Consider the following 121,896-nt stretch of genomic DNA (forward strand, 5'->3'; position numbering starts at 1 on the left):
TCACTTTTTAACACACAGCTAGCAGATACATTTGGTTGGCCTTCTAGCATACTGAAACTACCCGTCACATTTTGAGATTTTTGGGAAAATGGGAAAAAAAATGTGAAAAATACTCTTTGTAGCCACAGCTGACCCTGGGGTAGGCTGCCAATCTACGCCTTTGACCCCTCTGACTTCAACCAACCGCTCACTCTCACATACACACACACACACTAATGTGCCAGCACAGACAGAAAGGTCACGTCCGGCCGGCGCTGAATGCTGCATCCCCGTGCATTTAGACAGGACTCGCCTTCTGTTTGGCCAAGGACGTATCCAAAAAATGACCATGACAGGAGGCTGCCATTTTGTAAAAGCAACATGGGTTCTGCGAGTTGGCTCCATCAATGAATAAACTTACTTTACTGCATTCAACACGTGTTCAAATGTGACACATTGCAATAGGTTGTTAAATGACTGAAATGTACTTGGATACAGTATATAAATAGCTCTTTAACCCTAGCAACAGCATCTTGCTTCAACAGTGTCTACAATGCAACAGAGAACTTTCATTTCCACCAGTGCTTGTGGTAGTGCTGCGCCTGACAACATTTTTTGGGCCTGAAAAGTAACATCAACAACCACTGCTGCCTAATCCGAAGAGCCAGACGGTCCTTTTTTACATGCTGATACTAATGTGTTATTAGGTGATGTGCAGCACCATCTTTTCAACAAAAAAGTGAGCAGTAATTTAAAAAAAATAAAATAAAATTGAAGAAGATACTCTGAAAACTGCATTCCCAATTGTGTGCATGTGCTGACAAAGGTACATTCAAAAGTTGACCCAGGATTTTATTATGACAGACATTGGCGTGCTCTTTCCAAACTGGGTTACCGAGTTAATCTGAGAAAACAAGGCTTTTTTTTTGGTTCACCATTTGGAAACATTTGTATCGCTCTCTACAATCAAAAGTAGCCATGTGTTGTAACAGATGACTTCCTGTTCGACAGATTTATTTTTAAAAGCCGACGAAAGCCCTCTCCCCCACAGCATCAGAAATGTAAATCCTTTCTCACAAAAAAAAGAAACACTCAAATGTCCAAATGTGGCAGAGAAACAGTGTGACCAGTGTGACAGTACAAACCTGGGTGATTTTGTTGTGGTTCGCCAAAAACATGGACAGGTTTTGGGACTCCTGAATGGATGAGGGCTCGGACATTTTTCTGAGAAACTGTGCCGCTCTGTGTAAGAAATGTACATATAGCTTAATCATAAGAACAAACAGCAAAGTTCTTACTGATTGGTATAATTTAAAATAATAATGTCATTTTCCTATATGGAACTAAATGGAGATCAACAAAGTATATGCAATTAAGAATATGAACATTTTGATATACAAAGTTATGCAGACCATCAACTATAATTAACTATTGCTAACTATTTTTGTCTGTCTGACCACTAAGACTTTACAGAAATAATTAAGCCCAATGGCGCCCTCTAGTGCCCCATGCCGTACCTCTTGTAGGCCGAGTGGTCATTCTTGACGCTGCACTTCATGTTCTTGAGTTCGTCCAACACGGCGAACATGTTGATGAACTTTCCCAGAGTGAGGAGATACGCCTCGGACACAAAGTCCTTCCTGCGCTCCGTGTGGCACAGGCGACGCACCTCTCCACAGAAGCGGTCGATCGCAGTGCGCTGAGAGGGATAATAAACATTCGATTTTTTTGTTGTTGTTATTTACAGAAAAAGATTGAACGTTTTTTCCTGTGAAGTCATCATTACAAGCTGTATGATCTGTTCTATTAAAACTAATGAAGAATTTACTGTATTTCCCCAAGTGGTTAAAAATACTTGGATAGAGATGGCAGAGTTGATTAAATTTGAGTATAAAGTGCTACTAATCTGAAGTAAGATCTGCCTCCAGTCTTTAAACGATATAAGGTTAGAGTGAAATTATCTATTGTAACTAGAATGTCATCTCTCTGTACCTCATTGACATATCGCCTTAAGTCCATTACCTGGAAGTACATGAAGTTCATGAGTTTGGTGACTTCTGGTTCGAGGACCTCCACAGTTTTCTCGTAGATCTCCACTCTGTTCGGCTGCTCATTGCACTTCACCTACAGGAGTGAAGAAAGCCAACAAAACAAAACTAAAGGTTAATATGTAAAAAATAATCATCATCATCTGCTTATTACTAAATCAAAAATGCCCACAACTTCAAAAATGGTTAAAACCTGTGTCAATAATGCAAATGTTACCTGTGGTATGGCCCGGGAGCAGCTCCTCCAGGTGTATAGCATGACGGCGTACTCTTGTCCCTCCTCCAACATCTCATTCTGATTCAAAAGAAACAATAAAAAGAGGCCCCATTTGTTCCACTCATCAGTAGGTGGTACGAAGCGTTTCAATCAGCCGAGTCTCAATACAAAGTGCTTTTTGATACAGACTCTGGGTTATTATGTCTCAGTAATTAAACACAAAGACTCAGTTTGCGTATTAGATTCAGTCCAAAGAACTCATTTATCCAAGTGTTCAGAGGGAGGCCCTTCTCTGAGGCTGACGGCTTCAATAACAAACATACAGAGGCAGCTCAGGCCCTTCAAGGAGCTCAGCTTTCTATTACCATATGATAAATGAAAAAAAAAAAATGCTATTTACAACATAACATTTGTACTAAAACGATACGCCAGTCTATAAATCTGATATTCCCTAAGATTTATGTCAACCGCCAAAACCTGCACACATACACATACATTTAACAACCTATTATTTATAGTTTCTTTGCAGTCTAGAGTTCTAGTATTTTAGTTTGTGTTGATACATTATTTGTTGTTTTCTTGTGATGCTATATCTTAACTTTGTACTACACAGAATATTAGCCTGGCAAGCCGGCTAACTCTATGAATGAGATCGTAAGGAGAAAGCCAGGCAGGTGACAGAATAATATGAATGAAAGGTAGAAATGTGAACAGGGGACTGTACCATGCTGGAGTGGACTGTGGCCTGCTCGATGTATCGGGCGATACCAGTAACAAAGGCATTTCTGTCTTCAAAGTTAGTGTTAAAGTTTGGCTGTGAGGGAAGAAGAAAGTATTTTTAATACACAGTAACAGTACATAGTATCATACATAGCATTCAATTCGATATTGTTGCACAGAGCCTGAAGTTCTACATAAGGCTTAGCAAATAAACAAAAATTGGATTACTAAATGTTTCCATTCAAACAAATTGCTTGGTGCAGCCCAACATAACTTTGGTAAATGGAAATGAAAGCTTATGAATTTAAAGCAGTACTAAGTAACTCATGCCCCTAGAGGCAATAAGTGCCACTGTAGGTGTCGTAGCATGTTGTGGTTTTTTTTACTTATTAATTGTCCGTGAGAGTAAATACTACGCTGACAGAAAAGACAAAGGGAGAGAGGGATATTGTACATCCAATTACACAATGGAAAGAGTTTTTGTTCACTCAAACTTGGCTCGAAATACTGCTTAAAGGGGGGGTATTATGCAAAATCGACTTTTTCAAGCTTTACATCATGTTATTATGTCATTCCCTCATTAAAAACATGCCTGAAGTGTTGCCTTGGCACATTCACGTATTTTTGAGTAATCTGTAAAAACTCTGATGGCGGCCATTTTAGGGATAGGTTTGCCCGAGTCCTCCTAGGAACGCCCCCACCTCCTGGAGACGCCTCCGAGCTTTCGTCACCAGCCGAGTAACCAACCACTGCTCCTCAGCAGAGCCCCCTCCCCACTAATGCCACAGACAGCGTGTGGAGGAGGCGTGTCGGAAAGGGTCAGAGGTTCTTAAAGAGACAGAGGCCTATTTCAAGACATTCGCTACAGCCATTTTGAGAGAGCAATTTTATACAAGGCAGTTATTCTAATTTACTGCATTTACAGACCAACAGAAGGTTTGGTCATCATTGTAGTGTGATATAGACTGGTGCTATGTGATTGAAAAAAGCATAATACCCCCTCTTTAAGTAGCGCTAGCCCGCAGTTAGCTTTGCCTGTTAGCTTCTTCTTCGTGATTCCATGAGTGTGTATTGTGCCTCCAACCCGGAAGCAGGGATGTTGCAAGGGTTGTTTTCTGGCCAGGGACACCAGGGGGAGATGAAAGACCACCCCAACCATCCCATTAACACTGTTAGTGTATTACCCCCAGAGGGACTACGGAATGGATTTATTAAGGTAAACAAGTTACTTCTTTAGTTCTTCTTTAAAACAAATAAGACTGGCAAATCAAAAATATACATCAAGTGTCAAAACAGCCTTGGTGGGAATTCCAATTAAAACTTTTGGCTAAATACATATTATTCCAAATAAAACACTACCAAATTGTAAACAAACTAGAATACTCTCTGTACTCTGTATTCTTAGATATTCTATGACTTTTGGGCAGTCGTGATAAGACTGTATCAGACCTGGTACATGAGGGAGGCGGGCAGGGGCTCGATGCAGGGCTGCTGGTCCGGGAGGGGCAGCTCCTCCAACAGGTCGACGTTGGACAGAGCATCCTCCAAAGTCACTGTGGACGCCATAGCGAGGCTGAAGGAGAGAGGACAGAGACACTGCAGTCAGTTTCATATTCATTTTCTCAAAGCCCTTTCAAATGAGCAAAATCATAAACGTTTTACAATAATGTCACCACTTTTGGATACCATAATGAATTATTGATATCATTTTAGCTCATTGGAGTTGACAGAAGAGACCTTTGAGCCAGCTTTCAAGAACTCAGACCAACAGACATGCACAATAAACCAGGACATTTGATTATTTAAAGCCATAATCCACTATAGGGCTCATAAGTGCCCACCAACTCATTTTTAAACTCAAATGCATACAGAAAATCTGATTTCCTGATGAAAAATTCAAATTCCCTTAATCCCTTATTGTGGGGTCTATAATTGTGAATCTGGACATTTTTCTGTCTCATAAGTCTCATGCCTGGACATATTTTTTGACGTGTTCAGACAGGTAGAGAGCACTAAATACTGAAGTGCTCCCTTTATGAAACACAGAACTTAGCAATTAAAATAATGTCTTCATAAAAATTGCCACAAAAACATCAATATTCCTCCAGTGTCTGCGTACATTGGTGTATGAATGGGTGAGTGGATCCTTGCTGTAAAGCGCTTTGAGTGCCTAATGTAGGTGGAAAAGCGCTATATAAGTTGAGACCATTTACCATTTACCATTGTTCCACTACGGGTTTGTATACATTTGCTTTAATGACCCTCTAAAACCAGAGCAACTGGGGTTAAAACAGGTCACATAAAAACATCCACACAGAACTCACAAAATAGAACATACAGCAATCAATTTCAGTTCTGTGTCTGTATTTATCTACAGTGCACCAAGAGGTCACATTTCCAGGTTTGAAAATGTTCACTTTGCATCTTACAACAGGGCTTACAGTTGTACTTGTAAGAGCATTATTGGAAAAGGATTAGAATGACTACAACTGGACAATGCAATTATTGTTTCTTTCACTACATCAATTGCAAATGAAAATAGTTTAGTTTCAGCATAGTTTTTATCCTCCTAGGTCTCTGGGAAGCTGCTTCCTCCATTTGCAGAACTGCTCTGCACAAATGTTATCGCCCATTCATTCCAAACCAAACTAGATCAATATTTGGGGATTTGTTTTTGCATAAAACTAGACTTTTTCAGCTTCAAAAAGTGTCCAGTGGACACCTGTGGTCTTGTTCTCTGTTCAGAGCAGTGTGAGGAAATGAGCGGTAAAAATTGTGTCAAAATAGTGAGAATAGTGCAGGCAGCACATAGAAGGTCAGGTTTATAACCGTTTAATGAAGCATATTAGTAAGAATCAATGAAAGCAAAGAATAGCTGCTTTGTTCATTTTTTGATTGTGTTGAGCTAGCTTGTAGCCCCTCAAACAACACCCCAAAGAAACTGTCTAGTATAAAGAAGCAGCTTTGCAATAGGACATAAAACAAATGTAAATAAATTATCCAGTAAAAACTATTTTACAAAACAACACATTGCATTACTATGACTGAAACCTTTTTAAGAGCAATGCAATTATAACTACAGGCCATTGGGAGCAGAAATATTACAGAAATCTCTTGCTGGGCTTTTCAACTGCAAATACTATTTTTCTCTATTATTTTTTTGGACTTGACCACAATTGATTGAAACAAATGTATCTACAGAATCGCTCTGTGTCGTGCAATTACAGGAACAGCGTTTGTCTGGAGAACTGCATCATGAGAAGCAGATGGGGAAGTGAAGTCGAAAATGCATTCATTCTACAAAGTGAATCTCAAGTTGATGAACGATCACAGACAAAAATAAGACAAGTCGATGCTTTTAAACAACTCCTGTTTATCAAAACTTCAACGATAGCAGCGATCTATTCAGCCATGTTTAGTTTCACAGTCTCAAATCAAAATAGCTCCTGTGATGTAAAAATGTGTTGTTGTGTTGTGAAATCTGTTTCTTGAAATAGAGAAGGAAGTCACAAGAGATTGAAAAGTTTCTGATAATGCGCCATTACTTTAAAAATATATAGTTTTTTGTGAAGAAGGAAGTTGGCAGGGGAAAAAAAAACAGATACCGTTTATAAAGCCAGGCAACATTATGCAGCATTCAGTAAAAGATTCCCACTCAGTTTTACATGACAGATGAAAACAGGAACCCAATGGTTAAAGTTGCAGTGCTCAGTTCCCTCTTAAGGCTTTGCTGCGTCTGCAAAGCCCTGTCCGTGCGTCTGGTTGAATGAAGAAGTACAGGAGACTAATTGGAGAAATGCTTTAATCTTAATTCGGTGTGTCGGGCGCCCAAGTGCTAAAGTGGCACAGCATGTGTTCGTAAAAGCTGGCGTACAAGGGGTAAGGAGATTAGTTAAATAAATAGGTAACCAGGGTGAGCCAAGACCAAAGACAAAACCAATGGTACAGCAGCATGTTGTTTTTAAAAGGAGGAGACTCATACTGGCTAAAAAAGGAAATTTACTGAAGTTGAAATGTTCTCCACAATGGAACGCTGTCCAGAAATAAACATAAAAGAAGCACTGTGACCTCTGCCGAGACACTGGTCACATCAGTGGTTGAAAATAGTGTTCAGGGGTTAATTAATGCTCTTTCCATTGACTGACCACTTCTTTTTTTTTCAGTGACTTTACAATAGTACTTGCTTTACAATCTTCGGATTCTAACCATTGACGTATACATTGAATATTTTCAGAGTTTCCAAGTCCAAAGTCCGAGGCCAAAATGTCTAAGAGGATGTTATTTCTTAGTTTAGCATCTTCTGAGCATCTTTCATATCTCAACAAACGTATGGCTGCACCACTGTGGGTTAGAAACACTATTGAAAATGGCTAAGAACACTCTCTTAATACATCATATATTATAGACTGCAATATAATGTGCAAAACATTTACGCCTGGTGATTTCCAGTGAAGGAAGTGCGATGTAGGTGAGGTGAGACAGTTGGTAAGGTGTGAAATGGTACAAACAACCAAACAGAGAGTATATTTTGAAACCCATAGCAACTAAGTGACAAATCTAAAGTCAGATTTTGCAGCTTGTGTCGGTGTTGCAAAAAACCCTCGCCGTCATGTCTCTCCTTTCCGTTTTGATACTGTAAATTATGTCCCACACTCTCAAATCCGGGCAGAGAGACGATACAAAAGTCAATAGTTTCTAAATTTAACACCCAATGCTTAGTTTCAGTGGCTTACCCTCTTCTTAAATCTGTGTGCGCTATGCAGTTCACCCGACACGCTTCAAAGCTGAAATCTGACCACAAAAGAGCTGCGCCTATGAAGATGATAAATATCACAAAGCCATGGCATGTTCCAATACAAAACAAAGAGCGATTAATGTGCACCAGAATATATAGTAGTTGTTGCATTTCCCTCCACCTATAATAATGAAGCATCGATGTTTTATCACATTAATCTTGATTTTCTTCATTTCTATAGTACATACATCCCTGCATCCGATGTTTTTATCCCTTTATCTTAGAACAACATGATGTCTGCTTGCCCACATCCTTCACAGAAAAAAAGATACACAGTCAAACAAAATTAACGGGGGTGTCTTACACAAATAGACCATGAAGCCAGCGAGGTTGTGGAAGCTACAGTCATTTCTCTAAACCTTACGTTTAACCACAGAGACCAGAGGGACAATCCACGAGCAGCACACGTGGGCAAAGCAACACAAACAATGCAAGCAGGGCACTTTCATGGCATCTGGCTGAAAAGTAGTGACTCAAATAATAACCTAAGTAAGAGCAAAAAAAAAAGGACTTGGTGGAAAGTTTCAGCAGTGACAGGCATAACACACAACACAAAAATTTGAATATTTTCATAGATTTAAAGGAACAGGCCATCGTTTTTACATACTGAGATATGTTCTTACCTGAGCTTAGATGAGTTGATGCGTGCCTGTCTGGTCTTTGTGCGTGCCCTCACTCACGCAAAACGACCAAAGATGTTGTTAGCATTTGGCCTCTCCCAATGTATTCCTATAGCTCCAAACAGGGGTGAAGTTAGAAGCGACGTCGCTCTTCCACGGGCACGCACAGATACCAGACAGGTACGCATCAACTCATCTAAGCTCAGGCAAGAACATATCTCAGTATGGAAAAATGGTGGCCTGTTCCTTTAAGACAGTTTAATTGTCCATTTGTCCAAACGAAACAGAAAACTGAATAATATCGCTCTCAAATCCACGGTAAATATTATAATGCCATAATATGTACACATTAATTTGGGGGAGACTAGAGTTTAGGAAAATGAATTAGAAGTAAAAACTATTTCAACTTTCATTTTTAAGTCAACTTTTGTCACATGTTGCAGATTTAGTATTCACGCTGATACTTTAAAAAATAATACATGTGGTACAGTTACTTAAAACAAATACTCAAGTAGTAACATGTATTTTAGAAAACACTACACAAGCTGCATGTCACGCACATTCCACAGTTTCTCATCCAATCACACCTGGTAAACACCTGTCAAAATTACAGATAAATGCCGCATGTATGAAAATGTTGGAACTAAAGTGAAAATGTGAGCGTTGTTAAGGTGAAAATCCCTGTGTTGCCGGGTGTTTGGTGTGACTTGTGGCCGAGACATGGCTGTTGCTCCACGGCCTGAGATTAGTCCCCGCTCAGGGCCTGCGCGAGCCGCCAGGAAAGGCTTTGCAACCGCCGCTGCTCCCCTTTCAAGCTAATTACACTCTACCACGTCAAACACGCCTGATTTAATGACTTAGATCAATAAATACACGAGATCAGAACGTGGACACCCGCTTCGACCCTGCTGTAAGTCTTCGTCGTGGGTTGTTAGCTTGAAATGCAGTTGGAAAGTTAAAGTTGTGAATCACTTACCGGGAGTTGCGGTCGTTAGGCAGGAAAACTTGAGCGGTTGGTTACAGCGCCATGTAGCCGGGTTGTTGATCGCCCCGCACGGCAAGAAAAATAAAAGAAAAAGCCTTGGATTAAGTTTATTGTTACTTTTATTTCGTCGCCCAAAGGAATCTTCTTCTTCTCTCCCTCCTCGGTTGGTGTTATTATCATGGGCGGGGGAGAGGAGCTGCTGGGAGTTCCTGTCCCGCAAACAGGGAAACGCGACAGGAAACTCGGCCGAGCTGCAGTACCGCGGGCCGCCGCCAGGGTTTGGAACAGGGGGATCAAAGGTGAGCGAGGAATGTGCCCCAGACCTGCCGCGGGAGGAGGGGGTGAAATTAAAGCTAGGGTACCTGACCCTTTTGCTGTTGTAGGGTAAATTAATTGTGTGTGTGTATGTTTTGAACACAGCAAAAACAGATCTTGTTGCATTGTCTTCATTTAAATGTCTATTGAGCTGCACTTCGACATCTCTCAAAGCTGTACATGGGCGTGAAACGTGCACATAATCAGGGCCGGATTTATGTAAAATGGGCCCCGGGGGTAAAGTTTCTTTCAGGGCCCCCCATAATCAATCTATTTATTTATATAGCGCCTTAACATCTGTACATATACTGTATGTTTTTTTTTTATTCGAACATGCAGAAGTAACTCTTAAACATATACTAGTTTTTTTTTTAAAAGACAAATTTGTGGGGGGAAAAAAACTGTTTAACATAATGACCCCAATTTGAGCTCCGTGGCATCCGTAACATCCTACTTCTTCACAGGGGTGAGTAAGTTTATATTATAAGCACGTTTCACAATAATTATAACAACTCTGCTAGTTCACCATTAAATTAATGCATTATTTAGATGCACAGCAGACAAATGCCCTTTTTCAAAAATGTCTTTGCTTTTACAAAATACTGAAAAGCAAAACTAAATTTTTTATCCTACTAATAGAAAAATACTCATCCATCCATTTCTTCCACTTCATGAGGGGCCAGGTCGCGGAGGCATCAGTCTGAGAAGAGATGCCCAGACTTCTCAATCCACGCGCACCTCCTCCAGCTGTTCTGGTGGGACTCCGGGAACCACCAGGCCACAGAGACATAGACACACTGTCCTGGGTCTTCCACGAGGCCTCCTCCCAGTAGGACGACCAGGAAGCATCCAAAACAGATGCCCGAGTCACCTCAACTGTTCCTTTCAACGTGAAGAAGCAGAGACTCTACTCAGAGCTCCTCCCCCATATCTCGAAGGTCCCAGTTGCCCTGCGAAAGAAACTCATTTCGACAGTGTGTATCCGCAATCTTGTCCTTTCGGTCATTACCCAGATCTCATGACCTTAGTTGAGGGTAGATCGACCAGTAAATCGAGAGCTTTGCCCCCATGACTCAGCTCCCTCCTCACCACAACAGTCCGATACAGCGACCGCATCACTGCTGACACTGCACCGATCCGTCTGTCGATCTCACGCTCCATCCATCCCTTATTCGTGAACACGACCCCAAGATACTTTTACTTCTCCACTCGAGGCAAAGCTAATCCATTAGCTGTGATTATATTCCCCTCACGTATTAGTCAATTACAAGTGCTTATCAAACATGCATAACAACTGAATTATTCATTTAGACAGTAACCTATGAAGGGAAAAGCAGCATCTCAATTGTAACTTTTTACAAATAGTAAAATGGTATCAACTGCAGATATACGACAGCTTTTGGTCGTCTTGTTTATGTAATAATTACAAATTAGGCACTTATGCTCTCTTGCGAAAAGAAAAGAAAGAAAAGGCACTTTAGGGCCTTAATTAACATTTTCAATTACTCTTACGCTGCTGTTGTCACACTTGAATGCACAATAAAGTGTTGTTATCAGCAGCATTGTTAGATTAAAAGCTGCTATAAAACTAATTACACTGTTAATGAAAAGCAAGACATGATTTTAATGAGGACGACACAAGGGACATTTGTATGTATAGAAATTGTTGTGCAACATTTATTGTGCTTCATATTTACATGTATTACAGGCGAGCCACAAGTTCACAAGCTGGTAGACTCTTTATTCCAGTCCTAGCTAAGATTTGGTGTTAGGAAGGGCGTCCACTTTAAAACTTGCACTAAATTAACTTATATGTTGTGGTAACTATGCAAATTATATACATATTTTTTACATTTAAGGATAATAATGCCATAAACTGCATTAGTCTTATATAGCACTGACTTTTTAGGCAGCCAAAGATGGGGCACTATCCTCTCACTCTCCAGTCACACAAACTAGTGGCTCTGAAGTTACATCTGCTTTGTATAGAAGGCAGATGTAATAGCGATATGGCTGTCATTCTGTGCCAATGGCTTCTCCGACCACCACCAACACTTCCCCACAGACTGAAGGGTGCATTGTGAGACTCAAGGGCACAGCTTGTAATTCCAGTGCTGGCGACTCAACCACCACCCTTGAGATTAGTGAGCGAGCGTCTCTTGGAAGCCTGCGGTAAATACAGGCAAACAGTTGTACAAGCCGTGACTTAATGCCAGATGACTGTTTCTCATGCAAACAGTGACTTCACGTTGCGTCACGGACAATCACAGCTGCGAGGGGAGAGGGGCTGCACTCATCATCAGCACTGCTCGAAGCCGGCCATCAGAGACAGCGCCAAGGACTCCACTGTTCAAGAGGGAACAATCAGTCATAGGTCAGCAAGTACAGCAAGTACATCACTCATAATGCATTACACTCATAAAGCAAAACATTATGACCATGGTCCAAACCATGAAGCTCTGTATTTCACTTTAATCTAAACCAGCATCAACTTCTTCAGCAAGTTGAGCTTCAAAACCTGGATTAATTGGAACAAACAGACCAGCCTTCGCCTCCATTTCAAGGTCTATCAGTTCTTTCCAGTTTTGATAAGAGACTGACCATTATGGAGTAGGAATTACCCCACAAGAGCAGCCTCTTCCGAGATCCCATTAAACCTTCTCAAACTGTGTTTCTGAAAATGTGGTAACATCGGTGGTACTGCTTCCGGTGTTGAAGCTGGTCTGTTGTTCTTGTATTTGTTTAAATAAATTCAGAAACAATTTTATCTATGTTAGTGACATTCACCATCCTTTGGGTTAATCCTTGTTTTTAGTGGATTCCTATTTTAAACCTTGAATAGTCGTTGCCTGACCTGTCAAACTACATGCTTTTTCATAGATATTTCAAAGACATATAGTCTGGGAGCAGCATGATCTCAACGATTTCCCGGTGGGCGTGATTGACAGACCAATCATTGATCAACCAATCAGAGTAATGCTAGATACGTCGCAGTAACAAGTGTCAGGAAGCCTTTCCAAAAACGTCCTTATTTACGAGGAACGCTTTGAACGCTGTTTCTTGCTCCGGTTTTAGGGATTACATTTTTTTTTCAAATGATTTAAAACAGACGAAAGAGCAGAAGAAAACATCGTATCACTCGCTGTGCACGCCATCTCTATTGTTTTGGTAGAGTGTGGTGACGGCTTCCACCTCTTGGGGGAATGAAGTCCCGCCTCTCGGTGCGTGATTGGACCGATGTGGGTAAAATTGTGAAATGATAGGCTGCGAGAAGCTGTCCAGACGGTTGTTCTTTTAAACAGAAAGGAGGAGTGTCTGGCAGGCCAGGCAAGAATAGTCGTGGACTAGGCCTGGTATAGTCTGGTCCAGAGGTCAAATATTTCTTTACTTGGTGTAGAACGTTTCAGAACTGTCCTGTCCAAAATGTCAACTCATAATGATGATGACTTACATTTATATGTAGCTGCTTCACACATTGCATTATTCATTCACTCCTTATTAAACTTGAGTATTAACAAGAAACTACTATAGCCACAACGACTGAGGGGTCATAATGTTTTGGCCGATCAATTTATAGTCGATTTACTCACAATGAGGGAAGGATCCACGACACACAGCTTTGTTCAGGATGGTCACCAGGAACATGTGACAGTTTTTGAAGTCTGACTCCATCTTGTCTATGGACTCAATCCTGAAACCGAAAGGCAGCCATGCTAAATATAACCTGGGACGAAAATATATAATTTTCAACAGGTGGTCTTACTTCCAGGCTCCAAACCCAGCTTGCCATCGGTCAGAAAAGATGAGAACGAGATTGAGGACTTTCATTATAGCTTCCTTTACAAAACTGACCTGGACCAATGAACAAAAAGTGTTAACTCTTACATGCATAGGCTACCCCCCAAAAATATTATACAATACAAAACAAATAAACAGAACCTTCTCTCTCAGCAAACAGCGATCATGAATTGTTGCTAAATATTTGTAATGGATCTTAATGAGTTGGTCCAGGTCTTTTGCTTCCTGCACTTGATGTTGAAACTCTAGCCCAGTGCTATGTAGGATCTGGCATGGCAAAACAAAATGAATAGTATTAATAGTATAGTATTTGTATTTGTGTATGATTGTGTTAAATTTTGAAGCTATTATCTACCCTGGTCATGATGTAGTTGTGGAGGCTGTTGACGAAGTGCATTAGTTTGACTCGAAGCAGGCACATTCTGTGGATCTGCTGATTCACCGGGTCTTTGAGCTTCACCTCCTCAGACGCGACTCCCTCTACTTGTTTGGCCACGTCCGTGAAATCTCGGGGGAAACAAACAAATATAGCAGATTTTAATCACACGAATTTATTAAAATGTATGCAAATCTCAGATATTCCGCTTACTGCTAAATCTGAGGGTGTCTAAGCTGTATTTGGCCCATTTGATTTGCAGCAGCAGCAGGAACACTTGATTGTAGATCTTCTGACACTCGGAGCTGATCACAATGTCAACAGGCCACGGGACCTACACAAAACAAATATAATTAAATATGTATGAGAAAATGTAAAGAAAATTTTAGCTATAGCAAGATACAATTATAATCTTACTTTGTAGCTGAGTGTAAGGACTTCCAGGTTATTGACAGGATGTTTTTTTCTTGCAGGATCAATGGGTTCCAAAAATATCGACAACCTATATAAGATAAACATATTAATGGTTTTAAAAATGATCTTAGTTTAAATGACTATTGTTGATAGTACAGTATAGTGTAGATGCAGTACCTGCTGCTGTCCTCAGGGTAGCGCTGCCCCACTGCTTCTTGCAGCTGCACACTGAGGAAAGAGGGCTGTTGCCAACTCTCCTTCTCCTGCACTTTGTCAAATATTGCTGTATAGAAATCGTACATGGTGTCTCCCGCCTCCAGTAGGAAGTAGTTCCTCATGGCCTGGAGATATTCCAGCAGCCTATGGACATCAGCGCACAGGAATGTGACAAATGATCCACATAATACAGAGCCATATTGTCTCTAAATGAAGTGATGAAAGACAGACATACTTGTAATCTTTCTTCAGGGTTTTCATGAGGTTCCCACAGCAGTCGATGTACCTCCTCTGGATGTGAGGATAGAGGCAGGAGCGCAGCGTGAGCTCAAAGGTCTGACAAGTCACAGACTGAGACGAACGGTCCACATTAAAATCTCCACCAGAGAAACGCTCATGAAAGTCATTCTGCTCCAGATACAGCCTGAGTCAAACAATAGACATTCAGTATTATAGTCATTTAAATCAAAGCCTTTGTCCACCTCTATAATAATAATGATAATAATGACAATATTAAAACGGATGCTGTGTTTATTTTGAACCTTGCGAAGTTGATGGCGAGTAGTGGGTCATGAACGTCGTCGATCTCCAGGTGTTGGGCCATGATGGACTGCATTTTAACCAGGCTCCTGTTCGTGGCCTGTTGCTCAGTCACTGCGTCTGTGGGAGTTTGCTCCTGGCTGCAGAGGCGAGACTGCACCGACTCCAAAAACAGAGTGTATAAGCTCTTTCTCTCTGCATCTATAATGTTACAACAAAGGATCAAGTTAGTTTAACATCAATATTTCATTCCAAAAGGTGTCAAACTGTGCACAAACCTCTGGACGACCTCTCCGACTGCTCCAAGTCCTTGCAGTCCAGGTTTTTCAGCAGCTGCATGGACTTCCCGGCCATGATGATCTGCTTCAGCACTGGTTTGAGAAAAGACACCATGGTGAGCTGCCTGCTGCCGAGGCCCTGTTCGCCTCCGGAGCTGCCACTGGCCGAGTCGTTCTGTTTCTCCTCATTCTCTACGGCCTCAGAGACGCTGTACAGGGTGTAAGTAGCGTACCAGAAATCCCTGTGGTTCACCGGGACATCCTTGTTCCTGGATAAATACAAGTGTTTAATCCCAATTTTGAGATGACTGTGTATCATCAAACAGTTTTGTGTTAGTCAGATGGAGGCGATAGGGTGGTGTAGTTGGACAAAGATATTGATCCTAATCCATATGAGTGTGACGGCACATTATACATAATAATTAATAGGAATTTATAGTTCACAACTATGTCTTTAGGTATGTTACAAGACTGTGAAAATTGTAAAGAACTGAAGGAAACAGGCGGTCAAACAACTAAATTAGTTAATGTTTGGCAATTCACTGTTGCTATGGGACTCGTATCCTTCTTTGCACCATGAGTTATGAGATAATAATTAAAATTGAATACATTTTGACTTCTATATAATATTTCCTCGCACCTTTGAATGATGAACTCTTTGGCTGGGTCAAACAGGTGTCCGTGCACTATCCACTCATCCACAATCTCCAGATATGGTCTAACCGTCTCTGTCCACAGTGAAAACAGCAGAGCCACCTAAAGTAAAGAAAAAAAACAGGAACTAAGACACACTGAGTCATTTCCGAAAACAGAAATGCTACTTATAACCAAAGACAAACTCACGGCTTGTTCTGAAGCTTCCCCCACACTGTCGTACTCCAGGATGGCCTTGTACAGAGTGTTGAGGAGATGGGACGCCCGGACCACGTTAGGGGTGTGAGGGGGCACCTCTGCCACACCTGTGCAGAATACTTTGTGCAATACTTTGATCTGGGCCAGGTGAGGACTGAGGCGCTCCAAGACAGCAGAGAGGGTGATTGTTTCATCTGCAAAAAGAGGACAAAGCATTCAATGTTGAAGCATGAATTAGCATCCCCTCCTTCGTCCAGCCATTTCAGCTACAAATCACCCCCCTTTACCACCACAGCGGCAGAACCAAGAGCTCCTCGGCCTCCTTGTAGCGGCTCTTTGTCCCACTGGTACAACAATGAGTTTACCAAACTGGGAGCAGGCACGACCAAAATACGTAAATTGTAAAAAAAAAAAAAAAAAAACTGTCTGTTGTGAAATACTTCGAGAGCATAATGTAAACTCAGATCGATCTGTCCTCAGCGCCGCCGTCATTCCTCCCCGTCAGGCACTGGGTCGACACATCAGCCCAGCCCTGTTCTCATAGTTTATGTGTCTGTGCGCCGCTCTCATTTATCAGCCCTAGTTTATGTGCCTGTTTTCCGCTCTCATTCATCAGCCCGCTTTCGGTGAATGAAAGCATAGATGCAACGTATCTTTATGAGTAAACAGGGAATATATCATTCATAAACTTATTGGGACTGGAGGCGGTGTTAAATGACACAGCGCAGAGTGAGGAGAGTGACGGTGCTGAGTGAGGAGATGACATGAGTGTGGTGAAGCAGGGGCGGAGCTGGTGTCCCATTTACAGTGTTAGAATTTATGAGTTTTGTAGATTGCAGTATCAGTGCAAGCAGCAAAATATATTACACCTCAAATGCAATCAGAATGCTGGAAGTGGCATTTTATTACTAAAAACAAAACATAATTAATACTTTTTTATAATTATTGGGAATTTTCTTGTATATTCTAAACAGAACAACAATACTATTATTCAGTTTGTTGGGTTGTTTGAATGTTAAAACTATTGTGGCTCTTTGAGACTTTCATTTGGTTTGAAATGGTCCAAAATGGCTCTTTGGATGTTGAAGGTTGCAGATCCCTGCCCTGTACCATCACTAACTAATTGTATTATTTATTGTAATCGATTCATTAAAAAACTATGAAAATCTTTTCTTTATGAATCAAGATTTTGAACTAAATATACAAAAACATTTAGTTTGAACTTGGACAAGCCTGGTTTTACTATACCCTCGTACTTATTTCATTTCGTACAATGGTCTGGATCTTCACAATTGAGCTCCATGATCAGGTGGGAGGGGTGAACTCCTTTGAAACAATTGGATCTGATTTTCGCTAGTGTTTGGTCGTGACAAATGTAATGCGCCCGAGTGAGTGAAGCAGTGATCATAACTCTATCATGACTCTATCATAACTCTATCATCACTCTATCATAACTCTATCATCACTCTATCATAGCTCTATCATAACTCTATCATAGCTCTATCATAACTCTATCATAGCTCTATCATAACTCTATCATAACTCTATCATAGCTCTATCATGACTCTATCATAACTCTATCATCACTCTATCATAGCTCTATCATAACTCTATCATAACTCTATCATAGCTCTATCATAACTCTATCATAACTCTATCATAACTCAATCATGACTCGATCATAATTCTATCATAACTCTATCATAGATCTATCATAATTCTATCATAACTCTATCATAACTCTATCATGACTCTATCATAATTCTATCATAACTCTATCATAACTCTATCATAACTCTATCATAACTCTATCATAGCTCTATCATAACTCTATCATAACTCTATCATAACTCAATCATGACTCGATCATAATTCTATCATAACTCTATCATAGATCTATCATAATTCTATCATAACTCTATCATAACTCTATCATAACTCTATCATGACTCTATCATGACTCTATCATGACTCTATCATAACTCTATCATAACTCTATCATAACTCTATCATAACTATCATAACTCTATCATAGCTCTATCATAACTCTATCATAACTCAATCATGACTCTATCATAACTCTATCATAACTCAATCATGACTCTATCATAACTCTATCATAACTCAATCATGACTCTATCATAATTCTATCATAACTCTATCATAGATCTATCATAATTCTATCATAACTCTATCATAACTCTATTATAACTCTTGGGGTCATTTCTTGCACATTCCAAGGCTTCAGTTTTAGTTTCTGGATATTTGGGAGCCGAGCCAGAACAGATTGAAGAGCTTCCATTACTTTCGTATCTGCCGCCATTGCCAAACTATGACCAGCAAATGCGGTGCAAATGCTTGACGTCACCTACAAGCCCCGCCTCCGCCGCTCTCTGAATGGTCGGTTGAAGATCAACCAATGTAACGCGGCCACTGAAATCAGACCCAGACGTACGTGTACTGAAATTATAATTGACCAGAGTTTACGGGTGGCTAAGGCCAGGCTAGACTTGGACCAGTATTAAAAAAACATCATGAAGCATAACTTTTGTTGGGACAAAAAGTGAACTTGGTTTGAGTTGCATCACTTTCACAAATTATTTTCCAGTGACTCACCATCGCAGACGATTTCTCTCTCTATCGTCGTGAGCTCCTCCTTGAAGCTGGTGAAGTATTTGTTGAGGGCCCAAACAAAGGCCTGGTACGTCCTGAAGGGAGGGTCTGAGCCCTTTTTGGAGGAAGATCCAGGGGGACCGGGCTCTGAGCTATACCCCGTAACTTCATCTATGAACTTCTGCAGTCGGCACACAGCCTGGCCATAGACGGCTATGTGCTCCAGAATTGAACGCAGGCAGTTCTGCAAAAGCAAGGATATGACAAAGACATTTTTTTATAATCTTGTGAAAGTGTTATTAGTTCATTGCAATATACAAAAGAGACCGTGATATCATGTGGCAAAACCTCTTTGATCTTTGAATAGATGCATTATTTTGTGTAAAGAACATAAAAACATTGGTCACAGCTCTTTTGAACAGTACTGTAGAGAAAGTGTAACTTACGCCGGTTAGATGCGTTACCACCACATTGTTGCGCACTGATACTTTTCCATCTTGGGTTTGAAAAATAAAGAGCTTCTTTACCCCAGAAAACAGCCTGAAACAAAAAATAACCACGGTGAATGCAACTTACACAGCTCAATTGTTAGATCTCCTCACATTAAAGCAAAGATATGAAGAGGCCTTAGTAGTTCACACGATGATGAAAACATTTGAGAAAAGCACGCGAGGGTAAGATTTAAAAAAAATGTAAATTTCTCACAACGGACTCATTGAACATCAACTGCGTGATTACGTCTTACCATAATGTTTCCCGAATTACTTGTGTCTCAGTGACAAAGGTCTTTTCTTCTGGGAGATACAAAGGGTCAGTGTTGTACAAGTGCTGGTCCCTACAAGACAGAAAGGTTGTTAACATTTCAAATCAGTGCAAAAGTTTAAAGATGTACTGCAGTATATTACAAGGCAAAAGCATCCGGAGAATGTTTGCCATTATAAACACTCATTGCTCAGAAAATGTGTGATTGAAAGTACCACACACAAAAGATGTCATCAGAATAAAAAGTTAAGTACAAGTTTAAAGGGGCTAGATGCAAGTTTGCCATTTTATACTCACTACTGCCACCTCAGGTCATACGTGTAACTGCACCTTCTATATGAAGCTCATGCATGACGGCACTTCGGACCCGCAGTAACACCTTTTTGAGTGACAGTGCAGGATTTTAGAGGCAGTTGTGGTGAACAGGTCTGAGCTCATTCTACACATAAGGACATTGCGTGCGAGTGTAGGATTCCCCAGAGTGAATCAGCACTCCGCAGCTCCGCTTTCTCCAGTGTGGCCATCAAACAGTGGAATATGTTGCCAACAGAGCTGACCACATGTGTAAATTTTAACACTTTTTCACACCAGGCTAAAAAATGGCTTATTTTAAAACAAACTTGTCCCCATAATGTCCTGTAATTGGTGTGTATGCAAGAGTGTGCAAATTAATGCTTTGGAATGAATGAAGTATGTGTTGATTTAAATGCTGTTTTGGGGGAAATGTATTATTCTGTATTAATATTTTTATGACTTTGTCTGTTGACATCAGTCTGCCCAGGGACTACAGGTGGAAATTAGCACAAGTGCTACAACCTGGTACAATGCATCTCTCCTTTTTGAGGTTAATGTATATTGTACACTGTCCCAGTTCAAATAAATAAATAAACTAACTAAACTAAACCTGCTGGAACATGTAGGGGAAGGAAAATGCTTAATTTTAACATTTTTAAACTCTGTATAGTCCCTTTAAGTTGGGCATTTTTTACATTAATATTTCATTATTTTGTGTTCTTTGGAAAGTGATATAAAAGTACACAAATCTGTGGGCAACCTGAACTTAATCTATTTCAGTAAAATTCAAAGTCTTACCAGAAATTGAGAAGGTTGGAGTGTAGGTGCAAGCTGTGAGGGAAGCGAGAGGCATTTGGTAACCAGTATGGCGTCACAACGTGCTGCTCAAGCCAAGCCCGAGCATCTGGTTCTCCCACTGGATGAAAAGATACACTATTATAATCAAAACTACCAAGTGGGCTCTTTATGTCAAAATACCAGTCATGAGACATCTCGTACCTGCCCAGGAAACTGGTACAGGCTTCTCATTTTCATTGTCTTGGTCTTCTTGGGGTGTCCTGTCCAGCTGTATCCCAGAATCCTCTCTGCTGATTGGCCGCTGGCTGTCTTCATCTTCACTGTCTTCTTCAGACCATTCCTATGACACAAAAAAAAAACCAAAAAATCAATTGGAAACTATTACTTATCTTGGCACATTAAGTATATAATTCACTCACTGGGGTGTCCGGATACGGTCCAATGTCCAAATCCTCTCCCTCCATCAGATATTTTCCCCAGTCAAAGGTGTCTTTTTGCTCTGCATCATTTCCACATAATTTTTAACTTGAACATGTAAGCATTTTTTTTTACATTTTAACCAACCGTAAGTAAAACATTTGCTCACCTGCTTCTTTTAGCCGGAGTCTCTCAGTAAAGTCTGTGTTTGAAGGAGACCCCGACAGAATGAGCAGCAGGGACAGAATGCTAAAATGTGCATCGGTCTGAAAGAAAAAGTCACAATTCAAAAGTAAAATAAATATGCCTAAGATTTGTAAAATAAATATTGACTTGATCTTTGATCTTTGAAATGCACCTTGGTTCCTTCTGTGTTTGGTAAAGGGGCATTTAGGAACTCTTCAGTCATTTTCATCCAGCTCTGAGCTTTACTCAAGTCAGAGTGGACCATAAGCTTCTCGTGGATTCTTCAAACACATAAAGAGAGAAAGCAAAAGTATGAACATGAAGAATGTTGCTTTTTCAAGTGCAATTTTGTTAAAACGTGATTCATCAAGTGAAAAACTCTGTAGTCACTTAACTTGAAATGTATTGCTGCTAATTGACTGTGCATATCATATTCAACCATAGTCATATTCTCTAGGGTTGGGACAAAATATCGGATTGGATTTGGATCGCAATACTTTGTGCTGCAACACCAAGTATCGCTACTTTTTCAAGTATTGCAATACTTTCACTGCTTGTGTTTGGAGGCATTGTTTTCCATTAACGGCACTTTGTTACATTTTCTGTTAATGCACTTTCTGATCTTAACACTTCAAAAACTGTCAAATGGCATTGGGTTTACAAGCTTTGGTCACATGACTGTTTTCTTTTTACAAATTTTAAGGTAAACATATTACAAATCATAATTACTTATTGTATCGCAATACGTATCGGAACGGCCCCGAGTATCGTGATATGTATCGGATCGTGACAAAAGTGGATTATCCCAGCCCTAATTATTCTCTATTTGCTTTCTTCCTCTTATTATATAGATAATGTCCAAAGTTTTTACTTCTTATATAAGTGTTTAACATATGTAGGTGAGGATGTATTCTGAATTGTAAACTAGATTTGTATATTTGTTGTATCTCATATTCTTTGTTACTTGCTTACCATTGTCATTTTTTCCACTTAAAGCTGGCCTTGTTGCACAGTTTCCCCATTATGGGACAAATACAGGGGTAAATAAAGGGCAACTTAACTTATTTTATCATTACATGAAAACAGCACATAGACAGATAACCAGAGGTGGGTAGAGTTAAAATAATTTCACTACTTTCAAGTACATGTAAAGAGTAGTGGCCCAGATATTTACTCAAGCAAGAGCAAAAAAGTAGTTGGAGAAAATGTTACTTGAGCACTGTGAGTACTGAGAAACTCTTTCAGCGTAAAAGTTGGATTTATGTTTCAGTTGTGAAAAAAAAGATGAGAAACAACACATGAGCTCCTGTACTTGAGTAAATGTAACTGAGTACTACACACCTATGAAGAAAACCATTAGCCAGTTTAGTTATCACAATGTAATAGCAAGATTATATAATACACTGGCATTTCCCCTGACAATAACACGTAGATTTACAAATTATGCCTTACCCATTAATGCTCCGCTGCACTTTGTGGCTGTCCACGTCCAGAAAGTGATGAAACCTGTCAAAACATTGTCATTAGCATCACATAGCAGCAACTAGTGCACTTAGCAGCTAACAAGCTAGCTTTCGTCTTGGAAGCAAAATAAAGGAACTTACTTGAAATTGGACCAGGCAAATTTAAGTGCAAGTTGAAAATTCTGATCGTCTTCATCTTCTATCCCCGTCATGTGTGAGATCAGCCTCTTGGTTTCCCTCTCTGTCTCCTTCTCAAAGGTGCTCCAGTGTGCCATAGTGATGCTGTTGACAGAGGCTGCTGCTGCTGAGGACTTTACGTTTGTCTACATTTGACTGCGTTGTTGTTGTTGGCTAACTTTGCAGCGTGGGAATGTAAAAGGTCGTTCAAATCTGAAAGGAAAAGCCATAGCGTTGAAAGATCGCGATTTGCCTGGTCGTTAACTTCATATGTTTTTGCATTGTCGCGCTGCATGTACGTGGGAACAACACTGCGCATGCGCGACTGTCCAGAGATCGTTTACCAGAGGAGATCACCAAATTACACGTGCAGGCGAGCAGGCTGGCGAGTTAAACTTGATCTTTTTTAATATAGTCGTAGAATAAATGTAGTTTTGCCCTTTATTACAATATAACAACACACATTTGTGGAGTAAAAGATCATCAATCGTGAGCATTCAGGTTTGTTGTTGTTATTTACATTACCATGAAAGTTGTGAAACGGTCATACAAACTCATCCCTGAGCGTCATTCCCTCTATCATTGGTTGTTGTTAACAAAAAAATAGAAAGAAAATAATAAATATGTGAGTCTGAATAATCACTGAACCACAGTCCATCAATCACTGCACACTCAGACAATCTCTCACTGCAAAATAATATCTGGTAGACAAGAATAATCACATTAATAGCAAAACGTGACAATAAAGTAATTAATAAAATAGCGCTCTTTTTACCTCTTCATCACACCGATGCACTGTCCGTTAATCAAAAATCAATTTAGATGTTTATTGTGATCGGGGCGTGGTCAGTCGCCCTCCGCGCGCACACTCTAGCCTTCTCTCCCTATGGTCTCTCTCGCATAACTTTGGAGAGCATCACACACCGCGGACCGTCGTCTCAGAGCAGCAGCTACAGCCACGGCCCCTCACGGCGAGTGGAGATGAAGAGGAGGGTGCATAAGAAATATCTGATATTAATTCTAGCGTACTCGGGTTTACTTCTGCTGGTGCCATACGTGCTCGACTACCGGGACAAATCTGTTGAACACGGCAGACACGGACTGCCGCAGCAACAGTCGAGATGCCCAGACTTGGAGAACGCAGTGGCGATGCTGTGGGATAATAGCGGCGTGAACGGGAGCGACGCGTCGGCCACTGAGCCCGCATGGAACAGGAGCCACTCTCGGATACACATCTACCTCCATGCCACCTGGAGAACTGGTTCATCTTTTCTGGGGGAGCTTTTCAACCAGCACCCCGACGTTTTCTACCTGTACGAGCCGATGTGGCACATCTGGCAGGCGCTGTACCCGGGGGACGCGGGGAGCCTTCAGGGCGCAGTGAGGGACATGTTGAACGCGCTGTATCGCTGCGACTTCTCGGTGCTCAAACTTTACGCGGGCACGCAGAACATCAGCACGTCCTTTATCTTTGGGTGGAAGATGAACAAAGTGATCTGCTCAGAGCCGCTCTGTGACGCACACAAGCGACACGAAGTTGGGTTAGTGAGACAGGACCTGTGCTCGAAGTGCCAAAAGAGGGACATCCGTGAGCTGGAGAAAGAGTGCAAGAAGTATCCGGTGATGGTTATCAAAGGGGTGCGCGTGTTGGACCTGAGCACGCTCGTGCCTTTGGTGAAAGACCCAGCCGTAAATCTCCAAATTGTGCAACTCTTCAGGGACCCCAGAGCAGTGCACAACTCCCGGCTCAAGTCCAAGCAGGCCCTGGTGAAAGAGAGCATCCAGGTGGCCTTTTATTCTGTGTTGAGTGGCGTGAAGTGGGCTTTTAAAACTAGAGGCAATGCTTAAATCCGGTTCCTTATTTTATGTAGGCTAGTGGAGAAAGAAATGCCCCAGGACAAGGCACTGTAGGGACTTGGCATCTGTGGCACCGTGTGCAAGAAGACAATAGCATTAAGTGCGGGGGGAATGTGAAGATGTAGCCATTGAATGACAATAGGAAGTGAATGGTATAGTTCTCACACCTAGTTCAGAGCCAGTTTACAGCAGTTAAATGATACTTGCAAGTTCAGCCCTATGTGTCCTCCTGTTATTAATCATTACCATTTGTACTTCATGGTGGCCTATAAAAAAAAGAAGAAGCACATTTATTAACACTTCTAAAATGAGTTAAATATTAGGTTTTAGACTCGGAGATCAACTCATTTTTTCCTTATTTATTAGAGCACAAGAATTTGAGTTAAGCCAGGGGTGTCCAAACATTTTTCATGGGGGGCCGCATATTGAAGCGTACACGGGGTGAAGGGCCGTAGATCAGTAGTTAGTGCCGCAAAACCTTCGACTAGCAGAGGTTTAAATTGTGCCCCACACCTCTATTTAAGCTTAAAACCTTCATGCCAGCTCTGTCTCACAATAAAATGTTAGTTGTTCGGTTAGAATTGTATAGAATTATTACATTTCAAATAAAAAGGTCCATCTCTGGTGATGTGTACCGATACAGCAAGAGGCCGAGGGCCACCATAAATTGGTCTGAGGGCCGCACTTTGGACACCCCTGAGTTAAGCCAACTAATATTGTTGAATTTATAAAAGGAAAGCATAGCCATTTGTCCGTAGCAGCATACATTGATGAATTTGGATGAATTTCTTATACTGCCTGCATTTTTATGTCATAAGCAGTTGATTTTTTTTTATCTAATTCTAATTTTATGTGCATTAGTTAAAGGAACTATACGGAGTTTAAAAATGTTTAAAAAAATAAGTATTTTCCCTCCCCCTACATGTTCCAGCCATGTCCTAATGTGTAGAATGAGCTCAGACCTGTTCACCACAACTGCTTCTAAAATCCTGCACTCAAAAGGTTGTTTAATATAGAAGGTGCGGTTAAACGTATGGCCTGAGGTGGCAGTAGTGAGTACAACATGGCCAACTTGCATCTAGCCCCTTTAATGATCTCAACATGTAATACAACCACTCCAATAAACTGTACTGTTATTCATTGTGCAGGTGCTGAGGAGTAAGAAGCAAAACGACAAGTACAAGCGTCTCCTGGTGCCGAACAGGGTAAACCGCGCCGAGAGTTACGTGTCCAGCGCGATGGAGCTCATCTGTGACAACTGGCTCAACGACATGTTCCTGGTCACCAACGCCCCTCAGTGGCTAAAACGGAACTACATCAAAATCCGCTACGAGGACCTGGTCATGAACCCGATGGAGGAGCTTCAGAGACTGTATCGTTTCGCCAACCTGTCCACCTCTCCGGCTCTGGATAAGTTTGCCCTGAACATGACGCACGGACAGGGGTATTCCTCGGACAGGCCGTTCCTGATTTCGTCCCGGGATGCGAAAGAGGCCATTTATGCATGGAGGGAGAGGCTGAACGTTGAGCAGATAAGTCAAGTGGAGGCATTTTGCAGCGAAGTGATGAGGCAGCTGGGCTATCCGAAACACAGCGTGGACAAGAAGACGTGAGCCAGCATCAGGTACGGTCGGATAACGTTGTGGCTTATTGTGTTGCTCAGAGCCATTTCTAGATGTTCATGGACTCAATTGGTCAATCAAAAGTCTTCAAAATGACATCCATAACAAGAAAAAGTCACAGGGGAGCAGGGAGTATGCAAAGGTACAGGACCATGTGGCTCACCAAGGATGAACTTTTAGGCTCACAGAAACGTAGGTGGCCAATTTAGCTCACTACTTTTAGTGACTTATGAATTTGACCGTACATAGTGCCGTCTGTTTTGCCTCTAGAAATCACTCTACCGTACTTAAAACCAAACAGGAATTTCCAGAAGTCCAAGGCCGGCTGACCTCAATTGTAGAATGAAACAAGGAGTTTTTCATTAGACTCTCAAAGGAGGAGGAACACAGGGAGCCAAACCAAATTTTGCACAGAGTTTAACAAAACTAGGAGTGGGTGTGTTTATCTAGTGAGTTGTCTCTGTTATTCAGGCCTACACATATTTTTTTTCAACAGCAATAGCAGGACAATAACACAAAAGCCGTAGAATAGAAACATCATTGAAAAACATATGGCTAGAATTGTCAAATGAAGCGCATCCAAATGTGGGCTTGAACAATCCACTCCATGTGCTTCAAAGTAGTAACATTACGTTTTCACGAGTGCAAAATGCATGGACATGGCAGAAGCACACTGCACGTAAAAGTACTCACAAGTTTAAGTACGCAACCAAAAGTCAACCCTCAAAACGGTCTAAAAATATCATTAAGTTACCATCATTCTATTAGATTATACTGTATTAATACCAACCTCACCACACTGTTTTACATATTAGCAAAACATCTGCAGTCTGGCAATAAGTCATTTTTTTCACATGAACAAATCTGAAAACTTTCTTTTTGAAGGAGCAGCTATAGAACAACAAAGTCACGTTTCAAAGCTGCATTCTTGTCATGACAGGATGTTTGTGGTTTATATAGGCCTACCGTGCATGTGCCACATCTTGATTCCGCCCTGAGTTTGATCTACTGACCTGAAGCCCCTTTGCTCTCGTTCACAAACACGCGAAGTAAAAGCCCAAGTATCATCTGCAAAGCATTACGTTCAACACCATTTTACATACCAGACCATCAGGAAACTATTTGAAATTCTTACTCTCAAAATATCAGCCATGAAATAGGAGAGGACATTTTTACAATGTGCAAAAACATACCAGCCCTGTGTAGTGGCCCGTCGGGGACACGCTGTTGCTAGAAAATTAATACCGTAAAATAGGTTAGGGGAGACAATTACTTCACACTTACTGTAACTGTGCCAAGCTTTTATGCAAGATATGTTTTTTAAAAAGAAAAGAGGGTCTGCTTTTCCAAGTGTTTACTTTGTGAAATAGGCTATTGAGTCAATTACTTCAATCAACTTCAATCACAGTCAAGGTGATATTGCAGTTTAAATGGGTTTTATTATCAAATTGCAGACTGTAATTTATACAGCACAATGTATTAGGGCTGGGCAATATGGACTAATAGTCATATCCCGATATATTTTGGTTGAATATCGATATACGATATATATCCCGATATTTTTTCCGCAAAGTGAGAGCTGTGAAATGAAATGTTAAGTCAAAGTCAAAGGCAAATACGAGTAGTTTTATTGAAAACTCACTATAAAATGTAAACATAACAACACTGTATAACAAAGCTCCGTAAGGTGCACATGTAAATAAAAAATCATCTTAAATAAAAATAGCCTAGAAAATAAAATATGGCAATCTTTTCTGAGGGCAGTGTTTATATATAAATAAAGAGATGACAAAATAAAGTGCTCAGTTCAAGATAAACTTTTTAAAAATCCCCTTGTTTCGTTACCTGTTTCGTTTTGGTAACTTAATAGCTTATCTGAATTTGAAATATCCCGATATACGCAATATGGTCTATTTACATATCTCATTTAAGAATATATCGATATATCTTAAACATCGATATATCGCCCAGCCCTACAATGTAAACAAAGTCAGATGCAAAACAGCAAAATATCTTGTTCCATTGTGTGAACCGTCTAAGCCTCAGATCTTTACTTACATGATCTGGAAGACTTGATTCAGTGCATATTTCAGTCTTCTCACAAAAGTTAATGTTTTATATGGGAAAAAAGTTCATATTTGTGCGTATTTGATCTTGTAGTTACCCAGCAGCTGTAAGAGTGATCAGCACAGCGTCTTTAGTTTCCATCACAGTGGTCTCGACAACGCTCCAGGATCAATCGTTTTGTAGGTTTTCTAGTGAGAGGGTCCGTCAGGAATGAAAACCCTCCAAACAACTGATCCTGGAGCGTCCTAGAGACCGCTGTGATGGAAAGTAAAGGCGCCATGCTGACCATTCATGCACGCCACTGGGTCACTACAAGGTTACGTTCGCACAAAAATCAACTATTTTTTGCTTCTCGAGTCATTGTAGTGGAAGATCTATGTTTGATTTGTGTTCAACGCAATGGAGAACTGCAGAGGCTTGACCTAAAATAACAAACAGACACTGTCTGTATTTCACTGTTAATAGAGCAGGAAATGTCATAATCTCACGCTGTATTCTACATTTGCTCTTAATGATCTTTTTTTATCTATTATCAAAGCCAGTGGCAAAGTTTTTCCGTCTTATCTCACCTCTTTGAAAACCACACTGTCTCTTGGCCAGGTTGCCGTGGGTGATGGAATTTTTTTTGATGATATAACTGAGAGCAGTGGTTCTCAATAACTGATACGAATCGGGATCATAAAATGAAATGCAAACGGGACTTTTTGGTTGTCTGGTTCAAAGTGGGCCTCGAAGTTACACCAGTTGAGAACCAGAAGTTGAAGCTGTTTTAGCGCATAAATAAAAGTATGGCATTCTTAAAATTGCACCGTAATCATGAGGTTTCTAATTTAGGGCTGGTTTAGTTTTCAATGTGATATCTGACACAGTTTAAATGGAAAGTAAAAGGAATTTAACTTGAGTGTGTGAAAATGGCTTGCTAAAACATCAATATTGCGTTTGTTTTTTGTGAGTCACGTGACAATAACGCCACCCGCTGCGCCGCCGCCATTTTGGATGATGCTTCTCATGCAAATGATGTCAAGCCTAACCTGGATTGAAATCACAACACTACTAAACTTATCTGTCCCGCCTTCCTCGCTTCTTTACTGCCACAGAGAGTCAGCAGGAATTACTACAACCACGGGGTACTGCACAAAATACATCATACATCTTAAAGTGACTATACGGAGTTTAAAAATGTTGAAACTAAGTATTTCCCTCCCCCTACATGTTCCAGCCAAGTCCTAATGTATAGAACGAGCTCACCCTTTCACCACAACTGCCTCTAAAATCCTGCACTGTCACTCAAAAAGCTTTATATAGAAGCTGCAATTACACCTATGACCTGAGGTGGCAGTAGTGAGTATAAAATGGGCAACTTGCATCTAGCCCCTTAAAGCATAAAAATAGCTATTAATTATTTAAGACGTATTTTACTTAAAATGCTAACGGATGATTAGCAACTGTGATAAACTTACAGGTCAAACTTAATGCAATATAAAAGTCTTCTGGGGACTGAAAGATGTCGTGTCAATGTTTGAAACATTCATTGTGTGTGAAAGTGCTGCTGGTTAAAAAGGCAATGTGTTTGATTATGTCATTTCAGACTTACTTTTAGAGATAGATAGCGACCCGTTTTTAGTTAAGTTTAGTTTATTAGTCTTTATTTATTCCCTATGTGGATACATACTGAAACAAATTTTAAAAAAAACATTATAATCAAAAAAGGAGTAGGTAGAAGGAAAACGTATGTTTCCTACCCCTTTTTACAGTTTTTATTTATTCATGTTTTCTTTTACAGCTTTCAAAGTTGCATTTGCTTCGATGAATGTTTGTCTTTTCAAGTCATTGAAGTTAAATAGACCTTACATTGACATCAGATGTAATTTTCTTAATCATATTAACACTCTTATTATGAGCATATTTTAAAGGCACATTAAACATGCCTATCATGCGCTATAATCTTGTTACTCTCTTATTGTCTTGTTGCCACTTCTACTGTTGTAATATTTTATTTGTTTTGTTAATTGTTGCCTTCTTTAAGTCCATGGAAAGCTGTCTGTCATCCTCCAGTATGACTGACCTGCGTTACCATATAGATCAGCTGAGAAACATCCATTTTAATAAACCGATATTTGGCAATAAACTCTTTTTTTAAATTAATTGTAGGTATAAAGTTATCCAGATCTAATCAGATGCTTAAATACAACCATTTGTGTTTAGATAATACAGGAATTTTTGTGCTTGCAGCCCACGGGACACCCAAAAAAACTGAATTACTGGCTTTCATGAGTTCCCGTGTAGTCATGGGGGTTGGACAGTCAAAAATATCTTTGCCCTGTAAAGCCTGAGTGATCTGAACTTTTAATAGAGGGTGCATTGTGCTACTCTTGGCCCGAGTGAGAAGGGGGTCATTGACAGCGATTCGTGATGGGACAGTCCTGGCAGCCTGTCACCATCGGCTCTGCCTGAAGGGGCCGGTGCTACGGGTCGTCGAGAAGGACACAAAGAGTCAATGTGTCAAAGTGGAAAAAGAAGATTTATTCTTAAAACAACAAAGTAGGAGCTAAAATTACAGGAGGTCGAACTAAAGTGCCTAAAAGGAATCCGCTGAAGCGAAGAGAGCTCTAACAAAAAATGAAAGTCAAGGCTAAATCAACTTGTCTGAACATTTTTAGCGTTACTTTTAATTGCACATGTTGTCCTCCTCCTCCTCTGCCCTGTATCTACTGTTAATCCTATTCATTGTCTGTGTCGTCCATATGTGTGATTTAGCTTGAACCCTATTGCTAAGAGCTTTACTACATGTAATCCTGTCCCGCACTTCCTTCATCCGTGCACCCTATTAACATCTCTTTTCTTTGCTTTTCTTCACAGGGATCTGATGTTCGGGAAAACTATGGGCGAAATATGAAAACAAAGCATCTGGAATGTGCTCGTCTGGGAAGCATGTTTCGGAGAGTCGGACCAGAGGGTTTGGACAGAAGTTCATTTTTCAGTATTTAACTTGGAGGGTAATGTGGCTGGCACAGAAGAAGAAATAGGGGCTGCTTTTTTGCCGCCGCTCCCGGGTCTGCCCCTGCCCTTCTGTCCTTTTAGTAGCACTAATCCCTTTTTAAATCCAATGCGATGGAGGCCAGGAAAAACCCGGTATGGATTTTCCGGAAACAGACCCGGACCACTGATCCGTCCAAAATGGAGCAACTGTGGTAGCACTGCTGGCATTACTGGATTCACTAATAAAGGGGCGTGCAGCTTTTCACAATTCATCATTTTAGGGGGAAACATTCTGCTTGTGATTCTATTGGTTACATTTATTGGCTTACGCATCAGTTGCTACATTTTTTTTGTCTCCCCTTTTTTTCCACCTCTTCAGTGAAACCGCACACTCTTATCTTGAAAAGATAGTCCTTCGTTTTAAAATGTCTGTAATTTAAAGTGCATTTGGCACATTAGATACAATTTTAATCGGAAAACACAGTTCATACAATTATTTTTTTTAAAAGGGCAGGAAAGGCGAGTGCATCAATGGGTCCAAAAATGTAGTCGCAGGTGCTCTTCAAAGATCAGGTGTCATCAGTAATAATAGAGAACAGGAAAAAGGGGATCTGAGGAGGCACTTTGACTCACACATTGCAAATTAGCCTTGGCTATAAATATTGTAGTGTGGTGCATGTTTATTGTTTCACACATGTCTCTATCAAATAAATAAATAAATATGCGGTGCCTGTGGTGGACCTGTGCCCACCCAGGCCTACCCGTGGTCGCATCATTCAGGGTTCACTGCCTCTATCAGGACAGGGACAGCTGCGCGGCCTGCACCTTTGTCTGCAGGACCTGTCGCAAACATCTGACTGTCTCTGTGCACTGTACTGCTCCAAAAATGTGAGTAGGGGGCAGAATCGAGTTGGTGATTATTCGTGATCATAGTGTTGGAAATGTATTTTTAAAGGAACAGGCCACCGTTTTTACATACTGTGATATGTTCTTACCTGAGCTTAGATGAGTTGATTCGTACCTGTCTGGTCTTTGTGCGTGCCCATGGAAGAGCGTGGTCGCTTCCAACTTCACCCCCGTTTGGAGCTATAGGAATACATTAGGAGAGGCCAAATGCTAACAACATCTTTGGTCGTTTTGTGAGACAGAGCGCACGCACAAAGACCAGACAGGTACGTTTCAACTCGTCTAAGCTCAGGCAAGAACATATCTCAGTATGGAAAATCGGTGGCATGTTCCTTTAAAGGGGCTAGATGCAACTTATCCATTTTATACTCACTACTGCCACCTTAGGTCATACGTGTAACTGCACCTTCTATATTAAGATCGTGCATGACGGCAATTCGACCCGAAGTAACACCTTTTTGAGTGACAGTGCAGGATTTTTGAGGCAGTGAACAGGTCTGAGCTCATTCTACACCTTAGGACATTGTTGGAACATGTCAGGGGAGGAAAACACTTAATTTTAACATTTTTAAACTCCATATAGTCCCATTAAATACGCATATGTATCGGCGGAGACGTGTCTTTCCCCTTCAGTCTCTGTGCCTTCCTTCTTTCTCTCTCCGCTGTGACCGGCTCCAGAGAACACTACAGGCCGCCAACTTTCTGTTAGGGCGTCTGAACTATATTAGCTGATGATTTTTTTATGTTTTGCCTCATGAATTGAACAGTTCATGCACGATGCCTGTGCGTTAAGTCTCCCCCATCACTGGCCGTGTTTCGTGTAAGTCAGAGTGCTTCAGATCCCCTTCTTTGGGGGGGGGGGGGGGGAGTAAAGGTTATCTTGAGCATTATCCCATCAAACAGCAATAATTTATTGTTTGGACATCACTTTTCAGACGCCCTGGAGAACCATTATGAAGTATTGGGGTCCCGCCTCTATATAATATTGCCTGTAATGATGCCCTTCCTGACATAATCCATGTAAAATTATGTGAAAGCACTTGAGGCAGTTGGCGAGTTTTTCCACCTTCTGCCCAACCGTCTTCATCCATGTTTGGGACGGGCTCCAAAAGCACAACATCCTACAGTTACAGAATTCATTGAAGCGCAAGTACAAGAGGCCCTTCTGAGGAGCTGCATTGTTTTAAAGACCACCCCCGGCCTCTGAGGAATCCGGACAGCTGCAGCACCCCGCTGACAAAACGCTCACGTGGGTGTGAAGTGTTCGAATGCCCGACAAACACGACTCGGAAAGCTGCTCCCGTCCACTCCTCCAGGACTTTATAGACTGTGAAGACTTTTTATTAACTGTTGTATAAAATGTATGAGTTTATTTAATATGAAATGCTGTGAAAGTGTATCCCTCTGGTGTATGAAGTTTTGCGGAGGGATAAAAAGTCTCTCAGCATCGACGTTTTCAACTTTAGAAGTTGGCTCCGTAATGGATTGAAGGCCCAATGTGGTTCTCATTATCATGTCAAAAGATGAAGTAACTTTTAGGCTATTTAAACTGACTTTAATAAATGAGTTAGTCAAACAAACGTAGTCTGGGCTTCTTGTGTAGAGTTCATTCATAATAAAGCAAAGTTTGACAACATGATTTATAGTTAATTTCAACATGAAAAACCTGATTCATATGCACAAGGCTAGTAGATCATGAAATTTACATAATACAGTCTATTGCGTGATTTCTAGGCTTCAGGCAAGATTCATCCTCACACTGATTATCTGAAAAGCTATGGAAATGTCTCTGATCACATAGAAAAGGATTTTACGCTTGTTTCACATGCACTTTGCCGCAATGTAAACGATGCAGGGGGATAGAAAGAGGACAGCTATCCCTTTGTTTGGTGTGCATTAGAGTTTAGAGTTTGCATGGGTGGCCCAGCAAAAAGGTTGTTTGTTTGGTTTCTGGGTAGAGCCTTTCTGCGTAGAGTTCGCATGTTCTTCTCTATGCTTTGTTTCCCAGGATTCCCCCGAAACTATGAAATTGCGTAATTAAAGGTCAAGTAAAGTGTAATTTCTATGACCTATTCCTATTACTCAGCAACTATCTTTACGTCAAGATAAATGTTAAAAGGCACAATGTCATCATAAATACAACAGCAATATTGTGCAGACGTCTGGTAATAGTTTGTGGAACTAATACACCAGCGGTTCTCAAACTGTGGTACGTGTTTCACTGGTGGCAGTCAGGGTCATCGTCAAGTTTCGACGTTATTCATTTTAATTAGAGAAAATGTGATTTTGTACATGGTTTACACCCAGTTTAGGCACAACTGCAGTAACACTTTATAATAACTACACATTATTTAGCCTTTATAAATGATGAGATAGCACTCAATTAATCATGAACAATGCATTAGGTAAGTGTGACTAACACTTAATAACTACTTGACAAAGGAATAAATCAAGTATGAAAACGATTCATTATGAGTTAGGCATTAAATGTAGTAGTTAAGTAGTTATTAAGTGTTTAGTAGTAGTAGTTGTTCATGATGAATTAAGAGTTAACTCATCATTTATTAAGGCTTAATAAGGTGTAGTTATTATGAAGTGTTACCGCGCTGGGTTTTAAGGTGAGCTAGTAAAGTAATAATTAGGTGTTAATAAGCATTAGTAATGAATAATATGCATGTGAAGTATTAATAAGCTGCTTATTACAATTTTATTTGTTAACATACAAGTAGGCCATTAATAACATGCTTAAAAAGATATTAATAGGCTGATCATTATACTGTTATCTATCGGTATCGCTTTATATTAAGGTGAGCTCGTTAAGTGTTAATAAGGTCTTAATAAGCATTTATCTGCTTAAGTTTAGGGTTAATGCTAGGATTGGTTGGCCATGTTAGTATATGAATAGATAATAGTATAAAAAGACTCTTATTTATATATGTACAGGCATATAATCATGGCCCATTAATTATTAATTCTTATTAATATCTTAATAAGTAAACTGAGTCTTCCATTTAAATCAGTGTCTCTGAGAAAAAATGTGTTGTTGTAACATTGGAAGTGAAAGACAGACTTTCCTCATACTGTACTTGCGTTGGTTTCAGTTATTAGTTTAGGGACGTGTAGGCAGAGAGACACAGAATGGGCCTTGCAAGATTGACAACTCCTGTCTAAACAGATTTAATCTTTTTTTATAGTCTTTTTGGTTATTTTTGCTGTTATAGTTTAGTGTTTTACTTCAGAAAACACACTTAAAGGTAAATTAAGAATCACGAATTAGTCAGTGCAGTCTGATGGGAATCGCTTTGTTCACCTCATTGTGACTCTGTGCGCAGGTTTCTTTTTGCAACCACAAAGCTTCATCACAAAAACAGAAGCTGAAGTATTCTAGCGTCAGGGACTAACAGAAAACAAACCACAGCGAGTTGCTGATGGTTCGACACATTTCACCGTCCGTGCTGACGTGCAGACAGCGCAGAGACAGGTGCACAAACTAAAATTACACTCAGGGTCAAGCTTCTCAGGTGCGACAAAAGCATGCGAATGTAGTGGCTGCGAAGGGGACCGTCCTCTGCTTGAGATGAAGTGGAAAAACTGATTTGTGGTTTTTGGTGACAAAGCCGCGTTAGTAGATATAAAAACGAACTGGGTTGAGCAGGATTTTGGATCTGGAGTCTGGCACAGGAAACTTGTTCAACTGCTCAACCTGCTCTATCTACTAGGGTTAAGTAATTAATCACATACGAATACAAATTTGAATGGTTATAATAGAGAGGTTGTGAAGACTGCCGTAACTATGGAAACAGGGAAACTAGAATCTTTCAAGAAACACAATTTTCCACTCTTTTTAGCCATTTTCTGGTGGAATATGAACTTATGTATCACACATAAATAGTCAAGTCTAAATCGGGCCCATATGAATATTTTCTCACCGCAGATTGTTCAGTAAAAGTCAGGGGCGGACTGGGACTGAAAAACAGCCCTGGACTCTGACCAGCCTGGCCCAAATTAGTGTAATTGTGCACTTCCACAATTACATATTTTAACCTCTAACCACCGCCTTAACCGAGTGCATTTTCCCCAGGTCGACTTTTTATTTTCTATTTTTTTTATTGGTGTCATCAGCAAAAAGAACTGGAAAGGTGGTCATAGAAACAGAAGCAAAATCATTAATATAAATAATAAATAATAATGGTCCCAAAATTGAACCTTGTGGTACACCATACACCACGGAATTCCTTTTAGATTCATTTTTTTTTATACTGGGCTTTACCCAAATCTAAAAGCTTCTTGACTGGAGAGCAAAGGAAAGCTAAGACCTACAAAAGTGATGGTACCTTTTTGTCACAGCATTTTTGTCATATTTTTGTTGTTTTTTTTCATTATTTTTTCTATAATTTGTTTGTGTTTTTCTCACGTTTTTGTAGTTTTTTTGTCCATGTTTTTCTCATGTTTTTGTTTGCCTTTTCATCACATTTTTTGTCACTTTTTGTTGCTTTTCCAGCACATTTTGTTTTGTTTTCATCCTCTTTTCCTCGCTATTTTGATGCTTTTCTATTTAGCTTTTAGATTTGGGTAAAGCTCAGTTGAGGCGGGACTGGTGGCCCCAGAGCCAGTGGCCCTTCTGTGCTCTTCCAGAATGGACATATGGCCAGTCCGCCCCTGGTAAAAGTGAAAAAACTGCAGTCGTAGCTATCGCTAGCTAACGTTAGCATTAACCCAATGCTAACATGAAGCATCAAGTTAGCATTCTCCATTTTTTATGTAGCTATTTAAGGGCTGTTGTACCTCTTTGCTCCTCTCCATGTCTTTGTATCTTTATTTAGTAGAAAACTATGTTCTTAATTCAGCATGTGTTAAAGTAGTTTTTGAATAACTAAAGAAAGTTAAGATGTTTCTCCTAATTGTTTTCAACTGTTTTCAAACATTTCAAACATATATGGGTGATTCCAGAGAGACGGCGTCTGCATACGTTTGTTTAGTGGTGACATCACAGCTCTACTTCCGGGTCCACAGCTGTGCGAGAAACTACAGAAAAACTCTTTAATACCACAATAAATATTTCTGAAACTCAACAGAGAGTTTCTGAACATACTTATTTATCAGGCCCATTAGCCAAAAATGCTGTGCTATAAAAGTAGTACATTTACGAAAAAACGGTAGCGGAGAAAAATGCTAACGGCGCAGCAGCTATGCTAACCCAGGAAGTAGTGACTTTAGTAAATATTACTTTTTTAGCAGTAGGTGGGCATTTTTGGCGAATGAGTCTGAGAAATAAGTAGGTTCAGTAACTCTTTGTTGAGTTTCAGAAATACTGATGCTTGTTTTTAAGAGTTTTTAATGTTTTTTTTCTCGCATCGTCACGCTGAACAAACGGTTCGGGAATGTGATGTCATATCGCTAAGCATCATGGGATTTTTAAAAGTTAAAATACTGGAGTTATTGTTCACATTAAAAACACTTGACACCACAGTGTGCTAGATGTAATTACCAGCAGTCACTCAGCAGCTAATGGAGTTGTTCAACGGCTATTTTCTCCACTTTTTATACTGTTTTTAGCTAATCTTAGTCAATGGAAATGTATGCTAACAGCTGCGAAGATGGCGGATCTCCATGGTAACTGTGGAATGTGACTTGTGAAATTTAGTTAGTGAACTTATTTGATGAATTGTAAATCTATATCACGCTGAATTGCTTAGGTGTTGAAAATGAATGCTACTTTTAACTAAAATCTACTTTTTCTTAATCAAGTTACTAAGATGTGGCTGCTCAGTGGTGATGAAAGAAGTTTGCCTCACAATAAGAAGCTCCTGGGGTCAAATCCCAGACCGGACGGGGCCTTTCTGTGCGGAGTTTGCACGTTCTTCCTGTGGACTCCTCAGCGACGCGTGCTCAGGTTACTTTGAAAACCATGTGTTGGATTGACCTCCAGCAGTTCAGGACGAAGCCTCTATAGATGATCCAATCCTGTTGTTGAATGAATTCGCTCTGGCCCTAAAGTGTTGACAATTAATCACAGGTTTCACTTCCAGTAAATACAAAATAGCCTACAGCAAAATCTCTTTCACAGTTAGACAATTTGCGCAACTCAACTATCTCATTCTGTTTTGAACAAAAGATGACGGAGCATCAGAACCAGTCGGATGGCAGAGGCCTGTTGAGACAAATGATAAAAACGCACAGTGTTGCATGACTTCACTTCTCACAGCAGCTTGTGTTTCACTGACCGTCATGTCTTCCCTACGGCCCACAGCCTGTTACATAACCTCACTCATTTCCTCTTTCAGGTCCCCAGCCACCCACAAAACTGTTCCTCCTGCTGCGAACAACCGAGTTATTCCCTCCGTCTCCTGAGAGGTTGCACAATACGTCGCTGATCTATTATCGCAGAATCAACAAAATGCATTGGGGGTTTTTTCTATCAGAGAATGCAGAGTCTGTTCAGCAGTGTTTCACAACCAAGGGCGTGGGGACCTCAGGGGGTACACGAGCGCCTAGCAATGGGGGACTCGGGACTATTCCAGATTAAACAGAGTGAAACTGAATACTTTCACTGGAAAAATGATCATCTTGAATTAATAAAAGACTTAAAATTAAGGTTCGAATTTTTGTTAGTTTGAACTAATCTACAATGAAAAAAAAAATCCCACTTGAAATCAGACACATTTTTTTCTTTCTTTTTACTTAAAATGATACAAAATAATCTGAATTAAGAAAAAATGCTGTTGTTCCATTGGCAAGAGGTTTTATCTTATCTAAGATCAGACCAAATGTACTCAAATTTTAGATTTAATCTCCTAATTCAAGTCATTTCTTCCTTAAAGGGCCTAAATGCAAATTGGTATTTTTTTTATGCTCACTACTGCCACCTCAGGTCTTATGCGTAACTGCAGGTTCTATATTAATCTCGTGCATGATGGCACTTTGGACCCGAATTAACACCTTTTTGAGTGACAGGGCAGGATTTTAGAGGCAGCTGTGGTGAACAGGTCTGTGATTTAGGAACATATAGGGGGAGGAAAATACTTAAACTCTGTATAGCCCCTTTAAAATTATTATTTTTCAATTTAATTTAAAGTAAATGTTATGGCTTAAAGAATGTTATTGAAGGACTTTGCAAAAAAATAAAAAAATAAATGAAAAAAATCTTTCATAAAAAAAAGAAGAAAATATAGAAACATTTTAAAGGCTCATTCATACTTCATAAGACGCAAGACCTTTGTTCTTACATCGAGAACAAAGCATCTTGTAACTGATAACATTTCCATGGTTACAAGGCAAAAATTACTTATTTTTGTTCTTGCAGCTCTCGGTGTTCTTGCATCTTCAAAAAAATCTATCACCCATATTTGAGTACTTGCAGCATGACATAAACCTTAGTTTAGATATATTGTTATTTATTTTGATGTTAGCACAGGGACTACGGATGGAAACTAGCTATTTAGCGATAATCTGGTGCAGTACATCTCTGTCTCTTTGAGTTTAAAAGGACAGGCCACCGTTTTTTTTTTCCTGAGATATGTTCTTACCTGAGCTTGGACCAGTTGATACGCACCTGTCTGGTCTGTGTGCGTGCCCGTGAAAGAGCGTGGTAGCTTCCAACTATACCCCTGTTTGGAGCTATAGGAATACATTAGGAGAGGCCAAATGCTTAGTATGTTTTATCTCAGTATGGAAAACTGTACATTGTCTCTTCAATAAAGATGAAAGTAAAGTAAAATAAAGATGGAAGTGACCGTACAGAGCCTTAAATAACTTAGTTTCTTGGGGGAGAAATAAGCCCAGTTTTAGATACAATCTCCCTAAATGTATTCAAATCCAAACAAAATTTGATGACGAAACAACTTGACAATTATATAAAAAGATAGACTGTAAAACTGTATGATTGTTTAGACGTTGCAATAGAAACTCTTATCATAGAATATCTCAACATTTACTCATTACTCCATCCCAGATGTGGACGTATGACCTTTATGTTCATAAGACGAGAGGGAAAATGCAGGGTGTGCTTCTGTGGTCAGTGGAGAGTGGACCGGTTCAGACGTCTAGACTGCACTGAATCAAAGACAGGGCTTGACTTTTAAAATATGTCCCCAGAGTCCAGAAAACACTTGACCATGTTTTCTTCTAAATAAAGCAGTGGTGTTAGATTTTGAGCCTTAAACGAGAGTTAAATGTTTTACAGGACCCAATTAAGGCTTAACAAGCTCAGTTTAAGCTCACTTTTGAGATGGATTTTGAGCCATGCCTGATTCATTCACGCACTCACAAAGATCTGCATCAATAATAAGGAGACAGTAGAGAAAGCAAATTCATCTTGGCACTTGTTAGCGTGGGATTTACTTGGCAGCCAGCGAATGTTTTGTCTTCAAGTTTGTGTGCTAGAAAAAGGATCACAGAGGCCAAACAGTAAAGTTATGTAAAGTAAACTGCAGCTCCAGTGATGCGTGAGTGCCGACTGGTTTACATGATCATCAGTCTCATTACACATAGAAGTAGAGATGGGCAGGTGCATGAACCAAGCTTTTGTTGGAGCAGTAACTTAATTAAATGTTGTTTGCATCACTTTAAACGATAGATATTCGTTTTTCAGATGTGTAAATATTGCCCCTTTGTGCCTTGAAAAGCATCAATGGCCCGCACATGCTTGTATTTGTGTGGCGCAGAACTGCAGATTAAACGGGTGAAAGCTCAGTAGCCTGCAGGGAGACGTCAGCAGAAGGAGGCTCAGAGTCATATCAAACGGATTTGAGTCGAAGTTAAACCAATTATGAAACTGCTGCAGCCATAACAGGAACTGGGCGCAGGTGAAGTCACAGTGAACCACAGGATTAGATGCGGTCGATAAGAGCGGCGAGAAAAATCCCGATGATAGCAATAATGTCATACACGAAACTATAAACTAACATATTTTAGGTTTACAATGTTCATCTTTTTTTTTATCTTTTGTTCAGGAAAAGTATCAATCAACCTCCCTTGATTTGATATTTTCAAAAAATCTGTCCATGAGGAAAATCGTTTCACACTTAAACGAAGAAAAAAACATCACAAACAACCTTGTTTGAAGTAAATTACACTAGAAACATATAAAAAGGTCAGGATGAATGCTGTATGTGTGTGTGATTGAATGGTTGTGGTCAGAGGGTGTGCTGTTGCGCTTCTGTCAGTCTGCCCCAGGGGAAGTTGTGGCTGCATATATAGCTTATCACTACTGGGTGAAAAGTGAATGATGAACAAATCCACTACACTGTGAGAAGTGCTTTGTGCGACTTGTGTCATGTGAAATGCGCTACACAAATAAGCTTCTATTCCATTCATGGACAGATTTCTTGAAATTAGTTAGAAACTCATTGCATTTCGTACAAGGGTCTGGACCTTCACAATTGAGCTCCGTGATCAGGTGGGAGGAATGAACTCCTTTGAAACGATTGGATCTGATTTTCTCTACCGTTTGGTCGTGACGTATGTAATGCGCCCGAGTGAGTGAAGCAGCTCTATCATAACTCTATCATAACTCTATCATAACTCTATCATAACTCTATCATAGCTCTATCATAACTCTATCATAACTCTATCATAGCTCTATCATAACTCTATCATAGCTCTATCATAACTCTATCATAACTCTATTAGTTAACAGATTGAAGAGCTTTCATTACTTTCGTATCTGCCGCCATTGCCAAACTACAACCAGCAAATGCGGCGCAAATGCTTGACGTCTCCTACAAGCCCCGCCTCCCCCGCTCGCTGAATGGTCGGTAGAAAGTCAACCGATGTAACCGGCCACTGAGATCAGACCCAGACGTACATGTCGGGAAATTATAATTGACCAGAGTTTACGGATGGCTAAGGCCAGGCTAGTAACATATTGACTTATTTTAAGAACTTTCTACTTATTTCTATATTCTGTGGGGTACGGCAGATCATTTGAGAGGCATGTGGAAAATGTGCTCTGTCATGGACAACAGCAGTTCTAAAACAGGGCCGTCCAACTCATTTTGGGTAAGGGGTGAAATTGATGCTTTTCAAGGCAAAAAGTGGCAATATTTACACATCTGAAAATCTAATATCTATCGTTTAAAGTGATGCAAACAAGATTTAATTAAGTTACTGCTCCAACAAAAGCTTGGTACATGCACCTGCCCATCTACTTCTATGTGTAATGAGACTGATGATAATGTAAACCAGTCCTCACTCACGCATCACTGGAGCTGCAGTTTACTTTAATGCATTTCTTGCAAATCTAAAAAGTTTAAATTGACATAAAAAAGCCAAATTGTACAAATCCACAAGCTAAATTAGCTGTATTGCTCATTTTCTATTATCTATTATCACTGAGGTCGAGAACATAATACGGGGCTATCGCTGCAACTTTAAAAGTCTGAGGACATATACAGTATTGTCCAAACCTGAGAACCAATATGTTCCCGTTAAGTGCTATAGGAGCCTCTGGAAATGGGCTGGTCATGTTTCTTGTAATCAAAGACTGAGGAAGTTTGTGTGGGGCCATTCACTTTGTGCACTGACTGCTAAATGTACAAGTCGGGATTACAGCAGCGGCACAAAGACCCAGTCACACCAAATGCCCTTTTCCTCGAGTCGTTGCAGCAGAATCCACAGAAACCTTAGAAATGTGACGGATAGTTACAGTTTGGCAGGCAGCATCGATCAGGAATAGCACTGAGAACTCTGGCAGGTGAAGGGAATTGCACAGACGCTGTCAGTGATACCAGACATATTACGCTAAATTGTCTGCGTGGGAAATCTCCAGATCTAGAGCAAGGTTTGGATTGTGAGTGTTTTTCGATTAAAGGGGAGAAAACTAACCCAGAAAAGCTTCATATAGCTGGGGTGGGAACTATACAGACACACAATAGTGATTTGTCCTCCTGTGTGACATAACCTTCTGCACCACAGTGAGGGATTGTGGGTGGCATCATGGGAATAGTGTTGGGCCTGGATAACTTGAATTTGGGATAAAAACCTTCTGTTGACCATCTTATTGTAAGCTTTAGATGCCACAATAATGAGGATCCGCATGAGCCTGAACTGGTCGTGGACCGAGATGTGATGTTTAGGTGAGCGGGTCAGAGCACTCAAACGCTGCAGATCTCGTGGGGTTTTCTCAGTCTGCAGTGTCTAGTGAGGATCCAACTGGTAATGAACCAAAAGTGCCAAATTGTGGGAGTAGGTGTCTCTATTCCTGTATTCCAGGGGTGTCAAAGTCATTTTGGGTTGTGGGCAGAAATTCAGCCCCCACGGCGGCTCGCGGGCCGCATATATTATAAAGGACTGTAGCTTAATAAACAACAACGCTTACAACGCTTTATGAGCCTGTGATGTTTCTCAAAGTGCTACATAGTCATTATTCATTCACTCCACACTCGATGCCCTGGGGCAGACTGACAATTTATCACATGGCTATAATATGTTGTTTATATCCTGGGGTAGGCAACGTCAGGCCCGGGGGCCAAATCCGTCCCTCCAGCACACAACCAAGATGATTTTGAGAAATATTATTGTGTAAATAAGATATGAAATACCAGAACATCCCGCTCGGTCATATATAATGTTAAAGGAATAGGCCACCGTTATAACATACTGGGATATGTTCTTAGCTGAGTTTAGACGAGTTCTTTAGGACCTGTCTTTCACCCATGCCTTCTATCACGTAAACACAGCACAGACGGAGTTAGCATTTAGCCTCTCCCCCTCTCCGCTATAACTCCAAAACAGCTCAAGATAGAATCTACCAAGCTCTTTGTTTGTTTGTTTGTATGTTTGTTTACTTTATTGTCCCCGTATAATTTGTCCTCTGCATTTAACCCATCCTTCGATGCCGCTGTGGCGACCCGTAAGGAGCAGTGGTCGACGGCAGTGCCGCGCCCGGGGATCCATCTCCATGATGTGGAACCAGACTGATGGTCTGAATCACCTGGCTGGAGGATTCACCTATTGCACGTTTTTAGTGGTAAGGGAAACCGGAGTACCCGGAGGAAACCTACGCAGACCTATTTAAATATGGTTACGTGAAGTGTTACACTACAGAAGTATAATAAGACTAAATTAAACAATGTGGATTTTCTAAGCGGATAAAAGGGGGGACTATATTGTAAGGCGTAATAATACCAGGAGTAGTTTGACATCCACACAGTAATGTGCGACACTTTACTGTGCAGATGCCAAACTACTCCTGGTATTATTACGCCCTACAATATATACAATAATACGGCTTGGAATCCGGGGGTAATGGTGGGTCCCAAAGCCCTGCCACCTGAGAACCACTGATGTAAAACATTGGCATTTGCAGAAAATCGTTCTTTACTTCAGGCTATAATGTTGAGGTTCAGCCCTTGGGTGTTTTGGCAATTATGAAAATCGGCCTCCATGACGCAAACTTGCCTACCCTTGATCTAGGTGATTAAGCCAAGCATCTTTCTACAACAAGATCACAAAATCTGCATTTTAACCATGATTATTTTACCAACCCCATCTAAAATTTAAAAATGCAAATATCTAAGGATTTTAGCAGATAAGCTTTATCTTTTGGTCGCAAGATGTAAAGTATTATCAGTCAAAAAAGGGGGTTCATGCCATAATAGTAACAGATGGAGAAAAAAATACAGGATTTTTTTTTCACATAAAAGCATTTGGACACTGCAGTGTGTTATGCATCTACCAGCAGTGACCCGTCCGCTAATGGATCCATTCCACAGCTCCTTTCCCTACCTTTTTTCAAGATATTGTTTTTAGCTGTTGTTTGTCTCTAGCCATCACAGTGTATGTTGTAATTATAACATTCGATCCAAACTCTTATGTCACAGTTCTTTAATCTCATGACATGAATGACAAATTGCATTGCCCCATGACGCAGCATTCTGCACAGACAGCGGCTCCTCGGATGTGATAGATGCTCAAAAGGGCGAAGTGAAAGACGAGACAAAGATGCAGTTTGTAACAGTCCGAGGTCTGATACCTCCAGAGACAAAGCAGTGCATTGTGGTCATTTGCATGCTCAAGTTATTTCATCCATGACAGTCAGTTTGCTGCGTCAAAGAGGCTACACGTACGTCTTAATCACACCTAACAATGGTGCGGTCTTTATTAGATACTTAGCTACAATTGAGCACAGAATGAATGTAATTACTGGACCTTTTTAGTGGCCCCTGAGATGTGATGTAATGTTTAAGGAGAGACACTGCAGGCAAACCTTTCTCTCTCCATTTTCAGGTCTCAGCCATTTTGCACTTAACATGTAAACGTCCACCTTTAAACAAAGACATGTCTAATCTACACAATGAGGCGTTACATTATTGTACTGTAGCAATGTCTCTCCAGAGATTTATATGGGAACATGAAACATCAAAGGTAATTTTCTCAAAATGCCAACACAGACTCAAAATGTTCCAGTCTTGTATTTAAAAATGTTCTGATGGGTCTAATTCCCTGCCTAATTTATTTAGCTCTGAATCCCAAAGACAGATTTGGTTGACATTTTTTTTAGTTTATACTAAGATTACTCAAAATCCTCCAAGGAAAAGTCTTTGCATCTGATATATTGCAACTAGACTTCAGACAACAAGGCAGAACAGCAAACTAAGCTCTATTCATTATTCACATTTTGTTGCCACAAATAATCAAAAGGTTTGGCACTTTATATACTTAAAATTCCTCACCATGAAATTACTAAAAGACAGAAAAACTGCTATAATGTCTTATATTCATGCCAGTAATCTACAGAAAGTGTTTCAGTGATATATTTCTGTTCACCTGCAGTGTCTTGCCTTAAGTTCTGTATCGATACAAAACTCCTTTCATCGATGTTCTGTTACTGGTGGCTTGAATGAGATCTCTTTGCATTTTTGGTTAAGTATAATGCAATACAATACAGGATTTGTCTTTTTCGTTGTTAGTCGACAGGACACAGTTCAAAATGTGCAAAATTCTTCTCACAAGAGGTGACTTGCATATCGGGTTTCCATTGACCTGGGTCAGTCCTGGCTTGGATCGCGATTAGACCAAGCTTCCACCAGGTTTAGTGCATCTTTTTTTTCTTTTTTTTTAAATCATCTCCAGGACAGACAAGTAGACCATCAAGTAATACAACGATCAGGATCTTGTTTACGTCTGTCTGCTCTAGTTTTAGTCATTATTTGGTGTAAGTGTCTTACAGCGCAATGGACGGACAAATCCATGTGCAGATTGTTCCGGGTAGAGTTGAGGACAGTCTCTGATGGTCCCACTTTAGTCCTGGCTCAGATCTGGATAAATTAAAGCTGAGGTACCAGACTTACAGTGGGGGGGAAAAAGTATTTGGCCAAAATCCAATAGAATGTCTATGTGAAACTGACCAAATACTTTTTTCCCCACTGTATTTCCTTATATTATGTAAACACAGCCATTTGTTCAGTGACTGTCAAACACAGGTTGTATTTTTAGCCCATTAGCGAGTCTAAATCAACATCATTAATTTCTATAGCAGTCCGACCAAGTTTACTTCGCGGTATGAAAAAGTTGCACAGCTGAAACATGCTTGTAATTGATTAAAGAGGAGAATCGGGTGTTGTGAGAGCTAGAAACGAGGTGGGGGCAAAGAGTCTAACCTCCACTGCCTCAACGGGAAAAGTCTGGTACCCCAGCTTATGCTTCGTATCACTTGCTTTCGTCTCACACATGAGTGGTCTCTGTGATTGTAGCGGTGACATTGACATTCGCAGTCAGTGGGACAAGCCCCGCCCCCCAAAATGGCTGCAGGGCATGCGCTCGTCAAGTCAATTTCAGTGGTTCTTAGTTCTCCTTTGGACCAGCACAGTAGAAGAGCTCCAGTGCCCATGAGCAAGACACTTCACTCAAAAGCAATCGCCATCCGGAGTAAACGAACAGCATTGAGTGTCCAGAAAGGTGCTACATAACACGGACTCCATTGGTCCAGTTCAGTAGTCTTTCCTTGTCCTTGGTTCCCCTCTTCTGGTCCCATGTTTTTTTTAGATCTTGGACCGACTTGGAGTCTTTAGTCTTGGCTTGGGTCTCATTGCGAAGAGACAACCCAGTCCAGAATGACATTGTGTTACTCGACAAGATGATGAAGATGGTGAAAGAGTCAAAATCGCTCTCTGGTCATAATCTGGGCTCTGTTTCGACTTTGGGTTGGGTTTTGAGGGGGGTGAATGTGATTGAAATCGGTCCAGGTCCTATATTCGGACTTACTTGGTTCAGTTTTGGAGTCGTTTGCAAGCTCTAGACTCCCCCCACTGTTCTTTCAGGACAAGCTCTTTGGCTTTCGTCCCGTTTCCATGCCGGTTAGGCGTTTTCCGTCGGATCATAACTGGTCCTGCGTGGGGAAAACCAGTCTCGTCCCGCGGCTGAGTAGCTCCTGGTCTCTCGAGTCCAGATCTCTCTCGAGGGCTTCTTCCGAGGTGCTGCCGCTCCTCTTTCCGTTCACGCTCCAGCTCGGACCCCCTTCGTCAACGCGCCCCCTGTCTGCGGACGTCCCGTTGGCTGTGAGGGCCGTGTCTCCAAACATGAAGGTCAGGTCCTGGTCGTTACGGATGGAGTCGGCGTCCGGCTCGCCCACCTGTTCGTCGTCCTGGAAACACATCGACAACGACATGAGACAAGACCGTGTGCGATTAAGTAGGTTTTCACGTCACAACCCTTTAAAGATCTGGCTTAATATGTATTTTAAATAATTGTTATGGAAAATTATATCTTGAAACATAATCCTGATAATAAATTGAGACCATCTTGAAATAATCTTGCGCCTCCCTGCCCAGTGCCTCGGGCCCCCGGGTGGGTCCCAAACCCCACTTTGTAAAATCCCTGCCCAAGGACAATTGTCTGTGTCTGAATATGTCATTGTGCGTGTTTTGGAGCAAATTTCTTCATTCACATAGACTGTAAAGTGTCTGTCGGTGCCAAGGTAAGTGATGAAACCAAAATAATCTTGTAAATGCTACATTCGAACTGTGACACCGTGTCTGACTAATTTATGTGTGAAAGCACGGTTGGATTTTACTGTAGTGTGATTTGTGATTTTTTTCTAACTATAATTACCTCTTTCAGGAGGTTTCAGGAAGAAGGACTGACTGAATGATTTCTAAAATGACTATTGTCAGATAATATGGGCTGCAATTAAAGCAGAATAAAGGGATCTCTTCATTTTACAGTACCCTGATACATTGTACCTAACTAAATGTAGTACAATGTAATGTGCTGTGTAACAATGTGTAATATCTTGAAACTATGGTCTAGATACACGATGGAGTAACTTGTATTAGCAGTTTGTAGGTACATAATGAAATAGGACACGAGACCCTTAGGGTTAGGAGTTATGTCTTATTACATTATGTACCTACAAACTGCTAATACGAGTTATTATATTGTGTGTCTAACCCATACGTACAAGTTTTTACACATTGTTACAGAGCACATTACATTGTACTAAATGTAGTTAGGTACAATGTATCATGGGTAGTGTAAAATAAAATGTTACAGAATAAAGCTGCCTACATGGCACTAAACTGTTCCTACAGAACCAGTTTTCACCTTATTCTGCAAAGCAAACACTAACTTTCTCAAAAGCCCGTTTATCTCTGGAGCTATGAAGGAATGGAATGTGTTGCCATGAAAATGTATTAAAATAGAACAGAAGTCTGTCTTTAAAGGACACGGAGAAGAGGCACATTGACCATCTGTAAATGAAATACAGGATGCTCAATGATGCTAAGCAGAACTAATGGGGATCCAAATAATAAACTAATAAAAATTGTTATAACATACTTGTGCGCTGTCCCACCACAAAATAAATGTATGTGTATAAATTGAATGAATACTTTTTCTTCTTTTAATTTCTTCTAGTCTAATCTGTCTGTTAGACCACCATCATAAATACATTATTCAATATGCAAAGACCTTATTATTTGTACATATATGACATCATAATCGGGTGACTGATACTTTCCATGACCCTGGAAACTACAACCGGGAAATCAGACCATCCAATACAGGACGGGACGGGGCAGACACACGTCACAGAAACAGGCCCAGCCTCAAAGGGGAGACCGGGCTGCTCACACAAAAACAAGAGCGCTAACTCCGGCTCAGAGCAGGAGCTGAATATTAACAAGCCAGTGTTCGAGCGAGATGCTGGTAAGACTTATAAAGCCGTCCCACGCAGCCAATTTCAAAACCAGATTGCAGTGCGCTGATATATGGCCGCGTAAAAACTGTAGCATGAGGTTTTGCAGCTTTGACTGACTGACTGATCAATATTCATGTCCCCAGGGAGAGCAGGGCGATCCAGCACCAAACCAATGCCAGGATTTCTCACATGATACGGTTTAAAAAATAAAAAGAGAAATGTCACAACAAACTCTCCACAGCAATTATCAGAGCGAGGCGATGGGAGTCTATTTTCACAAACAACATTTAGCATCTAAATGAATAATGTTTCCTGGCAGCAATGAGGAAATACAAGCAGCAATGAATACATTTCTTTCTGCTAATCGTGTAATTGCAAACTCGGCATCGGGGGGGAATTTATTGCACAGATGTTTTATTTTGTCGACCTGTGATACGATAAATATGCTAAACCGTAATGAGCTTTTCTTTCTGGCGGTTCACTTTTTCATCTGAATAAATAAGTGCAGAGCAAACAGACGCCACGCTGCAAACAAACAGTGATTTACTGACGGTTTATCAGACTTGAGCCCTAATTATGTTCCATAATTGGCCAGACATTTCGGGTATACATTTATTTAGAAGTTTTTCATTGATGTTGTGTTTGGCTTGTAAACTTTATTTGAAGATTCAGGAGAGAAATGATTGATGTCAAAACGCTAAGCAGTGACCAGCATTTGTGCAGCAGTCAATGATTTAAAACAATCAAAAAAGTAAATTAAAGTGATGGTCTGAAAGTTTGCAAAGTGAGGAAATTCCTCCCCTCTTTAACCAGAAAGCCCTTCTTCGTTTGCAAAATGAGGAGAGCGGGAACAGAATTTTCAAATGTAAACGATCAAGCTCCTCCCCCTCCCCTTCTGATTGGACCTGACTGGCTGGTTCACAGGAAAAGCTCGTCTCATTGGTCAACGTGGGAGGATTCTAGACTCTGATTAGCTGCTGAGATCCGGGAAGGAGGGACTTTACAAAAAAATAACATATTTTCTACTTACTTTACATCAAAAAGCAAGACCAGGTGATCAACTTTGCACATGTTGTAAAATTTGTAATACATTTAGACTTCCAGACTATCACTTTAAGTAAGCATGGATAGGTGGGGGCTGAAATAAAAGCCCTCTCGAGTTGATGCCTCTCTCTGCAGCTGAACTGTTATATTGGGAATGAAAATGATGCCATATGTTTCTTTTATTCAATTTTATGCAGCTCTGAAATACGTGTTGTACTGCGTGTTTTATTTTCTGTAGGCAGATTTTTTTTTTTTTTAAATGCAAGTATTTGGCTGTGTGACTATCCGGAGCCTAACAGACTTTAAAGGCACATGAAGTGAGGGCCAGTACGTGCCAGAGTGAAGCGGACTGTGACTGGATGCGAGTTTAAGCCTCTGCTGCAGTGTCATTCAGCACAGTATCATCATTGAGGCCACAGTGAAAGGGGTCTTTGTGCCCCCTGAAAATAAAAAGGCTTCTTGACCGTCCATTTTCTTCCCCCCCCCGGCCCGAGGCCCCCCTGCTTTGTGCTCCTCTGGCAGCCATAGAAAATACCCTGACGATATTACAATCCTCCAGAGAGACTGCTTCAGTATGCACGGGGCGCCCTCCTGCAGGCGCCGGGTCTGATCACACGAAAACACGCCGAGCTGTTTGTTTCTTACACGCAATGTTTTCGACACAAAGGGGGCAACAACAAGAAAAGATTAAATGTAGGAGATGTGTAGATAAATTAATTTAACATCAAGATGATTACATGCCTTGTGGTCAGAATACAACAATAATATACATGAAATAAACACAATTTTAATGAACGTGCACTTTATAGATGTTGAATCTGCACCAAGATAGTGTCATGTTTTTAGGCCAATCTCAAGTCTGGATAAATAAAGATAGACTTTAAAGTGATCAGTGGTTCATTTCATTACTTAAAGGAATAGGCCACCGTTTTTACATACTGAGATATGTTCTTACCTTAGCTTCGACGAGTTCTTTAGGACCTGTCTGATCTTCACCCGTGCCTTCAGTCACGTAAACACAGCGCAGACGGCATCCGCACAGTAAAGTGAAGATTACTGCGCAGTAAAGTGAAGATTACTGTGCGGATTTCGAACTACTCCTGGTATTATTACGCCTTACAATACAATTCCCCCTTTTATCCGCTTAGAAAATCCACATTGTTTAATTTTGTGTAATTATACTTTGTAGTGGAACACTTCACGTAACCATATTTAAATAGGGAAAACGTGGAAGAGCTTGGTAGCTTCTATCTTGACCAGTTCTTTTTCTAACTTCGTTCGGTGTTTCACTATGGGAATCGCCTCGGGCGTGACCATCCACGGAAGCTCCAATGGCACCACGTCTGTCTATGACAGACAGGATGACTGTACCTTGGGCTACGCCCCTTCTCCTAGGTACAGCCAGCCTCCTCCTTCAGTAAACATTCTCGCTTTCTTCCCGCGTGGAAGCCACATCTTTCTAGCTCCCTCAGCGCTTTTCTTGCCAGCAAGCTAGCTACTGTTTAACTGTTCACAGACGAGCCGTAAAGGACATCGTTGACGAGCACAGTTGCCGGCATTGGCTCGTTTACGCTGAGTAAGTTCTCACGGACTTGATACCGCTATTACACGGTTAGTTTGTGCAGCGACCGCGTCGAGGCGAGCTGCTTGTTAGGCTGCTTGTATTAGTTTACTACGCACCGCTAACCGTATAGCTTATAATAAGCCAAGTTAGTTAGCATTTATTTGTCGACTAACTTAGCCTTTGCATTCGGCTACCGTCAAGGCAGCTTCTTGCGGGTGACATTTACTTGTTGCCCGCTCTTTTGATCAGTTGACATTAATTTGTGGACTGATTCGATAGTGCGGTGTTCTGCTAACGCGTTACGGCGAGCAGGCTTCCCGGACCCGGCTACGGTTTGAAACCCGTGTCCCGGCTTCTCCAGTCGTGTTTACTTCACGACACAACTAGCACTGCACTTATACCTGGTCTTTTTCCCCGGTTTTAGGCATTATGTCCTCGGCTCCTACCCCCGCCAAAGGGTCGGACCCGAAGTCCAAGGAGGTTGCATCCCGCCCTTGCCCCGCGTCGTGCGGGGCTACCATTTCAGGGAGGGACCCTCACCCGATGTGCATCGCTTGTATGGGCGCTAAACACGCTCAGACAGCGCTGGCGGACCGTGACTCTTGCCATCACTGTACATCAATGCCGGAGAAAATACTGGAAAGGAGACTTAGAGTGGCGGTGGCTAACTCTCAGGACCCGTGCCTGGCAGAGGCCACCGCTAAGCCCACAGCCGATACCCATCAGCGAGCTGCCACTAGCTGGGGCAGCGCGCTGGATGTATCAGACGCTATGCCGCCACTGTTTGAGGACCTCCTCGACATGGATCCAGGCAGTGAGGACGCAGAGTGCGATGCTGCCTCTGACCTCCTCGAGGCTGTGGATATGGAGGATGTGGAGGAGGACTCCACATTTCCACTGTCCCAATCCAGACCCCCGAGTGCGTCAGAAACGACGTCCCCTGTGGACAGCAGTTTGTACGAAGTGTGCAAACGCGCCGCCACCAGGCTCAACATACCCTGGCCCGCGGCTGTAGACGCAGAAGGAGGGATAAGGGACCTCTATGATGGCAAGCGGCTCCCACCGGCCCAAGCACCTCCAAAGCAGCTCCTTCCTGCTGTACCTGCATGCATGAAGGAGATGAGCCGGTTCTGGTCCAGCCCACTTAAGAGCAAGCTCCCAGTCCAGGGCTACTCTAAGCTGGAAGTACATGGGATGAAGGAGCTGGGGTTGGCCGAACCCCCAGCGGTGGAGCCTTCATTGGCATATCACCTACACCCTAATCGCCGTGCCGTCTCAGCCTCAGCTAACATCTCCCTGCCTAACAAGATGGAGAGGGTCACATCCTCCATCTTTCAGCGGACGTACAAATACGCCGCTCAGTCGGTGTGTGTACTGAACACAGTGTCTCTGCTCTCCGCTTACCAGGGGGAAATACTTGAGGAAATGGGCCAGCAGTTGGACTCGGGGGCACCCAACCCGGTCCTCTGGGATGAAATCTGTGTGGTGAATGACCTCATTTTGCGCTCAGCTCGAGGGGCAGTCCAGGGCTGCGGCCACGTGATGGGACTGGCTGTGGCAGGTGAGCGAGGTCTATGGCTAAACCACTCAGGACTGACCGACACACAGAAGGCTGACGTCATGGACGCGACCTATGACCCCACCAAGGGTCTGTTTGGGCCAGCACTGGACAAAATGAAGGAGACAAGCACCCTCCGTAAGCAGGAGGGCGAAGCCTTCAACTTGTGCCTGCCCCGCAAGCAGCCTTCCCGTCCTGCACAAACTCAGCGACCAGGTGTCACTGCAGCAACCGGTGCCAAGGGCTACAGAGTTGGCCCTAAGCAGCAAAAACCGGCTGGACAGCAGAACGAACAGCAGCGGTCAGGAAATCCCAAACCATGGGGCAAGCACTCTTTTGCAGCAGCAGCGGCTAAAAACCGCTCCTCACACCCCGGGGAGGGCAAGAAGAAGCGCACAACCTAACAGTTGTGTCTTCTCTCAGCGCCCCTCCATGCAAAAGACGGAGAGTGTCCTTGGACCCCAGCCCCAGTTCAGAGGCCCTGTGCAGTTTGCCAGGCGTCCTCTCCTGTTCACTCACCCCGCATATGTTGCAGGAGGTGAGTCGGGGGCAATGTCAAAGTCACAAAGCACATTTTTCAAAAATAAAGCTTTCACACTCGCATCCAGGCCATGGGCTAAGGGCGAGTTTGGTTCAAAAAATAAGAACTCAATCAAATTTGAAAACTCTCCGGCTTACGCCACAAGAGGGAGCTCACGCTCCTTCTTATGCAGACGTCGAGACTCCTCTCAGGGGAGTGACGTCACCGAGCATTTGCATGGGGCCGCTCACTGCCCAGCTGGAGCAGTGGCGCGCATGCGCAGTTCATCCATGGATTCTTTCCATTATATCTCGAGGATACAGGCTTCAGTTTGCAATAAAACCGCCCACTTTCAACGGGGTTCTGCCTTCAGTGGCGAAAGGGGATGCAGCTCTTGTCCTAGCGGACGAGATCACATCTCTACTGAGCAAACAAGCAATACGAGCTGTTCCACACAGCGAGTGTCAGCAGGGGTTTTACTCCCGCTATTTCCTCGTCCCGAAGAAGGGGTCCTCAGCCTTACGTCCCATTCTCGATCTCCGCGTATTAAACATACACTTACGGAGATTTACGTTCAGAATGCTCACTCACAAAGTGCTCTGCCGCTCGATACGCAGAGAGGATTGGTTTACCACAATCGATCTGTCGGATGCGTATTTTCACATTCCAATACACCCCGCGCACAGGAAATATCTACGGTTTGCGCACGGAGGGACAGCTTACGAATATCAAGTCATTCCGTTCGGGCTGTCATTAGCTCCGAGGGTGTTCAGCAAATGTGTGGAGTCCGCACTGGCTCCTCTTCGGAGCAGCGGGATCAGGATCTATTCGTACATCGACGATTACCTGGTGTGCTCCGCCTCACGCGAGCGCGCACTCACGGACACGCGCACTGTCGTCTGTCATCTCACTGCTCTTGGGTTCAGAATAAACCGGACGAAGAGTCGGTTAGAACCCGCGCAGAATACAGAGTATCTGGGTTTGAGCATAAACTCCCTCTCATTCAGAGTGACTCTTACGGCTCAGAGGCTCTGCTCTCTCAGCCAGTGTCTCTCATTGTTTCGCCAGGGCGCACGGGTCACGTTCAGAACATGCCTCCGCCTAGCTGGTCTTATGGCGTCAGTAATATCTGTCGTTCATTTGGGTCTGTTAATGATGAGAGATTTTCAGCGTTGGGTCGCAGCGTTACGTCTGTGCCCCCGCCGACACCTTTACCGCAGGGTGGAAGTGGACAAGCGCTGCGTAATGGCGCTTCGCCCATGGCAGGACACGCACGCTCTGGCTGCGGGAGTCCCACTGGGCACAGTGTCCGCAAGGGTTACCCTGACAACGGACGCCTCCTTGTCAGGGTGGGGAGCCACCCTGTCCGGCAGGACGGTGAACGGGACATGGGGTCCGCATATGGCTCTGTTACACATCAACATGTTGGAGCTTTGGGCTGTTTTCCTTGCTCTGAAACACTTCCTACAGTATATTCAGGGCCAGCATGTCCTTGTAAAAACGGACAATGCAACTGTTGTCGCGTATATCAACCGCCAGGGCGGCACACGCTCTCTGCAGCTACACAGGCTGGCACAGAAATTGATTCTGTGGAGCAGCACCAGGCTGCTGTCTCTCCGGGCAACACACCTGCCAGGTGTCCTGAACAGGGGGGCGGACTTGCTGTCGCGGGGCAATCCCCTATACGGCGAGTGGGTTCTCCACCCTCAAGTGGTGGAGCAGCTCTGGCAGATGTACGGCCAGGCCGACGTAGATCTATTCGCCTCGCAGGAAAACGCAAAGTGTCCGCTGTACTTCTCCATGACGGACGTGGGCGCACCCCTCGGGATGGACGCTCTAGCCCACCCATGGCCGGACGTCCTGCTCTATGCTTTTCCACCGATCAGTTTAATCCCACCCACCCTGGCTCGGGTGAGGGAGCAGGGGTTTTCACTCATCCTGATTGCCCCGCGGTGGACGTCCAAACCCTGGATGGCGGAAATAATGCAGCTCCTTCGGGGACAGCCTTGGCCCCTCCCTGTGAGGAGGGACCTCCTATCTCAGGCGGGCGGAGAAATTTATCATCCTCACCCAGACCGAGTAGCTCTCTGGGCTTGGCCCGTGAAAGGTGGAACTTAAATGCTGCCGGTCTCCCTGCACATGTTATTGATACTATTCAGTGTGCCAGGGCCACTTCCACTCGGTCTTTGTATGACTGTAAGTGGCGCATATTTGAGGAGTGGTGTGCGGCAAGGCAGACCATTCCTTTTCAATGCTCTGTGGCTGACGTCTTGTGTTTTCTGCAAGAGTTAGTCGAGAAGCGCAGAGCGTTTTCGACTGTCAAGGTCTATTTGGCCGCAATTTCGGCCTGTCATGTTGGTTTTGGGGACAAATCAGTCGGCCAACACCCTCTGATATGTCGCTTCATGAAAGGAGCGCGCCGCAAACTTCCAGTGGTTAAACCCCTGGTACCCCTTTGGGATCTGGTGGTTGTGCTAGACGCACTTTGCCAGCATCCTTTTGAGCCCTTGGAGGCTGTTGACATGAAGTATGTTGCTTTCAAGACAGTGTTGCTTCTGGCTTTGACCTCAGCAAAGCGTGTGAGCGAACTGCAGGCCTTATCTATTAGTCCTGCATGTCTACAGTTTGCCCCTGGTCTTTCTAGAGTCCGCTTACGTCCTAATCCAGCCTTCGTGCCGAAGGTATTGGACTCTGCATTTAGCTCCTCCACGGTCGAGCTTGAGGCTTTTCATCCTCCGCCTTTTTCCTCTGGAGAGGAGCGGCGGCTTAATACTTTGTGCCCAGTGCGGGCACTACATGAGTATGTGGCCAGGACAGCTGGCTTCCGCAAGGCTAACCAGTTGTTTGTGTCCTGGGCCACTCCCCATAAAGGGAAGCCTGTGTCCAGTCAGAGACTTTCTCACTGGATTGTTGAAGCCATTTCGTTGGCTTATACCTGTAGAGGCCTACAACCTCCACAAGGGTTGAGGGCTCACTCCACAAGGGGTATGGCTACCTCATGGGCCCTGTTCAGAGGTATCTCTGTTCAAGATATATGTGCTGCAGCAAGCTGGGCGTCACCACACACTTTTGTGCGGTTTTACAGATTGGACGTCTCTGGTCCCTCTTTGGCCCAGGCAGTCTTGCAGCCAAGGGTTGCTGGTTCCTTTTGAGGTCACCGTTGTGACCTGCTGCTTCAGGAGCTTTATTTGCAATCCGGGAGTAGGCCATATCTCCCATAGTGAAACACCGAACGAAGTTAGAAAAAGAACTTAAGGTTACTCACGTAACCCCGGTTCTTTGATAACAGAGTGAGGTGTTTCACCTTCATTGCCCTCCTTGCAAGGCGGTCAGAAATCGCTGTAGAATGTTTACTGAAGGAGGAGGCTGGCTGTACCTAGGAGAAGGGGCGTAGCCCAAGGTACAGTCATCCTGTCTGTCATAGACAGACGTGGTGCCATTGGAGCTTCCGTGGATGGTCACGCCCGAGGCGATTCCCATAGTGAAACACCTCACTCTGTTATCAAAGAACCGGGGTTACGTGAGTAACCTTAAGTTTTGGAGCTATAGAGGAGAGGAGGAGAGGCTAAATGCTAACGCCGTCTGCGCTGTGTTTATGTGACTGAAGGCACGGGTGAAGATCAGACAGGTCCTAAAGAACTTGTCAAAGCTCAGGTAAGAACAAATCTCATTATGTAAAAATGGTGGCCTATTCCTTTAAGTAAAAGTACAGATAGTACTGGTGAAATATTACTCAAAAAAAGTTGCCCAGTCAAATTCAAAGTATATAGTAGTATAATTTTCTATTCACCTTATACCGCCCCGCCCACTTTTGCCACTTGTTGCGTTGTCTCTGCACCTCGTTGTCCAGACACTTCCGGTCGAGCGCGAAGCCCGTTATTTTAACGGCGAACGAGGGAAAATATTCTCCGCTCAAATCTGATGTTTAGTCGATTGATTTGTGTAAAATGGCCAATGTTCATTTGCACCAACATGTCGACACTGCAGCGATTCTCTGTGCGGCCTGAAAACGGCTTTGTTTTCGTGTAGTGACTGATTTTATACGGACTTCTCCAGACCCATGCTAACTGATAGGAGAAAAGGGGCGGGCACAATTCATGGCGGCGCCCACGCGAGCCTCCGGAATAAGGTGAATAGAAATGTAGAAATAGAAAATATTACTTGTGCTTCTATTATTTGTACAACTTATTTAAAGTGATTTGTACTTTCTCCTTTGAATACTTAATGGGAACAAACCTTCATCCTTGTCATGATTCAGTGGAATAGATTATCTGCACTTTGCATCCTACTGTTCTGGTGAGTGGCTTTTAAGGCTTTTTTTTTATTTTTTACAAATGGACAAATTAACTTCCACTTTGGCGCATTTAAATAAATGTTGTGGAGTTACAAACATTACATTTATCTTTCAAATGAACAGTAGCTCAGTACAAGTGATCAGTTCTCGACACAAACACTACTCGAGTAAAGTACAGTTCCTACAGTACTTAAAGGGGCTAGATGCAACTTAGCCATTTTATACTCACTACTGCCACCTCAGGTCATATGTGTAACTGCACCTTCTATATTAAGCTTGTGCATGTAACACCTACATGAGTGACAGTGCAGGATTTTAGAGGCAGTTGTGGTGAACAGGTCTGGGCTCGTTCTGCACATTAGGACATTCTTGGAACATGTAGGGGGAGTAAAATACATAATTTTAACATTTTTAAACTCCGTATAGTCCCTTTCAGCCAATGCACTTAATTACTGAGTGACCACCACTGAAAATCATGAACTAATTTACAAGTCAGTGCAAACTAAGAGTAAGTCGATTTGTTATGAACAGGGGAAAAAGCAAAAGAAAAGAGTAAGAAACACTGTCTTACTTTTCATATACTACGTAATTCCTCTGAGCTTTCAGTAACTTGACAGGTAATTAGGCATCAGGTAATTAGACCTTTTCCTTCTTTCTGTGTCTAGGGAGTAGTGCAGGAATATGCCCCAGTTTGTGACGCACTGGCATCAGTTGTCATAAAAAAAAAAAAATCATAAATGAGCTAAAAGCACAAGATATTCCACTTGGCTGATCAATTCTTTTTAGATATACTTCGTCTTATCAAGTGTTGTGTTTCTTTTGGTTCATTCTACAAACATCGGCAACAAATGAAGCGTGCTGCTGTGTTATGCATTTAAATGCTCTTCATGGCAAATTTTGCTACGTCTGAAGCTTAAAACTGATGATTGTATCGTTAAAAATCTATATTTGTTCAGCTCAGGAAGGACTTGCTTGAATCAAAAGTCAATGTAATCTCAACCTAATAATCTATGATGTTTTGTCTCCAGAAAAAAGCAATTTGTGTAATTCATAATGCAGGATATAGAGATCATACTCACCCTCTCACCCTCTTTTCCTAAAGTCAAATCTACTTAAACTGAAGGATCTAATCAATTATTTCACCGCAATAATGATGTTTAAAGCTAAAAATGATCTATTACCAGCCAGTATTCAGGATTTCTTTCGACAACAGGAGGAAGGGTATACATTAAGGGGTCACATGAATTTCAAAACTCCGGTTGTCCGATCCACTAGGAGGAGTTTCTGCCTTGATGTTTGCGGCGTAAAACTATGGAATAGCTTGAATGTGTCACTCAAGAAATGTACCACAGTTTGCCAATTTAAATCTATGTATAAAAACATGGTCTTCACAAACTATAGAGCTGGATGTTAATTATAATTTAAACAACAATTTAAACAATCAGTAACATTATTGTCGCTGGATTTCTATGGCCGTGATGTGTATATTGTGGAAAGACATTCATAGTTTGTAAAACAATTGTTGTAAATACTGAGTTGTGCAAGTTGTTGTAAAAGAAGAATGATATGAGCTTCTTTTGCTCCTGTAAAAATATCAAGTAGAAAGGGGGTGGAACTAAATAAGTTCACTTCAACCCACTCCTTTTTGAACAATTGCTGTATTTGTATCCATTACTTGTATTATCATTGTTTTTAAATTGTAATAATAAACTAAACTAACTAAATGTATATTGAATTGAACATGGGGTTGGCACTTATAAGCTTATTGCTTCAGCCTACTCCATTTTGTCTGAATTCTGGAAGATAAAATGAATGTAAAATTGCTCAAAAAAAGTGATATATTGCCTGAGCGACATGCCTGATATTAAGTTACTTTTCCACAGTATTATTAGTCTTCACCGTATGTATCTAACTGTGGGCAATGGAGATGCACAAATTCTTCAGATTAGTCATGCATATTTACAGTCCTGAGCCGTGCAGAAGGAATGTCCCAGAAGAGTTTGCTGTGTGTCACCACTAACCACTGAGTACATGCAGTATTTAGATTTTATAATGACCTGGGGAAAAGGTAAACTTCCCTTTTTCCAAAGTTTGAGATTTTTTCATAGGACGACCAAGACAAGTCAAATCAGGAAAAAGCCTGAACTAAATTAAAACCAAAACTGGATGTTAACGCGGTCAAAACCAAGACTCTGATTCAATGCAATTTAATGAGTACGTACATTTTTTTTCTCATGTCATTAAAACCTTTTAGTCACTGACCTCATAGGCCTGGGGGCTGGTGAGGCAGCTGGCCAGAGGTCCACAGTAACTGGGCAGAGTGGAGGTGAGGGGCGGCCCGCTGTGGGTCAGGATGGGCTTCAGGTAACTGAGAAAGACATTAAGGAGGACACACACACTGACCAGATGAAGTATCACACAGCCAAAAGAGTTTGTAGGAGGCAAACACAACGAGTGACTGAACTGCTGCTTGAGTATTTATAACACACTGCAGGCTGAAGGCTGTATCCAAAGTATTGATAGGTTTTTGTTTTTCAGACGTTATATGGCAGGACATAAGAGTATAAAAATGGGTGAAGAACCTGGAGAAATAGTCACCCATAAGCCAGTGTTTCCCAACCAGGGGGTACGGTAAAATCAGATATTAGAACGTTATGAATGGAAACGCGATATTTTGTGGTAAATGTATGGTTTTGTGTTCTCTTTCTACTGACAAATAGTACTTTTAAGTGATGCCTTTCTAAATAAACTGCAATACCCTTGAGACAGAGAGTACGCAGATTACCACTGAAGGGTCCAAGGGGTCCACAACACAAAAAAGCCCTGAGCCATTGTGCAGCGCGCTCTCAAGTGTCATGTTTTTTTATAGCCCACCTTCCCAGAAAGCTTTGCAGTTTAACAACACATTCCCGATCTCCCCTCGCCAATGACGGTATTATTTATGTTCATTAATGCTCCGGTGTTTCCTATCAAGCGTCTTTCCTTCCTGGCCCTTGGTACAGCCATGGTAAACAACAAGTGAAGGAAATGCAGAGTGGAGCTTTGGCATCGGGACAGAGAGGGAAACCCGGGCATCTCTCTCCTCTCTGTAATTATGAACGACTCCGCTCCTGTTCGACTGGTCAGGCAGCGCTTTCCTAAGGGAGAAGAAAAAACTGCCATCTTCCAGTCACGACACGCATCCAAATTAAACTTTTCAGACTGGTTTTCAGTTGCCCTGGGCCCGCCTATAAATAAATACACGTCACGCCTGGAGTTTGTTTACCTCACTGTACTTTGGGGAATATGCACGCACAGGCTGATGTCTCACAGGAGTCACCAGGGGCGGATTTCATGGCAGAAATGGAAAAACTATGAGTTGAATCCATCTTCAAAACACCATCTCACAACTACAAAATTTCACTTTCACTGGAGATACAAAGGGCAGCAAACACAGGAAGGGGTTATTTTCTGGGAGCGAATAATGGGGGCGGGGTGGTTTAATCAGAGGAGTGAGCAGTATGGTCATAAAAATCTGTAGAATGCATTAAAAATGATTGTTGTGCCGCATATCCTCAGGTGATGGGTTTTCAGATTCAAATAACCAAAGGAGTTCTCGAATGTGATTCTTCCTCACTATAGCCCTAAGATCAGGCTGAAACTATCAGATTGTTCATCCTTGCCTATAAACTGCACAATGGAGTAAAATGCTGGCCTTTTCTCAATTGTCCATTTGTAGCGATGCGTCATAGGTACAATTTTTCACTCTTTCTAGCCGTTTTCTGGCGAACTATAAACATATTTATCACACACAAATTAAGTCAAGTCAAAATCAGGTCAATATGGATTTTTTTTTTTTTTTTACAGCAAATTGTTCAGTAGAAGCTAAAACATAAATAAAATACAACACATAAGCTAGCATTAGCACATATAGCTAATATTAGCTTCATGGTTAGCATTGTCCATTTTTTTAATATTTAGGGCTGTTGAACCACTTTGCTCCTCTACAAGTCTCCATCTTTATTTAGTAGAAAAATATAACTATGACTAAGCCTTTTTCAAAGAAGAACTAAGTCACTTGTTTACCTTAATAAATCCTTTCCCTAGTCCCTCTGGGGGCAATACAAGTGTTAATGGGATAATGGGTGTCTCTGGCCCGAAAACCACAATTGCAACTTCCCCACCTCCGGGTCGGAGGCCCCAATACACACTAATAGAATCATGACGATGAAGCTAACAGGCTAACGGGCTAATTGTGGGCTAGCGCCACTTAAACAGTATTTACAGCCAGGTTTGAATGAAAAAAAAAAATCCATTGTGTATTTGGATGTACAATATTCCTCTTTCCCTTTGTCTTTTCTGTCAGCGTAGCATATCTCTCAATGAGTAAAAATCCGCAACATGCTACGACACCTGCAGTGGCGCCTAAGTAAGTAAGTAATGCCCCTAGAGGTCTAGGGGCATTACTTACTTCTGCTTTAAAGTAGTTTTGGAGAATGGGAGAAGGTTTCTCCCCCCCCCCCTCTGGCTGCTTCAAAGATGATCATATATGATATATGCATCGTTTCCATAGATGCCGACTGTATCAATATTGATAATAATGTAAACAACCCAGTCTAAATGTGTATGTTTTTTGCTTAGGAAAGGGAAACTCTTGGATGCACAAACAAATCCGTACTTCTGCAGTAGACTTCCGATGTTTACCCAACAAACCATCCATGTTCTCATGTCCATATCATCTCGCCGTGGCTTTCACAGCAGATGTCCATCCCTGTTTATCTGAACCGTCTTTGGGAATAAAGCGCTCACAGCCTCGATGTCTTACAAGTGTCACTGGGGAAAGCCTCTTCACTGTAAAAACACAGCTGGCCTTCTCCAAAACAAGCCACAATCAGCCTCCCGGGGAGACGGTTGTTACGAGGGGAGGAAGAGGCAGCGACAGCGCAGCCAGTTGCTGTGGTTCACAAGGGACAGGGTCAAAAACACAGAAAAGGGAGAGTGATTTGAAACAGGCTTTGTCTTTTCTTTAGGCAAGGCAAGGCAACTTTATTTATACCGCGCATTTCGTACACAAGGCAACTCAATGCGCCTTTAACCAGGAAATAGGACGGGTTTTTTTCGGGTTTTGTTTTTTGATTTGAAGTCACTGGCTGAAAACTTGGAATTAAAAAAAGTCAAATAAGATGTCATAAAATACTTCATAAAAACTACAGGTTCTGAATAATGAGCAATTTTTGATTATTGAACTGCATAAACAATTGAACTATGCTTAAAGGAACAGGCCGCTGTTTTTACATACTGAGATATGTTTTTACCTGAGGTTAGACGAGTTGACGCGTACCTGTCTGGTCTTTACACTTGCGCTCAGTCACGTGAAAAGACCAAAGATGTTGCTAGCATTTAGCCTCTCCTCCTCTCCTCTATGGACCCAAACGGGGGTGAACTGGAAGTGACCAAGCTCTTCCACGTTTCCCCTATTTAAATACGGTTGCGTGAGCAGTTACACGATCCAAATATAGTCACACAAAATTAAACATGTCGATTTTCTAAGCTGATAAAAAGGGACACTATAGACCCTTTCGCTGCTTACATCATCAGTGACATCAGCTGGAAGCAGGAAGTGATCGAGAGAAATAAGATTAAACTAAAACTAGCGATTATAAGACTAAAACTAGAACTAAAAATGTGGTCCTGTTGTGGCTTAAGGTGCCAGAACAAGAGGAATGACATTGGAGACGATAAAATAAGGTTTATCTGATATTTCCAACAACGGTTAGACATTTGTTTATCGTTACTATGACAACAGCTACAATGGAAATAGATAGGAATATGGTTTCCCGCCTCCAGCCTAGCCCGGAATCTTTACAAACAATTAAAGCGGATAAAAAGGGGTACTATATTGTAGGGCCTAATACCACCTAAGGAGCACATCGACATCCGTGCAGTAATATCGTTACTTTACTGCGCAGATGGCGAAGTGCTCCTAAGATGTTATTACGCCTTACAATATAGTACCCCTTTTTATCCCTTTGGAAAATTGACATGTTAAACTATGTTAGACTTTGTGTAGCTATACTTGGATCGTGTAACTACTCACACAGCCATGTTCATATAGGAAGAGCTTGGTCACTTCAAACGTCACCCCCGTTTGGGTCCATAGAGGAGAGGAGGAGAGGCTAAATGCTAACAGCATCTTTGGTCTTTTTGCATGACTGAGCAGAAAGACCAGACGGGTGCGCATCAACTCATCTAAGTTCAGGTAAGAAATGGTAAATGGACTCAACTTATATAACGCTTTTCTACCTTAATCAGGCCCAAAATGCTTTACAGTGAGGAACCAGTCACCCCTTCACGCGCTCATTCATAAACTAATGTACGCAGACACTGGAGGCAGGTAGGGTGAAGTGTCTTGCCCAAGGATGCAACGACAGTAAGCAACGCCACTGTCACGCCATATCTCAGTATGCAAAACAGTGGCCTATTCCTTTAATATGTTGAATCAATTTGCTTTTATGTATGACTAAAATAAAGACAGTGCAACTTATCAAGTGAAAAGATGACTCAAAATAAAAAAATAAATATATAAATCACCAAACAGATGACACTAACAGGTCCCGAGGTACTTTTTGAGGGCGGCAAATTGGCTGAAATCAGTAAACGTGAACTTTCCAGCCTTTATAAAAGCAAACACACTTCAAAGAGCTTTTCTCAACTCGTGGAGCGCCTTAAGCAGGTGGTTTATTTGCTCATCATTGTCAATACAAGACACGTAGGTCAATGCAGTGTGAAGAGCAGCAAACGTGGTGCTTTTTTTTTTGTATTGTTGGTGAAAGACAGGAGTTTAGCTGCACGGACTGAAGGAGGAGACTATGATTCCTCTGCCTTGCGTGTCTCGGTGTGCGTTGACCTTAAGACTTTAAATGTCTCAGGGCCTTGGCTTGTGAAGAGCAACATGCAGTTTTATAATGTCAGTGTCATAGTTGTGGGCAAAGGACGGGGACAGCGGAGGGACTTAAAACAGACCTGGGAAATGGGAAATCTTCCTTTGCCTTCTGCAACGGAGCAGGTCAACGTGATTGTGAGGATTGTTTTATAATAACAGGAAGGATACTTGTGGTCGAAGGTGTACCACAGTCTGAAGAACCAGGCGCTTTCTTGTTTGGTCCTGCTCTGGTCCTGGGAGCCGTCCTGCAAACACACAAGGGGGAATTATTAATGCAGGGGTTCAGATGATCTTTCATCAGTCAGGGAAAATTTAACTTGTTATTGCTCCTTGATATGCGATCATAGTCCCCCCTGAGTCGGTGTGTCTTATTGTCAGTTTCTAAGCAGGAATATAGATGCTCTTTAGAAAGATAAACATCATGTGGATACACCCTGTTGATACTTGAATAACAGCCTGTGTCCCATGTGAAAACAACCAATACAGAGGCTATTATTATAATGGGGGTGCTGTTACAATGGTGAGTGACCCTATTGTTTGTCCGAGTGGTTTAATCAGCTGAGGGCACACTGGCACAAGAAGAATCTGTGAAAAAAGACAATTGGTTTGATTGTGGGCCTTATTTTACTATGGACCTCTTTATTGTGACGCACTTTAATTCAATACAATGCAATGCTATTTGTGTAGCCCTTCATAGTCACAGTCGCTTCAAATACCTTTCCACAAAGAGTAAATCAAAGTCGATTCTAATGCATCAAGAGTGCATTTAAAACGTTTTGTCTAATTCTATGTAATTAAAGCAAATAGCAAAGGCAATCAGAGTCGCATAAAACATCTAGCGGTCTTAATTTAGACAGCCAGTGCTAAATCTATTCTCAGAGGGCAAAAGCCATTGACTTTTTAGGCTCAAAAACAGCTTTAAACAAACTTTAAACCTTAGTTTAACCTCTTAACCCCTCTTAAAGGGATGTTTCAGGATCTTTGGAAAACTAGGAAATGAGGCCCTATGTCAGAGTGTTGTTGATTTTTGGAGATTTTTTTTTTTTTTAATTCATGCAGTCCTTTTGTTTGAAGAGTTTAGTGGTGCTAGGCTAGTGCTAGGCTAGGCATGTCTATGGTAACTAGTAGCCTGCATTAAAAACCTCTTCAAAATCATGGGGTCGTCCTCCAAGCATTGCCATATCTGATTTGTAGAAAAGCTCCTCTGTGAATTCCACGTGTAGTAATGGCGGCCGCAGGTAAACAAACTACTGTAGATCCGGTAAGCTAGCAGATCACTCCGCCACTGTGTAGCTTACAACCAGGAAGCTGATGCTGCTCAAATATAAGTTCTTTTAAATGCAAAATGGTTATATTAAAAAAAATATACAGTAACACAGACATTTATATGGGTAGTCTGGTGTTATAAGTGATTTGCCTCAGCTGTTTTTAATGCAGGCTACTAGTTACCATAGACATGCGCTAGCCTAGCATTAGCCTAGCACCACTAAACTCTTCAGACAAAAGGACTGCATGAATAAAATAAAAAAATAAAAAAAAATGAAATCAACAACACTCTGGATAACTAGGATATGAGGCCCTACATCAAAAATGAATATATCCCTTAAATATCCCTTTAATAAAGCGCATTTTCCCTATTCGGCTAAATGCTTCTCGTCGAGTTTACAGCCTATAGGCCAGTGTGATGCCTCATTTGAAAGCTAAGACCTACAAAACTCATCTTAGATTTTTCCTCTCATTGTTGCTTCATTGTCACGTTTTTGATGCTGTTTTGCTGTGTTTTTTGACAAGGTTTTTTTGGTCACTTTTGTTAAAGCTCTTTGCTTTTTGTCACATACTTGTTGCTTTTTCCACTTTTTCTTTATGTGGCCAAAAACTGAGGTTTGGGGTTAGGGTTTTTCCCATCAATGCATTTTTATCTTCCCTGATGGCACCGGCATATTCCAAGATGTCACTGCCAGGATTCATCGAGCTCACGTTGTGAAAAAGTGGTTCAGAGACAATAATACAAAAACACAATAATAACACTTGCTACTTGCTTTGGGTTACAGCTCTCAAAAAGTGCATGTTATTGACCATTTTCTCTTCTTGCACACATATAAGACAGCACATAGAGATACCAAAGACTCTCTAATACTAAGTACTTTTTGCAATGTCCCTTTGATTCGTTTTACTTTGTCAGAAACTTGGGACACAGATGGCTACAATCTTGTGAGAGTAAACTATTTAAAAGTTCGGACACGTTTTTGGCTTACGCACCTTTAAAGTTTGGCAAAATTCCCAACGCACAACAAAGAACAAGCTCTGAATGGTCTCTCTCTTAAGTGCCCAGAACTCACTACAAGTCATTTTAAAAGGTAAAACTGCCGTCTTCGTGTCACCCGTGAGTTAGGTACAAATCTATCGCTACCCCGAAGTTGCCCTGCCCCAGTGGACTCGTTCGCCCTCAGACTGCAGCGGAGTATTTCATTTTTACGGCCGACACGGAGATGAAGAGGGCTCCCAAACTTTTAACAAGACGAACTCTGGTGCTTACAGTTTATGGCTGCGCAGTAAGCAGAAACCTTTAGCACACTTTAACCAAAGAAGCCGATATACTTACACAGAGTGAATCTTTACAAAGCAAAAAGGCAATATAGAAAAAAGTCACATTTTCTTGAAATAAGTTTATTTGACCTCGATTAGAGTAACTAAGGATTCTGTCCAAGAAAGGTTTTTTTCAATAAATTAACCTCTTAACCCTCGCATTAACCAAGCGCATTTTCTCCAGTTCAGCTTTATCCAAAAGCTTCTTGAAGACCTAATCTGAAAGCTAAGACCTACAAATCCGAGACTATTTTTGTGACATTTTGGACACATTTCTGTTGCTTTCTTTGTCATAATAATAATAATAATAATAATAACAACAATGCAATGGTTTTATATAGCGCTTTTCTGGACAAAGTAAAGTAGTTTTACATTGCATTATTCATTCACTCCATACTTGGTGGTGGTAAGCTACTATTGTAGCCACAGCTGCCCTGGGGTAGACTGACGGAAGCGAGGCATCCAGTCTGCGCCATCAGTCCCTCCGACCACCACCAACCACCCACTCACTACATTCACCCCAGGCTTCCTGGTGTTCCCAAACGGTCTCCCATCCTAGTACCGACCAGGCCCTTCCCTGCTTAGCTTCCAAGGCCTGACAGGATCGGGCAGAGCAAAGGCAATATGGCCACAAGTCATGTGACGCTTGTTTTTGCCATGTTTTCAGTGCTTATTCATTGTTTTTTTGTCTTTTTGTTGTTGTTTTTTTGTTATATTTTGTTCACTTTTTTGCGTCATGTTTTCGTTGCTTTTTTTCTTTTTCTTTTTTACAGCCTACAGCCCGGTGCAGTGCCTCATTAGAATGCTAAGACTTTGCAGTTTCTGTGTAAAATAAAATATGTGTAAGATCTGTGTGAATAAAACACAACTTACAGGTGCCGATTAAGAAAAAAAACATGTTTAAATTAAAGAGATTCTAATTTTGAGAGCCATGACGTCCTCCCAAAGTTTGAGTATTTTGGAGGTGGACCCTGCAGGTTTTATTGGACGCTTTATTTATATCTTTTCCCATCTATCCTATTCCTATCCCTCTCTCCCTCCATCAATCACGACTTCACCCGAACAACAAAAAGCCCCACAGGAGAGGAGACAGTTTGATGCGTTGAAAACCTCGACTGAATTATAAATCTATTTGACAGCTGATGTGTAAAAGTTGCAGTTCTTACCCCTTGCAAAACTTGAAAGCTGTCTCCGGTTGGCTGGAAGTCTTGATCCGGATCCATGCCGACCCTACAACACAAGATTAAAGAAACATCCCATTAAATATTTAAAAACAGAACAGGTTTCTGGGCCAATTTGCAGTGTCATTCATCCTTTTTATTTCTTAATATAACTCTCTTGGCTTCAATGATTTTCCTCTAACCCAGAAATCGAGAGGTTATTTGCGACGCCTGCACCTGCTGAGTCGAGATTGACCTCTTTGCGGCTGGTTCACATGTCGCAGCTGCTAAAACATCAAAAGGCCTGATTGAAAAAGCCGAGCAACGCTGCAAACTCACGCTCAGCACAACATTCATGGGCATAAAGAAAGTCAGAACGAGATAACGAGAGTCCATAGAAGTGTAAGATTTTTAAATGTCCCCAGAATTGAAGCACAGATTGATAGAGCACCATCGGCAAGCTTAAATGATATAGTGCATGGTGATACAGGACAACACTGAGGACATTAATTACAGTGAAACATCTTAAAAACCTGGCATTTTACTTTCAATTTACTCACACTCTCAGCAGTACCTCTCTTCATAATCATGCCTTCTTTAAAGAGGGACTATACAACTTCCTGGCAGTGAAAAAGTGGCAAAATTGGACAGTAATTGAAATCGTACTTGATTGATAACCTGCAATTTGTCATGTAACAGCAAGATAGCAAGAACCTAAATGTAAAGCAGGCAAATGCACTCGCTCTCAGGATTAAATTGGATTATTGATGTTTTAAAGTGACACATTTTAAAGCCACACTACGGAACAATCCAGGTTATATATCACTATATACGTCAGGAGTAGGGCTGGGTAATGTTAAACGATGCCAGTATGGTATTGAAAAAAGTTTAGGTACTACTGGTATCAAAAGAATAAAAGTATCAAAAGGAGCTACTAAAAAAAAAAAAGTAATAGAGACCGAGATTTTATGTTGGTCGTCTGTTGGTCCAGGGACAGCATTAAAGGAAGTGAACTGGTTGTTTCAGCTCAAATAAATGACACAAATGTAAAAGAAATAGTCTTTTATGGAATTAATAAACATATTTATCGGTCAGTTTTCTGGTTCTGGATGGCAAATATTTTAGTAGGTATTGAAAAAAAGTATAGAGTTCGGGAAAATCCACTGCTTCCATGGAGATAGACCATGTTTGTGGCTGTTAGCATTTCCCATAGATTAATGGTGCGTTCCACTTGATCTCGGAAGTCGGAATTTCCGAGCTCCGACTTGGAAATTTCAACTTGAACGCACACTCGGGACAGAAGGAGCAGTTGCGCCCGACGTGACATGTAACGCATGTAAAGCTTCAATAAACCGCGTTATTTGGCAGATGTTTCCCAAATAAATTTGTAAGACGTCAACGTGAAGCATTACTGCTCTGTTGCTAGTGTCTTATTAACGGTAAAAAACAAAGTCACGTCAACCTCCGATGTTTCCGACCTGGACATTAGAACAGTATAAAAAATTAAGGGGAAAAAAGCCGTGGAACAACTCTGTTAGCTGTTGAGCCACTACTGGTAAATGCACCTAACACACTTGTTCAGGTATCAGTATCGTAAAGTTTTGTTAAAAGGACCAGGCCACCGTTCTTACAAACTGAGATATGTTCTTACCTGAGCTTAGACGAGTTGATGCGTACCTGTCTGGTCTTTGTGAGTGCCCTCAGTCACGCAAAACTACTAAATATGTTGTAAGCATTTGGCCTCTCCCAATGTATTCCTATAGCTCTAAACGGGGGTGGAGTTGGAAGCTGCCACGCTCTTCCACGGGCAGGTACGCATCAACTGGTGAGGGTGGAAAGTGTGTGGGTTTTAGAAGGGTGTAGGACTGTGTGAGTGAGTGCATGGGTGAATGTGCAGAATAGATGTTGAGGATTGATGCTTTGCTGAGTGGTGTGTGGCGTGTAGTCGGGTCTGGTCCAGTTGGGGACAGAGAATGGAAATGAGCTTGAGCTATAATCCTGCATTGTACTATACTGTACTTTGTGTAAATGCAATGTCCCTCTTAAATAAATAAATACAAATACAAACTCGTCTAAGCTCAGGTAAGAACTTATCTCAGTATGGAAAAACGGTGGCATATTCCTTTAAAATACTATTATTGAAAAAAATTTAACAGTGCTCAGCCCATAGTCCAACAAATACTGATCACGGAAGCGAAAACAAACATTTTTCTTCTGTCAGCTAGACACAGACCGTGCTACTTTTGCAGTGGGTTATGAAGAACCTAATGTATTTTAACATTATAATTAGCACCTGTAGTCAAAGTAAAGCAGCAACATCTCCATGGAGACGAGCTGGCGACGCAAGGTTACAAGTCCGGCCTGCGGAGAGGCGAGCCTGCTCACAATGAACACGGAGGCTTTTTAGAGGCTATTTTTCACCAGTACAAACACCCGGAAATCATCAAGGCTTGTAATCTTTTTGTATTTACTGGGCTTCAAAGTTTGGATGAGTGCTCACATAGTCCTGAAACATCAAAAACAACCTTTGTTCTTAACGCATTGATTTGATTGAGGACCGTTTTCATGTTCTGTTTGAAGATTGTTGACGTTATTCATTCCACAATGTCCCTCTGTGCCGGTACATTTCTTCCTTGTACGGACCATTACAGCTTAGTCATGACCACGAACATACTGTATATACACCTTAGTACCCGGTTTCGGAAAGAGCCCCGTAAGCATTGGTTCTAAAAGCAGCGTGACATACAACATGGATCATTTCAGGTGTGACCTCTGAACCTGTAAGAGCCATTTCCTCCAGCAGGAAATGAATCTGTAATGCACGGGGAATCTACAGCGTCACGGGACAGAGATGTGTGTCCTTTACTAGATTGGAAACACATGCCTCTTACGTAAGGACAAGAAGAGGTTCAGAAGTGTCCAAATATGTTTTTAAAAGGAGACCGAATTAACATTACCCAACCTTTACCAACGAGTCTTTTCTGGTATTTTTTGAAGCACAGAGATAATAACAACAGCCTTTCATGTTCTGTTTAGCAGTGATGCTCAGACTGTTCAGGCAGGCGGCTTAACCTGCACTGAATCAAGATATCTGGACAATCAAAGGTAGAGTGACCAGACGTCCCAGTTTAGCCAGGACAGTCCTAGTTTTAAGCCCTCTGGCCCATGTTGCAGTGAATTTCTCCAAAATCATTGATTTGTCCCAGTTTTATACAAGCTCAGTCCCAGGTGTTTCACTAGTGCTGTGCCAAAAGCAGCTTTTTGAGTGGTCCATTTAATTGACACTAGATTTTTACAAACATGAAGTATGACCATACAACCCGGGTGAAAAGTCACAATTTGACTCCCCCATAAACCCCCCATTGTGTCCCAGTTTTTACTGTTGAAAATCTACATCTTGCCCAGGGACTAGCTTCAGAGCTCAAACTTACAGAAATGATGATTAATGTGCATTGTTATGTTCAAATAAACCACATGTGTCAAGGTCAAGAGGAGCATGAATTCCTGAGCATGTCAACAACAACAAAAATAGTCTCCAGCCCTTTCCTGTGTGGAGTTATGGATTTTTAAAGAAATAACCAGTTTGCTCACTCCAGCCACTAGGGGGCAGCTTAAATTAAATAAAGGAAAGAATTCCACACGTGTCCAGCAGAGGGCACTGACATAATAAGAGCAAATAGCATATTATAGAGCTGACCAGTGCAGGACACCACGCTCTGAGACGGGGACAAGCCCAGGAGGCGGTGCACCGTTTCAGATGATCAGAGGAGACAGAGGGCAGCTACAGTTTCTCCATCCTCCAAGGTCATGCGGGTGGAGTGAAGGACAACGAGATCATCGACCCGGCCGAGGACAGGAACTTCTACATCACCGTGGACACAACCTGATCATCAAGCAGGCGCGTCTGTCCCACACGGCCAACTACACCTGTGTGGCCAAGCGCAAGAGCTCCACCGCCGTGGTCATCGTCTACGGATTTCCCATCAACCAGTGCTCCTCCTGTGACCAAAACAGTGAAGATGGCGGCCGCGACACAACCATCTTTCACCAAAGAAAAAAAAAAAAAAAAAGAGTGGTGCGCACTGAATGGGTGCTGCTGCCGGATGCTCTCTCATCGAATGCAATTTCTCCATCTGTGAGATCAATAAAGTAATATCTTATCTTATCTTATCTTAAATGGTCTGCCCCAGGGTGGCTGTGGCTACAACAGTAACTTACTGCCATCAGTGTGGAGTGAAATAAAAAAATAAAATAAAAAAATAAAAAAAATCTGGTCACTCTAATACGGGCTAAAAGAAGGAAAAACAAAACAAAAATAGACTGATTTGGGGTTTTCACTCCATTAAGCCTCAACTCAAGAAGAGAATATAATTGCAATAAAAATGTAAGTGAGGCTGAACATGATAATTAGACAAAAACAGCATTTCTTAGCAAGAGCCTCACACTACATTAAGTTGATTGTTTGACTGATTTAGCGTGTGCTGTATCCTGTGCCGCACTTAGATCGGATTGATTGGTTTCCATAAAAAGCATGAAAATCGTTACCAGCACATCCAGGAGCGTTTTGAGAGAAGACTAAAATACCAAACTAATACAATGTCACAGAAAACAAAGATAGAAATACACAACTGCAAAACCAATACAGGAACCACGTGTTTGTAGAGGTCAGCAAGTTTTACATGTAAGCCCCTTTTGAGACGGGATGTTTTGTTCGTAGTGGACATTAGTGCCCAAAACATGCCCAGTAAACTAATCCTCCAGCAAGGTAATCCAAAACATGATCCCCTTTGAGAACACCAAAGCCCACAAACACACACATGCATTTGAGACCGTTCAAATTCAGATTTCGATCCGATTGTGAGCCAATAAACAAAACAGATTATACACAATAAACACTAGATACATGAGGGTTGTATTAAGCATTGTCCCTCCTTTTCCACAACTATTTTGGCTTTAAGAATATCTTTGTTAAACTGAACCCGCTTCAGTCAAACCCTGAGTTCATAAAAGTGCCGTCGTGAATCCCGCTGGTGTCGATTACAGTGGAGGCGGATTAGGCCGAAGCAGAATTTAAAAGGGTGCGTTTAATTCTTATAAACCCCAGACTCTAATCCGGCTGGATAAAGGCCAAGGCGACAAGTGAAGCCTGTCGTGGTTCAGTAAGAAACGGCCCATAGTAGAAATACGTGACAAAAACTGAATGCAGTGACCATGTTTGTCGTATATAACTGCAGCCCTAGTTTTAGTATTTCTTCTCGTGCCCTGTGATTTTTAAAGGTAATGTTTCCAGCATAGAAATAAAAGGGTTTAAAAAGGGCATCAGAAAAACAATTGAACTGGGATTGCTATAAACTACATGTAGTATAAAGCTTTTTGTATCATTTCAAAGCTCACAACCTCCAGATTTTAGTCTGCACTGGCACTTAGAAATGTAGAAATAGGAAAAGTAACTCCTTGATGTTAATGTTTGAAGAGGAGTTAGCTCGACTAAAAGTGTTGGGCTCATTTGGTTTCCTGATCGAAATAATCGGCTGGAGAATGAAAAAAAAAAAATAGTTAACATGAAAAAATTTGACATTGTGTTAATATTATCCCTCATATCTGGGGAAGGAGTGAGGTCACTTTTATGAAATACATATCCTCACTCTAAAGGAAAATGCATCCATTTAAAGGAACAGGCCACCGTTTTTTCCATGCCGTGATATGTTCTTACCTGAGCATAGACGAGTTGATACAGACCTGTCTGGTCTTTCTGCCCGTGGAAGAGCTTGGTCGATTCTAACTTCACCCCTGTTTGGAGCTATAGGAATACATTCGGAGAGGCCAAATGCTCTTTTGCCTTTTTGTGGGACTGAGAGCACGCACAAAGACCAGACAGGTACGCTTCAACTCGTCTAAGCTCAGGTAAGAACATATCTCAGTATGGAAAAATGATGGCCTGTTCCTTTAAATTCAACACCTCTCCTGTCCTGTCCTTTTTGTAACGTTTTTTTTTTATAAAGTGTAGAGTAAATCACACCAAGGAAAAACCAAAGTGACCAAGGCTAACTCTGATAACCTTTTTGGTAAATGGTCTCAACTTTTATAGGGCTTTTCCACCTACATCAGGCACTCAAAGCGCTTTACAGCAAAGAACCACTCACCCATTCACGCTCACGTTCATGCACCAATGTGCACAGACACTGGAGGCATGGAGGGTGAAGTGTTTTGCCCAAGGACACGACGACAGTGTGCACCTTTCATCCGGTGGGATTCAAACCCCCGACCTTCAGATCATGAGACGACCCACTCTACCAGCTGTGCCACTGTCGTCCTTTTAATTTTGTTCTATTTGACGGATTTAGAGCTCAATGTAGATCAAACTTTGAGCACTGTCTCCGTCAAATATAACATAACTTTGCAACAAATTTGGTTTCTTTTTGTAGGAAAAATACAGAGCCATCCAGTCGGGTACAGGCTCTATTAATAACAACATTGGCTCTATCTTTGAGGAGTGTGGGGTCCGTGAGGCGATCAGAGAAAGCTGAAAAAACAAAGACACACTGAGGGGGAGGATGAGAGAAGGGGGCTGATCCGAGATTATGAGACGGATCGTTGGCTGGAGGAGGTCCCAGACGAGCACAGGCCTAACGAATGTTTCCTGAGCGATAAGAACTACTCCCCCATTAAGACTTTTACTCACTGACCTTTCATGGTAATGCTACAACATCTCGGCTACTGTTCGACAAAATCTACCAAGGAATGAAGAATCCTGGGATACGCGTTACACTTCAGGGATTTATGGAAGACCACAACCACAGGGCCCCATCTGTGGGAGTGTTTTATAGTCAAATCCATGTTTAGACCTTAGTATAAGTCTTCCCTTCCCTCTGGTTTGGTCTTATATTAAACTGGTTATAAAACATGGCAGGTTTGGTTTGTTGGGATGATTTTGGTCTGGTACAATACCTCTTTTTTTCACAAAACAACATGGCGATACAGGACTGATTCGATTCGTAATTTGAATATGCTACTTTTCAACCCGAATAAACTGATAATTCAAACAAAGGTGGAGCTTTCAACCAAATATTCATCTGTCCATCCAAACATATGGTCAAACCCACTGTTTCAGCTAAAGTGATGGAGCAGCACTCTGGCTTTAATAAAAGATGATCTCAGGTTCAATCCCCAGGTGTAGTTTTGCATGTTCTCCCTGTTCCTGTGTAGGTATCCTTCCCGTGCTCCAGTTTCCCCTACCATAAAAAAACATGTACAATACAGGTAGGTTCCCTTCTGCCAATATGCAATAATATGCACGATGACATCAAAATCATTCATCCATTTTTTGTTCCGCTTTATCCGGGGCCGGGTCGCGGAGGCAGCAGTCTAAGCAAAGATGCCCTGACTTCCTGATCCACCTCCTCCAGCTGTTCTAGGGGGAGCCCGAGGCGACATCAGGCCAGCTCGGAGACACAGTCCCACCAGCGTGTCCTGGGTCTTCCACGAGGCCTCCTCTCAATAGGACATGCCTGGAGCACTTCCCGAGGAAGGTGGCCTGGAGTCATCTGGAACAGATGCCCAAGCCCCCTCAGCTGGCTCCTCTCAACGTGAAGGAGCAGCGACTCTACTCCGAGCTCCTCCCGGGTAACTGAGCTCCTCACCCGATCTCGAAGGGTGCGCCCAGCCACCCTGCGAAGGAAACTCATTTTGGCAGCTTGTATCCGCGATCTTGTCCTTTCGGTCATTACCCAAACCTCATGATCATAGGTGAGGGTGGGAACGTAGACTGACCAGTAAATCGAGAGCTTTGCCCTGTGACTCAGCTCCCTCTTCACCACAACAGTCCGATACAGCAACGCCGAACCGATCCGTCTGTCGATCTCAAGCTCCATCTATCAATCACTCATGAACAAGACTCCGTTATGATTATCATTCAATAATGTTCATTCTCCAGATAAAGAAAGTCCTGGTTAATAACTTGGTTTTGAGATCTCCTGCATTTAGATCTGAGCACAACAGTACTTGCCCAGACTTAAAGGTGCATTATGCAACTTTGTATGCGGAAAAAACATTGATATTTGTGCATATTTGACCTTGTCGTGACACAGTGGCTGTCTGAGTGGTCGGCATGGCACCTTTACTTTCAAAAACGGTGGTCTCTAAAATGCCCCAGGCTCAATTGTTTTGTAGGTATTCTGGTGAGAGGGTCCGTCAGCAGTGAAAACCTTTCAAACAATTGATCCTGGAGCATTTAGGTTTTGGTGGGAATCTACAAACTTGAAAACTACTGGCTCCGTACGTTTTCTGTTTTCTTATTACAACCGTGCCGTTTTAAAATTAGCTTTTGTAAATCTAATACTGTGCAGCCTTTCGAGCACATGCAGCCCAGTAAACCAATTTAGACACACTTTCTTTGCGTTTCTCGCCTTTCTCGTTTTCTGGTCACGTCCCAAATCACTGTCGGCGGCTTCACACCGACACAGACAGTGATTTCTCATCCCGCACCACAGCGGCGTTCACGACTGAGCCTTTCGACAAACAAACAACAGGAGAAACAACAGAACCCACACCTTCCATGTCCAATTTATTTTAGTCTGACAAGTTCAAACCCTCTCCCACAGGTGCACCGAAAAGCCCTCATCCCAGTCACCAGGAAAAGAAGTAAAAATGAACCACAGCAACCCCCTGCACCACACCACTTACTGTCATCGGCAAATACAGCACCTTGAGTAGCTCCACGGTCCATACAGCCAATGTTGGTACTTAAATCTGCCGAATCAATGAAAAATATTGAGACACAACAATGTTAATGTAGTGTTCAATAAGATTAACAGTATTTTCTATGACAGCGCTGCATCAGGATACATAAAATGCCACTGCACAATCAAATTAGAATGGTCCATATGTCCATTCTTCATATTATGGTAATTCATCTGTTTAAAATCATAAACCTAAAGTATTATTTCTTCTTTGGAAGTCTTTTGGGTTCACAGTGGGGATTAGAGCCAGATAACAGACCACTCAGAGCGAAAAACATTAATTGGCAGCAGAGAGGGTCAAATATGATCCAGCGTTATTCTGGGACAAGCACTAATCCCGGGACATGGCGGAGGCTCATGAAACAGACTGCGCAACATGTGGTGACGACTTTTCTGCTATTAGTGCAAACATAATTCAACTTGTTCAACAGTTCTTCGTTTTCTTTCTGGTCATAAATGTGGCCCAAAGTTTGACATTGCTTTGCACGGATCAGTGGTTCTCAAACCATTCCCATCAACCACCTCATAAAATATATGACTGGACTGAACCAGGAATAAAAAGGGTTTGATCAGGAGTGCCTAAAGTGGGGCCCGCAATTCTGTTCGCCCACCAGAGAGTGACCTACTTTTGCGCTGCGTGTGCGCCATTCATTCTCATTGGTAAATATGGATGCAGTACACTTTTTGACCACCAGAGTCAACTTGGGGGCGCTGTTTCACTCCTTTTGGAAACACTGTTGTGGTGTTTTGGTATTTATTAATCATAGTGTTGTAGCATCAACTTTCAGTTTTCCAAGTTTTCTTGCAAAGATTGTTAACATTGACGACAGTATATGTTAAAAATTGACTTATAAAAGAATTGATGCTAAGGCCAAGACATCATTGGTAAATAAGTGCCACATCTTTAACAATCTATTCAATTAAAAATGCTTGTCGAGAGAAAAATATGTTCTTTCGTTTGCACCAAATAAACTACCCTCATTCATTGGTGTTGATTTTGTACTGTTTACCCAGGGTCCTGAGAAGGGAGGGGGCTGAAGTTATATAGAACCATGTGGTACGAGCACAACAAGACGGTTTAGGGCCCAGAGGTTCATGCTGCACCCCTAATTTATCTAAATTCCAACTTAAACTAATAGAGATTTTAAAATGTAAATGCTTCCATTGCCCAGGCTTTCCAGGATGTGCAGAGAGTATAAAGCACACTATAGACGATGTATTTTCACAGCGATTGCCAACATATACATTGTTTCTCAGTTATGCTGAGTTATGTAAGCCCCTATAGACACTCATCAAGTCGGTGATGAAAACCAGTGGGCCTTGTCACAAACATCAGATGCTTATTATCTCAGCACAAGCCTTCTATCACGCACTAATTCACCCGCAGCTTTCTCCTGAGCCACTTACTCTTCATTTCAGTCAGGAAGATGGCAACTGGTGTGATGTCAAAATGAAGACAAATCACCCTTAATAGGCAGAAAGTATATTATGAAGGGAAAAGGAGGGAGAGCCTTTGTGTAGCGCAGGTACCCTGTAGGCTGACAGAAGCGCAAAGAGGCGAGGGATATTTTAAGATCTAGATCAAAAGGCGAATTCTTTACAAAAGCACCAAGATGTCAAGGCAAACTAGCTTCCTCCTAGTGATTTGCAAACTTATTTTACATAGGCTTTAAGTCTAATAACATTCTCTAAAGCAGGGATCTCCAACCAGTAGCTCGCCAAAGGCTTTCTACATCTCTATACCCATGATAACTCAAATTTTAGATGCACTTTTTGGTTTGTTCTGAAAGTGTTGAACACAGTCTGCAAACAGTTGGGTCAATATTGGAAAGTATAAGGACTAAACTCAAGCCATTTTCTTTGAAATATAATCTTGGCTACTAATTCTCCAGGGTGAAGTCCAGCTAAGTCGCATTTTACACAAGTGTTTTAAGCAGCTCTCCGACATTCCTGTTGTGTAAAAGTAGCTCGCTGGGTAAAAAAGGTTGGAGACCCCGGCTCTAAAGCAGCCTTTTCAAGAAAGGGTTGGCACATAGGCTGGATGTGTCAACCATTGAATGCTATTATTATTGCTCCACTATTGGCTCCTCCCCATGTATTTATAACATTTACTCGTTTATAGAGCTTTAAAGGGACTATACAGAGTTTAAGAATGTTAAAATTATGTGTTTTCCTCCCCCTACATGTTCCAGCCATGTCCTAATGTGTAGAATGAGCTCAGCCCTGTTCACCACAACTGCCTCTAAAATCCTGCACTGTCACTGAAAAAGGTGTTGATTCAGGTCCGAAGTGCCGTCATGCACGAGCTTAATATTGAAGGTGCAGTTACACATATTACCTGAGTATAAAATGACGAACTTGCATCTAGCCCCTTTAAAACAAAATAACTGCAAACTGTGAATATATTTTGAATATATATATATGGTGTGTTTAATTAATGTGCATCAACAAAAACAAAACTGTAAAGGCAAACACTTTCTCTAACTGTAAAGTCACTGTACAACAAAAGATTGTTAAACATCCAAATTATTTATACCGTATTTGGATTGAGCTACTAAAACAGCAAAAATCCGTAGGTGGGCTCTGTTCTTAGCACATTAATACAGTAAGATCTTCCTCTGAGCAGAGAGCTAAAAAAAAAAAAAAATTCTTAAAGAAAATCGATTTTTAAATCAAATCGATTTTTCCCCGCTCTACTAGTTTATAGTTTTTACTTCTTCCCACTCCTTTGTCAAGTTTGAAAATAAATATGTGAATATGCACATTATTTGAATATATATTGTTATATTGTGTATATGTTGCAACTGCAAATGCTGCACATAATCGTGCAAATGAGTGTGAATTTGTCATGTATCTGGAACTCAAAGTAAATAATCAAAACATTATCTATCCACTGGTACTGAACATGAACAGTATTAAAAAAGAACCATGATTAAACTAAACCAAGTCTGTAAAGCAAGATAACTCGAGTATAAACCCGACGAGTATGACAAGTAGATTTGAACAGACTCAGGCTTTATTTAAAGGCAAACTCCGTAACAGTCGGGATTATGTTGCCAACAATACAAAACAAGCTCCTAATGATCAGCTAGACACAGAAAACACTATTTTTGCAGTAGGTAATCAAAGAATGGATTTGGATGAGGACCTGACCTATTTAAATCTCATATTTGGCCTTTAGTCCAAATCTCCAGCAGTTACATTCAGGTCTTGTTAGAGGTAAGAGGCTCCCGTTTGTTTGTTTGTTTGTTTGTTCAACAACAGAAATATCAGTAAAATAATAATAATGTGTTTTATTATATTTACTGGGTGAAATGTTACGCGGTGTGGCTTTAAGTGAACTGACTCCAGGATATTGCACTGTTCTAGTCACTCTGAAAAGCCTTGTGAACATTGATGAATTTTGACACAAGAAATCTCAACTGTTCTCCCTGGAGCTCCTGCTTTTCCCATTAAAAACATGTACAATAGGACCACCGCTGATCCCAGGATGAATGAGAGTGAGTTTGTGAGTTTGTAAGTGCAATGGGAACTCGCCCATGCGTACAGCGGGCCTCATGCGTGTTTAAGGACACGCATGAGTCTCGTGTGTGTCGTCGCCCTGACCAGTCGAAACATGTTGGCTAAATATTAATAAAGGCTTATAAATATTCATTTTAGAGTGCCAGGGTTTGTAGCCTTTTTTGCAGATTTGATCCCTAATCCCGAGAGCGCCCTTCACCCATGTTTAAAAAAAAAAAACTCCAACACAGAGAGCAACCAACCTTTATTCTGAACTAAATTGGATCCAGAAATAATACCTGAACCAGACCGAATGCTGGGCCTGATAAACAACATTTCCATTTTAACTCCCTCAAGAGTACATTATGACTCCGCTGCATCACCTTGCGTACAACAGTTTGCAAACCTGTGGCTGTGAGGATCAAATAATATGTGTAAATTTATGCATGTTGTATACAGAGCTCCACAATGCATTTCGCCTCATATCCGCCCGGTTACCATAGCGCTGAGTACAAGAGGAGATTTTTGGCAAAGCTCGTCACCCAAAACACAATAGCTCTCGCTCGGGACTAAGAGGCATTACTCATATTAAACAGATCGGCCTGCAACACACACACACGCACACTTGGGCACGACATAATCCTCTTTATCAAATGGGAGCAATGAATTATGGTCCGCAGGCAACAAAACGGACCAATGCGCAGAGTACAGTGAGCGGCTCAAGCTAAAAAAGCTCAGTCAAAGTTAATATGGGACTCTGCTGATAAATGTTTGTTTGGGGGGGGTGTGAGGAGATCTAGAGCAACAGGGAGCAGCTTAAGTGGAGGAGGGATGGAGGGACTTTGGAGGAGAGCTATGGCCCCATCTACTGGACAACTGCTCCTGTAGTTTTGCAGTAGTAATGATAAAAGGAGGAGTGAGGTGTGATGCAGGGCTCAACTCTAACAGCACATGCATCAGATTTTTATAATGATTACTATGTTCGATTGGTTTCATATGCCTAAACCTCTTAACTGAGTGCATTTTCTCCTATTCAGCTTTACTCAAATCTAAAAGCTTACAGTCGATAGGCCAGAGTAACGCCTCATTTGAAAACCTACAAAACTGATGGTAACTTTTTTGTGACTGTGTTTTTTATCACATTTTTTATGGTATTTGATTGCGTTTACCTCCTTGTTGCTATTTTGTTACTGTCGCTTTTCCGGCAGGTTTTTGATGCTCTTTTGCTGCTTCTTCGTACGGTTTTGGTCACTATTTTGTCGGCCTTTTCCTGTTGATTTTTTTGCTTTGTCAACACAGCAATACTAAGTAACTTGTTTACCTTAATAAATCATTTTCGTAGTCCCTCTAGAGGTAATACAAGTGTTAGCGGGATGATTGGAGGGTCTTTCATCTCCCCCTGGTGTCTCTGGCCATAAAATCACAATTGCAACTTGATTTCCACCGGACCGGAGCCACCAATACACACTAATGAAGAATGAAGAAGAAGCTAACAGGCTAACGGGCAAAGCTAACTGCGGGCTAGTGCCAATTGAACAGTATTTACAGCCAAGTCTGAGTGAAAAAATATATTTTCATTATGTAATTGGATGTACAATATCCCTCTCTCCCTTCACCTTTTCTGTCAGTGTAGTATTTACTCTCACGGACAATTGATGAGTAAAAAAATGGCAACTTGCTACGACACCTGCAGTTGCGCTTGTGGCCTCTAGGGGCAAGAGTTACTTAGTGCTTTTGAAGGTGTGTTTTTGTCGATGCGTTATTGTGATTTTCGCCCCGTTTTTGTCGTGTTTTCCTCTTCTTTAAATAGCTTTTTTCGTCCCGTTTTTAGTTGCTTATTCATCACCCCTTTGGTCACAACAGAAAAGTGACGAAAACTCAACAAAAAAGTGATAAAAAAAGTGATGAACAAGCAAAAACAAAGCCACAAATGCGCAACAGAAGAGTAACAGAAAAGTGCAATAAATGTGACGAAAGAGCAACAAATAAACAAATGAAAAGAAATGTAAAAATAGTGACGTTTAGATGAGTTTTGTAGGTCTTAGCTTTCAAATAAGGCGTTACACTGGCCTAAAGGCAGTAGGCTTTTGGATTTGGGTAAAGCTGAGCCGGAGAAAATGCACTTGGTTATCAAGATCAATAACTATTAGTGACTCTAAAATAATATATTTATGGACTGATAGCTGCCTTATAATATATCTATTATATATCTCTCATATTATATCCAAGATGGCGCCGAGGAAGGTTGCCATGGTGGTCCACACTTAGATCCGCTGCTATCACTTTAACACTTTAACACTTTATACACTTACACAATATGTAAATCCAATGCTGTTCCATGTCAACTATGTCCTCTTACCATTTTACTTCTCATTCTTTGATTTACTTCTTGTTTTTTAATCTTATTTATTTAATATTCTTCATGCATGCCCCTATAGCCCTACCGTTATAAGTCCGGTCCGGTTAAAATTCCTAGTTTGTGATCCTGTTTACAAACAATGGCAATAAAAACTATTCTGATTCTGGTATGTTGGTATACTTGGCTTTTGTCTCACATTATTGCTGCATCTACTTAACAAGTAGCCCGAATTCTACTGTATATTTTGCTTGTTATCTCTATTGAAAGTATTCTCAGTAAGCATTACCTGATATGGAGCCAGGAGAGCATGGGCGTGGTCCCTCCTCCAAAGACCCACACAGTGAAGAAGACGATGAGCAGAGTTGTACTGAACATCATCTGCCGAGCGTAGGTCGCCGTGTCCCTGATGGCCAGAGCGAACGCCATGGCCCCGCGCAAACCTGCCACAAGAAGTCAGTTATTACAGAGTAGTGGCCAAAAATCACCAGCATGGGGCCAGAATGCTGGGGATGGCATATTTTTTTCTAGCCTGGTAAACCGCACCCACTTCTTTTCTGCGCAAGAGAAGGTCGGTCTGGACATACACGGTAAACAAGTGGCTGAGGCCGAACCAATCACGACCGTCACAGAGAATTGACAAGGTTACGTCACTCGCTGCGCCGCTGTGTTGTAGTTCAATCAACAGTGACACGTGCAGAAGTTATTAGCCAAAACTAAGCATGGATCAAGGAGTCGCTCGTCAGTTTATATTCAGTTCATATTTTGTGAATTGGACACAGCTGACGTCACATCTGCTAATTGTTGATTGGTTTATTTCACTGACAATCTGTGCGCGTTAGGCCCGCCCGTTCCAGACTAGCTTCCCTGCGTGGAATGGACAGGGAGTAGTATGGCAAAGCCAGGCAATCGATACCATATCACAAGAATCCACAATATATGGCAACATCGCTTAAGTCTTCATCGGACTGAGATCGACACATGTTTTTGCAAACTCAGCCAAAAAATACACTGAATTTACACATTTGTAAAAGTAACATAACATTCCTACTTTAGTTAAATTTTAGTCTTGCTGTGGTGCAAATTTCTAACAATTTGTGTTTAAGGAGAATGGAACATGTCGTGTTGGTTTAGTGCAATATCGTTAATTGCACAGCGGTATCGTATATCGTTACATATAGTGATATAGCTACAGTATATTCAAAATCACATAAAAGTCAGGAAGCTTTGACTTATTTTACCTGCAAACATCATCATGTGCTGAAAGTTTCCTGAGATCTTGTGTTGTCGTCCGAGGTTTAGGAGGAAGGAGAGCGGGTAAATATTCAAGGCTCGACCGATGAATATGGCGATCTGATGCACAGGTTAAGAACGTTTGTAACATCTCATTGCAACATAGCTCGTTATAGTAGAGTTTACGGTAGAGTATTTATCTTATTTTATTTTTATGTATTTTTTGACAGGGACAATGCATTTCATAATTGAGACATTTGAAAATTAGTTTGAGAAAACATAAATCGCTAAGCGTTCAAAGCTTAACAATTCATACTTCTGACGAATATTGCAGTGATGGTAGCAGATTGGCTTCTTGTCCATAATCTTTATAGTTTGATTGTATAATGACCTGATGTGTTTAGTGCAGCGGTTCTCAACCTTTTGGAGCCGCGACCCCATTATAACAGGTAAAGGGGTTCATGACCCCCCGCCCGGGTCACAACGTGAGAAATAGGAACATTAGCCGACATAATTCTTAAAAAACAATGAAAATAAAACATGGCTGAAATAAAAGTAATCAAACTATAGAATATTGAATTGCAAACACATGCTACAATAAAACATTAGATTATATGCTAATGAAAACATGTATATATTTTATCTAAATGATCTGGCGACCACCACCCAAATTTGTCTCGCGACCCCCAGGTTGAGAACCACTGGTTTAGAGGATGGGGGAGCGGCCTGGGCCCATGTTGTCATGCAGTATGATATATAGTAGAGGAACTCTATTAAAGTACGTCTATAGTAGGGTTGATTGAAAGGATACAAAAGCTCCAATGATGAAGATTGGGCTGAAGATGTGGTTCTGGAAGGTGAACAGAGCCAGTCCCATGTACGAGAAGATGAAGTTCTCAGCCAAGAAATGGAGGACCTCAAACAGCTGCAGGAAGAGAAGATGTCGATACTCTAACAGGTCATGAACTCAAATGCACACTGTTATTTTAGAAAGTCACTGAAGAAAACACTAAGAGAACTAAAACAGCCATTACAGAGCACTTTGAAACGCGGTACACTATTTTTCCCACTTTCTACAGATTAATCTGCCCCCTGTCCCGAAGACTGCACCCCCCGTTTGGAGAAAGTGGCGGGACGTCCTGAGACAGCCAGATTAAGGCCACAGCAGGCGGGTCACTACAGCCATCTGGCACTGGGGACAAGCACCTTATGATGATAGTGACATGGTTTTCCAAAAAGTAGGAACCTTTTGTTGGCCCAGTTCTGATTTAGAGCTGTAAATGTAACTTTTATATATTTCCACTTTGAGCAGCAGTGGAAAAGAAATCATTCTACGTACGAGATACAACTGGTTTAGATGTATGTGGTTCAGTATTAAATATTTCTGGTATAATCTCATTTAGCATTCTTGGTTCAGTCCTTGTTTCGTCTTAACCTCTTAACTCCCACCTGAACCGAGTACATCTTCTCCAGTTCAGCTTTACCCAAATCTAAAAGCTTCTCGACCTGAGCTTACAGCCTATAGGCCGGTCTAATGGCTCATTTGAAAGCTAAGACTTGCAAAACTGATAAGATTCTTCCTCGTGTTGTCATCAGTTTTCTGTCGTATTTTTGTTGCTTTTTTGCTACGTTTTTGTTGCTTTGTTCAAGACCTTTTTGTTACATTATCGTCACATTTTTGTCACTTTTTTATCTCGGTTTTGTCACTTTTTAATCTTGGTTTTGTCACTTTTTAATCTCGGTTTTGTCACTTTGGTCAAGAGGCTTTTAGATTTGGATTAAACCAAACTGAAGAAAATGTGTGTTTTGGTATTTTTTGCCTTTTGATGTTTTTTCTATTGCTTATTCAACCTCACTTGTGCCTAATTCGTGTTGTTTTTTTGTTGTGTTTTTGTCATATGTTTTGATGTTTTTTCCAAGAAGCTTTTAGATTTAGATAGATTAGATTCAGGTGAATTTAGCCCCGGTTTATTCCTGACTTAGTCCTACTTGAAGTCTTGGTCTCCTCTTGATGTCATCGCTGGTTCAGTCCTGACTGAGCCATTTTGTCCTTTTTCAGTTTGGTTTAATCCAAATCGAAAAGCCTCTTGACCAAAGTGACAAAACCGAGATAAAAAAGTGACAAAAATGTATGATGATAATGTAACAAAAAGGGGAACAGAAAAGTGACAAAAAAGCGATCCTTCTACATCAGTTTTGTAGGTCTTTTAGATTTGGGAAAGCTGAACCGGAGAAAGTGCACTTGGTGATGACGGGGGTAAATAATAAATAATAATAACAATGCATTAGTTTTATTTAAGCGCTTTTCTGAACACTCAGAGACGCTTTACATTGCATTATTCATTCACTCCATGCTTGATTAAGAGGTTAAAGTGGTACCTGTTTAGTGCGTTTGGTGGACTCCTCTGAGAGGTTGTTGTGGGTGTAGTGCGCCTGGGTGATTCCACAGAACAACACGGCTACAACACCTGCAAAAGTAAATAAAAACATTGAGAAAAAAGGACGAAATTGCAGTTCAAACAAAACAAAAAAGTCATGAAGTGATTTGTGATTTGGTTTGGCGGAATAATATGCAAATAAACATCTTTTCATCAAATGTTTAAGTTTCTTCTACTGCAAAAACTGTAGCTTTAACTACTTTGTGAAAATAATGAAAAGTGAAATGAAAACTCACCTGTAAATCCACAAGCCTCTGCTAAAAGGAAGGTGCTCCACGACATGAGGAAGAACAATGCGGTCTCCAGCAGCGGGAAACAGTGCAGTTTAGTGAACTTAGTCACGTGGGAAACATGTTAAGAAAACATAATATACAGCTGCTGACAAAGATGTCCACTTTATGTGTTTTTTTTATGTGTATTTGTAAAACTTGCAGCACATATGTAAAGGATATGAGAGCAGTGACGACGCCATTGGCTGCTCCCATCAAGAAGGAGCCGCTAAAGATCCCGATAAAGACTCCGATCGATTTAAAAAGGGCAGAGGCATCGAACTTGTGGGTGTTCGCTCCACTCGGCTGGTAGGCTACTATAGACCTGCAGAAGAGAGCAAAACTTTAATATTATGTAGTTTCATTTGCATAAACATTGACTTGAATATTCAGTGTTGAGTCAAGGAGCAGATCTACTACAGAGAATGATTCAATATTGTCTCATATGTTACAGGATGAGCCAGATCTTTATACAAAATGTTGAGAGTCTGGTGAAGAGATCCATACTGGAGGTTTTTAGCCTCGTCATGAGTAGTCTGATTGAGGTCTGAGCTTTGTGTTGCAAACAGTAGGCCAGGGGTGTCAAACATACGGCGGGCTGAGATGAATTCATTCGGCCCCTGCTTGGTAGAGCATAAATTCCAGAGTATGTAAAAAAAAAAGTAAGTCTCTAGCCTATTCCTGTGCAGGGTTAAAAAATGACAGATTTTCACATGTGTCCAGCAGAGGGCACTGATAAAATAAGAGCTCAGGACATGAACAACACATTATAGCCACGTGGTAAATGGAGAGTCTGTCCCGGGGCGGCTGTGGCTTCAATAACAGCTTAAGTGTGGAGTCAATGAATAATTACTATGTAGCATTTTGAGAAACGTGTAACACAGGCTTGTAAAGTGCAATATCGGTAACCCCGGGATTCCACATCATCCGCCTGTGCGCTCAGCTCCAATCCGCTCCGCCCCGACTCCAAACGGCTGCGACATCAACGCCCACTGTCTCCGCTTCAGTCCGCCCCGGTCCTCTCCGCCAGTGCTCCAGCTCCACGAGGACCACGTGCACAAAGCAACGACTTTGAGAAATAAAACTCCCAATAAAATAATAAACAACTATTTATGAGCATGCGAGCTATACCGCGTTGAAGCATGAAGCCTGTGCCCCCCTCATGCGCGAGGGAGAGAGAGGCAGGAAAAAAGTTACGTGAACGAAAGCAACAGAAGCTTAATCGGGTCGTGTGATTGTTTTTGTGATAAACTCCCCAGAGGAAATTATCGAGGTCACTTTGTGTGAAATAGTGACATTTTCGTTAAAATAAAGTCCTCTCGGAGGGTATTTACTTTGAAAATACGGATATTGTTGTCGTTCTCTTTCCCGTTTGGTGCAGTCTGAACTGTGGAGCTTGATCCGGCCGGAGCTGACGCGGCGCAGACGGACCTGAAAATAGGGTTGATCCGTATTTTTATCGTGGCGAGGTGGAGAGGCGATGTAGGCCCCTCGGAGCGGAGTGGACGTTCAACATAGCAACGCATGTGCTGCGGAGGTCGGGGCGGAGTGGAACGGAGCGGAGCGGGGCGAGCACGGAGAATGTGGAATCTGGGGGTGAGCCATTGTCATTGATTAGGCTACAGTCAAGTTGAGGCTTTGACCAAATCACAGAAAAATGTAATGTTAATAATAATAATAATAATGCTGTATTGGTTTTATATAGCGCTTTTCTGGACACTCAAAGACGCTTTACATTGCACTATTCATTCACTCCATACTCGGTGGTGGTAACACAGCTGCCCTGGGGTAGACTGACGGAAGCGAGGCAACCAGTCTGCGCCATCGGCCCCTCCGACCACCACCACTCACTCACTCACTCACTCACGCATTACATTCGCTAGTCTTCCTGGTGTTTCCCAAACGGTCTCCCATCCAAGTACCGACCAGGCCCTTCCCTGCTTAGCTTCCAAGGTCTGACGGGATTGGGCAGAGCATAGGCGGTATGGTTCTCAATAGTATTTTCCTGTTGACATTATATGTGGCCCGCGACCCACCGTGGGAGCTGAATTTCGGCCCACGACCCAAAATGAGCTTGACCCCCCCTGCAGTAGGAAGTAATTAAACTCATCCAGCAGAGGGAGACAAAGCACAGCCTGAGACAGGAAGGACCGTCTCCCTTTTAGGGTGAAAGGCAGAGCAGTGTAATGAAATAACATATAATTTAGACAGGTGTTTTACTCACGATGACAGAACAATGGCAACTGCATCGTTCATCACACTCTCTCCAAACAGCAGCGCGTACAAGTCTCCGTCTGCGTGGAGCTCGTTGAAAATAGCCAAAACAGTCACTTTACATATAAAAAAAAGAGAAATTAATAAAAGGAAACAGTGTGTGAGATTGTGGTGTTGTGATCTTAATACCTGGATCAGTAGCGGAGATGATGGCACCAAAGAAAAGGCAGTCAGTGTAGTAGACCTTGTCCAATAACTGTCCGGTGACTTGCATCAGTTTAACCACACCGTACATTAGGTTCCTGTTAAAAAACACACACATTTATTTTCATTTTCCGTCAGACAATACACTACCGAGAACACTGGGAAACTCACCCAATAACGAAGCATGAGACGACTGTTCCAATGAAAGCATATGTTAAAATGGAGCCCAGATTTCTGAAAAAGTGTCTCTGTGGGAAAAAAATCACATGGAATATTAATGCTTTATGCTAAACATGTTGAAGATTTACAGTATACACACATGCCTTCACCATCGCTCAAGGACTAAGCTACTCTGTGGAAGATTGCAGCCTTACAAAAGCAGTGGGTTGTCAAAACAAAGCAGCTTGAAGTGGACCTAAAGTATTTAAAGCTAATGTTTGTGGACGAGCCAGTGATATCCAGCTCTCAGCAAGATTACAGCCACATAAACACTGTGTATTTTATTCTATTTATTGGGTGAAATGTTGGGCACTATGGCTTTGATAATGTACAGTTGTGCTCAAAAGTTTACATACCCTGGGAGAATTTTTTTGACCCTTTTTCAAAGAATACAACAAGTTTTTCTTCCCTCATGGTTGTGTGAAGCGGAGTTTGCTCTTTTTAAATCATAATGAAAAAACAAAGAAACCAAAAATGACCCTGATCAAAGGTTTATGATCAAGAGGAATTTACCGTTAGATTATACAGAACCTTCTCCACAACGACCACAAAACACTCCAAGCTGTCATTGATGCTAAAGGGGGCAATACTGTCCACAGAACGAGGGTAAACTTTGAGTCAGGGTCATTTTCCTACATTCTTTTCTTCATTTTTAACCACAAACGGCTTCACACAACCACTAACTATGAGTGAAAAAAAAAAGATAAATTCTGCCAGGGCATGTAAACTGTTTTATCTGCAGTAGTAATGTATTGCAGCCTATTTGTATTTTTCCACACTGGACACAAATCTCTCTATTTAATAAAGTTTTATTTCAGATGGTTGAAAGCTCATACTAGATTTAAATCTCTCAACTTTTGGTCCCATTGCCAGTGTATAGATAGTCCCAAGTTCTGAACTGTCTGGTATTTAAATCATGGATAAAGGATAACATTTAACACATGAATGTTTTTTAAATGACCTGGTGCACCTTTTGGCTGTTGCTAAGGAGACATACAAATACATTGAATTGATTGAGTATTGCATATTTGGAGCAGTCAACGACTCGAGTGCACAAGGCTGAGGAGGAGACCACTGATCTTCAAATATTTTGTCCTGATTGTCGAGTTAAAGTTATTTTGCTTGATCACATGCATTTTATACATTAAACATAAGGGACCTCCATTGATAATGGGTCAAAAAGCATTTCAGGAATTACAGTAGGCTGGCTGCTGCTGTGAAATGTATTGATATTGAAATACTTTAAAGCAGGCTGTCTCCAACCTTTTTTACCTGGCGAGCTACTTTTACACAACAAGAACATCGGAGAGCTACTTATGCTTCAAAAACACTTGTGTAAAATGCGACTTAGGTGGACTTCACCCTGGAGAATTAGTATTTCAAAGAAAATGACTCGAGTTTAGTCCTTATACTTAACAAAATTGACCAAACTGTTTGCAGATTGTGTTCAGCAAGTTCAGAACAAACAGAAAATGCACCTTTAATGTGAGTTATCAAGCGTGTGGAGATGTAGAAAGTGTAGAAAGGCCTGCACTTTTCCATATTAAAATTGTGAAACGGGCATATAAACTCATGCCACTGAAAAATAAGGATTTTATGAATGTGCTAAAAGTTTAAACTTCACGATCTGCCTCTGTCATGAAATGAAAGTGGGAAAGATCAGGCATCGGACCTTTAAGAATTCAGTGGCCAGTACTTGTTTCACTGCCTTGTACTTGTTTGACTGGTTACAAAGCAGGCTGCGGCCTCTTCGGTTTAGTCCCAATTCAACTTTGAAACGCTGACTCAGAGATCGAGAGGAAATAAACATTTTGCCTGAGAGGCTGCCAGGAGAGAGTTTATCAGAAGAAAACCTATTAGACTCAACTTTGTTCAGCTCATCTGTGCCAGCGGAGGCATTCACTGCTAATTATATGCACATTGGCTACAGTCCTGTGTGTTTGCAGAAATGATCTAACATTCGTTTACACAGCGCTCAACAAATTTAGGTGAAAAAAGGATGTAGAATGAGGCAACACAAACAGTAAATACCAGATGTCACTTTTGTACCACGAGGTAAAGCCAAGGGCTACAACTGTAGTTCCAGTCGTTACATGCACTGGGTTTTTTGGAGTAGAAAAACAACCCAACTTCTCTTCAATGATAATAAAAACAACAGCTTGTATTTTTACAGCGCATTACAAGGTTCTCAGAGCACTGTACGTGGACCCTAATTCCCTCCCTGTCCACACTCTGGTAGGCAAGACACTGTATGTATCCACAGCTTCCATGAGGGAGACAGACGGAAGCGTGACCACCAATCCCTCTCTCATAAAAACAGCTGAAATTGGAACCAGTTGTGCAGTTTGTTGGGACATGGAGGTACGGGCTGGAGAAAGTAAAGCAAAAACACTGCCTGACCCCACGAAGTCACCGCCTGGATTCAACTAACATTGATCAGTGGTAGCTGCAGTTTGTTCAGCAACACTATGAATGACCTGAATGACCAGGTTATTAAATCAATGGATTACTTCTTCCCTGAGGCATAATGCTAAGATGATGCCAGGATTCATTCATTGTGAAAGAGTGGTTCAGGGAGCACGAGACTTTGGTCAGGCAGTGTATCTAACTTACACTGTTTAAAGTAAACGTATGAATCATTATTAAAGAGACTATTTAAAGGGACTATACAGAGTTTAAAAATGTTAATATTATGTATTTTCCTCCCCCTACATGTTCCATCCATGTCCTTATGTGTAGAATGAGCTCAGACCTGTTCACCACAACTGCCTCTAAAATCCTGCACTGTCACTCAAAAAGGTGTTAATTTGGGTCCGAAGTGCCTTCATGCACGAGCTTAATATAGAAGGTGCAGTTACACGTATGACCTGTGGTGGCAGTAATGAGTATAAAATGACGAACTTGCATCTAGCCCCTTTAAAGCAGTACTAAGTAACGTGTTTACCTTAATAAATCCTTTTCGTAGTCCCTGTGGGGGTAATACAAGTGTTTATGGGATGATTGGAGGGTCTTTCATCTCCCCCTGGTGTCTCTGGCCAGAAACCCATGTTTGCAACTTGACTGCCACCGCACCGGAGCAAGCAATACACACTAATGGAATCACGAAGAAGAAGCTAACAGGCTAACGGGCAAAGCTAACTGCAGGCTAACGTCACTTTAAACAGTATTTACCGCCAAGTTTTAGTGAAAAAAATTATTTCCATTGTATAATTGGATGTACAATATCCCTCCCTCCCTTCGTCTTTCCTGTCAGCGTAGTATTTACTCTCCAAGACAATTAATAAGTTAAAAAATCGTAACTTGCTACGACACCTGCAGTTGCTCTTACGGCCTCTAGGGGCAAGAGTTACTTAGTACTGCTTTAATCTGCTGTTTATTCCCTAATCACACACATTCCAATTGGTAATGTCTATTGTCAGTAAAATATCAAATCCCCGCAACATATTCCAAACCAACATCGTAGCAAAGTGGGTAAAGTGTCAAGCCAACTCACACAACACTTTGCAGAGCTAAAAAAAATATGCAACATGCCAACACAATTCCTCTTCTGGATCAGTCTAAGTCTAAGGTGTCAGCTGGGATCGATCCCCTGACATTTGGATCTGTGAACAAACGCTCGAACCACTGAAACGCTCTGCCTCAGGGCTGAACTTGGCTTACATAAGGTGGGATAAAGGCATTGATGTTACAGTAGGAAATCGCAGCACAACTTTCAAACTTTGTCCCAATTGAACTGCAGACATTTCTTCCTGTGCAAAACAAAACGTCAAAAGAGGAACTGAAAGACATCTGCTCTGGACTTCCCCTTGAAGAGCCACTTGTGCTCAGTCAACACTACAGTCTGCTGCAGCCGGCGGCCTATGAAAGCTTGTCTCTGCCAACCATCTGCGGTATAAGACATCAGGTGGTGGCAGCACACACTGTATCAAGACCATGTTTAAGAGGCTTAGAAAATCCACACGTCTCTCTCACCTTTTTAAGGCTATATCCAGCATGAAAGATAATAGGAGGCAGCAATATATTGAAGAACACCTCGGGGTCAAAAGTCACCTGCAAAAGAGAGCAAGAGTTGGTGAGGATTGTGACAAAGGGAAAGCAAAATGAGCATTAAGCGATCGGAATATTGCGTGAAAATTGATGGGTGACCGGGTGCTGCATGTGACTAGAGCGTCCTTCCCAAGGTATAATAAGTTATTTTTTGTTGGGGAAGTTTCTATTCCCTGCAGACACCTCCGGTTGTGTCCTGGATTCAATTTATTTGTGGATACCTCCGTCTATGAACCGCTTCATAACATCGCTGTTGCCCTGTTACGCCTTACTTTTGCCATTCTATTAAAAGCAGTAAATAGCTAGTCTGAATTACTGACAATCTGTATTTCACTTTGCAATACCTGGGTTGATCCTAATTTATGTTGCAGGATGTCTCTACTATGTCTATAGATACAGTAAATTACACTGCGTTCCAAATTATTATGCAAATTATATTTTTCTAAGATTTTCTAAATTGTCAACTCAAATGAGAGTCAGCATGATTTTCAAGCATTTAACTGATAGAGGATCATTAAAATGTGGTTGAAAAAACCTCCCAGTTTTTCCAAAATAAATAGTATAGTAAAAACCTCAAAATCTACTGTTCCAAATTATTATGCAACTCATCGTTTCAATACATTTTAAAGCTTGTACTTCATATTTACTGAAATCAAAAGCAATTTCAATTAAAAAAAAATCTGAACAGGTCAAGTTATTTGTTACCATAGGAGCCCTTGTGTGATAGCAGCTTCAAAATTCATAAATCCATTAAACTTGTGAGTTTTTGGCCAGTTTCTGCTTGGATTGGTATATACAATCTCGAATAGAGCGACATTGTAGAGAGTTCGGGAAAATCCACAGTTGCCATGGAGATCCGCCAAATGTATGCAGCTATTAGCATACATTTTCCATAGACTAACATTAGCTAAAAACAGCATAAAAAGTGGAGATGCTTAGCGATATAACATCACATTCCCCAACTCTATTCACCTTATTCCGGCAGTTCGCGTGGGCGCTGCCATGAATTGAGCCCGCCCCTTTTCTCTTATCAGTTAACATGGGGCTGGAGATCTCAAGATAAAATCAGTAACTACACGAAAACAAAGTCATTTTTAGGCCGTGCAGAGAAACGGTGCAGTGTTGACTTGTTGGTGCAAATGAACATTGGACATTTTACACAAATCAATCGACTAAACATCAGATTTGAGCGGAGAACTTTTTCCCTCGTTCACCGTTTAAATGAACGGGTTTCGCGTTTGACCAGAAGTGTCAATACAACCTAAGTGCCGAGACAAGGCAAAAAGAGGAAAAAGTGGGCGGGGCAGACTAAGGTGAATAGACCCTTTAATTGTTTGTACACATTCTGCGCTTAGCTGGAGGCGGTAAGCTAGATTCCTATCTATCTCCATTGTAGCTGTTGTGATGGTCAAGATTAACCTTACTTTATCGTCTCAAATGTCATTCCTCTGGTTCTTGCACCATAAAGGGACGATGCGAAATACATTTAAAAATAATAGACCTCAGTCTATCACAAGCTCATGCACAAGCTTAATATAGAAGTTGCAGTTATGCGTAAGACCTAAGGTGGCAGTAGTGAGCATAAAATGACCAACTTGTATATAGTCTCTTTAAGCCACAATCAAGTTCGGGAAATTCCACAGTTACCATGGAGATCTGCCATATTTGCAGCTGTTAGCATACATTTCCATGACTGACATTAGCTAAAAACAGTATAAAAAGTGGAGAAAATAGCCGTGGAACAACTCCGTTAGCGGACACACTGTGGTGTCCAAGTGTTTCAATGTGAACAATAACTACAGTATTTTAACTTTTAAAATCTCAATTGGTTTACAACTACTGCTAATCCCATAATGCTTAGTGATACGACATCACATTCCCGAACTCTATATCACCAAATTTTTTCGTTGTAGTTTTAGACTTATAATCGCTAGTTTTAGTTTAATCTTATTTCTCTTGATCACTTCCTGCCTCCAGCTGATGTCACTGATGATGTAAGGAAGGGGCTATAGAATGTCATGAGCAGTGGCTGACAGGCAAACACAGTGCAGCGCCGAGGAACCATCGACACAACCTCAGCTATAGGTTTGGTCGAGAGTATACATAGAGATTCCTAGCCAGTTAAAACTGAACCAGCAGAACATGTGGCATCACTGCGAGCAGGAGCATTTGAGTGACAATAAGAACCATATTGTGAAACACTAATCATACGTAAGCAGTCACATTGCTGTGGTGCATATCAATTAAACTCTGCTGCCCACCTTTCTGAGCATATCGTTTTGTTCCACGTTGTGAATCTCTTTCAGGTTGATTTCTCCTTTAAGGCTGTACTCAAAGAACTTTCCGCTGACGTTGAGCAGCAGCGTGCTGGCCGGTCCCTCCTTCAGGGAGCAGCTCAGAGGGGTCTGGTTGTGATAACTGGTGGCAGGGATCCCATAACGCAGAATCACTCCCACCAGCAAACCTGAGGAAAGATATTATAGTGAAATAACTGTCATATATTTAGCACTGGTTTTAGTAATAGGATATGGTAACCCAGAGTATGGGGCTTTCTGGTTAAACAATTAGCAGTGGGTGGGAAACAAAACTGTACACATTAACAACCTTTACGGGTGTTAAAGGTGTTTGTAATTGTAAATTACCCAACATTACAAATGTTAGGTTAAAATGCATTGATGCATAAGGCCATAATGTCATCCCATGCGGCTGATTTGCATAAACTAAACTCTTAATAAATGATTAATGAGTGAAAGTTTCAAATTCCAATGTACAAAACATGGTATGCGGAATAATAATAGTTCAATCACTCAATAGGTAGCGTTCACGATTTAGAATGTGATGATGTCATAATGTCAGATGGAGGGCAGGGCCAATGCAACTCTATGGGAGAAATGCAGTTTTTGGAAAAAATCTCCAAAACGAAAATTGACAAATGTTTTTCCTCTTCAGTATCTGATCGTGATTGGATTCACAAACCTGTGATATTATTTTTTTGTCTGAAAGTCCTTTCTATTGGACAACATCACGGTCATGTTTTCGCATATTGTCACCACTTTTTCACATTTTTTAGAGATAATAATTGGACATTAGCTCATATGTGCCGACAGAGGAGACGATGAACTTTGTGACAGTTTTAGTTTCATGTGGATTCCTCCAGTAATGACTGAGATATGAGCCAAAACAGAAAGACATAAAAATATGCATTTTGTCAGTTACCACCGTTACCATAGTTACCGTCAGTTGCCCTCAACCTCAATGTTAAACTATAGGCTCTTTAGAATGTTGTGATGTCACGTGAACGCTACCTATTGAAGAAATGTAATTGAATAATAAATAACAAAGATAATAATAAAAAAATACAAATAAAAATACAAATAGTAATCATAATCATAAAAGAAGAAGAAGAAGAAGAAGAAGAAGAAGAAGAAGAAGAAGAAGAAGAAGAAGAAGAAGAAGAAGAAGAAGAAGAAGAAGAAGAAGAAGAAGAAGAAGAAGAAGAAGAAGAAGAAGAAGAAGAAGAAGAAGAAGAAGAAGAAGAAGAAGAAGAAGAAGAAGAAGAAGAAGAAGAAGAAGAAGAAGAAGAAGAAGAAGAAGAAGAAGAAGAAGAAGAAGAAGTATGTACAGCAGTTTAGTCAAATGCAATGTATGTATTTTCATGATTTGTTTATTTGACTTAACTTTACTTAAATAATGATGTGTACGGGGTTTATTCCAGCAACTGTCGGTCTTGAGTGGAGTAGACCCCTGGACACTAGCCAGAAACAACCATTCACTGTCACGTTCACTCTTGCGATGGATTTACCATCTAATTGAGGACTAGTTCAAATATGTTTGAACTCAGTATAAGTGTAAACAAGGGGTTATGGCTGTTTACAGTGTGGAAGTCTCCTTAAGTGTTATCCCTATGTACACAGAGTCTCATGGTAAGATTTATTAGGTCGAAATCTCATTTGTTCTCCAAGGCCACAGTCGCAGGGATGGCAAAGCGAGAGGGAGGGAGGGAGCGACAGATCAAGGATGAAGAATGAGCAGAGGGTAGAGACACTGGGGCAGAAGAGGAGCTAAATTCTGCAGGAAGGCATAAGGCAGCCCCTGTTAGAGAACATAAATCCTCTCAACAGACATCACTGCGGGTGGCACCACTCCCTTCATTTCACTCACTGGTTTAGAAAGAGCCAATACCCCTCTCAAATGAAGCAGCAGCAACCGTTTTTTTACGCCTATATAAGCATATGCATGTCCTGAGGCAAGGCGCATTTCGGTTGCTTTTAGGGCTGATTCACGCCAACGTACACACACAGTAGGGCGTGAAATGTCTTGCCCAAGGACACACAGAAGTCCTGCACATGCCAGAAGTGGGATTGAGTCACCTGATCAGTGGGTGAACATTCTGCCACAGAGACGGTTTCACCACAAGCAATTTCTGTTTTCAGGAACACGTGACATTTGATTTGACATAGTGACATGCGGCAGACTTTTACGTTTTTGTAATCAGTGCTTATTTTGATGGGGTAATGTCTATAAATCCTAGTTTTACACCAGTGAAGTAGCAATTTCATTAACAAATAACGGATAATAAAGGGAATTTGAATCATGCATCCAATAGAATCAGTAAACATATGACAAACCATGGAATTAGAAGTAAGCCCTTTATCAAAATGTTAAATACAAAGTGTCAATGCTCTGGTAAGTCTAACCTGTTACTTAAAGCTTAGATGCCTTTTCAGATACAACCCTCTTCATTTATCTGACTAAATTAAGACCAAAACTTATGTTAGAAAAACATCTTAATTAAGACATGTTCAGCTGCTTTGTTTATTGACTGATTATGTTGTTTTTATGATAAAGAAAAGGTCAGTTCTTTGAAAACATTCTGTTCATTATCACTAAGATGTGATGCAGTCTTAAATCTAACTAGTCAGAGAATAGAATTTAAAACAGCTCTACTCGTGCACAAGTCTTTTCAGTACATCTCTGACATGTTAGAGAACTTCAGGGAGGGGTCTCCTGGTGGTTCCCAGAGTCAGGACTAAACACGGTGAAGCTGCGTGTCAGTTTAATGCAGCTAAAATTGGGAACAGTCTCAATGAGGATGTGAGACAGGCCTCAATTCTGACAATGTGACAAATCCAGGCTGAAAACAGTTCTTTTTACTCGTGCATATGACTGAAACTGAAACATAACTGAAAGCATTTTATCTGCACTCTTGTTTTTTACTGTAATTGCTTAACTTTTTTGTTGATGTTTTATTGATTTTCTCTGCTTTCTTGTAATTTTACTGTGAAGCACTTTCAATTGCCTGGTGTATGAAATGTGCTCTACAAATAAACTTGCCTTGCCTTGTTTAACCTTGCATTTTCAGCTGTGAGTCAGGTTTTGAACTGTGCTTTGCTCTCTAAAGGTAAAATGTTTCTTCATTTCACAGATACAATAATGAACAGTGGAAGAAAACCTCAGCAGATTAATGGTTGACTAATGGCCTCGTAGTTTGTTTCTGGCATCATTAAAGGGGGGCAGAGTTCACCAGATGTAAACAATTGTAGCACATTACTTGGTACAAACACATGTTTGGCAGAAATTACATTAATTTTTTTCCCTTTTGGGATTCCCATGTCTACTTTGAGGTGAAAGCAGGTCATCAAGCTATAGCAAAGGTGAGAGAGAGAAAAAATATGCACAAAAAAGCACCAAATCGATCCAAAGTCTAAATGTCAATGATTAATAGTAAGCCTAAATTAAGTGTAACAAAGCATTTTGATCAGCCACACATAAATTCAGGCCTATGCATTTAATTAAATGGGCTATTGTTATGCCATTTGTAGCAAAAGTGAACATATTGCTTTTTTTTTACATTGTTTTATCAATATGGATATTAAGCAAATGGGAAATATGTACTTCCTTTCTACCTCCAACTAAACAAACGACAGCCAATGAGATTTTAACTAAAAAAAAAACGAGGCTCCATGTGAGATCCGTCATCTCTCTCTTACAGCTTTCATTTTGCACTGCTCGCCCTATCAGAAATGATCCCAATCGATTTCATTAAAATGTTGTCTGCTGCGTTCAAAAGCCGCAACATGTGACCTGTAAAGCCTTACCATAAATCATTGCCAGCCCGGTCTCGTGAAGAAACCGGACCCGTCTGTGTTTGAACAGCCATATGGTCAGGATGGTAAGAGTCAGCAGCAAAATGAATGTGAGCAAATTCACGCTGTCCTGACGGTGACTTTCCTCTGCCTCCTTCTCCGTGGCAAGTTCCTCCATGGCATCGCTGGCTCTCCCTCCCGACGACAGCCCAGAAACGAGCACAGCGAAAACCAAGGGCATCCTCCATACCCCCAGCCGCGCACCGTGACTACTCCTGTATCTTCGCATCGCCACCTATAGCGCACGACGCACGAATACTGATGCTATCCCGGCAGGAAGGCGCACGCATTTAGCACCGATTTGCCATGTCACTGCTGGAGGCTACGCACAGCTATGCCGACCGGCGAAACGAGTCCATGTTTAAACGCTATCGGCTCAGCCTTTTAAAGACACACTGCGTTTTGATGGAGGCGAGAAAGGCGCAAAGGAAGAGGGTAGAAAGTGAGAGATTGCGCGTTGCTCTCGTGCGGTTTGGTTGGATCGAGTTGCATCGTGCGTATCCCCCCCTTCGCCCCACTGACTCACTGTCCTCCCGCTACAGTGTCAGTGATGATCTTGCAGTTCAAGCATTTGGGGATTCTTACAAAACAGGAAATCCACGAATCCAGAGAAAAAAAACATAAGTCAGCATTTAGAAAAGAGAAAAAGTTGAAGCAAGCATCCGCTGTGGAGGAGCGGCAGGGGGTGGACTCTCACGAATAGTAGGCTATATTAGTTCAATATTGCAAAGAGGCTCTGGCTGTGTTTATAAAATAACATTTTGCCTTTAAAGAGGGGGTATTATGCTTTTTTCAATCCCATAGCACCGGTCTATATCACACTACAATGATGACAAAACCTTCTGTTGGTCTTTAAATGCAGTAAATTAGAATAACTGTCTTGTATAAAATGTCTCTCTCAAAATGGCTGTAGTGAATGTCTTGAAATAGGCCTCTGTCTCTTTAAGAACCTCTGACCCTTTCCAACACGCCCCCTCCACACGCTGTCTGTGGCATCAGTGGGGAGGGGGTTCTGCTGAGGAGCAGTGGTTGGTTACTCGGCTGGTGACGAAAGCTCGGAGGCGTCTCCAGGAGGTGGGGGCGTTCCTAGGAGGACTCGGGCAAACCTATCCCTAAAATGGCCGCCATCAGAGTTTTTACAGATTACTCAAAAATACGTGAATGTGACAAGGCAACACTTCAGGCATGTTTTTAATGAGGGAATGACATAATAACATGATGTAAAGCTTGAAAAAGTCGATTTTGCATAACACCCCCCCCCCTTTAAACTATTAGGGAGGCCCAATAATCACCCTGAATCAAGTATCTGTATTTAATCAAAAATATATTCTCTCTGAGGCCTGTTTGTTTGCTTGATCATTTGATGTTATGTCTTCTATTAACAAGGATTATTTTAAGTTGTTGATATAATAGCCTTTTTGCCATGGCCTGACACACAACAACAATGCATACAACATCAGCATAAGTGCAATCCTTCTCAATAGTCAATAGACCATTTAATGTTTTACCATAATAGAAGCCTTCATTCTGTAAAGCACCATAGATCATTTTGAAGATAATGAACCTATCAAGCCTGACAACCATAATGATTGAATACGCTGTAACATGGACAGTGCACTTTGAGATGGATCAATAACATACTGTATTGGCTAGTGGTACGAATGTTATAATCTCTAAAAATGTACTTTAAAATTTTACATCAAAATCTTTAATCCTATCAACCAGAAGAGGTTTTAGTCAACCCTCTGATTGTTGGGTGGTGCAAAGCAGTGGGGTATACAAGGGGCTGACCCGTTCAAACAGGTTCTTCAGGCTAATCTTTGCACATGCAGGTCTGAATAGTTTCCTGGAAAGTTTGTATTTATTTATCTATGGCATGACACCGATAATGTGTCACAGAATAAACCAAAGTCAGAATCTGGAAACCAAGACCAAGCAGAGGTTAAAGTGGTTTTGTGTTTTGATTTACGCATTTATGAGCTACAGCCTTCTTTACTTCACATGTTACATTCAAGTTCAGGTCCACTTTTCTGAGTCAGGTTTGTATTCATTAATAAAATCACTATTGGAATGCAAATGTATAATAAAATGTGTGGCCTCTTTGGGTTCCGCTGAAACTAAAAGTCACAGTTGGTTATCGTGATGCTGTGGTTTGTGCATGTCCTGTGTAGACCTCAATGCACATACCTAGAATTGTGGCACTATACTCATACTCAGCACTCAATACAGAGCTATTCAGGGGCCTACTTTCCTAGTTCCCTATCAGAATGACTTTGTTATTTTTGCAGTAGTAGGCTCGTAGATTCTTGTGGTAAAGGCACATTCCAGAGATGTGTGACAAGGGTGACCTGGGGACTCATTCAAATTAAACTTGGTTATTCAATGGTACACTCCTGGAAGACATTTTTAGCAATAAATAACCTAAAATAACCCAAGATTTTAAATAGGCTATAATAATAATAATGAATAAAAAAAAAAAAAACAATACATAAAATAAAAATAAGGTAAAGACACTGTCAGACGTATTCTTAGCTTTGTGCCTGAATAAAAATAAGTGAATAATTAAAAAAAAAAAACCCTAATAAAACCTTGTATTTTTTTATTTTATTTTATTTATTTTTTTAAACCTTGTATTTTGGTGGCGATAGCTTTGTACAAACTACGCCAACGCCTCCAGCGCACGCCTCCTGATCGTGAGCACGTGACTCTATGGAGCGCTCTGATTGGCTGGAGTCAGGGCAGCAGCGGCGCTGAATGGTTGAGTAAACGGGAAGCTTAAAAAAAAAAATCTTGTCAACTCTAGTGCACGTAAGCTGCAGCCCAGTGGCTCACATTTTTCCTGTTTCTCTACCTTGCGACACTTTTACAAGGGCGGGTGTGATCGGGGTCCGGATCGGAATCCAAAATGGGGTGCTTCTTTTCGAAAAAATCCAAGAGAAAGTCCGGAGGAAAAGAAGAAGCGACGCCGACGACCACGACTGTCGAAACCAACACGACAAGCAACGCGGTTCCCCTTGGCAACAACACCGACGAGCCTCCGAAGCAGTACAGCTGGGACAAACGCGAAAAGGTACAAGAGTGCACCTTTACTGAAGAAATACACTGTGAAGGAAGTGTATATGCTTCCCTGTGAACCGATCAGATAAAAAAAAAAAAAACGACTATTGTGGTATTACATGGGAATTTTAAACCTTCAAATTGCGATATTCGATAACTGGCTCGATGTGCGATACTGATTCTATGTCAACACGGTACATTAAGTTAAATTAGACACAAATGTAGCTACTAAATATTTGCAAGAGTATTAGTTAAACATTAAACAGTGAACATGACGAAATTGCCCTTTCTATGCTATCATGTGTTATAAAATTCCCAATATCATAGATAGATTCCGGTACGACTGAGAGCTCTCACAAACATTTAGCAAAATATAGTGCAATATGGCTATTCTGCCACTTAGTCTTGCAATAACGATAATGTGGCCATTTATGGTGCAGCTTGACTCCCACGCCTTTGCTATGTTGGTCATATCTAGTCTTGTGACTAAACAACTTCCACCTTTCGCAAATCTAGTGTCATAGATCAAGCTTATGTTTACATCCCTTACCTAAGTTTGCCTTACCATGTTTAGTAAGCCCTTACAACACTGCTCTGTTATGACATAAGGCTCTCCATTCTTCCACCCTTAGCCTATTATCGGATTATTAGACAGCACCTCCGAGCACAGGGCTTGCACTATCTAAAGCTAGGTGATGTGGGGGTTGACTTCCGTGCTGGTGAAACCATTAATCCACATGAGATATAGGCCATTTGGTTTTAAAGTGTACATTTACCTTATTAACAGTTTGTTTACCCACTGTGCCCTAATGTTATGTGAGTCACTTCCCAGTTTGCACAAAGCATAACATAATGTTTTCCATTGCCCAGGTTGACCCTAAGGACTACATGCTCACGGGGCTTAAAGATGTGACTGTGGGGAGGTTGCCAGGCAAACTGAACGGCCAACAATTTGTCATACAAGAGTGTGAAAACTGCAACATCTATGTGTTCGACCACTCTGCGACTATTACCATTGATGACTGTGTGAACTGTCGCATCTTCCTCGGACCTGTCAAAGGCAGTGTGTTTTTCAGGGACTGTAAGGACATCAAGTGTGTGGTCGCCTGTCAGCAGTTTCGCACGAGAGACTGCAAAAAGATGGACGTGTTTCTGTGCTGTGCCACTCAGCCCATCATAGAGTCCTCAACAGGAATGAAGTTCAGCTGCTTTCAGTACTACTACCCAGAGTTGGCCTATCACTTCAAGGATGCAGGACTCAGTATTTTCAACAACAATTGGAGCAACATTCACGATTTTACGCCAGTGTCAGGGGAAAATAACTGGAGCCTGTTGCCAGAGACTGCAGCGGTTTTGGACTATGTACCTTTACCGGATCCTGAGTCTGAATTCAAGTCAGTCCACATCTTCACTGAACCAGATCGGAGCATTGTGCCTCTGACAAAAGGAGGCAGGAGAAAAGACAGCGACGAGTCCTGTCTATTTGTGTTCTTTGCTGGAAATTACTCTACTCCAAATGCTCGCAAACTTCTTGATGAGGTGAGATTTGTTCTTTAGACAATAATTAATGAGAAAGTGAGAATACCACCTGTGGAATGCCACCATATTGTTTCACCATGGTTACATAAGGAAGAAGAAGAGCTTTATTTGTATAGCGCCTTTCAGAAAGATAATAATAACTGAAACTTTGGGAATTTCCCCGAAATGCTTAAGCAGCAGGAAGTTTAAAAGTTGCTGAAAGCTTAAAATAAGTTGCATCAGCTGAATGATAATTTTGATATTGCTAATGAATGTGAGAAGAAGCAATGCATGGAAAGTGATCTTTTCTCTTCCTTTACATAGTATGTTACAAACAGAGAGCAACTACTGAAACTCAAAGCTACTTACGTTTCGGTTTAAACATTGTTGAAGTGGCTGTGTTGCTGCCAAATATGCATGACTCTATCAGTGAAGCATGAGCTGTGTGTAACACTTACAACATCTGCTTTTTTTAGGCCACGGCGAAAGGTTTTGTGTTAATTCAAACTAAAGAGGTTTCAATGCGGCCTGAAGACGCGAAGAGGGTCTTTCAGACCAACACAGAGGGCCTGGTGGAGTGGATCACGACAGGTACTATCCATATTTGAGATATTGATCTTGTGTGTCTATCCCTTCACCAACTTATCAAACATTACTAGATTTTAAAGCAATGATTTGGTCAAATGCAGAAGGAACTACACTGACCACATGACCTTTACTCCGTTTCAGTGGAACCAACAAAAAGGCATCATGTTGGTTGTGTGAATACCTTCAGCACAGTGTTTTCTTGGACAGTCCACTCAGTTTATTGCACAATTTAATGTAGTTAAATTGTGCAATAGTTGCAGAGATCCGGGAAGGAGGGACTTAACAAAATATAATATATCTATTATTACTACTTTTCATCAAAATGCAAGATCAGGATGTCGATTTTGCACATTTTATAAAATTTGTAATACATTTCGACTTCCAGACTATCACTTTAAGCTGCAATAGCGTAATTACAATAGTATATGTATGTAAAACCTTGCTTGGGTCTAGTCTAACCATCAACTGCTGCTATAGCCGGTGCTGATGAGTTTTGCAATTTCAATGTTGTTGGCTTCTGTTTGATGTAACAGGTTTACATTCATTTAAGCGGAGCTGTCATTTAGACTAACACAATTATGCACTTACTGCATTCCTTTCGCAACAAATGCATGACAATATTCTGCAAAGTGCAGTGTGCAAATTTGTGAACTTCTCTATAAACACTTCTCCAAAGGTCCAGTGATTGCGATGGAGCTGAACGGAGAGGGAGTAGTTGAAGCCTGTAACAGCATCGCCAACGAACACTTCAGTGGCACCAAGGTAAAGTTGCATCTGTTGCATTGAGTTAGTTATGAACTGTATTCCAAATATTATTTTTTTTAAAAATACAATACTGTGCTTAAAAAGAGATTTTGCACAGATGTCAATACGTTGTAAAGTGTGAAGTCACAACTTCCGCTTCCGGGTACTAGCAGACCGGCAAATATGCGAGAAAAATACATAAAAAACTCTTAAAAACAACCATCAATATTTCTGAAACTCAAAGGAGAGTTACTGAACCTACTTATTTCTAAGACTCATTAGCCAATAATGCCGCACCTACTGCTAAAAAAGTAATATTTACTATAGTCACCTGTTAGCGTAGCTGCTGCGCTGATAGCATTTAAGATAAAGATAAGATAAGATGGTACTTTATTGCTAACCCGGATGTACCGATTTTGGTGAATATTACTTTTATAGCAGCCGGTACAGCATTTGTGGCTAATGGGCCTGATAAATAAGTATGTTCAGTAACTCTCTGTTGAGTTTCAGAAATATTGATTGTGGTATTAAAGAGTTTTTTGTAGTTTCTCGCACATCTCGGGACTCGGAAGTAGAGCTGTGACGTCACCACTTGACATTTTACTCCAAAATGTATTAAATAAATAGGTAGTTCATTGGCATCACTTTCTTCTTTTACATAAGGTGAGAGTGACACAACAATAACACTTGTGAATATAAAGTTATTTTAGCGATTACAAGATCAGCTCACTTGTCATATTTCCAAGTCAGTACTTTCTGATGAGATTATGTAAAAAAACAAGCGTTACCATGGTGGTTGCTAATGTTTTGACCTCCCAAGGATGTCACATAAAACATATCTAAACACTGTTACAGATTTCTATGGGAAATACATGTAAATCTACTGCTGTTATTTCTCCAGCATATTCAGTGTCATTAAAACATTTTCTTTTCATTTTTTTTTTAGTTTTTTGTGTCCGATAACAAAAACACGTCTTCGCGGGATGTGGACCATTTCTTCAACTTCGCTGACATGCAGATGGGATTGTGAACAACTGGTTTCACGAGCTGATAATTTCCAGATTTTTTTACTTTGTCTTTTTTTTTTTTATTATAGCTGTTGCATCAAACTGTGGAAGAGTGGAAAATATTTGAACTTTTAACTACACAATATGAGATTTATTTATTTTTTAAACATTGCCATTACAATATCACATTATTTTGATAGAATATTTTACTAAACTAGTGTTTTGGTCCATGTCGTGACCAAAACAAGGCTAAATTAGGTCTAAATTAGAGTTGTCATGACTAAACCAAGATTTTATCATTTTTGTTTTGGACACCGAGGACAAAAATGTGCAAACCTCAGTCAGACAGACCTCAGTGACCTTGCGATATTTTTTTTGCTTCTTTTTGCGAGATGGATATTGCTAATAATGCTATCATTTGTTGATGTATTGTGCAGCCCTAGTTTTTAATTGTTAATTAAATTATAATTGGTTTACTTCTTTAGACAGTGGGTGATTTGTGATTACATATCCACATGTATACACCAAAAATTTACCCTTTTTTTCCCTTTTTTTTTCTTTGAAAATACTTAATTGATACTTAATACTTAAATTGAACCACTCAAATAACTTTTCTTTATCTTTTCCTTCCTTGATGTAGTTGCTTTGCTTATTTTAATTCGAATAAATTCTTGTAATTACTGTATGGGCAGATTGTAGAGAATATAATGAAGCTTTTATGTTAATTCCTTAGCTACAAAAGGCATTGACACCTTGTTTTAAATGCTGTAAATGGCCACACATTCACTAAGAGTGCTGTAATATTTATTTTGTACGAATGTATTTTTTTCATTTGATTAAGTGGGAATCAAGCTTTTTGCTATGTATTATTTTAAATAACCAGTTGCTGCTTTAACAATGTCTGAAGCTATCTGTAAATTTAGCACATGAAAGCCTGAGGGAAATGTTTTATATTTTTACTTCTCGTTTGTATAACTGTTTTTAGACAAAGGCCTTGTGTTTATGTGAATGTAATTTGTTGTAGATGTTTATTTGTTTAGGCCAAAGTTGAATTGTCAAAATATTTTGCTGTTTGTATCTTGTTCATCGCTGTTTTGTTGAAAAAAGAAAAGAAAAAGAGGACATGTGCAAACTTTCTTATATTTGCTGGGTTTATGTAGACTATCTATGTGACACATTTTTACATCTGAGTGAATGTTTTATATAGAACAACAATAATGTTAATTCCTCAAAAATACTTTTTAGTAAAACATTTGTGTCACATTGGTTTTGACTTTGTTCTATTATCATTTAAAGCCACACTGCTGAACATTAGGGCTGGGACAAAATATCGGATCGGATACTTTGTTCTGCAATACCAAGTATCGATACTTTTTCAAGTATCGCAATACTTTCAATACTATTTTGGAATCATTTTTATCACACACTCCTTCGTTTTCCAGTGACAGTTATGTTTGTTACTTTTTGTGTTAATGCACTTTTCAACCTTAACACTTAAGTCAATGTCAAATGGCATTTGGTTTATAGCTTTAAACACATCACTTTCTACACATTTTAAGTCATATTTAGTAGTAATTCGTAGTAATGATCATAATTACTTACAATATTGCAATACGTATTGGATCGGCCCCTGAGTATAGTGATATGTATCAGATTGTGACTAAAGTGGATCGTCCCAGCCCTACTGAACATCACAAAACATATGACGCTACATCCCAGGACTACAACTACACGCATGTAAAACTTTACACATAAACTAACATGCCCGCAAAATCAGACCAGCTCCAAAAAACACCAACCATTCTATTCATGCAATGTGTTGTCACAATAAAGCACTGAAAGAGGACCTACTATTTGAATACCATATGTTTGGCATATGTTTGGCTGAATGCTGTCAGAGCAATGCAATAACTTGGAAACGGGCTGGTGATGTCCCGCTCACAGCAAAGAGTCAGGTCTGAAGACATGCAAGCCTCCCCTCATTAAAGGAATAGTTCAGTTTTTCCACACTGAGATCTGTTCTTACCTGAGCTTAGACAAGTTGATGCGTACCTGTCTGGTCTTTGTGTGTGCCCGTGGAGGATCGTGGTAGCGTCCAACTTCATCCCCGTTTGGACCTATAGGAATACATTGGGAGAGGCCAAATGCTAACAACATCTTTGGTCTTTTTGCATGACTGAGGGCACGCACAAAGACCACATCAACACGTCTAAGCTCAGGTAAGAACATATCACAGCATGTAAAAACTATTAGTTTAAAGATGCATGTTTTCAAGGTATTTTTCCACTAATATAGTAACCTGTTTTTACTGTTATTTAAAGCTTCTATTTTTTTCTATTTGCTGTGTGAAATGACACACCACATAGCTTGAAATACATCATTTTATATTGTGGCATCCTGCAGTCCGTTTTTGAACCAAATAAATATGTGGTTTGAGTGAATATTTCTGTCTCACTTTGGTTTACCAGGGGGTGGCGTTAGAGTGAAATTTAACCTACTTATGGGACAGGGCTGTGATGGCGGTTTTACCAATCTGTTTTTTTAATCATCGACGTGTCTTTAAAACGAAGAAGCAATGATGCGTGTGCAGTCGTGTTGCTATTAATCAACTAAATGCTTTGAATGATTTATTTTTGAGGTTAAACAGGGGGTAAACCAAGCGCACCTCGCGCCGCGTGAACCCGGCGGAGTTTAGGACCCTGCGGGAGGCGCGGTACAATAGAGCTGTTGTGTGTGCCGTGTAGTGGACACAAGCAGCAGCAGCAGCGACACCCGGAGATCCCCACTGTGCAGATCGAAAAAACAACCAAGAAAAGACCAAATCTGGACCGCTCACACCCGTGTTATTACCCGATCTGTGCCTCGACATGAAGCGGACTCGGCGCGCGCGTTAACGGTAAGGCAACGGCGGACAATCTGCTCGTGTGTTCACTGTGCCAGGATTTGCCCAGTGGTGAATGTAGGCCATGGTATTTTTTTTCCTTCTCCTACTCCTACTCTCTTTTGGGTCAATGTACGTAAACCCCACGTAACCCCGCATGCTCGTTTTTGCATCACAATCGGCCCAAGCGTTTGTGATTTCGCCTCAACTGTTCCCCCCCGTGTAGGAAGTGCCATGTTTTTGCCAAGCTGGCGCCCATGTTTGAGTCCCAGCCACAGCGGCGCAGTGTGTAACGTGGATTTGGCGCCAATGCTTTGCTGTTTGGGGCAGGGTTTCCGCTTATACCCGGGTGCCCGTGCAGCTTAACCCCGTTGCGAGTGCGGGCGAGAGAACTGGGAAGCAACACGTGTAAGAATGCATGCGATACGAGGCTGTGGGACGCTTTATAGTCGTTTTTCCCTCCGTGCCCCCTCCACATTGTAATCCTGACGTCACATCCGCTCCTTTTTTTTTTTTTTGCAGCCGCCCAGCCCCCCACTGCTGCTCTTGTTTTGTATGGTGGCGCAGGATCATGGCAGTACTAAAAAATGAATAAGAATTAACAATGGAGGGCTATTTGTCAACATTGACTCGGGTCATGCTTTCTGCAGATGCTACTTGCTATACAGGAAGCAGCACAGTAGATAAGAATGAACTCAAGACACCTGGGTTTGTCTGGCTTATCTTTACTGTCTTGTAATTGCAGTGTCTAGTCTACTGCTACATAAGAGAGAAAACACAATTGATGTTGGACAGGATGCTTTGTCTCAGGGCAACATGGCATAATAATAGTAATATTTACAATCAGAGTTTCTTCTCATTCGTGAATCGACGCAGGACTTGTTGTTGACCTGTCCATTAACCTCTTAACCCCCACATTGACCAAGCGCCTCCTCCTCTTCAGCTTTACCCAAACCTAAAAGCTTCTTGCCTGGAGTTTACAGCCTATAGGCCACAGTGTAACGCCAACAAAAAGGAGGAACCAGCTTAGACATTGGCCTATTGGCTCCAGCCGAGAAGCTTTTAGATTTGAGTGAAGCCGAACTGGAGAAAATGTGCACAGTTCAGGTGGAGGGTTAGAGGTTAGAAAAGCACTACGGTAATGATAGATTTAAGAGCATTTTGATCAAAATTCATTGGATTAATTGCACAGCTCTAATTGACTCAATTGTCCCATGAAAGTAGATGCTTTGTTGATTCATTCATTGTACACAAACCACTATACAACATCTTATGTATTCTAGGGTTGCTCCTATAACAATAGTAATGTCAGTGTAGATCTCACAGGTGTTGGTATCGGCGAGTGCCTAAACCTCCACCATGTATTTTTCTAAATATTAAGAACTCTTTGATGTTAGCACCACTGTGACCACATCGGCGATAGTGCAGCTCAAATACTGGCTGTAAAAGCTATGCAAGATCCATAAACTGTAATAACCACAGTGAAAGCAAAGGGTTTTTTAACCTCGTGACCCCCACCTGAACTGAACACCAGGGCTGAACGATATGGACAAAATTTCATATCGATTATAACTATGGGTTTGGTGAAAACCACAAAAGGGTGCAATTTTATTGATGAAAATCTATATCGTTTTATATCTTGTTTCGATTTTGTTATTTTTAATGTTCATGTCTCGATATTGATACGATGACGATATATCTTTCAGTCCTGCGAAGAACATTTCCTCCAGCTTGGCTTTACCCAAATCTAAGCTTCTTTTTTTTTAAAACGGTACAAAAATGTGACGACACAGCGGGAAAAACGTGACAAAAAGACGACAAATAAGCAACAAAAGAGCAACAAAAACATGCTGGAAAAGCAACAAAAATACAAGATAAAAGTGACGAAAGAGCGACAAAAAAAGCAATGAAAAAACCCAATGAAAAACCCAACAAATTGGCGACTATCCTGAGCCCAAATTGGGAAAAATTATATTGGAGTAATTGTTTTCATACATGACTTTATCTACAGCTTAAGATGTTGCCAATTAAATAAGTTTGGGGGAAAAGTAAAGGTAAAAATAATCTGGTCTTAACAAGTGCAGAGTTTGATCTCGATTTTGAACTTGATATCTGTGTACAGTATTGGTTACCCTGTAGTATGGTATGGATATGTTTCGTGTCTCCCCCAGTGCTCTCCTTCCTCATGGGGAATGTGAGGCATGTCCTGTCTGTTGAAGCAGAGCACTGTACTCACGGCTACAGCCATAATAAGTTTGAGCCACTGCTTCAGTAGTTGAGGGCGACATGCTGAAATACACTTCATAATATACTCTACCTGTATTTATAGCCTTGGTAATTTCCAATAAACATCTAATTGAATTGTGAGATACATTTTTCAGTGCACATGTGTTGAACCAAGTCTTATTTTCATCTTGCAGGGGGAAAAAAGCAGATAAAAGTAGTCTGAACACTCCACTAGCATGCTCTTCAACTTGAAATTTATGGTGAGTGAACGTCTGCACAAAGAAAATAAATGCAATAGTTCCCTTTCTGTGTGAACAAATAACGCAGTACTGTCTGTGTGCAGGATGATACAGGATGAAACGCATCAGGTCCTCCAGCAGCAGTGACAGTTCTGATAATGAGAGTAAGTCATTGGAGGTCACAAATAATAATATGCTCAAAATGAATATATATTAATGCTTTTTCTGTGCTCAGGTCCCTCCACCTCCTTCTGCTCCTCAAACAAATATGGCAGCAAACCGGGAACCCCCGCCTCCAGCCAGAAGAAACCGGCAGAAGTAAGATGAAATTAGTGTTGGAGCTCATTTAATGTAGTGGTTGTATTTATTTCGGTATTTCGGTGTTTTTTTAGACGCTTCTTTGTAGTTTCCTACATTTTAACTTATCTTAAAGGAGCTATACCTGTTTTTTTTCTAGTTATGGAATGAAATTTGTTTTGTCTTAGTATATTGTAAACTCAGACATTTGTGGGGAAAACACTGCAGATTTAATTATAAAGCATTTGTATCAATTTCATGAACTTACAGGCACCCGGAAACGTGACCCTACAAGTTGTGAAATGTGCCTATAAACATGTCTCTGTGAAGAACTGGGATGCTACAAATATGTTAGGAAGATTGGGGATGAATTTGTACCTCAACCAACATCTTAATTTATTCTTTTGAAATGAAAAATCAGGTATAGGGCCTTTAAGTGGACATGCGGCCAGTCTGATCTTTTCAAAAACTTCAGAGACTATAGCAGTTTGATTTATTTTGTAGAATGATCTTTTTAAATAGGTTTATATTGGCTTAAAGCAGTACTAAGTCACATGTTTACCTTAATAAATCCTTTCCGTAGTCCCTCTGGGGGTAATACAAGTGTTAATGGGATGATTGGGGGGGTCTTTCATCTCCCCCTGGTGTCACATGGAATTAAATCACAAAGAAGAAGCTAACAGGCTAACGGGCAAAGCTAATTGAGGGCTAGCGCCACTTTAAACAGCATTTACAGCCAAGTTTGAGTGAAAAAAAAATCTCCATTGTGTAATTGGATGTACAATATCCCTCCCTCCCTTTGTCTTTTCTGTCAGAGTAGTATTTACTCTCACTGACAATTAATGAGTAAAAAACTGCATCATCTTATGACACCTTCAGTGGCGCTTGTGGCCGCCAGGGGCACGAGTTACTTTGTACTGCTTTAACGGGGGAAAAAGAATTTACAAAAGCTTCATCACCTTCAATCTGATTCGTCACTGCAGCCCATCTCCTGATGTACAATGCCAAAGCCTATCCTCCCTAACATTGTGTGTTTTTCCCTCAGGTGTTCAGAAAAGACCTGATCAGTGCCATGAAGCTGCCGGACTCGCACCACGTTAACCCAGAGGAGTACTACCTTTTGGCCGACACGTGGAAGCAGGAGTGGGAGAAGGGCGTTCAGGTTTTGGCCAGTCCAGACACCATCCCGCAGCCGTCGCTCAGGTATGCTCACCTGTCAAATAAATAAAATAAGAATCGGACAACTTAATGAGAGGGACCTTTAGCCATATTATACATGAAACACTGCTACAGTTATTCTGTGGCAGTTTGACAGTAACACAAAAAAACTGAACTGAATCTAAAGCAGGCTGCAGATGTTTGCCATTATTTTAACATTTGTGATCAAATAAATGAGTCCCAATAATTTTATCATTTATTATCTTGATGAGGACAACTGCACGCTCTTCATTTTACATTTTAAGCAGAACTGATACCTATGTCTAAACTAATACTGAGAGATGTTCTTACCTGAGCTTAGACGAGCTGATGCGTAACTGTCTGGTCTTTACACGTGCGCTCAGTCATGCAAAAAGACTAAAGATGTTGTTAGCAATTGGCCTCCTCCTCTCCTCTATGGACCCAAACGGGGCTGATGTTAGAAGCGACCAAGCTCTTCCTTGTTTTCCCTATTTAAAAACGATTCAGTGAGTAGTTACACGATCCAAGTGTAGTTACACAAAATTAAACAAGTGGATAAAAGGGGGCACTATTTTGTAAGGCGTAATAACACCTTTGGAGCACTTTGACGTCCGCGTAGTAAAGTCGAAGTGCTCCTAATATTATTACGCCTCACAATATAGTCCCCCATTTTATCCGCTTAGAAAATCGACATGTTGAATTTGGTGTAACTATACTTGGATCGTGTAACTACTCATTATAGGGGAAACGTGGAAGAGCTTGGTCGTTTCTAGCTTCACCCCAGTTTGGAGCGAAACTATCCCAGCTCCCGCAAATGTTGTGTCAATGTGTCCTTGGGCAAGACACTTCACCCTACTTGCCTCCAGTGTCTGCGTACCACTGGAGTATGAATGAGAGAGTGAATGGGTGACTGGTTCCTTACTGTAAAGCGCTTTGGGCCTGAAAAGGGTAGAAAAAATCGCTATATAAGTTGAGTCCATTTGCCTTTGCTGGTAGAGGCTAAATTCTAACAACATTTGCGTGACTGAGCGCACGCACAAAGACCAGACAGTTACGCATCAACTCATCGAAGCTCGGGTAAGAACATATCACAGTATGGAAAAACGGTGGTTCCTTTTGAAAGCTACCAGATTTTCAGCTGCTCCTGTTAACCTCTTTGTCCTACTTAATTTCATTTGCCCCCGAAAAAATGTCAGGCTTATCAATGCTCATGTAGTTTCTCTGCCTTCTCTTCGATGACAGAGTTATTGCAGACAAATCCAAAGAGTTGCTGTACAGCCACAAGAAAAAGTACATCCAGTGCTCGAACCCGGACCTGACTGAGCCGGGATACGTGAACATCCGGGAGCTGGCGGAGTCCATGTGCCGGTATGACCTGGACGAGACGGACCTGCACTGGCTCCACAGTATCAACAAAGAGCTGGCACACATGGGTAAAGCGGTGCAAGGAGGAGAAGAGCCAGAATGACTAACTGCCATGACTCTAAAGCATTTCCTCTTTTGTATCACAGGAGAGGAGCCCATAGACGAGCTGACGGTGGAGCGCATCCTGGAGGCGCTGGAGCGGCAGTGCCACGACAACATGAAGCACGCCATCGAGACCGTAGAGGGTCTGGGCATAGAGTACGACGAGGACGTGATCTGTGACGTGTGCCGCTCTCCTGACAGCGAAGAGGGCAACGACATGGTCTTCTGTGACAAGTGCAACATTTGCGTGCACCAGGTAACACTTATTCTCTTATAAATGATACGTGAAGTAATGATTTACCGTCTTCTAACAATGCGCTGATCTGTGGAGGGAAAGTGGAATGAACCGAGAAGAAACAACATGGCCCTAAACAATATATTTTCTACAATACACAACATGAGTGAAAATGTGTTTAGAGAGGTATATAATACTTCTAAAAAAGCCACAAAATCTCACTCAGTCTTGTCGCGTTCAAAAGTTTTGATTCTGCGATAGTCGGGTACATCAAGAATGGTAGCGAGGCTGAATGCAGGTCAGTGGTGGAAAATTTTGTCACGGGATGTCTGGAAAACCATCTGCAGCTAAATGTGACTAAAACAAAAGAGCTGATAGTGGACATGAGGAGGGAGAATGTCCTGGTGACTCCTGTGAACATCATGGGGGTGGAGGCCGAGTTGGTGCAGGACTACAAACATCTGTAGTTCTACAAATAAACTGGACTGGACAAAAATACAGACAGACTCTATAAAAAAAGGTCAAAGCCGGCTGTATCTGCTGAGGAGGCTGTGCTCTTTTAGCATCTGCAGGAATGTTTTATGGGACAGTCGTTGCCAGCGCTCCCCTTTATGCCGTCACATGCTAAAGGAGCAGGCTGAAGGTGGAGGATTGTTACAGGCTCAATAAACTTATTCAGAAGGCCAGTGATGTGGTGGAGGAGGAGATGGACTTGGGGAAGATCAGGTCCAACCTGGGGTCTGGGGAACTCCTTTCATCCTCTGGTACAGCGAGCTGGATGGCCTGAGGGGCACGTTTAGCAACAGACTGCTCCTGCCCAAATGGAGGAGCTCTTTCCTTCCAACAGCTATTAGACCTGCAACTCCTCTCTGATACCATGAACTATTCACACATATCCATTTTAATTTTACGGTCCCAGTAGCACTTTTTTATGGGTTTTATTATTGATGTTTTGTACTATGTTTTAATGCAGCAACCAATGACTTTCCTATGTGGATGAATAAAGTTTTCTGATTCTCACATATAGAATAGATAAAGTTTTTTACCCTCTGTTCTCTTCTTCTTCAGGCGTGTTATGGGATCGTGAAAGTTCCTATGGGGAACTGGCTTTGTCGGACCTGTGTCTTGGGCATCGACCCTCAGTGCCTGCTTTGTCCCAAGAAAGGAGGCGCCATGAAGGCCACGCGAGCTGGGACCAAGTGGGGCCATGTCAGCTGTGCACTGTGGATACCTGAGGTGAATCATCTATTGACTAGTAATTGTATGATCATGGTCTGAAATCTGTGATAAAACTCTTACCAAGTCTTTTTCATCCGTTATAGGTGAGCATAGCTTGCCCTGAGAGGATGGAGCCCATCACAAAGGTGTCCCACATCCCGCCGAGTCGCTGGTCTCTGATCTGCAGCCTGTGCAAGATAAAGACTGGAGCTTGTATACAAGTGAGTTTCAAGTCCAGCTGATTTAACAAAATCTTTTTCTTATGCTGAGGTTTTGTGTGTTGTTCTTTTTCTAAGGATAAATTGACCCTAGTTCTCTGTGTCTCCTCTTTAATCAGTGCTCCGTGAAGAACTGCACAATCCCCTTTCATGTGACGTGTGCCTTCGAGCACAGCCTCGAGATGAAGACCATTTTGGACGAAGGAGACGAGGTCAAATTCAAGTCGTTCTGCCTCAAACACAGTAAGCCCAAGTCCGGGGAGCCAGGTCTGAGTCCAGTCCGGGCCAAACCCAGCGGAGAGGCGGTGAAGGGCGGGCCGCGTGCCCAGAGGCTGCAGGAGCTGGAGGAAGAGTTTTACTCTTTGATTCAACCGGACGAGTTGGCCAAAAGCCTCGGCGTGTCCCAGCGCCTTGTGGACTTCATCTATCAGTACTGGAAACTCAAACGGAAAAACAACTTCAACAAAGCGCTGCTGCCCCCGAAAGAAGAGGAGGAGAACATGGTGCTGCAGCCGCATGAGGACAGCATTCACACGCGCATGAGGATGTTCATGCACCTCCGGCAGGACCTGGAGAGGGTGCGTACCCGCTCTGATCTCAGAATCAAATATTCAAATGCAAATGTACTTTTACTTAAGACAAGACTTAGCCTGTAAAAGTGGCCTATGAGCTAAACGCTAAATCATATTCAGTTAAAGCAGAACTAAGTAACCCCTATGCCTCTAGAGGCAATAAGCGCCACTGCAGGTGTTGTAACATTGTAACGTTTTTTTTACTCATTATACTCAATAATTGTCAGTGAGAACAAATACTACGCTGACAGAAAAGACAAAGGGAGAGAGGTATAATCTACTTTGTGCCACAACTCGATGACACAATGGAGAATTATTCTTTTTTCACTCAATCTTGACTGTAAATACTGCTAAAGCGGCGGTAGCCCGCAGTTAGCTTTGCCCGTTAGCCTGTTAGCTTCTTCTTCGTGATTCCATTAGTGTGTATTGGGGCCTCCGACCTGCAGGCAACAAAGTGGCAAGGGTGGTTTTCTGGACAGTGACACCAGGGGGAGACCCCCCCAATCATCCCATTAACACTTGTATTACCCCCAGAAGGACTACGAAAAGGATTTGTTTCTGCTTTTTGTGGCGTCGGATACACATCCAATGGCCACTAAACATCATCTTATTATATGCTGATGATAGAGCTGGGCGATTTTTCTTTTTTTTTTTTTTGGATTTTTTTCCCAGAAAAAATCTGCAATTTTTAAAAGAAAAAACTTGATGTATGATTTAATTAGATTTCCCCCCAACCCCCATGTAAAACGAAATAAATGCGAACTGTAAATTGAAACTAAACTGAAAAGTCACTGTGCAACAAAGATTGTTAAACATCCAAATTATTTATACTGTATTTGGATTGAGCTAATAAAACAACAAACAATCTGTAGGTGGGCTCTGTTCTTCTTAGCACATTTGTACAGCAGTAGAGGGCAGAGAGCTGAAAAATAAACATCTTAATTGATTTTTAAATCAAATCGATTTTTTTTCCCCAGCCGTAGTTAATGATGGAGGAACCACAGAAATGACACATTAGAAACTGGCATCACCATTCAGCTGTACGGTCCACGCTCAATACAAACAGTTCCGAGAAGCTGTTTGCTTACAGAAGTCCACATTTGTAGGAAAAGGGTTGCGTAGCTAATGCCGTTTCTGTCATTTCATGCGCCTCGTTTTCAGTTATTGGAATCATTGAAATTCCTTTTTCATTATATCTCATGGGGGAAAATAATACTTTGTTGGTCCTTATTTGTAGGTGAGAAACTTGTGCTACATGGTGAGTCGTCGAGAGAAGCTGAAGTTGCTGCAGAGTAAATCCCAGGAGCAGCTCTTCGGGCTTCATGTCAAACTCATGGACCAGGAGTTCTCTGCAGGTGAGAAGAACAGATGATTATAGTGATATTCAAAGCGTGAGCTATGCGTATAATCGTTTTCCATTTCTCTTTGTTTGCAGGTCTCCCAGCTTCATTCCCCGTGGAGAACACGCTCTGCCGCCCTCCTCCCAGGATAACACTGAAGCTCAAAATGCCCAAATCCTCCAGTCAAAACGGAAACTCGAGTAACAAAACTGGCAACGGCCCCCTGTGCCCGGACCACAGTGTGAACGTGTCGGAGCGGGCATCGGGGGCGGGGCTGGGTCAGGGGAAACCTCTGCTCCACGCACGAAACCACAAAGAGGAGCGCTCCAACGGTCGGCTGCCTTCGTCAAACAAAAAGGTCAAACCGTCGGGCAAACCTTTAGCGCTGCACGCCGCGCTGCAGGGCCGCTCGTCCAACGGAAAGCACAGCAAGGACGAAAAGGGGTGCAAGACAAAATCGAACGGGATTTTGGAGAAATGCGTAGCGCAAAAGGACAGCTCTTGCCAGACGAAAGGAGACGCGGTCGCAGCAAAGGCACTGGAGAAGGCGAGTTTCCGCAAAGTCGCGATAGAGCATTTTGGAAAGTCCTTCAAAGAGGCTACGATCAGTTTAGTCCGCGCGACCGAGGACATGAACGCTGAAAAACTGTCCAAAAAAGGATCGAGTAAAGATCGACTTTGCGCCAAGGCGGTCGCGGGGCATAGCGTCAAAAGCACGCGGGACAGCGACGGCTACTGCCCCGACTTGGAGCTCAGCGATTCAGAGACAGAGGCGAAGGTTAGACACAAGCAGCAGCAGCAAATGAGGACGCTGTCGCAGGCCGGCTCCAAAGTGGACTCAAAGAAGGGTCTGAGCAGAGGGAAGGAGGCTCCCGGCTCCAGGCAGCACTCGAGGAGGTGACAACTGCTGGGGTAGTCCTGGCCTCGTCTTCCAAAGGGTCATGCAAACGCACATGTGGCCACCAGAGGGCAACACACTCCAATAAAATAACACAAGTTCTGGGGCAGACCTTGGACTAAAGCTATAATTCTCTAGTTCTCAAGTCCAATTGCTGTCTTTCTCCTCTTAAAAAATAATCTTTTCACCGTAACTGAAGATATAGCTGTGGCCACAAGGGGGCGACGCTTCCCTAAAACACATAGACATCCATTGGTTAGCAGTAATACAATTGTACCATTTTTGCAAAACGACAGTCTCCATATTCGATTTGCCTTACAAGATACTGCTGTATATAGTATTTTTTACAAGATGTCTGCCTAAAATGTTTTGTACACATTTTTATACAGATGTTAATGACGTTTTTTTCCGCATGTGCTGGTTTCTGACACGATGCCTTTCATGTTCCACATTTCAGACCGTTGTCGCATTCACGGCTCCGAATCGAACGCTTGGACTATGTTTTGTAGTTGAAGGAACTATAAGAATGTCACTCATGGAAAACGGGGAATTACTTCAGACCTGTTGTTGCAAATCCTACACAAGGGATAACAAACCAATAAGAAATAATGATTCTAGAGTAAAACGAACAAGGCATTACTAAAAGTATTTTGTACTTTGAAGCACACTTTAACTGCAGTGGTTCTCAAAATAAACACATTAACTATTACCTTAGTCTTTCTTTGATTACAATGATGAATGTCCCAAAAGCTAAATGATCACAGTAAACAAAATGGGGGAAATGGCCTTAACCTCCTTCTAAAGCTCTCAATAATGAAATTAAGGACTTGAACCACCAACACTGTCAATCCAGACTCTTTAGAGCAGCGTTTCTCAAAATGGCCGAACTTGAGGTCATCTGCTATTATAGTTTTTTTTCTGTTTTAACCATTGTTTACACCCAGTTCATGTCTATTTAGGACCTACTTTAGTCCAGGTTTGATTGAATCCTGATGATACTTGGACGATCAAATACTTTAAGAGTTGGTGCTTTGTGTGAAAAGCCTGAGAACCACTGCTCTGGGGCGTTTGCCTTTTAAAGCCTATACAAAAACACTATTCCCAATTCCTTAAACTCAACTATCACTACAGTTTCTAAAGTTAAATTAAAGCCTGTCTTCTATGAACTGAATGACTCTGTTCTGAACACTCCTTTTATGCAGCCTCGAGGTTCATCTGTTCTAAGTTATTTATGCCAAACTGTCCTCTCTTTATGTTTTTATTGTTCCAAGTTCAAGCTTCTGCTGTGACTGTAGGATGACTGAGGATTGTACGTCGCTCCAGCGTTCACAAACTCCACAGAGCCATTTTTCACGAGTTATACTTTTCATTTTGGACGTTTTTAAAATAAAAAAAAGTTCAAATCAGTATCTGTTCTTTTTTTTTTAATAGTATCTGTTCTTTGTGTTGCTCATTAGTCGGATTCAAAAGCACTAATTAGCTAAAGTTATGTATGTGGAATTACTTTTATAGTGTTCTTCCAGGACCACTTTTTACAAACGACTGTAGAGTTTTAGTTTTTAATTTGCTTTGGTTCATTTAACATTGGTTTAGATTCAGCGCTTTAATCCTGGGTCTGGCACAGGAAAAGCGGGGGGTATTCCTGGTGTTCCAGTGGCCTGACTGCTCTGGTGCTGCTTCAGGGTTTATTGACCTGCTGAAGGAGCTAAGCAAAACTAAGTGAAGCTTTAATCAATATTCACCAAGACCATTTAGTCCAACGCTCAAC

At 41.5% G+C, this 121,896-nt stretch overlaps 6 protein-coding genes across 6 annotated transcripts in view; 3 read left to right on the forward strand and 3 right to left on the reverse strand.

Moving 5' to 3' along the window:
- Nucleotides 1–9,583, reverse strand: part of cyfip1 (cytoplasmic FMR1 interacting protein 1) — a 40,313-nt gene extending 30,730 nt beyond the window's left edge. Inside the window, exons 1-7 of the mRNA XM_079574858.1 lie at nt 9,356–9,583; nt 4,414–4,537; nt 2,969–3,058; nt 2,245–2,322; nt 2,002–2,103; nt 1,497–1,678; nt 1,125–1,221 (exon numbers count right to left, since the gene is read on the reverse strand). Coding sequence (XP_079430984.1) covers nt 1,125–1,221; nt 1,497–1,678; nt 2,002–2,103; nt 2,245–2,322; nt 2,969–3,058; nt 4,414–4,530 — 666 coding nt within the window. The 5' untranslated portion in view covers nt 4,531–4,537; nt 9,356–9,583. The remainder of the gene's footprint in view (nt 1–1,124; nt 1,222–1,496; nt 1,679–2,001; nt 2,104–2,244; nt 2,323–2,968; nt 3,059–4,413; nt 4,538–9,355) is intronic.
- A 2,005-nt stretch (nt 9,584–11,588) lies between these two features.
- Nucleotides 11,589–23,189, reverse strand: tubgcp5 (tubulin gamma complex component 5). The gene is made up of 23 exons (XM_079574451.1): nt 22,828–23,189; nt 22,676–22,729; nt 21,396–21,504; nt 21,207–21,303; nt 21,040–21,119; nt 20,822–20,960; nt 20,621–20,738; nt 19,512–19,601; nt 19,213–19,306; nt 18,770–19,010; nt 16,145–16,347; nt 15,942–16,057; nt 15,302–15,570; nt 15,026–15,224; nt 14,719–14,907; nt 14,445–14,627; nt 14,271–14,355; nt 14,067–14,187; nt 13,833–13,984; nt 13,619–13,744; nt 13,443–13,531; nt 13,270–13,370; nt 11,589–12,025 (listed from the first exon to the last, which is right to left on the reverse strand). The coding sequence occupies exons 1-23, from the start codon at nt 22,959–22,961 to the stop codon at nt 11,979–11,981; spliced, it is 3,036 nt and encodes a 1,011-aa protein (XP_079430577.1). The 5' UTR covers nt 22,962–23,189; the 3' UTR covers nt 11,589–11,978.
- Nucleotides 23,190–23,750: 561 nt separating this feature from the next.
- On the forward strand, nt 23,751–31,667 carry chst7 (carbohydrate (N-acetylglucosamine 6-O) sulfotransferase 7). The gene is made up of 3 exons (XM_079574430.1): nt 23,751–24,648; nt 25,869–26,344; nt 31,269–31,667. Exons 1-2 carry the CDS (start codon nt 23,845–23,847, stop codon nt 26,331–26,333), a joined length of 1,269 nt encoding a protein of 422 aa, XP_079430556.1. The 5' UTR covers nt 23,751–23,844; the 3' UTR covers nt 26,334–26,344; nt 31,269–31,667.
- Nucleotides 31,668–47,472: 15,805 nt separating this feature from the next.
- Nucleotides 47,473–101,081, reverse strand: slc9a7 (solute carrier family 9 member 7). The gene is made up of 16 exons (XM_079574911.1): nt 100,397–101,081; nt 96,560–96,762; nt 94,224–94,301; nt 90,204–90,280; nt 90,018–90,130; nt 89,839–89,944; nt 87,798–87,939; nt 87,582–87,687; nt 87,287–87,375; nt 85,719–85,832; nt 84,916–85,027; nt 83,964–84,117; nt 69,086–69,149; nt 65,502–65,578; nt 60,674–60,779; nt 47,473–47,877 (listed from the first exon to the last, which is right to left on the reverse strand). Exons 1-16 carry the CDS (start codon nt 100,671–100,673, stop codon nt 47,611–47,613), a joined length of 2,085 nt encoding a protein of 694 aa, XP_079431037.1. The 5' UTR covers nt 100,674–101,081; the 3' UTR covers nt 47,473–47,610.
- A 2,135-nt stretch (nt 101,082–103,216) lies between these two features.
- Nucleotides 103,217–107,697, forward strand: rp2 (RP2 activator of ARL3 GTPase). Its single transcript, XM_079575103.1, has 5 exons — nt 103,217–103,514; nt 104,372–105,040; nt 105,496–105,610; nt 106,284–106,369; nt 107,298–107,697. Exons 1-5 carry the CDS (start codon nt 103,350–103,352, stop codon nt 107,379–107,381), a joined length of 1,119 nt encoding a protein of 372 aa, XP_079431229.1. The 5' UTR covers nt 103,217–103,349; the 3' UTR covers nt 107,382–107,697.
- A 2,397-nt stretch (nt 107,698–110,094) lies between these two features.
- On the forward strand, nt 110,095–120,653 carry jade3 (jade family PHD finger 3). Its single transcript, XM_079574738.1, has 12 exons — nt 110,095–110,254; nt 112,660–112,725; nt 112,809–112,868; nt 112,940–113,022; nt 114,047–114,204; nt 115,423–115,613; nt 115,692–115,903; nt 116,951–117,118; nt 117,205–117,321; nt 117,438–117,896; nt 119,128–119,245; nt 119,326–120,653. The coding sequence occupies exons 3-12, from the start codon at nt 112,820–112,822 to the stop codon at nt 120,129–120,131; spliced, it is 2,361 nt and encodes a 786-aa protein (XP_079430864.1). The 5' UTR covers nt 110,095–110,254; nt 112,660–112,725; nt 112,809–112,819; the 3' UTR covers nt 120,132–120,653.
- Nucleotides 120,654–121,896: the final 1,243 nt, after the last annotated feature.

This window comes from Gobius niger, assembly GCF_951799975.1.
Source record: "Gobius niger genome assembly, chromosome: 17".
NCBI lineage: Eukaryota > Metazoa > Chordata > Actinopteri > Gobiiformes > Gobiidae > Gobius > Gobius niger.

Coding starts and splice junctions, on each gene's coding strand:
- tubgcp5 (XM_079574451.1), bottom strand. CDS start 22,961: ATGGCACACTGGAGCACCTTTGAGAAGGAGACAGAGAGGGAAACCAAG. Junction 13,371..13,442: donor GCTGGGTTTGGAGCCTGGAA/GTAAGACCACCT, acceptor TTTCGGTTTCAG/GATTGAGTCCATAGACAAGA. Junction 12,026..13,269: donor TCGTGGATCCTTCCCTCATT/GTGAGTAAATCG, acceptor CCTCTTGAACAG/TGGAGTCCTTGGCGCTGTCT.
- chst7 (XM_079574430.1), top strand. CDS start 23,845: ATGAAGAGGAGGGTGCATAAGAAATATCTGATATTAATTCTAGCGTAC. Junction 24,649..25,868: donor TGGTGAAAGAGAGCATCCAG/GTGGCCTTTTAT, acceptor TTCATTGTGCAG/GTGCTGAGGAGTAAGAAGCA.
- slc9a7 (XM_079574911.1), bottom strand. CDS start 100,673: ATGCGAAGATACAGGAGTAGTCACGGTGCGCGGCTGGGGGTATGGAGG. Junction 96,763..100,396: donor CGGGCTGGCAATGATTTATG/GTAAGGCTTTAC, acceptor ATCTTTCCTCAG/GTTTGCTGGTGGGAGTGATT. Junction 84,118..84,915: donor GCACATGATGATGTTTGCAG/GTAAAATAAGTC, acceptor TTCTTGTGGCAG/GTTTGCGCGGGGCCATGGCG.
- rp2 (XM_079575103.1), top strand. CDS start 103,350: ATGGGGTGCTTCTTTTCGAAAAAATCCAAGAGAAAGTCCGGAGGAAAA. Junction 103,515..104,371: donor GCTGGGACAAACGCGAAAAG/GTACAAGAGTGC, acceptor TCCATTGCCCAG/GTTGACCCTAAGGACTACAT. Junction 105,041..105,495: donor CTCGCAAACTTCTTGATGAG/GTGAGATTTGTT, acceptor TGCTTTTTTTAG/GCCACGGCGAAAGGTTTTGT.
- jade3 (XM_079574738.1), top strand. CDS start 112,820: ATGAAACGCATCAGGTCCTCCAGCAGCAGTGACAGTTCTGATAATGAG. Junction 115,614..115,691: donor CAAAGAGCTGGCACACATGG/GTAAAGCGGTGC, acceptor TTTGTATCACAG/GAGAGGAGCCCATAGACGAG. Junction 119,246..119,325: donor GGACCAGGAGTTCTCTGCAG/GTGAGAAGAACA, acceptor CTTTGTTTGCAG/GTCTCCCAGCTTCATTCCCC.